Source organism: Ammodytes marinus (genome assembly GCF_949987685.1).
Source record: "Ammodytes marinus genome assembly, chromosome: 11".
In the NCBI taxonomy this organism is placed as follows: domain Eukaryota; kingdom Metazoa; phylum Chordata; class Actinopteri; order Uranoscopiformes; family Ammodytidae; genus Ammodytes; species Ammodytes marinus.
The window spans coordinates 22,730,695-22,873,479 of record NC_137215.1 but is presented as its reverse complement, the minus strand read 5'-3'; the positions used below and the strand labels follow the sequence as shown (position 1 = coordinate 22,873,479).

The following is a 142,785-nucleotide window of genomic DNA, read 5'->3' as shown; positions in this document are numbered from 1 at the left end:
ATGAAAATGCAAGGGAAGTTTAATGATTGCATTTTAGTGTGATTCCTGGTTGTCCATTTCATCCCATTTGGGGTGTTTGCTTAGTTCCTCTTGCCAAATGCAGATAGCTCTCTAGCTGTTAATTCCCTGCATAATATACTGGATAAAGGCCTAAATGTTCCACTGTTCCAAATCTCCCCTGAATAATTACGCTGAACATTTATGCCTCTCAGAGACTGATCCTTTTCCAGGAAAAGGAACCAATATCTTACATCTCAGATTTCATCTCGCCACGTGGGCAGTCCGGAGGTGACCATGATACCAAAAACCGCATTGTTTCATATTACTGGGTTCACGCCAAACAGGCATAGTTGGATAAAAATTGAATGCCTTGAATGTTACAGACATGTTCAATCATATATTTTAGATTGAGCAAAATCAGACATGGAAAAACATCACACACCGCGAAATGACCTCCGAGTTAGCCTGCGTGGCTTTATGTGGGTGTGAATATGAATTATATGAATACATGGTGTCTGTAAAACTGTAAGCAGGTGTGAATGAAAACTGAACAGAAGGATCGCACTGTGACCGCAGCAGCCCCACACAAGCCTTTTACACTCATTGACATCGACCTTAAAAACCCAGCATGTTAAACATTCTGCAACGGCGGAAAAATTACAGGTGCATTACTTGAGATTTCGGTCGCATGTGGGAACGCTTAATGCAGCACCGCTAATGTGGCCGAGCTGGCTGCTCTCATTAGCAGGATTGCTGGGGTGCAGGGTGACGGAGAACATCCAGGCCTATTTGTTCAGGACTTGAGCGCAACTTAACGCTACATGAGGATTTTGGGAATTCGCTTCCTGCTCCGAGAGAGAGCCACTCCTACTCAAAAAGAAGAGAAAAAAAGGCAGTGCAGCTGGGGATCACGCACATGCTCAATCAGTCCTCTGTTACCTCATTTTAACCCTAAACAGAGCGGGGTCACACAGTGTCAGCAAGTAGTTCATTTGTTTGAGCCATCTTGGAGCAGCAGATGGGTGGGGTTTACTCAGCGGGGAAGAATCCAGACATCGTCACAATGAGTTTAATCCACTGTTCTTCCCTGCCTTAATAGTTGAAACATTTTGGCATTATGTCGTTAATGTTTGGTGTCTCTGACCTCAAGCCGAAGCGAATGTCACCATAAAGGTCGAAGATGAAACATTGACACTAGAATGGACAATTACGTGTTTGCAACAGTACATTTTTTATTTGAGAGGCTCCATTACTTCCTGAACCACAACTAAGAAAGGTCTGGTTAATGTGCATGTTGTTTTAGCCTCTTTGCCAATTGTATTGTTCTCTGCGGTAGACCGCAGATTTTTGGAAACCAATCCACTCTCGATGAAAGGACGTTTTTCACTCCTTGAATACTGCATGTAAAATTACACAGCGTTTGCCAATGAGGAAAATAAATGAAGGAAATCATTTCTTTGCTTTTTATTTAAAAAAAAAAAATCTTAACAAATTTGCAGCTTAGTCATATAGTCGGTATGTACAAAGTACATTTTAAAATGAAATAATAGATTGTAGGGGCTATTTGCGGGCAAGGAACAATGAAAGTAAACCCAACATCACCGGGTAAATAATTGGCTAACAAGTTGCATGTGTGTACATTTAACACATACAAAGCAACATTAGCATTTATCTGGAGTTCGTTTTCTGGTTTATGATGATAGTTAATCCAATATTGACCCTCCTCATATTTATCATTGTTCGTCTCCACTGACTCAGCAGCTAAATCCAAAATGTTCAGTGTTGAGCGGGTAGTTTATTGTTGCTTTTTTGCTTCAAACCGCTGCCTGCTGCCTCTGGAAACAGATGGTTCCCGTAAAGAAAAAAATGAAACAAGAAGCATAAGACACTATAACGCTCCATAAAGCTGAGACAAACTGCAGAGACAGGTAGTAATTCTCGGTGTGCTGGCTATGACGCATGCAGTCATTTGATCCATTGTTAATGTGAAAATATTTCTAAGGGCAGCTTTTAGCAAATGTTACTTCATGAAGATCTGCTTCTGAACATTTCCTTTCCTGTGTTTTAAAATTATTTCCATTATTATTCTTGTGTAAGTGTTCATTTCAGTTGTTTTCAGGTAAAACATGTCAAATAACCTTGAGCCAAGTCAAACTGTCCAACAATATGGGAGCTCTGCATGATGCCAAAAAGCATTTACTGTAATATAGTAGTGAATATACTATACTTGACGCCAAATACAAAGTGTGGCTATGTTTGACTCTGTCATGTGCATTACATCAGCCTCAAACTAAGTCTGTTCCAGCCAAACAATCATTTGGATTAATTGTCAAAGAAAATCTTCTCTACAGAGACATGACATTGAACTGTCCTGCCCTGAAGGCGTGTGTGTGTGTGTGTGTGTGTGTGTGTGTGTGTGTGTGTGTGTGTGTGTGTGTGTGTAATGCACGGTTATTTTTCTCTCTGTCACAAATATGAGGACTTGTGTGGAGTGTGAGTTGTGTTTGAAAGGTGGTAAACCTGCTGAGGCTCTTTAATTTCCCCCCTCTTCAGCGGCATGAGCGATGGTTCAAAGGGTGACTCTCTGACAGGCCATGTGATCGCTCCTCCGTCCTTTATCTGCCTCCCCACATTAGCACGTAAATGAGGCCGCACTTTGGGTTTTGGGAGCTGAAGCGTGCTGAGTGTAAACAGGAGTTGTACTGTTATCGTTATTGGACAGATTTCTGACATCCTAACACCTCCGTTTCATTAACATTCAAAGGGCTGGGGATTTTGACACTGCCTCTGTTTATACAGATTTCTGAATACTTTGCGGTGGGGGATTGTATACAAAATACTGTATACACAGTATCTCCACTGTTGAGTGGAGTTGTACGCTTCCATATTGCAAACCTAATAAGCATTGTGGTGGAGATGGATGGCTGTCCCACTTATGCTGAATGTTTAAAATACTTATTTGCTTCGTGACCTGTCTGTACTGTGTGTGCGCTGATAAAAAAAATTGGATGTTAATACACAACCTAGGCTCTGTAAATGTTGGAATGTAATCAAAGGATATGTAAACAAAGGGGCCCACCGGAGCTAGCAACATGCCCGTTAACAGAACCTAGGCTGTGTATTAACGATGGATTTATTTTCAGTGCACACAGTATGGACAAGTAGCGGATTGTAAGGCATTATCACTGATTTTGACAAAAAGCAATTTAGACAACACGCATTCTCCAGAATAGCTGACTCCTCATTTAAAAGGCTGCAGTCTGACTGCAAAGATTATTTTAAGCAAAACTGAGCTTTTGGTGTAAATTAGATGCAACATTCTGTGTCTTATGAGCCACTGTGCTTTATTTCAATGTGCCTTGCCAATCTGTGTTGATGTGTATGCTGGAGTGTGTTCTCAGGCCTGCAGTGGGGTGACTGCAGGGTCCCGAAACTCCATTGTGATTCGAGCAGAGCTTATCGCATGGGAGAGAACTGGCAGCCTCTTAAAAGGTATTATATGTGCTCTTGCTCTCCTTCCCTCTGTCTGACAGGAGCCCTTGGGATGAAAGGGAAAAGCAGTGGAAAAAGAGACATCGGTTCCCGACATGGGGAAGTCTTTGTTTCTATTCTCTCCATCCCAAGTCTCTCCAGGAATCCTAATTTCCACCATTCACCTACCTATCGGCAGATAAAAGCTGCTTGAAGGGGGGGATTTCCTCAATTGAGACAGCTTGTAACCAGTCTGCATGATGGGGGGGGGTACACAAAGCTCTGGAGTAAGAGGAGGTTGTAGCACAGATTTTCGTATTCGCTTTGAATTCAGAACACACTGGCGAGCGAGTTGTTCTAAAGGACATTTTCACAGAGGCGGGTCTGAAACCTGGCTGGCTGAGAATATCTTAGCTGAGAGTTTTGGGATAAGAACGGTGACACACGACAGGAAAATCTCGGCGAATCCCGAACACACCCAAGAATGGCAAATCAGCTAGTGAGCGACTCAGCAATCTAAAGCCTTGTGTCTCTTTATGTCGGTTTTCTTGAAACCACTCTTATTAAGGCTGTTTTCTCTCTTTTTTGAGGGGGGATGGTGTTTAGATAGTGATGTCCAAGTTCAGGCAATGCCAGGCTTGGCAGCTGACGTCCTTAATACGGCTACTTGGCATTCGAGTGAGGGAGGGGGAAAGTCCATGCCAGTCTCTGGGGAGTGGGAGGTGTTAACTTCTAATGGCTTTCTCTGCCACGGCCCTGACATCTGCAGGGCTCCCAGCAAAGAAGAGAGTGAGGCCTTTTTAAAAAATTAATGGAGCTGAATGCATCTCACAGCAAGAAGAGGACTGGATTAATCAGCACATTAAGGGCTAGCTCTGGATTGGAAATAATTATTGGAGCTGACAAGGTGCAGAGGTGCCTGTGCCGGCTCCTTTCAGGAATGCATTTTAAAAAGCAGTTTAAAAAGCCTTCAGATGTTGGCATTATCTTGCGTGACCAAATTAGGAGCAAATGAGAAAAGTTTATCTGGCATTTTGGAGTATTGAAAGAGCTTAGGCTTTATGAATTATACAGTGTGTGTGTGTGTGTGTGTGTGTGTGTGTGTGTGTGTGTGTGTGTGTGTGTGTGTGTGAACCTGCGTATGCATAAACAAGGGTGCAGATGTGTTTATGCAAGTTTGGGGGAGGGTTGTAGGCAATAAGAATTGTTGGTAAATCCTTTTCCTTAAAAAAGAAAAGAAAACCATAGGTTTTAGATTCAGAGTGGGTGGGTTTTCTTTTCTACAGGGACTGCACAAAACTTTAAGGGGGATTAATTTAAATTGGTGCTTGAAACTATCATACTGTTTGTGCAAATGAAAAGTGGATGTCTTAACACCCTGAAAGAGCCAGACGGTAAACTGATTACTGTTGACCACCCATGAAAAGCATGAATAAGGAGGAGGGTGGAAGGGGGGCGAGAAATGATTTAATAAGCGGCATGTTTTTCTTCCTTTCAGAAATAATCCTCTATAATTTTCCCGGGGAAGTGATTGGGCATGCGTTACAGTCATCATTAATATTCTCTACATTTCAGACATCATCTGCCATAATATAGCTGCTTACACAATCGAGGTGATGCAAGCCAAGTCACAGATAAGAGCTATTTCAGTCAAAAAATAAATGGGAACCAACCAGTATGTATATTTATTATTTTTTTATTTTTTTATATGATGATCTGCCATTTGTACAATCAAACATAAAAAATAGTCTTCATTGTCATATTTGCGCCAGCTTTTCTCTGACTGATAAGTGAGCTGATAAAATCCTTTTTTTGTGTGTCTGGAACTGCTTCACATAAAAGCTCCGATGAAGCGAATGCAAAAAGGTGTGGCCTTAAGATTCCTACACATTTTTAGACATTTTCACTTTTTAAACAATGTTACGAATGATCAGTGATCGGAGCCTTCCTTTGTGCTCTGCTGCATAAAATGAATAAGGCCTCATCCTTGCAAGCAAACAGAATTATGGCCACATGGATTAACAGTAATAATGTTTACAGACAACACCTTTGAAGAGAGGCGGTCCACAACATCAAAAGAATCTCAGTGAGGAATGCCAAATGTTTGTCCGACTGTTTGATCTTTAAAGCCCCTCGATCAGATACACAACATTGGATAGAGATCTCCATTATGGCTGTTATTCTCTCTAAACTACAACGGCTCTCCAGGTAATAGCAACACTCAATGACAAATTGAAGTGGCTGAGTGGCAGCACTCATCTTTACAATCTCGGTTCCACTGCAGGGAAAAAGGCCCAAAACTCAGGCAGCAGTAGAAATTTTAACACTGCGAACGAGCGATACACTTTCCGCCAGTATCGATGCAATTCTGTTGTGTCAGAAGTCGTCACCGCCGTCCTCGGCCATGTAATTACATGGAGCATGACTAAAGTCAAACCCCAGAAAATAGGTGGATTTGCAGATGCAATCAGGTTTGTTAATACCCAATTCAAGGGATACAAATTTGATTTAACTATTTCCAGGGGTGATGTATGGAAAGAGATGTTACTGGAAAGGCACGTAAATTGAAAAAATAAATAGGAAAGAGATCATCTTAATTACCTTGAAATTAGACTCATATTTCACGCAGTAGATATCAGAAATTGACATAGGTTAGAGATTTCTGTTGTTTATCCACCAGCTGAGCTGGTGATTGCCATAGATTGTATATTATGCAGGATGCATTTTCTTATGCCGTATCAGTGAAATTAGGTTTGTTTCAAGATGTAGTAGATTATCCAACCAAAGGTGTGTAAAAATTATACAACTGAATTGCTTATTATTGAAAACCAAATCATTCCCAACATGAAACTGTGTGTGTGTGTGTGTGTGTGTGTGTGTGTGTGTGTGTGTGTGTGTGTGTGTGTGTGTGTGTGTGTGTGTGTGTGTGTGCGTGCGCTCATCTGCCCTATAGCCTTTGGCTGTAATGCTTAAGCTTTTACATTCGTGAAATCCAACTGGATATTTACCACCTGTAAATGCTTACATTTACGTGAATACCCAATTTTCCAAATCCCTGTGTGTATGATTGTATTTCTGAGACCTCACCTCGGCTGCGTCGCCTCAGGGGCCGAGACTGGAGCAGGGCTGCTGAAACCACTGAAACAAGACTGCCTCCAACCTGCTATTTGTCTATTTACTTCGGCACTGTGATAATCGTGGAAATGTTGCACTGCTTTGCAAAAAGTTTGAATCCAATTCGACTCGGTGTTAAATGCAGGTCTGATGTTACCAAAAATGAATTATGCCTTAAGGAAATGACAAACTTCACAAAAGTGGGCGTTTTTTCGTAAAGACATGTAGAGCTTGTCATTACGGCCTGACCCACCTACCATTTCCCCCCTCTTGTCTGCAAAGCAACCGATCTCTGCCCCGCGGCCACTGCCTCAGGCACGGCATTCTGGGTAGTGTTTGAACACACCTCTGCCTCCTCTGTTCAAAAGCCGTTGAGATCCCAGGAATATTTATGGCTCCCTTTTGATATCTTAGCATATTACACACAGGCAAGAGGAACTCTTTGTTTTTTCCACAAGACGACGGATACATTTTTTGTAATGGATTAAAGAGCAATGTGAGCGCTGTGTCTGGAAGAGAAGAGGCCGTTCTCGGAAAACATAGTTTTTTTTTGTTCGCTGTGATGATTATTGTCTTGTTGTTGCGTGAACAGAACAAATCAATCCCAGTCTCTATGTTCACACATCACCTGCTGAGTGGTTGGTCACCGGCCACCACTACGTCAAATCCCAGACTAAATGAATTATGTGTAACAGAAAAAAAGAGATATAACAAAAATTGCAGATATAATGGAGTATCTATTGAGTCTCGAAAATAGTTAATCCATTTGACTGATATTGAACTGCTTTTGCACCATCTACATCCCAGGTTGTTCATTCGGTGCATATTTTTATATGAACAAATTGCCAAAGGGTGTATATAAGAAGCGTAAGAAAAAAAATCAGTGTGATCCTCACAATAGCCTGCAATTTAACTTTCTTATAGCTACCAAAAAAAATGTCATGAGGGCTTAGGGTCCTAGACTGGCACCATGGGTGATTTGAGGGTGCTGATGGTACAGTGTTGTGGCGGAGAGCGAGAGCTGTGATACAGGGCAGCTGCTGACCATTTAATGAAGTACCCCCCCCCCCTCCCCCTTCCCCCCCGCAATTCATCGCCACTTAATGGCACCCCTAATCCCTGCAGAGACGGTGCTGTACACACAATTGGTCTGCCCGCCATGTGGCGAAATATCCCAGAAACACTTTCTCACATCCAGCATCACCAGTTATCCGGTCTCAATCGTTCCGAAATAGTGCCCTCTTTATAAAAAACATTGACAGAAGGTAGGCTGAGCTAGCTCTTACAGGTGATTCAGTCTGGAACATGTTCTTCTGAATGCTGTTTCTTGCTGAGGGTGAGACCGCCACCTCATCCAGTTTATTGCTGAAGACAGGGCTAGCAGGTGGAAAGGACTAGAAGGTGTAAAGATGGGCCCATTATTTTTCACTGCAAGACTCTCTTGTGTGTGACTCCTGTTGGCCACATGCTGCTAAACTGCGGGATAATAAGCGCCCATACTTCCACGGCTGCAGTGTTAAGGGTAAGGACAGATCCATCGCCAACCTTTGGTCGTTTACTGATGCTCCAGACATTCTTTAATTGGCCCTGAGTGTGAAATGTGATATAAGAGCTTGTTTTTTTAACAACACTGCACCATTATAGAGTGGATAGTCTCTGACCTGTTAGCTTGGCAGGGGAATTCTCGCCCTCAAGCCTCTGCTAACACCGGCGATGTGCATGTACAGGCCTCCTTCAGACCACTCATCAGACACGGTGATTTCACTTTGTTTATACATGGCACGAGCAATTCTCCTGTCTATATTTGAACAGAGTCTCATTAGCCGAGATAAATAACTTGAATTTCTGGTATTACTCACCGCACATATACACACATATATCACCCTCAAACTCGTAGTCCATCGCCGTTACGAAGCGCAGACGGACATATGGAAATTGATTTGCAAGTGAAAATGAAAAGCATGAAAATTCAAACCGCACTCCAGCTAAATATTTCACATATGAGTTTGTCCGTCTCAAGGAGAGAGGGAACACTTGGAGCGTCACAGATCCTGAGAGCAAATGCGTATAGCAGGAACGTCAAAGCAAGCATGTTTGCCTTGTAAAACATCTCAATATGTTTAACACGAGTGCGCGATTAACATGACTCTTTTAAAACATACTTGCATGTAGAACACAATCAATTTCACTTCCCCGACTGGGAGCCGGTCTTGTGCTCTGGAAGGAGTAAGACACTTATTCCCCTTGTCTGGGTAATAATTTACAGATTTGCCGTCTCGCAGAATACACTCACTCTTTGACTCGAGTTGATACTTAGGTCTCGGTGGGACTCTGGGGCGGCGGAAACCAAATCTTTATGATTCTTTTACTCCTCCATATGTTTTTGTTTATGAGCTGCTGCTACCTCTGCCTGGGAATTCACCCCGTCATGTTGGGACACACAGGGGCATTTTCTTCATAGTTCATAGAGGATATGCCCATACATGTAGTGCTGCCCACCTGCCCAACACACACACACACAAGCTCACTGTTTATATACATAACACACATAATCACACACACTATCCCCTCCCACCCCTCTTAGCCTAGGATCCAGATGTGCTGTGCTCGCGGCGCAGTCTGAGCTGCCAGCTGAGGGGAGAGCTTTACCCTGGCGAAGAGCAAAAAAGGCCAGATGAAACAGACAGAGGAGAGGGATTAATGCTCCTCCCAAATTTATTGGGAACCTGCACTTGCAACCACTCGGAACATACAGACCCATAGTGCATATACAAAGTGGCTCGTTACTGATTTTAAAGCCCCTGTTAACCCAAATCCACAAAATCCTTCTAACTATGTTATTTGGGGAGTTGCATGATAGTAAGCACCTGTAAAGAGTTAGGCATATTTATCATTCAAAATTAAAGATGTGTTTTCAGTCAAGTTTGATAAACCTTACAGAAATTTGGTTAAGATGAGGTGGGCTATGCTCTGGTTCTTATGATACAATAAATGTTTTGAACCAATCACGGCAGTTTTCTGCCCGAACGTTCTATAAAAACAATGAATGTTGCCATGGAGACCGTGTGATACAGCCACACCCACACAGTCTTGTCTAACGTGTAGACAGTAGAAAGACAGTTTTTCAGGTTTTATAATAGAATATTTATGAACATTTGTTTTCACGAACTAACTGTTTTTTGTAAAGGCTTATTGAGACTTCATATAACATATATTCATTTTTTTACTTTTTTACACCAGGTTTACAGAGGCTTTAATAAATAAAAAGTGTAGAAGCCATTTTAATACAACACACTTATGAAATTCTGCCTTACTGCTTATGATCCTTCTGGCTTTATAAGTTGAAGGAAAGCTCTTAATGGCACAGATGAATCTTCCAGTGCATTAAAGGAAGACACAGGGCCAAAGAGGGCAAACCTCACGGGGTGGCACTGCGTATATCTCTCCAAGAGGATTAAGGAGGATTTCGTATAGACACCTCTCCAAAAACCCCCAAAACAAAGAGGCCCCGCTGAATCAAATGTGGAGAAAAAAATTCATTTGCTTAGCATTTCGTCTGGCGATGTTACATTTATTTTATAGAGATAGTGTGATGTCCTTCCCAAAGACAACGACAAAATGTATAAAGAAGTCAGGGCTACAGTGTAAAGAACTGGATGTGATTTAACTCACAGCTGCTTCACAGACAGACATATGTATATCCCGATGATGCTTTTTCACCCCAAAAATATGCAGTTTATTTGCATGTGGGAACGATTTACCGGTGAAAAGACAAATCAATGTAATCTTTATCCCGTGGCGGCGAGTGCACAGGATGAGCCACCAGTGAAAACAGAAAATGGATGCTATTGCCCCCATCATCCTTGACAAATGGTTGCTGCGGTAGAAAAGGCCTCTTTGAGTGAGTTGTAACTTTCGGCAGCCCCTCGCAGGTGTGGGTGATCTTTCATCCTCCCAGCCCTCCTCCTCCTCCTCCTCCTCCTCCTCCTCCTCCTCCTCCTCCTCCTCCTCCTCCTGCTCCTCGGTGTCCTATCTCTGGCCTCCATCAAAAGTGAACGTGCTGCCCCAGGTTCAGATTAACTCCACTCTGACAGACCAAAGGGCCTCCCCCCCTCCCCCTGCCCCTTTCCACCTCAACTCACACATCTCCTACAACAGGGGAAATTAGGGCTAGTTTAGCAGATCTTACAGCACCACTAAACACCGCCCCAGATCGCTCGCTGATTGCCTGGCTCAATCCATTGTGCCCCCCCCCAACACACACACACACACACACCCTCCAGCCACCACCTCCACTCCCCTTCGATTATCTTTGCCTTTGGCCAAAAGCAGCTTCCCTACTCTGAACCCACCTACCTTTACTTACACGCGTGCGTGCGCGCACGCACACACACACACACACACACACACACACACACACACACACACACACACACACACACACACACACAATCATCCCTCCAGCTTGTTCAGGGAAAACACATAACTAACTTACTGTGAATAGTCACTGGACAGGGTCAATAGATAATATCAGTTCAGACCGTGGAACTGCCACAATGTTTTCTTTGTGGTTCCACGTTAAAACAAACTCAAAGTTAATGTTTCTTTTAATTGTGTATTAAAAGAGATGGTTTGCTGTGTTTAGGACAAACTGTAAGAGGTTACTTTATAGGTTATTACTGTATTACCCCAGAGAGTTTTAGCTGGACTGGATGGAACAAGGCGGTTAGCTAACTCAACTTGTTAATAGTTGATGCAGGCTCAAAACGACGTGTATCATTTAAAAAGCTTAGTTCCTACTCTTGCAGCAATTATGGATGATCAACCTTTGTAGCTTTGTTGGGTGACAATGATCATTTGTCTCTCTTGTCAGTTTCCTGTTTTCCTGAGCAACTCCCCCTGACCCTGGCTGGTAGGCCCTCCTGCCCCCCACAGCACTTTCCCTTTCCTCGCACTGCATTGGGCCAGCAGGGAAGAAGGGATGGTGGGAGGAGGAGGGGTCTAACTTAATCTGACCCATTGCTCAGGTCAGTGAGCTGCTTACCGGGTCTATCCAAACATAGGGGCTTGTTTTGCTAAAGCTGTGGAAAGGAGAAGTACCCTCTTAAATCAATGCTTTACTCAGAGCTGTGTGCACATGCAAGGTTGTTATGCGTGAAACCACAGGAGGCACAGCTGGCACACAACCAGCGGCGTGCTCCTCTCCTTCGCACTCCCCACACACTGTCAAGACCAAGAAAAAATAAAAAAGATTCTCTGTACGCAGCCAAACCTTGCACGCTGTATTGCTGTGGTTAAAAAAAAAGCAAAAGCCTAAGTCTGTGAAACAATTTGCCTCTGACTGCTACGCTGCACTCAAAATGCAGCAACGTTTTCGTTTAGGCCCTGTGCTCTTCCTATGACAAAAAGGGGAATTGCGCCTTAAAATGCGTCCAGCTGTGTGTATTTATCTTTTTTCTCTTGGCGTATTTTTTTTCACCAAAAAGTCCAGCCCTGATCTAATCGTGACGCTGCCATAGAGATGCATGTAAAGTTTGCTGCGCACAGACTGGAGCAGTTTGAGTTTGTACTCCGCCGCTCAGGTATCATATGATCTAAAGAGGAATGTAAAAATCAGCCAGATTTATTGTTCCCGTTGGACTGAGCGTTCGCAAAAGCAAAGAGAGATGTTTTCCTCTGGCTTGAAGAGGCATTTAAGGCATCTTTGAAGTGGCACTAAACTGCATTGTTACACAAAAAGGGCAGATGTGTTGCACACGCTGCCGAGCTTTTACGGCGAGCTTGGACGTCTTGGAAGTTGCCCCTACCTGACACTGGAGAGAAAGGAATTCACATTACCTTATATCTCCTCTGCTGTTTCTAACTCAAACACCTGTGCGAGGTATGTTCCCAAACTGAAGGATCACGAGTCACTAAAAGAAGCGCATTAAACTGGAACCCAATTTCTATGGGACTTCTGACAAACATGGCCACTGGTTTAAAAAAAAGAAAGGAAAAAAAGGCTCCTGTAGTGGCTGTAAACAAAGGCTCTAATTCACCATAATGGCTCTGCGGGTCCAATGCTCTGGTAGATGCAATGGCCAGTCTCAGTAGCTTAATTATCTTTCTAATTTGTATTAGCACTGGCTATCCTCTCAGGGACCATTATGTATCTAGTGTGTGAGCGAGCTTAATGAGGTTAACTTAAGTCTTTACATGGAAAAAGGGTTCAGTCACCTTATAGAAGGGGGAGGAGAAGGCCCCACCACTGCTGATTGCTGTGTTTTTCTCCTATATAGATGATGACCGCAAAGTCTTGTGAATCCCGGTGGAGTGCAGAGGTGCAGTGAACTCATTCTCTGCGGTAAACACCAAAGCGGAGGAGACTGGATGTTAGTTTGTGGTTCTGGTTGAGGGATGGTCCCTTTAATCGGTCGAGAGTAACGCTCTACAATGACTAAACCGTGGCCATACTGACCTGTTGTAGATAAACGTCAAAGAATGTTCCTATCAGATCAATGTAACCTTGCTATCATTCACCACATTGCCTCCGCTCCCTTCCCCACCCTCCTGTGACATTTTCGAGAAATCTCAGCACTTCTACCGGCCGAAAGTCGCTGTGCACTGAAGTGAATAATGTTTAGCAGGTATTGCTAAAGCTGATACGAGCTCAGCTTGCTCCCTTGATATCATCTGAATTCCCAAAGTGCTGTGATCATTTCCCTCTCGGTTTGTACTTGATATAGTACACACCACCCTGCATAATAGACAACGTATTTTCTCTTTTGACGGGGTGTAATCAGTGAATATCTTCCCATGATCCGCTACCTGTACATACTGTGTGTGCGCTGGGGGGGAAAATCCAGTGTTAATACACAGCCTAGGCTCTGTAAACGGTCATGTTGCTAAAGCTACAGTGGCCCCTTTGTTTACATACCGGTTACAGAGCATAGGCAGTGTATAAACATCAGATTTTTTTTTATCAGCGCACACAGTACGTACAGGTAGGGGATCATGAGTGAATTGCTGACTCCACCTTTAAGAGCCCTTTACTTGCTCAATACTTTTAGTTTTTTTTACTGCAGGTTAGGAGGGGAAACCATCTTATCTGTGACTGTGGGGATTTATTAGTGGGGAAAAAGATAATTGCTATTCATAGGCCACTTGGGGCTGATTTACAACCACTAATATTTAGGATTCCTTGAGCCGTTTTTCAGCTTTTTTTATTATCTCCAGCCCTGCCTGCAGCAGCACGAGGGAAGGGAGGTCAGGTTGGACGATGAGGGATGGGCTGGGCAAAGCCTCCACTCAGAGCAATTTGGCTGAAGACTAATGTGTGAGGAAGTAGCCGACATGAAGAGGGCCTCGTCCACGTAGGTCTGCCTGGAGCTGACAAACACCTGTTCTGTATGGCCTGTAATGAGTCTGCAGCTCGGCTCTGTCGTGAACATTTTTTTGTTTTGTTTGTGGGAGCAATCCTAAGAAAGCAGGAAATGGCAATGAAAGGGAAACATTGGGGTTGAACGATATTACTTTGAAATCCCCTCCACTCATGTTTAAATATTTAGAAAAATACTTGGAAAGATCACATCAAAAGCTATGAATTGGACATTACTAACCTCTGATTCCCTATTTCCCCTTCCTACAAAACTTGTTTGTGAATTTGCACTGAAAAATGTACCTTACAAAGATCGTACATCGGTTTAGTTGATTTTATTACCTGAAACAAAGGTAAAACATGTTTTCATATATATATAATTATTTATTTATTTTATAGATATAGTTTGGGAAGGGTTGGTCGCAGGCTAAACAGGAAATGAAGAGGTTTGGGCCTGTCTGTCCACGCTGATCCTCCAGCTGACCGGGAGGCAGCAGGGGCTTCAGCGAGAGCCCTCAGATGTGAGGTCATAGGTTCATAGCCCAGGTGTTGTGCCTCGCAGCGGGACACTTCCCAGTCTAAACAGTGTAAATGATTTTAGAGAATGTAGAGGTTAACCTCGAGATCAAAGAGATCCACCCCTGGCAGAGACTCTATCTGTACTGTATCTGTCAATGACATCAGTTTGTAAACAAACTGATCTGCTCCTGTGTGTGTGTGTGTGTGTGTGTGTGTGTGTGTGTGTGTGTGTGTGTGTGTGTGTGTGTGTGTGTGTGTGTGTGTGTGTGTGTTTGTCTTTATGTACTTGCAGGGACGAACTTGTGGTGGACAATCCACGCTGTGAGGACATTTATCTTATTGAGGACATATTGGCCGATCCTCACAAACAAAATGCAACGCACACGCGTAGAGTCAAAAACACACTAGCCGTACATATTCATATGTACCATATCTTTGCAATTCCAAATTGCACATATGAGAAAATCTCGACACACTTCTTCCACTATGATTTGGTGAGAAACTTAATTCAAGATAAGAGTTAAACAATTATCAAATGTAATTTTCAATTTGTTGTCCAAATGGGAAGAAAACGCATATCAGTGGATGTAAACTGTAAAATTACAGCAGAAGGTTGGGGGGGAAAAAGGTGGTGTGCTGCCGAAGACTCCCAAAAAAAACAGCTACTTCCTTTTGATTCTCATTTCATTGATTTAATTTCTCATCCTTAAGAGATGTCACTTTGTCTGAGAAATGTATTCATCCTGCATATGCGACTCTTAATAACGCTAATCTTTTTTGCCAGAGCAGAAATCTCAGGGAGGGATAATCTGAGATAAATATAGTTAATTGAGGCCAGGTGAACTTTCTTTATCAACGGCACAGTCAACCAATCTGAAGTAAATGTGATAATTAGAACGGAGATGTCTTCACAGAGAACAGAGCACGGTCCTGTCCCGCGGCCATTTCCCTCAAATTATATCTGATTTCACAACCCATCAGAAATCTATAGCAAATTAGCGGGGCTAACAAATGCAGCAGTGTTTCCCCATAGACACGTGATCTTCTGGAAACTGATGTAATGAAAGACATCTTCTACAGATGTCCCTCTGCTCTCATTTGTTCCAGATCCTACAGTATATGACTTTTCAAATCCTCAACATAAATGTTATAATATATATAGCAAGTCCACAGAACAAGATGTGCCTTCTCTCTGAGAGAAAACAGATTTCTTTCTCTTTTCTTGGTGAGCTATGAAAGGGTGCTCTCTTTGGCCGTGCATTCAGCCATGTGCTCCGCCTGACCACCATTAACACCCCGGAGAAACCACGTCCTAATTACTCATTCAGCCTGACAGAATCTCCTTAATTACAAACTTCATTAGCCTGCAGGACTTTGTTTTTCCGCTGTAAAGGAGGGAGCACGGGGGACGGCTCGGGCCAAGGTGCAGCGGAGGCGAGGGGGTAAGGGGCTTTAGCACCTTATTCCACCGTGCATTTCTTTTTTCTTTTTCATTTTTTCCGAAGGAGATGTTAAGACCTCAGTCCGAGATCTAATTAGATTCATGGTGAGAATCAGACACCTTTTAACTAGCCTCTGGAGTCCCCCCCACCACAGCCCCTCCCCCTAACAGGACAGCAAGAGCGAGGCACAGAGAATTAAATGGACCTACTACTGCCTTTCATGTGTGAAGTGGCTCTGATTTGCCATGTCCTCACCTCCAAATACAAAATAACCTGCAGCACTTACACACACCCACTGCTACCATTACACCTCGCTTACACGCACATAGAACTGTTCGTAGGTGGGGAGGAGGGGAGAGGACAAAACCTGCGACACGACCACATGCGCATGGCTTTTGCCTCTTGAAATAATTGGACCTTGTTTATATACTGTAGTTACACCTGTGTATTTACATTGCTGTTATATAGTATGGTGTCGAAAGTCACCTGCCAGTCATATCTGTGGGTCGCATGCATTTGGAGTTCACGTGTTCACACCCCATGCAATTATATGGTCGTCAGGCAGTGCTTTTGCCGGCCAGCATTACCATCACCAGTTAGAGTCAGGTGAAGTGCAGAGCACATCTCAGTTGCTGCCAATGCATTATGGAGTGTGCTGCACAACTGTCCATGTTGGAGAGGTCCCAACCATCGCCCGGTCCAACTTCAAAGTCTCTCAGTGTATACGAGGAGTGCGGTTGCTGCTGCTGGAGGAGTAATTGTTTCACCTTAAGCTTACAAGAAGTTATGCTTGTTATTAATTAGAAGGCGGCTCTTGGAAAAAACTCCACTTGAGATGGTTGGACAATGTTAGCATCCCTCTCTGTCAATGGCTAAGCTCTGCGGCGCGGAGGAAGAACATTATGAGTGAATGAGAGTGAATGATTAGCACGTATAATTTGGGTTAGTTTTCTCTTGCGGAGGTGTTAAGGTGTTCACTGGCCCATAATAGATGTCACAACCTGAATTACTAGCACCAATCATTTACAGCGCCTGTCAAGCAATGCTCCAACTCCACGAGCGGTCCCCATGTTTCTGCTTGTGACAAATCACTAAAATGCCTCTTCTTCTGGTTCTACATTCCTAAAACATGTCGCTGTTTGAATGTCAGACACATCAGCTCACTTGTATTCTTCCCCTGCAACACATTTGGAACACATGGCTGCACTTTTATTTATGATAATTCAAGAACATCTGCTGCCGCCAAAAGAAAAGAAGTAACAAACATGAACCTTTCTATTCTGTGTATTGCTTCCACGTTTTGTATGCTGAATCTCTGCTAGAGTGGCAGCCTTGGAGTGGAGTCACGGGTCTGGAGAATGTTTGTTGTGAAAATATTTTTTAAGTAAATTTCACTAAACATTTCCTCACGATACCTGTCCGTATTGTTTTTGTGCTGAAAAACAATCTGGTGTTAGCTTAGGCTCTGTAAACTGGTATGTAAACAAAGTGGGCCCATCTTAGTTAGCAACTTGCCCATTAACAGAACCTAGGCTGGGAATTAAAACCAGATTTCTTTACAGCGAACACGCAGTATAGACAGGTAGCGGATCATGAGGAGATATTCACTGAAATTGACAAAAAAATATTTTGACAACAAACATTCCCCAGAATCGCTGACTCCACCTTAAAGTCTTCGGCTCATGAGACAAAATCACTTATTTGTTTAGGTGTTTGTGCTGAATATCTTATCAAAATGAGACTAGCCACAACCCAGGACTATCCGATTTTCTTGAAACAAACACAGACTATTTTGTCGAGCAGCACTTTCTTTTACACTAGGAAGAGCAGAGAATGCAGAGGCCCGCTGCCTACCCCTAATTGATGATGTATACATACGAGAGAGGCACACGCCACCCCCACAGGAAAATATTGTATGTGAATATTAGTCATGTCAAAACCAACTTGAGGGGGGTAACATGACAGCTCTGACCAGAGAATCGGCTCGGCTTCCCAATCGATGCCACAAAGAACTGGAGTGTGATATGAAAAGCTAATGAGAGTTAGCATACAGTTGGGTATGCATTCATGAAGACATAGCATGATGCTGAGTGTGGAGAGGTTGAAACTTCATAAATCACCACAAGTGGCAAGAAGTCCCTGACTGTGTGTTGTCTGTTGTAAATTAGGCCTCAGAGAGATAAAGTGTTCTGATTAGTGTTACTTGTCATTCTCAAGTTACTATGTTCAAAATTCAAGAATACAAGTTATTTACTGTAAAGCACTGGTCTATTTTACATGTGTGCAAATATTTTCTTTTTTATAAAATCAATTGATCAACACAAATTGATTCGTAACAGAATTCAATTGTTTTGTTTAAGGCAACTTAAAATGGTAATATAGCACCTCTTAAAGGTGTATCTTGTCAGGCAAGTGTTTTGTATTGTTCATGGATCTCAAGCAGTATGTACAACAATTGTAAGATTTTATTGCTGCTTTAAATTAGTTCAGTTTTAATAAAGGGCATAAACTGTGCACGCTGATGTCATAGTCATTTTGTAATAAATCAACAACAAAAAAATTCTGTATTAAATTATATTGAAAAGAAAACCTCATTTAAGATTTGAAGATCAGTTTGCACAGCATCATTTAAACCAGTATGATATGAAATCATGTGTTTAACTTCACTCGGAGAAAAAACATAATAAGAACATGTAATAAATAGTCATTTCTGGTATGTTGTTTGTTTTAGTGTTCTGTTTCACTTAGTCAACACCAATCTATTTCAAAGCCCTTATTAATAAAGTCCAAAGGTATATGATACATTTAAAATATGTGTCACAGGCTCACTTGACACCCGTGTAGAAAAAGAAAAATCTAAAGCCATGCAGCATCCACTATTTGCACAGTAGCCCCCGTCCAAAAAGTCCAACCACTAGTATTTAATGCTGCCTCACTTTCCAGACACTAAGCACTCTAGTGCCGTCACACTCAGCCAACAGAAACTTGATATTTCATGTTATTTGGAGTGGGAAGGGGGGGGGAGATTTTTCTCCCTCCCAGCCACCAAGAGGGGGAGACACATCGTAGCTCGGACGGGGTGTAAAGCAGGGACACAAGAACAGGTGCCCACAATTTCACCTGTCTGTTCAATTCCCCCCCATCCCCCCTCACCGGCAGCTATATTACATTTCAGCTCTAATTGTAGCCACATTCACAGCACTTCCACAAAGTTGAAGCAGTAGAGGAGAAGGTGAGTCTGGGAATCCAGTTGTGGATGGGAGCTAACTTCATTGGATGTGATCATATCCTGACATGGACAGAAGTATTAGTAGCCTTTGTGTGGGTTTAACAGAGCCAAGAGCAATGTGGGCTGGACAAGCCCTGCTCCTTTACTCCAACCTATTCAGCCTGCAGCAGGGGAAATAAAAAAACAAGAGCTTCTGAAATCTGGGGGTATTATTTTTCAAAAGTACCTGCTGGTTGTGCCATGGCAGCAGCCGGCTATAGCAGACGGACCCGTATCAGTGCTGATGATGTGGGAGGGGACTCGCAGGTCAAGAGACACAAAATAGTTCAGCAGGCACATGTGATATATTTAGTGAGGCCATTGTTTGTTTTATTTAGGGAGCGAATTGAGGATTTTCCAAACTGCAGGGCCCCTGAGGTATTTTATCAGGTGTACAGTCCGCCATATGTTACACATTAGTGCACTGAGGGGAATGCCGGTTGCAGATACAACCTATAAAATGTTTGGAACTTTGGAGGACGGGGAGGATGGGGGGGGGGGGGTCGACAATTGCTCTCTTCAGAGCTGGTGGATATGTGGGAAACACTTATATGCAAATGAGCCTGCATCGCATTACAGCCCCAAATTCCCCCTATCATTAAAGAAAATAAACCTGAGGAATCTACGGGCTGGCAGCAGGTCATCAGAGGAGTAATGTGTTGAAAATAGACGTTTACTGTTGCAGCCGATGGAAATAATAAGAGGAAAAAACAGCTAATATAAAGGCCTTAAACTTTTCCCAAACTGAGCAGTGCCTGTTCAGTGTTGTGACTGAGGAGGCCCAGTTCAGGCAGATGCTGGAGAGGTGTCTGCGGGCCGCGCAATGCATTCTGGGTCGGAGGCCGAGATGAGGCCTGACTGACAGGGTGTGCAGGTGGAAAAAGTTTTCTGTTTCTGAATCGCAGCTCTCGATGAATATTTCATCGTGAAATGGCCGTTTGTCTCTTCTAGGTTCACAACATACCTTGGTCGCACGCTGTCTGTGTGGTGTCCTCAGTGCACAAAGGGCACCATAACCCACAGAGTGAAACTGTGCATGCATGGGTCTGTCGGAGAGGCTTGTAATGTGGCTCTTGGCTTCGTTCATCTATTAACAATCTGTGCCAGGCTCTTAGTGTGTGTCTACAAACTGTAGCCCTGCTTGGGAATTCATTAATTGTGGTGGAGAATTATTATTTTCTTAAGGACATTTAGCAGGGCAAGGACAGCAAAATAAAGTGTTTTTTCAAATGTTACTTTAATTATCACTGCTGCCATGTGTCACTTTTTCATTAAAAAAAATATTTTAAGTTTATACAAGACATTATAGCCTATTAAATATATTCTTACCCACTTGAGTAAAGAGTTTGCGCTTTGATGCGAAATATACGTCTTTGAACGCAGCAGGCCGATAAATGATGCATTTAGGGCCGCTGTTTGAGTGTCTCTGTGTTGATAATCTCTTTGCCAAATCTAAATTATAGGAATACACGCGACACTAAAACGGCACGTGTAATTAAATAGACTTTCGCGTCTGCGCAGTCGTGTGGGTGCCAGTAGGAATTCAGTGGACCAGTTTAGTCAGTCCGAGTCAATAAGTGCTGACTGTTACCCGATGGCAAATTGGAAATTGCATGCGTTCGGAAAACATAATCATCAGAGAACATCATTGCTGCAAACGCCCCTCCCTCGTTATTAATAATAAAGTCAGAAACTGAATCCCAAACTCGGATGTTTAATTTATTATGATGTAAGCTATTTGAAGGGTGATTGTATAGTAATTGCTCATTACGCTTGTATATTTATCGCTGCACCTTATGTCGAGGCCGAGGGAATTGTGTAGGGGTTCATTCTCTCGTTTCAAGGATCCATTTCAGAGGCAATTTGTGAAACAGGACAGATCAAGTTAGTCCATGGCATGACGTGTTTTTTTGGTGGGTGGCGGGGCCCGGCCTGCAGGTGCTGCTGCCATATTTGACATAGATGCGCTCTGAGACAACGATAGAGTCCAGAACCCCCTTCCCTACACACAGACAACATGTTGACAAACTATTTTCATAAGCCATCTTTTCAGACGCCACTTCTCCCAACTTAAGAGACGTCAGCTCGATCAATTATTGACTCGCATCAGCGCTAATACAGAGCCATGTGTTCCGCCTGCGCCCTCCCTCTGCCACTGTTCACATTAGCGGTGTCAGCGGACGTAATTATACCTACTAATTGCAGATTAGAGGTTTGGGGTCAGTGGGGTCACTTGATAGGAGCGACCACTCTTTTCAATGGCGGATAATCATTTCACGTTGCAGACTTAAATGTTTCATGCAAGGGGAGCTTATATAAAGGACCAATAGGCCTATGTCCTAACCGGCTCGGACCCGTCAATATTTGAGGGAATAATCAACCTTGGTTGGGAGCTGTGATGATGATGATGATTTACGGAGAGAGCGTGGCCCCCGGACGGAGCGAATAAGCTTAAAGTTTAGATAAGCGGGTCAGCTTGGCCCTCAACACACAGCATGAGCGCGTGGAAGGAGGGATGTGATATGCGAGGGCCTACTTCACCATGAGGACACACACACACACACACACACTGTTTGAATCATGTCCAAATTAATTATATTCCTGTGACCTTAGTCTCAAATTGCGCCTTAGTACACGCCAATATCTGGAAGGAATGTCGCGTTGGCTTTTTAAGAAGCAAATAAAAAAGAAACAAAATATAAGCCAAGCAAGTGGCATGCACAATGCAATGTATTCCTCCACCTATAATTCGGGATATTATTTACGGAAGCTGTAAAGGGCTTCAGAAACGAGCACATTTATTTCTAAGATACCTACAGCTTTTATTATTATTTGTTCTCTAATTTAAATATATTGCTGGGTGCCTACAGAATAAAGAACTATTTGCAATTTAATTGAATCAGTTGACATATGAAGACAATCGGGTTTCTAGGTTAACCTGCTAAATTTAAATGTAATCCCCCCCCCCCCCCCTATAAATTTAAGATAAAAAATATATTTAAAAAATAGATGTTTCCAGGTTCAAATGAAACGCGTTCAAATGAGTCAAACAGTGCCAGGCTCTAATGAGAAGCATGTCCCGTCTCCTGTGTGTCCATATGGGGGGGGGGGGACTGTGCCAAATTTGTTTGCGGCGGATCAAGGCTCACCGCCTCCACTGCACTTTCTTTATCTTAATTCCAACTTGAAAAGATATAATTATCTAGTTTGAACAGGACTGCTATCAAATCCTTCTTTAGAGGCAGGGGTAGGGAAAAGCTCGAGTGGATTGTGAGGCTCTGAGCCGCTCGGTGTTGCCCGAGATAGGAGTAATGAAGTTGTGGAGTCCGGAGATACAAAGGGCATTAACCTCATTAGCATGAAACCTTTTCTTCTAACTATTGTGGGACCCTTTCAGTCCTCTAATCCCCCCTATTTTCAAAGCTGGGTTTGTAATAAAGCTTTTAGGTTTTTCTTTTTTTTTCTCAAAGCTAATGGTATTCTCTAAAGATTTTTATTGCTGTTATAATCTATGGGCCGATTAACAATTCCCTATCTGCCATGCCCCCCCCAACCCCAACCTCAATCCCCCTCCAACCCAAACCACAAATACAGCCCCTTTTTTAACTTTATCAAACAATTAAACCAACACATGCACCTCGCACCAGAAAACACTCAAATTGGGTTGGCTGTGTATTCACGTGGGGTTGAAAATAATCATAATCCAGTTAAAATATGTCTGTTTTTTTTTACAGCAGTCTTCATTGTTTTGCTGTCTGGTTGCTTGGTTTGTGTGTAAATATGAAATAGTAGAAGCATCGTTTTGCTCTCCTATAGAAGAAACCCCTGTATGATGTTGCAGCTTGCATGCAGGGATGGAGCCTATACACAAGACAAGATTTGAAACAAAGATCCAATTTTTTTAGGCACATTGCAACCTTCCCCTTATCGCGTCGTGAGGGGTAGTCCAGATTGTACTAAATTATGTCCAACCAAGCCCCCTTGGATCCGTGGATTAAGAGATTAAAAGTGGACCACTGGGCAATGCATCCCCTTTTTCCTCCCCTCCCTCACATATTACTCGCATGATAATTGCCTAAACTGATTTGCACTTTCACAAAAGCTCGCGGGGACTCTTTGTAGCTGGAGCAGAGCAGACGCTGCAGCAGAAATCAAACTAATGCCGTTTTTTATCAGAGGGAGAAACAAATGCAAGGGGCCGAGGAGGACAACACATCACAGGCGGCGGCGTTTCTCCATTACATCGCCTTATATTTAGGAAAATAAACCCTAACGCCATACCAACAAAAACCTCAAGTCCACACGATCCAGACAATAAATAATAAGAATAAAGATTATCGCCCTATAAGAGCTGTTGGTCAAAAGGCCCCCCTCCATTCATTCTGCTCGTCATAATCAAAAGCCTGTACTTTTACTGCGCGCAACATATTGATAAAACTTTATTGACAAAATATTGACAATTACATACTTCTTGGAAGTATACTTTGTGTTAAAATTGTAGCAAACTTAACACAAACACAAAATTATTTACATTCTGTAAAAGAGGGTTTAACAGAAACATTAACTTTTAGCATTTCTGTACATGGAATACGCTCAGTGCTTGGAGTTTTTTTCTCTTCTCTCTTTCAATTCTTGCATTTAGTCCTTCGTGGCAACTTTCACTGGAGGGTCAAGTCCTGACAGACAGACAGACAGAGAGGGCCGCGTGGGGCCACAGCGACACATTGGTAAAGCTTTAGGTTAAAGGAATGTCCTGATACCTTCCCTTTAAGTACTTGATCTGTGGTTGGATTTACTTTTTTAGAAAGGCTTTTTTTAGTTTTAATTTATTTTTATAATCGAACATTTTTTTTGCTATCTTTTCTTTATAAAAAAAACACTATAACGCAGCACCGCTACTTCATATGTTTTCACAATCACTTTTACACGATAATCATTAATTAAAGACGGCACACTTTGTTAAAAAGGAAGAAGCACGACATCTCTCAGTTTTGAAAATAGAGTTAAAAACAAAATCGATATTTTTTTTCGTCTCCTTCTTGGTTCGAGAAAACTTTGTAAAATTAAAACAACTAGCAGGGGGAGGTAAAATAACTATACCATGCAATTCAAGTTTTACAAAAGCAGTTTGGTGTTTTGGTATCTTAAGTGGAAAAAAACACGAATTTTTTCTTCTTTTTTTTAAATAAAAAAACCTTCTGAAGTGCAAACGTCCAATATGAATTGGAGAGGGAGGGAAACAAAATTGAGGTGGTGGTATGGGAGATTGTATAGTGGTGGTGGTCGGTGTGTGGAAGGGTTCAGGTATAAGTGGACTGAGACAGTCACATGCTCCCTGCAGGTCTTGTTGTGGATTGACAGACCCACATACTGTATAGTGACAGCAGCAGCAGCAGCAGCAGTGCCACCAGCCTGGTTCCTCTCAGCTGTCGGAGATGTGAAACGTGACATTGGCTTTGTACCCTCTCTCTCACTGTCTCTACACGGCGGCGTCCATTATCCATGTTCTCCTTCACTCAGACGCTTATGTAGTCTCTTTATTCTGTGTGTTTGTTTTTGTTTTTTAATCGTCCGAAGTGACGTCGATTTCCTCGGAGCCCGACTGTTTGGTCGCCAGTCTCCACCGGTTTATGTGATGCGATCCTTTCTTCTTGTTCTGGGAATCGGAGCCCTCCTCCTCCAACTTCTGTCGCTTGAACTTTGTCCTTCGGTTCTGAAACCACACTTTTACCTGAAGAGACCAGAAAAAGAGAGAAAGAAAAGAGAGGGGGAGAGAGAGAGAGAAAATTGGATCAGTGTCACGAGATAAACCGCGATTTGGCCAGTGCGTAAAACCACGCGTAAAAAGGGGCACATTGTTTGGATAGCAGACAGGCAGTGGTGCAGAAGTCGAATACAAAATTAAACATCATTTAAAAAGAAAGGTAAACTGTGACCTGCAGTCGGTTATCATAGGGCAAACAACCGCCACAATAAACCTACATTAATTGTATTCACGGCAGAGAATGAACGTGGTATAAATGGCACATTTATTATATATTATAATTGTCACTCTAATTTGTCATATTTATTTTACGCACAAAGACAGCCTGTAAAGGTCAGTCAACTAATATAAAGTTGCCATAAATTACACTCCAATAATATATATGGCGCTAAAAATAAAAAAGGGTCATTTAATTGAAGAAAAAGTACATTTGTTATTTATAGACTCTCAAACATCTGATGTCTGGACAAAACTTTTTTATTTTTTGCTTTGTGTAAAGTAGGTCAGTAAGAGCCATCTTTTTTCTTACTAAACATTTGAAGCAAACGTGTGGACGTAAAAATAAAATAAAAGGAAATCACATCAATGTCACGCATTTTCACACACACTTTCACACACTCCTCTGCACCGGCACTGTTAAACGGTGCCGCGGGCGGAATTAACAACATCTAAATCGATAAATTGTCTGCTCCTCGCTTTGTCAATCCGCGGCCCCCCTTTTTAGCTCTTAAATGGCAACCGAGGTTCGTTTAATAAGCCTTCAGTAGGCTAATTGAAGTAGGTGATGGTTCATTTCTCCCTTCAGTCGCTCCAAAGGCCCCGCCGTCCGCAGCAGGCGCATCGGGACAAAAGACAGCGGCTGATGGGCTCAAACGGCATCTTTAAATATGGCAAGGGGGGCAATTTACTGAACCCGCCTCGCCCTTTGTATCGCCTATCTCATAAAATGGTTAACTGGTTAATTTGCCCCTCCATTTTGAAAGGCAACATTCTCTCTCCCCCCTCATACCCCAAAACAAAGTAATTCAACCCCTCCTAAAATGAGGTTAGGCCTATACAATGACAGTGGATTGGCTCCAACAGAAAAGCCTCTGTCCTGCGATTGACAACGTGCATTTATGGACCCCGGTGTGTAGAAACAATGTCAGGAGCTGATAATTTAAGATTATTGTGTTGCTGACTATACGTCCCTTCTTTATTGTACACGCGTTATTATTTAACAGCGGTCTGGTTTTAAAAAGGATCCATTACGCACGGTGCCACGTTATGGAAAAAAATAAACAAAAACAAAAATATAGTCCCATATAGTCCACTACATCAGCAATGGTGTGAGAAATATATTGTTTATAACGACACTTAAAAAATTACTACAAACTGCACGTAGGCCTTTTGTAATAGCCAGACCATAACAAAACACACCGAGAGGCAGACACATAAAAAAAATAAAAAAGAGCATCGTCCATGTGAAATAATAAAGACAGATTGGTGAAAATCGAGCGTTTCTTACCTGAGTTTCTGTGAGGCTAAGGCTGTGTGCGAGCTGTTTTCTTTCTGCTCCCACCACATAATGGTTTTTCTCAAACGCGTGTTCGAGCCGCAGGAGTTGCGAAGGTGAAAAAGCTGTCCGGATTCTTTTGGGCTTTCTGGCCAGCGCGTTGTGCAAAAGGAAGCTCTCTGGACTCGTTTCATTACCTGCAACCCGAGCAGAAAACCAGCGTTCGTTATGATCTGTTTTTATTATTGCTATTATTTATTTAATAAGATAATACATTCCTAGGGCAAACAGCAGGCCTGCGCACAGAAAAAACAATATACAGAGGGCAGAGTGGAATATGGCATGACAGCAATGTCTGGGGAGAAGCTGGACCTCAGTCAATAAAAAGATCACTTATCGAAAACGATACTGATAAAAAGTAGACAGTGTATTTTAAGGTTTTTCTTCATCTAACCAGTGTGGGATCACAGCATGAAAGGAAAACAACACAATGCAGAGGTATAATCCATGGGCCTAATTAAATTAGCTCCGAAACTGCCATTGTAAACAAAATCACAGGTAAAATGGAAGCAGCGTGAAGACGTTTAAATACATAGAAGACAAAAAAACACCTTTGAAATTAAATTCGAATACATTTCTATAAAAAGATAATAAGCTTATAGATAATTTAACTTAATATGTGAGAAAAATAACAAATACAAATTACAAGTATAAATACCCTGCAATGAGCAACCAAAAGCAAAAAATAATAAACAAAATGTCTTGTCTAACGCAGGCGAGGTCAACTTTTTTAAGAAAATATCAATTATTCCAAATTTGACTGCGCCTTACAAAGAGTTAACAATAGGTCAGTTAAATAGCCATGCAAATTGTTTCACTTATTCACTTTAAAAACAAAAATGTATCTTGGTGTTAAAACGTGAAAGGTGTCTCAGCATTACAGAGCAGCGAGATACATTAGTTTCGTTTGTTTTTTACGCATACATCAGATGTTACACATAACCTGCTCAACAGTTTGCAAAACATGCTAATTTATCTGTTGGTCTTTTTTTAAATTACCGGATAGACCAAGGTGGAGACAGCTACAGAAACAGATGCAACATTTATTTTTATGATTATCTAATTTTTTTACCCAAGATTTTATTTTAATTTTTTTACCCCAAATAATTTAATTAATTTCATGGTAATTTTTTTAACGGCTGTACACCAGCTCCACATATTTTTAATTCCACCCAGCCTACAGCCTGCTCTCTGTGCTAAAGATGGAGAGGGGAACATTGAGTAACCAGCTCTCCAACCGCTCGGTACGTTTCGTGCGTAAACAGTGAACCAAACGAAGCACTTCGGTAGCTTACCTTGAAATCTGTGCCCCAAGTACCTATATCTGTGTAATAACCAGGGGTAGAAAGTCGATGGGTCCCTTTGCTGGCTGGCAAAAATAGGGTGCGGACTGTGTGAGGAGGAGAGCGGGTGACCCAGACCGTGCGGCGGGGCCACTTGGTGCACTGGGACGGAGTTCTGATGAGAGACCGCCTCGGCAAACACCAAGTCCGGGTTAGAGTAGACGCCCCTACCGCCGGAGTGAAAGCCGTTGAGGAAGGGATTCATCTGGCCGGAGTTTGCATAGCTGAGAGCCGCTGGCCTGATGGGCTCCTCGGAGCGGGACGCCGGTATTGGATTATCCTTCGCCACTAAAGACTCTATAGTAAAACACCTCTTGGGTGTGGGTTGAAACATTGTCTGATAGTCCAGATTCCCCAGTTTAAGTCAAAGTTGTCGTATGGCGCTCTCGCTTTAAAACATACTCCACACCCAAAGAAAAAGGGGGAAAGTTTTCTGCGCAGTAAAATAAGTTGGACAAACGGGCGACAGCGTCGAGAAAGCCAAAAAATAAAAAGTGCTCGGCTATACTCCCAGACTAATCCATGGATGTGATCGTTTTCCTCGCCAGGTTCGTGCAGGCAGATTTGTTAGTTCATGAGCCTAATTAGCGCTGCAGTCCCATAAACAGCTTCCTCTGAAGGCTGTAATGGCATGGTGATTGGTCGCTGCTGCTGCTGCTCGCCTTTAGGTGGAGAGGAGGGAAGACGCTTAAAAAGTGCGTCAATGGGGAAGCAGGGGCGCGGAGAGGCGGACTCGAACGCGCAACACGGAACGGATTCGTCCACAGAGGAGCCCCCCTCGCACGCGCGCGCAAACACACACACAAGCATAAACTCACTCGCGCGCACATATCTGCAGAACATTGAACACACTCATCTGAACCAGTAAAGCTGAAGGTATAGCCTGCTTATTTGCATTAAAGGCCTGTTACAGGTTCAAACTGATTTTTTTTAGGGATGTGATGTGTGTGTGGAGCCTAGTGTTAGTAGCGAACTAGCAAGTGATTCGTTGTAATGATTCACAACAATGTTGTGCAAACATCATATCGTCTCTATTAAAGTCTATTTTCGTCTCTATGCGCGCGGATACGAGCCTAATTGGCTATCAGCCGGCCTTCATTTATTGCTAAATTTTGTTTCTGTTTTTGGTTTCCTTACTGGATTTTATGTAGAGAAACTGTTCTTGTTCGTTTTCATTTTTATTTAGATTCTATTAGGATGAGTTTCCAATTGAATGCACTCTTCATTTTGTCTGTGCGGGAGACAAATAAACAAGCTTTAGCCATAGACTTGCTTGAGGACTGACTGCATCTTCAAGATTCACGACACACCTTCACCACCGATGAGTGGCGAAGTGTTAATGAAGGCAGCATGCACAGGTGTTTATTGGAGAGTCTACCTGTGAGTTCAGGCTGTTACTCCTGGGTGTGGATCAGTGACCGAGAGCAGCGACACAAAGCTGCAGCCCGGGCCGCCCCGGCACCGTGGGCCTCCATGGAGACACACTGACAGACAGCACGCCGAGTTATGAGGCTGATAGGAAATGAGAAGACGAAGCATGCTGCACAGTGTTTTAAAATAATTCGTATTGCTTTTTTTCGTGTTTCTGGGTGGTAATGGAAATGTTTACAAAGGCTACGGTTATTATGGCTGTAGAATGGATAGGCTATATCATTTAAAACATAGAGGAAAGCTTCGATTGTAAACATATATTTGTATTTATTGTATTATTATTGTTATTATTAATAATTATTATTAGTGTATTATTAATACTAATGTTCTTACTGTAATCGGTAACTTCCAGTCTAGACTATATAGCCTTGTAGGCTACTTGCTTATGAACATGTCTAATAAAATGAATGGTCTAGTTGAAGTTTGATTTGTGCGTCTCGGTTAGTTAAGGCTCTCCGTGTTGTCAAAGCTGTCAGTGGACCAACACATATAATCCGCCTGATTTGACACTTTAAAAAGGTCTGAATCCAGATAAGGTGTTTTTGTCAGAACTGTGAGACGACATTGGGAGTCGGGCGTTTGATTTGAAGTCGTTTAGTAATTTAGTTAAGGACAGCATTTTATTTTATAATAGCAAACCACCTATAATATCAGTCTTCTTACATTATTATAATTAGTATCATTATTTTTATTATTATTACAATTATTATCATTAATATTATTATTGTTGTAAATCTTAGCTATAAATCAGACCATTATCAGCCAAATCCTAGGCAAATGTAGCCTATTGTTATGAAACATTTTTTTTTTTACAATTTTAACAGCACGTTATTGGTTAGTTAATTGACTGCATACGGTCCACTGCCTGTATGTTTATATTTTCCTGAGTTTTACACTGAGTGGACCGACACCTCGCCCGCTCTCACGGTGAAGCGTGTCGGTATACTATCTATGTTCGGTAGGCCACTCTCCACGGTGCATTACCGACCTCTACTGGTTAAATGATGGTACTGTCATCAAATGACACTACTTACTAGAGAGCAAAGATCCTGCAAATCCCTGACAAAATGAACAATGGTCAAGTTTAACCAGCGTTGCACTGTGTAGAAGTGAGGCCTGTTAAGGTGAAACTACAACTGTTGAAATCTGCACTCTAAATCATGTTCAGTAGAAACAGTCTACCAACGCAGCTCCACATCAAGGCATATTCTCACAACTAAGTTTTTCAGAGGTAGGCTACTTAATAGGTTTTTCTTTAGATTGTTTTAAAGCCAATGCATAATTTATTACACTGTGAACAATTTAACGTAAACAAGTCTTTTCATATGTCTTGACAGGTTTATTCCGAGACCTCCATATCAGCATGGGAGGACTGCACTGATAAATGTGTTGCAATCTCCAATGGTTATACAGCATTTGAGTAACAACAAGTAGGTGGTGAGCAAACATCTTTATTAATAAAGGCTTTATCTGTACACTTGCAACCTGGTTTGATAACGTCGACTGCAGCAAGATAGAACCACACACTGTATTTTGAGCAAAACCAATTGAATACTCTAACATGCACATCAAAATGTTAATTCCACCAGTTATTTATCAGGTTAAGAAGCATCTGAAACATTAGATGAAGAGCAGAGACCAATGAAGCAATGACAAATTCATATTCATTGTCATCACAAGAGGTGTGGATCTGTGCTTTTATAGAACATCTATGCAAAGGTTAATTATTAAAAGAGGCAGTTGGTGAAACACTGAGTTTGTATTGAAAGTTGGAGCAGGTACATTGTGTTCCGGTTTTAGTCACTTTTACTCCATCATGTAAGGTAATAACATGCCTAACCACTGGGGACAGTCATGTTTACAATGATGGTTTTCATGAGGCCTAAATGCACACAAGTTCATTGGTTGATGGTGATATGGGTTGGTAAGGAGCCTCTGGGTCAAAACTGCTGATGGTGAAAATAAAGATGAAAGAAATCCCCAGGGAAACTACAGTCTACAAATATTTAATTCAAAAAGGAATAACGCACGAGTATCAGAAGCTTGGAGCCGTTAATTCACCATTGTGGCTTATGGGATATTGAATAAAACTTTTTTCAGAATCATCATGAACCAAGCCTATTAATTGGATGTAGAGGTTGTTGCTCAGCGGCGGACAGTGGTCCAGCCATCATCATCGTCTGTCTCTGTCTTGCGAGGGGGTTGGGGTTGGGGTTTGTCTTTGTCAGAACGCCAACCCTTTTCTCCTCCGTCAGCCTCGCGCTCCCTGACCAGCTCTTTGGGCCGCTCCGCTGGCTTATCATCACCTCCACGACGCCAAGTTCCTCCTGAGGAAACACAGTTGTTCATTAAGGCATCTTCAAGCAGGAACATGAGGATTTTAAAGTGAAACCCCAAACAATAATATCTCCTTGTCTAACCTAGTGTGTGTCTTTTAAAAACAAACCTGCTGGAGCAGTAATAAGACGGTGCATAGCGACCTCTGCTGGCTGAATGCAACACATCTACGTAGCATACTCAATTTATTTAGTAATTTAGTTCTACTTTGTAACTTCACATCGATCATGACAATTCTAAAGCCTGAATGTTGTTGCTGAAGGTTCTGTTAAGCCACAAGCTACATTCCAATAAGAACTGATATTTTCACTCAAGCTCTTTCTACAGTTTTTAACACTATCACATCTTTAAAGGGGAAACTGAAGCACTTAAAGGCCAGGACACACCAGTCCGACTAACCGAAAATGGAGACTGCCGATTCAGGGAGCTCCAGTCGCGGCCGAAAAAGTGCAAAGAACACACCAAACCGACTGCTGACTTTCCGTACGCTCTGCGCTTACGCGGGACGTAATGTCTCCATAACAGCAGGCGGCGCTAATCTGTATTGTGGCCAGAAAAAATACGGAAGCCGGAAATGATGGGACGGCTCTCTAGACCAGGGGTTCTCAAACTTTTGATAGCTGAGGGCCAATTTAGGAACCCAACATTGGACCGAGGGCCGCCGAAGGAAAAAAAATTATAAAACTGAAATAATTTCAATGGCCAGCGTCTTTGCGTCTTTACAGTTTACATGTATTGGTCAGCATCCAATACTGTGTAATTAACACATTTAAAGTAATAAATGAAGGGCTAGGTCTCATTTCAACATTGGGGAACACACATTAAAAGCGGGGGTCTGGGGGTTGTCCCCCAGAAAAATTTGAGGTTTGAACACTTCATTTTGTGCATTTTGGTTAATTTTTATGCAGTAATTTGTGTCTTCTGTATTTATTTATGGTGGACATGTTAAGGAAAAGACAACTCGCTCCCATTGACACACATCTAATGGAATATAAATCAAGGCACTGAGGCATTCTGTATTGCATTCAAATATTTCTTCTTCTTTATTGTTCAAAACTTTCTGCACATTGAAAACGTATCACCTTTTGGAGTGTTTTTTGTAGGACTCACTACTCATGATGCAGCAGCAGTGTTAACTATTATGACACTATACATTGGAAATAAACAGGGTGGGCTATCAGCAGTCAACTAGGCAGATAGTTCCATGGCTATCAGCAGCTAGCTAACGTTAGTTTGTTAGCTAAACTTTAGGCAAAAGAGTTAGAAACCAGATAATGTTAGCATCCATCCTTAGACACTTGACCTAATCTAATTCACCTTGAATGTGAAAAAGTGCATCGTATTAGGCTTGACAAGCTCACTATCTAACAACTTACATTGGGACCACTACACTGCCTGCTGCACTGCGGGAGGCTGACCAGCCGTCTGCAACGAGAGGCAGAGGCCAGCCGAACTTCGCAAGTTTAATAAGTGGGGAATGAATACAAACAATTAGGAGGGATATTTAAGTGTTTCGACCCCTGTACTGTTTTTACTGTTACGGGGGACGCATCCCCTCCGTGCGTTTCAATAAAAAATAAATAAAAAAAAATTGTGATTTTTTTTTTTTTTTTTTTTTTTTTTTTAAATAATTCATAATCCAATGCGGGCCGCGGGCCGCCAGATATGCTTCCGCGGGCCGCCATTGGCCCGCGGGCCGCACTTTGAGAACCACTGCTCTAGACCATAAACATAGATAGAAATACGTATTTATATTTATGGACCATAAAGAGCACCATTTTTAGCAGAGAGTGTCGAGCATGGTGTCGAGCAGTCAACAAGGGTTGATGCATGTGAGTACTCGCTGAACGAAACAAACAAACACATTAAAACGATGGCTAACTGTTGTTAGCTGTTTGTGCTACCCGCTTCACTGATTCGCTAGCCCTCCACAAATCAAATTGCTCCAACTGAAAGACTGCCCGCCGCCGGCTCAAAAGAAGCCCGACGACCGATTTCACGGCACACACCAAACAGATTCGTGTCCGTGTCCCCGCCCCCTCCCGACTCTACGACGGCGATTATCGGGCCGGTGTGTCCTGGCCTTTAGATGCTTCCCTGTTAAGTAGGTAATGGTTATGTCATTCTCAGATCATGCTCTGCTTACCCTCCTCTTCTCGTCTTGGTGGGGCGACTCTTGGTTCATCCCGGTCTCTGTCACGGCGTTCACCACGGCCAACGTCACGTGGACGCTCCTCGCGCTCAGGGTCTTCTTTGCGAGGTTCTTTGTCTCTCCAGCCACTGCTGCCTTCTTCTGCACCTCCTCTCTTCCAGGCACTCTCCTCTCTGTGAAACCATGGTAACACCGATTAACATTAACAAGTCACTGAAGAGGTAGCTGTTATCTATACATTACAAAACACAAAAAGATAAACACATTTAGTTTAGGTCTATCAGGCTCACCTGGCTGGACGACGTTCGCTGGATCTTTGCTCTCCTTCACCATCATTTTCTTCATTATCGGCTTCATCACGGGGAGGGCCCCAGCTCTCCTCTCTGGCCTTTTCACGCTCACGCCAACCACCTATAACACAAGCATTTGCTTATCATATTGCAAAGAATAAATAAATTCCAAGGTGCTGACTAGTCTGCTCACTAAACCAATTAGCAAGATTATAAGGCTTCATTCACACCAAATCAGGCAGTGTGGCAAAAATGCATGTTTTTCTTATACATTTGAATAAGTTTTAGCTGCGGCGGTCCACTCTGCAGCAGCTGCCTATGAAGCTATGACTTCTGTTTTTTTCTCTTTGCTTTCATCGGCATTTATTTATTTATTATTATTATTTTGCTGTGCTATTCGTAAATACTGCAAAATAAGAGTTTAGACATGCAGTTCAGTCTGGCCAGAATCAGTCTTTGAAGCGAGCTTGAGAAATTTGATGCCATCTCAGGGCTGTACAGTGCGACAGTTTATCGCATTTGCTACTGAAATTGATTGCGTGCCATGATGAATTCAAGTCCACTCGCACTAGTGCGACAGGTTGCTAACGAGCAGATGCTGCTTTGAGAGACAGAGGAGCGCTGCACAACACTGCTTAGAGGGCTCTACATTAACACTCTCCAAATGCGGGTTAATGTAGTCTTAGGCAAGTAAGTTGTGGGGGCAACTGTGGCGACTGTGGCTCAGTTGGTAGAGCGGGTCGGCCGATGATCAGGGTTGGAGGTTCGATCCCCGCCCTGCCACCTGTGTCATAGTTGTTGTGTCCTTGGGCAAGACACTTCACCCACCTTGCCTCGTGTGAATGTTGATAGTTAGCCTATCGGTGTATGAATGTGTGTGTTAATGGTAACGTGGGAAAGGAAAACAGGTCTCCCTTGCAAAAGAGTCTTCGGTCTCAATGGGATTTACCTGTATAAATAAAGGTTAGAGAGAAGTTATTGAGTCTACCCTCCACTTTGGCTGGTGAAAGATGTGCGGCGATTCTAGCGTCTAATAAACTTCACCAACGGTAATAACCGGAAGGAGACAGCTCTTAACATTAACGCAGTTAAGTGCGCGCGTGCAAACAGAACAATTCCTGATAAAAAAATAGTGCTGGATCCATTGTATGGGAGTGGTGAAGAATGTGGAATAATCAATAAAATGTGCAAACTCTTTGCCATGTGCAAGTTTCAAATTGTTCCAATAGAAAGCACTAAATAATATAAACAAGATGTTTCATGTCATGCATCGTTAGTGCAGGCACATTTTGCAGGGACTATTTAAATCATATTACTGGTGTGATGTTATGAAAAAAAAACAAGTTAAATTGAGCATTTATGATGTGCTCTTGAGGAGATTTGAAATATATCGAGATATATATCGTGTATCGAGATATAGTAAAAAGAAAAAAATCAAGATATTGATTTTAGCCCATATCTCCCAGCCCTAGACTCTTTGTTACTGAAGGCCCTGACTGAAACTCCATGTTACGCTTCTGTAAGTACTAGGGCCCGACCGATATGGATTTTTAGGTGCCGATTATCTTCTGAGAAATTACGATAACGATTAAATCGTCCGATTTTTTATTTTTTTTAAAACCCATAAATATATATTGAAAAAATTTACTTTTTTGAACCCTTAAATATATATAAATACTTGTTACTGTCAATAGGTGTACAGGAACTTTTTATTTATTGAAATATGCATTATCTAAAAAAAAATAAAGTGTTACAAATATGTCTGAAGTGACATGACGCATTTTTAAACTCAGAACATTAAGCATTTTATGTAACTGCACCCAACCCTCTGGAACTCCCTCCCTCCAAACATCAGCATCTCAGACTAAATAAACTCATTCAAAAGTCAACTCAAAACTCACCTCTTTAAGAAAGCATAATTACTGCGGACTCCACTCCAAACCTTATCTTTAAATTTGTCTGTATTTTCTTTTTCTAAAAGTATGTTTTTCTATACGTTTGATGTAAAATGTCTTTGAATGACCTCCAATAAACCACTATATAAATTCTATATAATAACTATAGTAATATCAACTACTATTAACAGTCAAGAGATGACCAATGACTCTGCTATTGGTGTCAGGGGGAACTGTCAAGTGTGAATTAATATAATGTATTACAACACACCTGCTGCTGCTGCTGCTGCGGGGGGGGGGGGGGGGGACACAGGTTCTGCTACATTTTGTCGTTCCTAAATGCGGCGGTCTAGGAGTAGTGGTTACAAAATGTGTCGGAAGAAGATCAAGTATGCAGGATAGTTATATATGCTCCCCTTCTGGCAGGCATAATTAAAGACCGACTTCACCAGTTGGAATATGAAGGTGTATTGAACTCGGAGATCCTATTTAGTATAAATGTGCAAAATAAATAAATCGGATCATCCTAGCCTGAGAAAAGGCAGAAAGAGTGTTTTATGGTCTCACTGTCTAACCCTACAGTTTCCTTCTTGTGACATCACAGTAAGGGTTAGGATTAACAGGACAGCTGGGCCAAGGGAAGACTTAGGGAAGAAAAACCTGATTCATTATATTATAATAGTGATTTTATAATGATAGAACGCCAGTTCCGTATGGGTGAAGTATTCCTTTAAGTGAAACTTAATGCACAACACAGGCATTTCGCCGCAACGACTGATTTGGTGTGAATGCAGCCTAAGGCAACTCTATCAAATATTAGCCGCCGAATGGTTATATAGGCTTACCAGATTTGACCAGTGGCTTCCAGGGTTTTTCTTCTTCGTCATCAGCACCACGACGTGGCCCGTCATCGTTGACTCTCCTTCCGCCTCTCTCATCATCTCCTCCTCTTCTGGAACCCCAGTCGTCATCACCACGCCTGGAGCCACGGTCTTCACCAAAAGCACGCCTAGGACCACGGTCATCATCAAAGCCACCACGCCTGGGACCACGGTCATCATCAAAGCCGCGCCTGGGACCGCCGCGGTCATCCCCGAAACCCCGGCGGGGACGCTCATCATCAAAGGCCCGCCTGGGAGCGCGCTCATCATCAAAGCCTCTGCGTGCAGGACGCTCATCGTCCAGCCCTCTGCGTGCAGGACGCTCATCATCAAAGGCTCTACGTGCAGGACGCTCATCATCAAAGATTCGGCGCGGGCCTCGGTCGTCTCCACCCCTGCTGAGACCTTCACGTCTGAATGGCACCTCTTTCTCCTCTTTGTCATCCTTACTAGACTCCCTAGAGAGAGCCGAGGCTTTGTTAGAGTGGTACCCCATTGTTTAATGGGGTTAACAATATAAAGTAGCATTAAAAAGGTGCCCTATGCAGTTTCAGAGGAGGTGGATTTGTTTACATTTGAAGGACCTGCAATTAGTTAACAAAACATATTTGCTCTACATGTTATTCTAAGTATTGAAAAATTAAATTAATCATAAATCAAATAAAAATTATTTTGAGGCACTTGGAACCAAACTTAAGACTAGAACAGGGGTTTTCAAAGTGCGAGAGAGTGTGCCACTCCTCGGAGAACAAATTTCATCTTATTATAATAAAGAAGAAATTTACCATCAAAGACACTAACACATTGTGTGTGACAACCAACCCCATCAAGGGGTCGGTTGCCACACACTATGGGGTTGTTTGTCACAATGTTATCTTTATGGGAAAAATCTTAAAAGGAAGGCAAGAAAGCAGAACTACATTTGAAAGTTTAATTTCATTGTCAAGTTGGAAAAATAGGCCTACATAACTTTATGCATCTTAACACAAAATGAGAAAGGAATTAACAAAAAGGAAATCCATATTAAGACCAACATACTGTATGTAACAACATAAAGAACAAAACAAATAGGTCTAACAATAATAGCCTACTCAACTAGGATACACACATACACTATCTGAGTTACAGTGATGGCAAATGTAGGGTCTGCTCACTCTAACTAAGCAGAGATTGTGTGCCCACTGGTTGCACATACAACACTTCTCCCTTACCTCCCCTGAACGGGTGCTGGAGAACGTTTCCATACAAACCAAACACAAACTATCCTCTTCATCTGATGAAGATTCCTCCTCCTTTGAGTGGCCTTGTGTCTGAATTGTGCTATATAAATAAACTTGCCTTGCCTTGCCTCCTGTCTCTTTCTCTTCTGTTTCTTATTCCCCAGCAGGGGTGGAGTGCACTGGGGTGCAGTAGCCTTGGCAACTGGTCTAGTTTGAGATGCACTGGGTCGTTTTGATTTTGTCGCCCTTTTTCTCTTTTGCATGCTAGCTGCCTTTCCTGCTCTATTCTCTCCTTCTCTGGGGTGTCAGTGAGGATACAGCTTGACATTTTCTTTTGTTATTGGGTTCCTTTCCTGGCTGCACCCTTTGGATAACATGTGACAACCAACCCCCCAAAAAATGTGACGACCCACCCCAACTGGAATTTATTGCTAGCATCAAGGCCAACAACCATCTGACAACTAATTAGCTTGCTAAAAACAATCTAAAAACAAAAAACGAACTATAGCTTACCCTTCACACTTTTTTAGGGTAACAAGTGTTTTGTTATAAACCCATTGTGTAAAATCCTAGAAGAAAAATACTGAGGAGCTAAATATTTTCAATTTGACATGAAAAACACCAACAGTCCTCTCACCACAAATGCAGCAGTTTAACTCCAAGGAAGACTATGTAGGTGACCTCTGATCCCAGTTGTGGATATTTACATAACAAAATGTAACAGACAGCGCCTTCTGGTTCCGAGATATAACGATCGTGACAACCTACCCGTGTGACAAATTACCCCGTTCTCCCCTACTTCCCTGATACACCCAAAGTTACATAGTGCAAGTTAAAAATGGGGTACAACCACAAACCTGTCTGGCTCAGAACGACGCCACTCTGACTCTCCGCCGCCACCTCCCTCTGTGCGTGCTCCGCCACCTCCCTCTGTGCGTGCTCCGCCACCTCCCTCCGTGCGTGCTCCGCCACCTCCCTCTGTGCGCCCACCGCCCTCCGTGCGCCCGCCGCCACCTCCCTCCGTGCGCCTCCTCCAGCCTCCTCCATCCTCTTTTTCAGTTTCCTTAAAACACAATCAAAAAACATTGTACCATTACAGAGGGATCATTTAAATCTGTCCCAACATGACGAGGCACAGTAACGTATCCATTACTCTGTACATAGTTATGTGTAAATATATTTGGGCTACACTCACCTTCATATTAGGGATGAAACAGATCTAATGTGTCACAATAGTTTACGACAGATAATGAAAAAGACCAACTTGCTTTATTTATACACAGGTGTTTCTTAAACATTTGAACTCAAGTAATCAAGTAAACAGTACCGTATTTTCCGCACTATAAGCCGCAGGTGTTTTCATGTTTCATTACCATATGTAAGAGTTTGTGCACAGAGGGGATTGTCGGGAATGAGATGGCTGCTTGAGGAAGCTCCCATTTATTAAAATTTCAACAAATTGAATTGCATATTTGCATAACGTATTCAAGTGTAACCATTTAGTGCAATAGTAGCTACGAGGGATGGGCACGAGTAGTGTTTTCGCTACGCGAGTGATCGCTTGCATTCCTCGAGGATCAATCGATTCCTCGTTAAACTTTTTTCTATTTTTAGAACGCAACGCATCTGTCTGCAGAATAACGGTTCACCGCAATAAAGCGGTCAATGCTTATTGTCAAACAGTCACAGTTGCCATATGATATTAAGGATTTTTTTTTTCACAGGTTCAAAACACCTTTTCCTCACTGAAAGTAATTAAATAGACGGGCCACAATTTAAACCGATCAAGTAAGTCTGGGCTGTAGTTGTAACAAAAAAAAATAGCCTTATGCTGGGCTTACACTAGAGGACTTTGAAAAGACTGAAGACTGAAACCCTCTTACGTCTAAAGACAATCAACTCACACCTGAAGACAACTAGTCATTAGTTTTCAGTCACAGAGTGAGATTTTGAAAAGACAGGGGATCTCATATTGCAAGACTACAACTAGATTCCTTTTGAGATTTAATATTATTTCCGCAAACGCGATAGTGATTATTTAATTAAAAAAAGGTTAATTCAATATTCCGAGTGGGGGACTTCCTTTAGTTATTTGACCATCTTTATTTGCTGATTTCGTCCCCCAATAACTTTAACTCCTAACCCTGTATTTGACGATAAAGTGCGCGGCTGTCAGCCTGGTTCTCCCGCCGAGGCTTCAAGGAAAAAGTGTCCGAAATAAGTGCCTGCACAGGCGGACACAGGTCGCGACTAATGCCGCTCCTCCTGCGTCGTGCTTGGTGCATGCGAGAGTGTGACAGTGTTTACGTCATTTTGCTTGAGCCAACCCCTTAAGACTAACGATAATATCAAACATGTTTGATAATGGGGGCGCCTTTAGCTCAGTTGGTAAGGCGTCCCCCCCTTACGTGCGCGCGCCACAACTCCAGCACGACTTCTGTGATTTCAGTCCGACATTGGAAGATTGTCTGCGACTGTCAAATCGCGTGAAAAGTCGTGTAGTTTAAGCCCAGCATAAGTCACTAGGGGTGTAACGGTACACTAAAGTCACGGTTCGGTACGTACCTCGGTTTTGAAGTCACGGTACGGTACAGTACGGTACGGTTCATAGTTAACGGAGAATGAACAGCTTTAGCTGTCAGTAACTAGCTGACAGTAACATATTTATTTTGAATTGTTTTAGTTTTACAGTCTGTAGTGTTTTCTCTCTGATGATGGCGTTTCCTCAGCGCAGTTTCCTTCCTGTTTTTAATGAATTTCTTATTTTGGGGTATGGATGGGTGGGAGGGGGAATGTGTTTGCATGTATGTATATCTCTGGGTGGGGGGTGTGGGGGGGGGGGGAGTTGTATTAAGCACTTTGTGTTACATTTGATTCTATGAAAAGTGCTATATAAATAAAGTTTGATTGATTGATATAAATAAAATGCATAACAAATATAAAAATACTGCTGCAATTCTCCAATAAATAAAATACTTATTAAATACTAGTGAATGTGCAGCATAAACTAAAATTGCAATGAAAAAATAGTGTTAATGCTCAGCAGGCTCTGTAAGCTGGTGTAAACAAAGGGTATGTCTTCTTTAAGGGTCTTTTTGAAAAAACGGAACACTAGAGCGGAGAGGTGTGTATCTCCTGCTCTGACCGCAGCTGGGAGGGACTGCTGCGTGAGGACTCGGCCGCCTGTCAGTGCTGTGGGACCGGGGAGAGTGGCCGTTGAGCACCCGCTGGCCGCTGCTCGTTTAGAAGTGTTAAGAGCGATACATGCTTTAGCGACAGCACAGGGTCTCCAAAAGTCACCAATAACACCAGAAAAAGTAGCTAGATTGGTCGCTGGTGGCTTTTAAAAAGAAAGAGTCGCCAGAGCGGTCTGAAAAGTCGCTGAATATAGCGGCTAAGTTGCTAACACTGCCTGACCCTCATGCTCACCATGGAGATAATAGACTCAATCGCTGCTGGCTGCTACTGCGCACGTGCGAGCCGAGCCGCAGGCTAAATGGTCCGGGGGGAACTCCGACCACAAGTTTTAAGTTCCACACCGCAAAACAAGCCTGTACATTCGCCATATTAACGCTATGTACTCCACATACGGACCGCGGTCCACCTCTGTAACACCAAATACGTGCCTGTACCGTCACGGTACGGTACAAATACGTGTACCGTTACACCCCTATAAGTCACCATTTAAAATAAGGGCAGCAAATAATATAAAATTATTTTCCTACAATTTAAATACATATAAATAACTCACCAAAGCAGTAGACTTAGTAGTTGTATATCCAATCGCGTAATGCTCACTCCGTGTCCGTGAATAATTACCGCGACTAATTCCTCATTAACGGAACCTAACGTTACACCGGTCGGTTTTTGAATCACATCCCCATATTCCCTATTGAAGGCTTCTTAACTGTTGTTGGCTCGGAGCGAATGTGCCTGAAGTAAGCCTTGCTTCTTCTTTACTTTTCTTTCCAAGCGGAGAGCACCTTGCATGCTCACCTGGAGTCTACTCATTACTAACTGAGAGTAACAGGTGTCATCTCCCCTTTTTATAAACGTAACTGTATCATCTGCTTTGAAATAATTGGACAGTTATATTCCTGAAAATGTTCTGGAGAAAGGAAAGACCGTGTTCAGCTCCGCGGTGCTGTGGAGAACACGGGCTGCGCTGCGGTGGCACGGAGGTGGCAGTTATTTGCAGTTGCTGTTTGACACAACGCTCAGTTTATTGCACTTGCATCAAAATATTTAATTTTGTTAAACTTTATTTTATTAGTTGTGCCGTTTTGTACACGTATATAACATTTTAAAATAGGGGCGGCCCGCCGGCCTAAAGGCTACAGACACTCCGTTATATAAGCCGCAGGGTCGAAAAATGGGGAAAAGGCGCGGCTTATAGTCCGAAAATTACGGTATATGGTTTGTCAAGAATTCCTTAGTTAGCTTCTTTTTTTTCTAGGCAAAATGTTATAAATTTTTCCGGGCAAGATTTAATAACACCTATGAGACATTCGAATGAAACTTACACCAGGGTTCCCACACATTTTTACCAATAGATTTTCAAAACTTTTCCATGAAACTTTACCTAATTTCAATAATACTATTTAGGCCTGTTTTAACAATCATATGGCTCAATGATGAAACTGTTACTGCATTTCTTGCGTTATATGACATGCGTTATATTAGTCATTTAAAAGCCATACATTATTTTACACGCACCTCTGTGGGATTCTTGTGGATTTCAAATTTACGTTGTACATGTTTTGGAATTTTTATGAACATGTTTTAAACACTTCAAAACATTTCCAGGTCTGGAAAGGGTTTCTCCAAATTTCCTAACTTTTCCAGGAATTTCATGACCTTGGAAACCCTGTGAAACTGACTGTAGACTCTTACCGGGGCTTTCTCCTCTGCCGGACCCTTTCTCTCCTCTTCACGACGGCGTTCTCTCTCCTCGATCTCCTGCTGACGAGCACGCTGTTTCCGTTCCTGCTCCTCCAGTTTGCGCAGACGCTCTTGGTACACTCTGTCCTCCTCTTCTCGCTGCTCTTGTTCCAGGCGTTCACGCTCATCACGTTCTGCAGCAAAAGCAAGAAAATAACATGAGATGTGTTTAAACAACATAAACTCTGACTGAAGGGCTGCCTCACTTTGCTCTGATTTTCTTTTTAAAAGTCACCCAGTCAAATGAAAATGTAGAGATGGGCAACATCCTGGAGTGCCAAAGTCCTAGCCTGTCTTGAACGATAGAGGGTCTGGCCAAGATCAATAGTAATTTCCAACTCAAGGGGCGGCTCCTACTCGTGCATTTCGAATGCCACTGCACGCAGTTGGATAGCACTACAACCAATCAGAGCGATGCACAAGGTGACGTATTAAGCCCTGTTCGTTTAGCGAACAGCTGTTAAACTGTTAAATTAAACTTCTGCCGTGGTCGGTCGGCAAAACAGAACATTCCACTTACTTGCTAATGAAAGATTTGAGTGCCGTCTTCCAAATCGTAAAGGGTCGAGGTCAAAGCCGTCTCAAACTCAAACACCATATCCGCAGCCATCTTTGATGTTTACTATCACGGCTTCGACGTCGCATGCACGTCACTGTCGTCATCCGGTTACGTCCGCCCCAGAGCACCATACAAAAAGGGCTCTGGCGTGCCCATATTAGACAGAACCAATTGAAACGTGAGCCCGGATTTCTGGTCTTTTTGAAAAAGCTTCAATGGAGAGTGTCCAGACCAACAGGCGCAGCAAATTTAATTTGCCAGCGCCTAGTGGCAGGTCTGGGAATACCAGGCTACCAAAGTCCCACAAAACACCCATTTTCAACCATTACTTTCAGCATTTGTGTACAATGAATGAGAGCATGTATGGAATTCAGCCCCTCCTTAATCACAAACTGAAATGATTTACCTTTCTTGAGCGCCTCCTCGTGGATACGCTGGGCCTCTTCCTCTTTATTGCGGTAGAAAGTGTTTCGCCTGTCCTCTTTGCGCTGCACTTTCCTGTCTTCCAGGCGCTGCTTCCTCTCCTCAACCATACGTTCCTCGAACGTTTTGAGTTTTTCCTTCAAAGACAGAACAGTGAATTTGATACCAATGCTTTAGTCAAACAGTAGTCTTTTCTGCTACTCTGGCCCAGGAACAGTAGCGGATCCAAGTTCATCAGTACCGCCACCATCTAGGTGACATCTGTGAGTGAGAACATCGACAACGGATGCAATGGGTTGACACTATACTGCCCTCTAGTGTACCCCTCCTCATTTACAATTTGCGGTCCAGTTCTCAAGACAGCAGTGGTGAGAAAAAAGAAGAAAAAAAAAAAAAAGAGGACATCATCAGACCTCAGCTCTAGTTGGTGGAAGAACTAAAAGGTCTTACCTCATAAATGAAGCTACGGGCGTCGGTTATTTTGGCCAAGAAGCTTTCTTTGTCCTCCATCATCCTGGACATGCGCTTCTTGTGCTCAAGAGCCTTCTCCCGTTCAACTTTCATGTTACTGATCTAAAAGAAAAAGAAAAAAAAGCTTTCATTCTAGGTACTTACCTGGGTGTATTCATATTCTTTGATCTATGCATGCAAGTTCCTTTACGTACCCTCTCCTCCTCCTGGAGCTCCCATAGTTCCATGTCCTTGATACGCTGCTCCTCATAAGCCTTCTTGATTAGAGGAATCTCCTCAAGACGCTTAGCCCTCTCGAAGTAGTCAATCTGAAGAGAACGAAAAATTAGTGTCCAATTTACATCTAGTGGATGGATTTTTTTTTTAACCGTTGTATCACTCGGTTACCTTCTTCTCCTGGTTTTTGAGACGATCCTGAAGTTCCCTCTTCTCCTTCTCCAGCTGCTCCACCTGTTTGGCCATGATGAAGTCTGGATCCAGCTCCTCAAGGTCCTTTATAAGAAAGATTTGTTAGTCTAACCTTTGAACTTCATAACACAATGACCTTTTTCTCAAATATGGTGTTAGGCCTTATGAATCAAGTTGGTTATGTTTAAAAAAAAATGTTTTACCTCAATATCAATGTCCTTGAAAGCCTTGGCTCCAAGTTCTGTCTTCTTGATCTGCTCCAGCCGTTCACGGACTGTCTTCTTCTTGATCTGCTCGTGCTCCTGCATGATGCGCTCCTTCTCCCTCTCTTTAGCCTCCAGACGCAGACGCTCCTCCTCAGCCTTGCGAACCTTCTGCAGCTCGGCTTCGCGCTGCTCCAGCTCCTCCTTCTCACGCGCGATGTTCAGGCTCTCCAGGCGCTCCTTGCGCTCTTCAATGGTCTGTCTACGAGCCAGGATGCGTACATGGTCTTTGCGGGCATTTTTCAGATAAGCAGCGATAGCTACTTGGTTCTGCTCCTCGCGCTCTTGCTGAGATGAGACAAAAACATCAAAAAAGCAGTTTAGATTTTAAGAATTAAACAGGGTATACTGTGCCAAATGAGGCTTATCCTAAATTACAATCTAATACTGCATAACAATACAAGTATGAACATGCTTATATTGGTCACTGGTCGGATGGCTATGGTACCTGTGTGTTTATATATGAAAGCACAGTCAGAAAGTGAACTCACCAGCATAGAGGCAGGCTTGATGACCTGTATAGCCTTGGCCAAAGATGAAGACATGGCAGTCAACTGGTTCCTTATCTGCGCTGAGGGCATGTTCTGCAGGAATGGACCAAGAGGGGCGTCCTCTTTGGTGGAATAGTTCAGGTCGGAGCCAAAGCTTAGTGTTCGAGAGGTGTGGTCTATACGGACCTAAAGGGAAGAAGGAAATGTGATAAACACTCTCAGGTCTTAAAACGCATCTCATAACTAACGTAAAACACATTTGTTGGAGTATGCGTTTTAAATGCATTTACGCTATTGATAATCTCTCCGGATTTTACCTGCAGATCACAGTGGCGAGCGGCATCCACAATGGAGCGCTCTAGCTGGAAGGCGTCCACAAATGGAACCAGGGAGGCCAGGCGGGTGAACTCAATGCTTTGATAGATCTGTGCGACCTGATATAATGGATGCAAAATAATGAGAGTTCTATTATTACAGAGCAGATGTCATTTGGGACATTCTTCAAAACAGAATGAAGAGAATTACCTGTTGCAGGAGCCTCAGGATGGTATTACTCTGCAGGTGAGGGACATAATGCTGCAGATCGGACTCCTTCTCAGACTGGTCTCTCACCCAGTTCAACACCTAGGGAGAGAGAAAGTTTGTTACCATAAGATGGAATAAGAAATTGAAAGAATTTAATTATTTAAATTAATATAGTTAAAGCTCTAACTTAAATAAAAATACAAAGATGAATAATATAAATTCCTCATCTTCAGGCTGGTCGCCGCCAGATTATTTACCTCGGTCACTCTCCCGCTCAGCTTCAGAGGATGAAAATCTACTTCAAGCCAGTTGTAAAGGTCTTTCACTTCGGGAACAACATACTGCAGCAAGTTGAATCTAACCTAGAATACAAACATTAAAACAGGCACTTAAAACATCATCTCTTTTTCCCCCCAAACCATATAACAAAGGCCCTTCCTTGTGCAGGTAATGTACCATGTCATTGATGAGACTCTGGCGGGTCGGTGGAGACTGCAGGCCCAGGAGAGTGGCCAGCCGGCGGTGTTTTTCCACAATGATGCCATCCATGTCCAGCAGACGAGCAATGTCAGTGCGCTCAGGGGTGATTGGAATAGACAGTGTGGCCAGCAAGACTCTGGTAGACATCCTGAAGATCAAAAGCAAGTGTTAATCATTTGGTCACTGCCAGAGTAAAACTTTTGTAATAAGCAGCAGAAAATGAATAAAATACCTCTGCATCTCCTCTTGGGTCAAATTCTTACGCATCTCCCTTGAGAGGTGATAGAGCCGGTGCAGCGTGCAGGCGTGGAAGAGAGCATTTCCAGATTTCCAGAAGACGGTAGAGACCTTGTTGTAGTAGTTGGCCATCAGCTGAGGTTTGGGAGGCTTCTTGGAAAGAGCAAAGAGGCCATGGATATCCTCAACAGCCTTAAAAGCTTCCTGGAAAACAAACAAACAAAATTACATCAGTTACAATATCATCTTCCCTTTGACCATTTGTCACAGATGTAAACTATACTGGAGGTCACTGGGACCATATAAGACAGATACCAGAACCGGTTGACTTCTTGTAACACAGTTTTGACAAATTTTACTTAAAATTAATTTATTTGCTTTTTTCAAAGAGAAGACTACACCATGCTTGTGTTCTGATACGGTCCTTTGAGAAAGAGAGTTATAGTTAAGTGGACAGACCTGCCAGAGCTCCATGCTTATCGCGCTGTCCAGCTGCACCAGACGTGTCTCCAGGTGCATAGACTGGCTTTCAGGGTTGTTCAGGTTGATGGCAGTGCTCTGGTTGTGGTGGCGCTGGATCTGACCCAAATGCATACGCAGGTTGTCACACAGCTTGCGAAATTCTGCTTTACGGGTGTACTGAAGGCAGAACTTGAATGCTGCAGAAAAGATGACCAGATATGGTTTACAACATTTAGTATGTCCCGTCTTTACCATAATGATGCAATAAAACAATATGATCTTTTGGTGAGTTACATTTTTTAATTAGTTCAAATAATGTTTAAGTTAAGTTTAATGCAACATTTACAGTGAAATTTTAAACGTGTATTTTATGGCGGACCTATATAAACGCCAGTTCCTAGGCACCCCAGTAGCTCAACTGGTAGAGTGTGTACCATTGAGAGAAAGTCCTTGTCTCAGCGGCTGGGTTGGATTCAAGCCCTCAGCCCTTTGCTGCATGTCTTCCCCCTTTCTTCCCTTTTTACAAGCTATCTCTTTTTCCTATCTAATAGAGCTAATAAATGCCAAAAAGATAACAAAAAGTAATAAAACACCCGTTCCCTTATAACTGGCAGTAAATAAGGGTTTTTACTTTTTGAAACAGTGCCTCTGTCGAGTTATCATTCAGTAGCATCTAACTACATGAAATAAGACTAAATATAAAAGACTTTGACCTATTCATAACCAGTTCAGACTAATAGAACAAATGAACAAAATGTACCCAATATAAAGATATTCAGTGTGTACCTTGCTGAGCAATGTCATGGTACAGGCGCTCCACTTTGGAGTTGTTTCTCAGCAGGTCCAGACACTGGCGGTAGGACTCCCACAGGAACTTCACCCAGGGAGTGAGCAGCAGGCGATCAGTACGATCTTGAGTGTCCTCTCCACTCACAGCGCTCAGGAGCACACTAAAGTCACAGCACGCTCAATGTCAATAATCCATTTTAAATGTATCAGGCACCTGCTCAGGTTGGGGTTGGGATGACATACAGACAGACAGCTTAGCTTGTTTGTGACAATAAGCTACGGGCCACTGAGCTAGCATGCTGAGCTTGTGAGTAAGGCATTTATTCATTTCTACTCTATGGACAGAGTCTTACAGTTTTCGTTTATTGATTTTTCCTAAATGTTTATGGTTTACTGACCGGTCACACCTGTACATCCCCACACTTTATAACACAACCAAGAGTTTCCCCTATTTACATTTTACAGCGGCGCTGCTCCACTGCTGAATGCTGAGCCCTGCTGTAAGGCTGATTGAGTGATTTATGTGAAGAGAGAAAAGTAGATGTAGTTGTTCTCCTTAATCTGGAGATAGCTCGTTATGTAAACTAGACAGGACATTAGGTTATTAGGCCTTAAGAGCCATTGACAGATAGACACACATTTGAAAGGTTTCAGCAGGGCGAAATTGCGAATTTTCAACAAAAAAATTGCGCCACCAAATGTCCCACTACTATGTCTCAATCCTAGAGAAAACACTGCAATTTTCTCTGCAATTATATAACTTCAATAAATGATCAGCTTGGATTATGGATGAAGTTAAGGGCACTTAAACAACATATATGGCGAGACAATTTATTTTGTTTCAATAAAATAATGCTGCAAAGACACATTCTTCTTTAGATGCTAACCTTTCAGGAGTCTGGATGTTGTCCAGATCCTCAATGTCCAGGACCATCTGCTGGGACTCCCCCTTGGCTGTCTCGGTCTTCTCCTCTGCCAGCTTCAGGTAAGCCCTGACCACATCTTCCAGAGATTTGATGTTAACCTGAAAACCAAGACACATATTTCACTATGACACTGCATACAACTGACCTGAACTATGCAAACATCCAAGATTTTTCTTAACACACAAACACACACACCTGCTGGCAGATGTTCTTGTACTGGTAGAGGCCCTCTTTGGCCAGGTGGCTTTTGCGCAGATCCACGCACAGCTCCAGGTACTTGAACATGATGGGCTCGTGGATCTTCTGCCATGTTCGATGCTTCTTGCTCTTGATGACATCGTACAAAACATCCAATGCTGGCTGCTTTTTGCCAACCTCAAGAAACTCTGTATATAAAAAAAGGCAAACAATCTAAAGTCAGCTTCATCACAGGGCAACGGTAACCGCATACGTGTACCACACAACCTTAGCATCTCGCACCAAACCCTCAACCCAATAAACCCCGATGTTAGCTAAACTGTTAGGCCCGTATTGCTAGGCATTTACTTCACGCTGCGTGAATAAAAAGCCCTAACAATTTGACAGGAGGCATTGTTATCAACGCAACAAAGCTGTCAAGAGTGTAAACGGTTATCTAACGGCCGTCTATACCAAACTTCAGAGATGTCACAATTCAAGTACGATAAGCAATGTCACAAAAATGGCCTAGCCGGTTAGCTAAGTACAAACGTAGCAGTAAGATAGCGATATGGCTTCCCCCGCCATTGCAGCAAGCGTGAGCTAGCTGGTAGCCCGTCTAAACAGCATTCAATGAAAGAGGCACGCGCAGGCTAAAGTCAGCTAACGTTAGCTAGTTAGCATGGCTGTCTGACATCTGTGACACATTAAGATGCGTTTTTACTCACCGTTCGCTCGTTTAAGAGCATTCTCGGGCCTTTGAAAATAAGCCGGCATGTTGGCGGTGTTCTAGCGAAACTCCAACTTGGCTGACTTTAGTGAATTTAGAGACTTTTCACCAGTCCATCAACGCCACGCACTCACCCGCTAGAACGGTGCAGGCTGAGAAAGGAAGGACCTCGTGAGCGGCCTAGCTAGGGTTGCCAGAAGGTGCGGCACCCGCAGTATCCTCCTATTTCAGTGTCTACTGGGTTGTAGACAGAGGGAAAGACTGAGTGCAATAAACATGAAAGGCTAATGTATTTGTATGAGTTGCACACGTTTGTGTGTACGACTCTGTTGTTTTGATTACCTTTGAACATTTAAAATATTTAATATTATTAATTCAATTCAATTCAAATATCTGTTAAAAACAGACTGTACTGTATCAACTTAAGAAATTGTGTGGGAGGAATTGAGAACTGCTCTGAATGGACTTATCCTTCAAGGATTATTTTATATGTTTTCTTCCTACCACTGCAAGTCAGCAGCAGCATTCTTATTTAGATAACGTTGTCAAAAAAAACATAAATAGTATATAAAAAAAACTAACCCTACAAACGGGGGTTTCTACCAAACCTGGCAGCTTTGAGTGTAAAAAGTTCCCGTATGAGCTCCACGGATGGTGTGTTCATGTAACCCTCGTATAAATTAATGTCAATACTTCTAACTATGTAGCCTTCACGTCACATTTAAGTGGATTGTCAAAACAAAGCCCTGCACTTCCTCAAACAAGAACCAACTAAACAGACACTTCAATAATGTCAATACCTGAATTCCTTGTTTTAAGTTGTATATCAAAGTGAAATACATGACTAGCCTAAAAGAGTAAGCAATAGTCCGCCTACTCATGTATGTGGTATTGTGTGGGTCAGTCGTAACTCTGAAATTTTGTAATAGGCTGATAATAAACTTAATGATAATAATAAACGTTATTCGTATAGAAACTTTCATACGAGAAATGCAGCTCAAAGTCAATTTAAAATAGCTTTTTCTTAAATTCAGTGAGGGCTTCATGTAACTAAATACGGTGGATATCTTTTTTAACTCACTAAAACATAATTGAAATATAACAAGATAAAACATAATCAGATACTATTTTATTTTAGGAACAGGTGAAAAAAAACTACTTTTGTCCAAGCCTTGTGGCATTCCAATGAGAATTGATTCAACAAATATACAGTTAGTTAATAGCTATGCCTATATGTCCAAAATATTGTGTTGGATTACTATTTAACGTTATCACAGAACGTGTAGGAGCTCATTTAAAATAATCTCCAATCAGAAGTGTTCAGTAGGCAAACTCATTTACTGGCAAGTTTTGAAATATTGTTTGCTTTGCATAGTTGTACACTCTCAGCAACCGCGAACGCACCATCACCATGGTCTCCGTCCATGCTCCACCCCCGCGCGAGTCCTCCTGGCCGGAAGAAGGAAGGGATTGCGCTCAGAGCAGAGAGCAGAGTCTGTTGACAGCTCACACCTAGGTTACTGACAACTTTGATCACATCTACTGTCTCAGTGAATCTGTCCTGCAGCGCACTCTGGTATTTGGACCTAGCAGGATCCATTAAGGTAGCTCACAGTGACAGCAGTGTACACAGAGGGAAGGGAGGTGTGTTTGGTGCTTTCATACTCCTCTTAACTTATGCTTGTGAACTCTCTCAGGTATGGAAGATGGCAGCAACTGAAACGCAGCTTATGTTAAGCGTTGGCTTAATCGGTAAGTTTCACTAAACATGTCGTTTTTTATATATATATATTGGCCTATTGTATTATTATATTATGTTGTTGTTTCCTGGTTGTTTGGCGACGTACAGCACGATCACATGACACCAGTGTGACCCATAAAGGTGCGAACACACTAGGCATTTTACACGCGTACAGACGCGTATGAAACCCGCCCCTTTTCCATAGGGAACCATTGGTTTACGCGCGTACATGGCGCGTAAATGCGTCACTCGCGCTAAAGCAACATTTTCACTCGCGCTAAAGCAACATTTTTACGCGCGTAGCTTTACGTGCGTATATATTACGCGCGTATAGCTACGCGAGGAGTTCAAAAAATTGAACTTTTGTTGCTCCTACGCGAGACGATTAGCCGCGTTGGCCAATCAGCGTTGAGCTTGACCCTACGTCACATACATTGGCAGGGTCGGAGAACAGTGTACTGTACACAGAGGCTGATGCGAGACACCGAGGAGTAAATGTATTGCGGCGGCCGGTGCTGTATGAAGCCGCTCGGGGTTATACGTGGGGAAAGTAAACCAGGAGAATGGACTTCCTGGTTAATTCAGTGAATATGTGTAGCTGTGCTTTAGCCGATAAACAAAGTTAGCGCCGTATAGCATTAGTTAACTCACCCTGTTGTGTGCGGGCGGCTAGCGCCTCATATTATGAACCCAAACATGACGACTGTCCGCGGGACTTTCACGACAAGTACACGAAGCACCGGTGTTGATCTACGCCAGCCACGGTCCCCTGTCACAGCCAGGTAGGGTAATTTTGGCTACTTGCCTTTATGTTGTGCCGCCGTGCACCGATGCTGCTGTAACTGTGTTTGTTATGTAGCTGCCGTGAATATGCAATGCTGTTTTAATGCTAGGCTATTTGTGCTGTTCAGTTTGTCTTTTGGCACAGTTGTTGGCCGTATTGTTGTTGTTTTTGTGTGGACATGCACGCTGTTGTGTCGGGTCGGTTCTGATTGCAGCCATAGTTGATAAGGGAAATACAATATCGGGAGGGAGACTCGTCACATTACGCGCGTATAACCTTTTTTGACACAAAATGATCAAGCAACATTTTAGCCGCGTTACGCACGTAAATCTTACGCGTGTAAAATGCCTAGTGTGTTCGCACCTTAAGTGTCTTCAGCAGTTCCCTCATTGATCGCCTGCTCCTGCATGTTAAATCTATCAATGAGCTGGTCATGAGTGGGGTCCTAAGTGCATCAAATTACATGCATTTGGTCTAGGAAGTTTGGAGATTTTATTCCCACATGTATTGTTATTGATTTACCTGGGCCTAATAATGAACATTTTAGCATCAACATCAACAACCCAACCCTCCAATTCACCCAACTAGAGGACTAAGCTTACATTATAGGAAAACGTAGAATTACAACAATAACACAAACAATAAATGTAAAAAGAAAAGCAGTGTAATAATAGCAGTAATAACACAAGGGATGGTAATAATATTTTGTAAAAATATATATTAGAAAAAAAAAATACTTATATAGGTTACATAAGAACAACTGTTTACATAGTGCAAGTCTAGAAAGAATGTTTCAATCTTTCTTCTGATATGTTAGGATTCATATATGCTGATGTTCAGTTGTGGTTTAACTCTTTTGCTGGACCCAGAGAAGGACGTGAATGGAGACACGCTGTGGGTGTGGTGCTACCCCTCTGTGGGCTCAGAGCTGAGGCAGCTCCTGCTCAGCAAGTGCTGTCTGACGCAGGACATCCGGGACTTCCACACCTTTGTGTTCGGCCAGTTCTGTCGCACCTGGTACTACATGACCACGGTGGAGGTCCAGGAACCCACCGCACTGAAAAAGGTGAAGTATCTATCCAGAGAGCCTGCTGTCCCTCAAACCCTAGAACAAGGGGCAGAAAGAGTTCAGCATTTCTTTAATCTTTTTTATCTACTAGTTGCATTGAGTTAACATTTTTGTCCCCGTTTTTTCTCACCTTTAAGGTCACTCACTTTTCCATAGTCGTTACAGCGAAAGACTTCAACCCCGAAAAGTATGCTGCGCTCAGTAGAATACTCTGCAGGTAACACTCACTGTGCATTTTGTATGACACTGTTTTTTTTTTTGGTACAATTTTCTACTAAAGAGCCTTTCATATTTTGTGGCTCCGTTTTTGTCTGACTATGCAGGATGTACATCAAACACGGCAGTCCAGTGAAAATGATGGAGGCTTACGTCGCCATCCTCACCAAAGGAATTTGCCAGAGCGATGAAAATGGCTCCTTTCTGATCAAGGACTACGATGTTCGGAAAGCATACTTGGCCGGTTCGGTCAAAGGTAAGAGACGTGTGGCGGTTTGATTATTTCCTTTTATTTCTGCACACAGTTTTTATAGTCGGTCTATTCGTAAGTTGTTCATCTGGTGACATGCATGTTTCATTTAAACCAAGACCATTTTATAATGAAAGGACCCTTGAACTTTGAAATACTCAGGTCCAACAAGGACGTTTTAAACCCTATGTAAACTAGAACTGCTGCCTGGCGGTTATATGCCTTATACGTTATGTATATGGTTAAAAAAGGTCCCAGGAATCTTTGACCTCCAAGATCTATTCAGTTCTTCTTTGAGTCGGAGTCGACATTTCTGCAAACCTTTTCCCTCAAAACACAATCTGGAGTCCTTCACAGACTGTGAAAGTGGCTTGATCCGGTTTACGTCCTTGTTTCAGATGTGGTGTCTCAGTTTGGCATGGAGACCATCATCCTGTACACCGCTCTCATGCTGAAGAAGAGGATCGTTGTCCATCACCCTCGTATTGAAGCCCTGTTGGAGTTCACGAGGTGCATTTCAAGACTTCCGAATATTTGGCTGGAAACTTGATTTGTAACTTTGCAGTGGAGAATATCAGCATTTGTGGGTGACTCTCTTATCTGTTTCCCCCTTAGAGTGCTGCCCACTCTGACGTGGCACAGGAAGGACTGGTCCATCCTGCACCCCTATGTGCACCTGACTGATAATGAACTAGAGGATCTCAAGAAATGCCCTGGTGAGGCTGTGTTCTGCTTTATTCATGGACAGTAAACATTTGTCTCCTTCCTGGCGGGTCTGTTATGAGCCACCATCTGCACTGTGATCTCATGGTGGGGTTGTGAATGATTAATGCAACAATATGTCCCGATCTCTTCTCACAGGATATGTAGCGGGATTTGTGGATCCGGAAGTGAGCAACAGATCGGACTTGTTTGATGTGTACGTGAACCTCCCAGACAGTGCCATCACGGTATCACAGAGTGCCAAAGGTACAGTATGATAAGCCTGGCGAGACCTGCCTGATCTCGTAAGTTTCACATTCATTTTTCTCCCGCAGATCAGTCTGCATATTCCGCAATCTCCGTGAGGAAGAGCGCCAAAAAATGCCCAGGCCAATCAGAGCCCGCGTTCTGACCTAATGTTATTACCGTATGGTGAAAGGCAGCTCCTGATGGTTCACGTAGTCGTCAATCTAGCCGTCCTGAGACCAGCCATACCTCATGAGCTAATTTGTCGGTCCTTGTGACATCAGTGACTTCAAGAACCAATCAGTTGCTGCCCATCTCTAACGGACGGAAAGTGGGAAGGCTGACAGGAGGCTAGAGTAACAACTTCATGAATCAAATCAGGGCTGCTCTCCACTGACGGGATTGGAGTAAGTCCGGGCTGATCTGTGGGTGAGAAATGAATGTGGAGCTTGCAAGATCAGGCTGGTCTCAGCAGGCTACACTATGTTCAGAGAAAAATTGTATGTTTCTAAGAGCGCTTTGACTTTTGATTGACTGGGACTGATAACATTTCTCTGACTTATGCTCACTGTCCCACCGTATAGAGGCCATGGCCATGGGGAAGTTACACAAGGACATCGGTCACCTTATTGTCCAGTCTGGAGAGGACCTGGAGAGGTCGGACAGTCAGGTCATCAAGGTGAGAGTTCCTCCCAAAGTATCGGGCTTCAATCCAAAGTTGTAAGAAATGTAGCACTGACTCTAACATTGATTTCACAGGATATTTCTGTCAAGACAAAAGAGATCCTCACCAACTTGGTGGCCCTGGCCAACGAGGGTGAAGACTCTAAAATAACACTGGAAGGTTTAAAGCAGCATCATTTCCCTCCGGCCACAGAGAACTTCCTCTTTCATTTGGCGGCTGCTGAGCAACTTTTACGGATATGAAAACCTTTTTTTAGACACTGTAACGTAGGATGATGCGGCTGTCAGCATCATGGACAGTGGCGGGGCTGTTTTTATATATTTTTGGGTCATTGACGAAAACCTGATAATGGTAATCGGGTCTTTCTGAACCATTCGTTTAAATCAGACATCAAATGTTTATACATTTTGAAAGTCAGCCTGGTTGAACCATTGTACAGATTTTTTTTTCTCAAGTAGGCCTACAAATGTGAATTTTATTGGCAAATTCATTCAAAATCTCATCTTTTTGTAAAGAGGACATTCTGTACAACCTAAACCTAAATACAATCGTCTTCTCAATCATCTGACTCCACCAAATCGAGCTTTTGTGGCAGGTGATTCCAAATGTTTGAACGGTAATGTAAATACACAAATGCCTTTTTTTTTCTCCTATGGTCAACAAATCCCTTGAAAACACCAAAACCAACAATGAATCTTATGTACAATGCCATATATAATTCCTTTGTCACATCAATGAGGCGCAATGTTGCACTGGCTGACATGCTGTTTCATTAATATGAACAGACATTCACATCTTCACCAGGAACCAATGGGCTTGGAGCTGAGTGCCACACAGGCAGAGTCGAAATGTATTTAAAGACTGACTGAACAAGTAGTAATTATGGTATTTGAATGAGGTTTGGTGACAATAAGGAAAATATAAGGTAATGCTAGCCCCATCTTTTAACATTAACAGTTATGGCCAACAACTGCAAATATAAACATTACACAACATGCAGGTTTAATATACTTTTTTTTTTAACAATGTTGCATTTTGTATTTTACTAATGACTTTTGCTGCACACAACTGAAATACAAGCATATTGTTATGAGGCTTTTTCAAAGTGTTTTATAAAAGAAAGTTATGTGTACAGAAAACTAACCACATAATGATTGGTGCTGCCATGTCCACGTTAGTTCATAAAGCATTATGTGTCTTACTATTTCATTTTCTATTGTTATGAATGTATATTTAGTGATGTTAATTTACACAGTCAAGAACCTTTTCAACCACATTGCCGAAAGGGTGGTTTTGTGCCTCAGTATTTGAGTTAAAACATGGAGTGCAATACATAGAAATGAGCATGTGACTTTGAAAACTAAATGAATTTTTATGAATTGATGCAATATTTCCCATAGACAAATACATCTAATATTCCTACTTAATAAATTAACTATCAAAAAAGTAGCTTTTTGCTTGTTTGAATGTTTTAAAGAAAATGTTTTCTGTGTAAACTGGGAGAAAAAGTTGCATTTCGTAATTTTCATCCCTGACGTTCAAAAGCTCCTCAGAGTCCCCTGTGGTAGTATAACTGTCCTTCATTGACAGCAGCCCGTAGATGCTCCTCCACCTTTTCCTTCCTTATCTGTAAAACAAGTTGAATGTCAGCTGAGTCCGTCACAATGAAAGCATTAAGAGCACAGAAGAGAAGCAGGAATCTCACCGTTCCCAGCTGAGGGAAGAGACTGAAGGACACCGGGATCATCAGACCCAGAACAATCGCAACGCTGATGTGTCTGAGAGGAGCGGCCAGCAGGGAGTTCCTCTGGAAAAGCCTTGTTCTGGAAAGGGGGGAATCAATTTGGTGTAGTGTTAAAAGTGGATTTAGCGAATCTGAAGAATGCTTGTTGTAAAAATAACTCATTGTCAAAATCAGTGAATATCTCCTCATTCTAGGCTGTGTATTAACACTGGATTTTTTTTTCAGCACAAACAGTATGGACAGGTGGCGGATCATGAGGAGATATTCACTGATTTTGACAACGAGCGTTCTCCAGAAACGATGATTTAAAAAAAAAAATCTAGATAAACAACTAAATTGACCAGTTACAGACCTCTGTGTGAACAAAACCAGAAGATTGGGAAGTGCAGCAGTTGTACCAAACAGTGCCGCTCTTGACAATGCAGTTTCCCTTACAGCCTGAGAAGAAAAGAAAAAGAAAAAAAGATTTAACATCTTGAGGATGAGAAGACTTATTTTTGTCCATTGGCTCCTTTTATTTATTTTTTTGAACCTTTTCTCCGGCTGCTTTAGAGAGGCCGACAGGATTTCCATTAGAGTCATACACTTGGATCCCACTTTCTGACTCGTCACTCCTGACAGTAAACACGTTGAAGAAGGCCAGAGCAGCTGCAGAGAGTAACACAACATGTGGGTTTAAAACATCCTATCTACTATTACTGCGTTCAGCTGGTGGACAATCTATTATATAAAAAAAATAAGAATCAAAATAATCAAATAATGTGCCATATTATTTTCTATCTTGGGGTGAAGTTAAATATTACACAATATCTATTTGGTTTCAGAAAGGAAGGAACTTACCCGAGAGTGGGATTGGTAAAATGGACCTAAAGAAAGTCCGGACTGATGAGTTTCTAACACCAAGACGGTTAATTAAAATTTGAGGAAGGGCCTGAAACGGAAAGATGCAGGAAATGTAAAAAAGAAAAAAAGCAGCAATTATTTTAAAACCTTAAAGTTCAATTGAAACATTGTAGTCAACATCACATTGAACACACCCCAGCACATGTTGCATAGGAGACTGTTCCAGCGATCAACAGAAGCTGCCTCAAAGACGTCTTCTTACCCTGGAGTTGGAGCAGAAACAAAGGGAGGAGGATTTAGTGACTAAAGATAAAGGATTCAAGCAAATAAGACTCAATTAGTATCTGATAAAACCACATTTATACTGTATATATATTACCTCCTCCGCTGATGAATTCCTGTTTGAATAGTTGAAACCAGCGCTGTAACTCTGCAGCAAAAACTGAAGGAAAGCATTTTTAATCATTAATGTTCAATGTAATATCACCACATAGAATAATATTTTTTTATCAATAAGTAGTCTGATTCATTACCTGCCAAAACAGAGCAGGCTTCACACTGCTGTGCGGCAAAAAGCTGGCAACCACCTGAAAAGATATACACAGTCAAAATATTGAGATTGCATTGAAGACAAATGTTTTAAAAAAGTTAGAGAACAAAGTTATATATTTATGGGACAAGTCACGTACCAAAGGGGCTGATATTGGCAAGAACGCTAGAAATAAAAAGAACACAAGTGAAAAGATTTGCATCTCTTATTTGACAAGAATTGCTTCAGTGATGCAATTATATAGTTTTATTATCCATAATAAATGAAGTGCACATTTTTAAAGACTGTTTCAATGCTATGGAGGTGAACCCAAACCCAACCAACCCAGCTGATGGGAGCTGTTTAAATGTTCCTGAGACTTTTTACAGACTCACAAGTCCTATGATCTGATATGGATGGAAGGGATTTGACTGTACCTGGAGGGCGGAAAACCAGTGGAAGAGCAGCACCAGAGTCAGCGTGCACAGACGACTGTGAACCAAAAGCAACACATTAAACATAAAAAAAACTCTTAGTAATGACTACATCTGGACACCACTGCTTCCAGACAATAAAACATCTGGACACGTTCAAAGACAGAAAAAAAAAAACGGATTCTTCATTAGGGAAATGTTCCGTTTGTGCAAATGTTTAACGCCGAAATGTGTTTTTTCCCAAAATCCCAAACGTGACATGCAACAGTCATGACAACTACAGCTGAACTGAGTCGGCTGAACAAAGCAAACGAGAGTGGATGTTTGTAAGTGAATTCAGTGATGTGTGTTACTTACCAGTGAGAGGGTCGGTGCAGGTCCGTCCTAGAGGAGGAAACATAGAAGAGACATATTGAAAAGACTTCCACGGCAGGTTCATGTTAATGCTGACCACTGTGCAGGTAGTCTGACATCATCTGACCTTTTCCTTTACCTTCTCTACAGTTCCAAGGAGAGCGTGGGCCTTCTCTATTTCAGCCTGTGAGGAGAGCAGTGGCACTAGTCACACATTAGTTAAATATTTTATACAATAATAATAAAACATATAGACATATCAAGTTCTACATACACAACAAGAAAAATACACATAAAAATTAATGATTGACCAAAAAACAACAACATTTAAATCGGAATGTCTTACATGCCTGTAGATGTTATGCTGAGGAATATTACAGTACATTAACATCATACATGACTTTCTCAAGAACTAAGCAATCATCTAGGCAGGTGACTTTAATATGTAATACATTGTCCCCATATTTTGAAGATACTGTACTTTCCTCTTGGAGGCATAGGTCAGTTTTTTCCATAGCTGAGCAGTTGGAGAAACCTTTAAACCATTGTCCAGAATGGTTGGAATCCTAATGCTTTTCCAGGTAATTGCAATACAGAGTTTGGCCAGGAGTGAGTATAAAATAATTATCGTTTTGTTCACGCCTGACATGCTTAAATCAGGTGGTTGATGGGATAAATATCTGCATGCAGACAGGCAACCAAATAGAAATCCTATCAGCTATAGTTTGTAATGTATGACCCCTTTCTACTCTTCTCAGTGTAAGATCACTGTAGTGGCTGCTACTTACATCAGAGGAGAGCAGGGAAGTTGGATCAAGGAGATTTACCCAGATCCGTAGTCGACCGAAGAAAGACTGACGAAAGAGGAAAGATACAGTTCAACACTGATCAGAAATGTCACAGAGACTAGAATGTAAACAGTAGTTTCATTTTAATATTTCCTCCTCACTGATGCTCTGTGCACATACCTGCCCCTGGCTCTTCCAATACAACAGATTAGGATCCATTAGAACAACAAATACGCGAACCTGCCAATTAAATCATTTTACAATAGAACTATACTGCAGCACACATTTTACAAGCATGGATTTCTCTTGAGGTCAAGTATTTAGAAACTATACTTCCGCCTCCAACTCACGTGTTCAGCGGTGGACGAGTTTATGCTACGTTCTGGGACATCGGAGGATATCGGAAATTACAATTCTCAGCCTATTAAAGAGAGGACGTTCAGTTGGGCATGGAGCAATAAAATACTAGGGTAGTGAGTAAACGCTGAACTTTGTTCACGCTCTATAGTTCCCCATTTAAAAAAACATCTCATTACGAATTCAAAGATTTAGAAAGAATCATTCTCAGCATTTTGTTTTTCCACTGCGCAAAGAGCAGTAAACTAGTAGCCAAACCATATTCATTATTGCAGTTCATTTACCTGGTGCACATTTTTATTTATTAAACAATAGCTTAAGTTACTATGGTGTGATAAGCAACACACCTTCAATACACTCTCGAGGTCGAAGTGCTCAGGGGGAGCACCTGAACGCAGCATGTTTTTTGGATTTGTACCACTCTCCCGTTGCCTTTTTGTTAATTGGCTTATCTCTAAACGCTCAGGTTTGCGTCTAGCACGTGCTCAAATGACGCAATAACCGTGGTCCTCTGACCTAATCCAAAATGGCAGCCACCATAGGAAGACTGCTCAGGACCTCTGTAAGTGCAACTTCTTACAACGCAACATCAACATTTGCCACAGACACACATTGCCATAGTTTGATAGGCCTATTTGTCGACGAGTAACAAGTTACGATAGTTGATATCAATTAATGTTATGCACCGAGGCGCTGTCATGTCCTGTCTGTCGCACATTTTGAACCAGAGGACTGACTGACACTGGTGACCAGCTGGTCTGCCGCAGATGTTTTTTTAAACCAACATGGTTCACAGGAAATAGGCTACTCAGATCATGAAAGTAATTCAAGCTATTTTGTCGGCATGGTCAGGGTCTAATTCTAAGAAAACAACAAATGTAGCTTTGTTTATCAGGTTATTCAACAATAGTGATGAGACGCATGCTTACCACTTTGAGCGGATATAAAACTATAGTTTTATATCCGCTCAAAGTGGTAAGCTGCATTGTTATCATTCCATTCAATAGAGCTGTTAACGTGGGACAGGTGTCCCAATGACATGATCACGGTAATGTTTAAAATGTTACAGTGAGCCATGACACAATTTATGATTCTTGTGCTTTTTATGATTGTTTGTATCCTAAAGAAGTTACATTTCAAATGTCATTTAATAATCACAGTTACTGTAAAATGTGTGAACTTGAACATTATGCAGGAAGTGAAGCAATGAAGGGGAATGCAGCCATCCTTAATAGTATTAACCATACTCTGTTTTTTGTGCTATAATGAGTCCAAATGTTTGCTGTGAAAAGGTTATTTGTTCATGGTGTGGGTTTGGTATTGTCATAAGGGAAATAGAAGTTATTTGGTTTGAAGGAGCCTAAACACGGAACCAAATAATATAATTAAGTTTTCAGCATCAGCTAATGGCCACCTGTGGGTGTTGGCACGGGATGTGATCTAGTTCAGCCATGAGAACCTGTCTGTGTCAAACCGGATGATATCCTGTGTATTGTCATATCCACTGCTTTATCTGCAGCGCATCAAAAAACCTCACATTCATTATTTACAAGTCCTTTCCAACTACTAGACGTCAACAATATGGAAAATAACTCAAAAGACATGTTTTCCCTTCATAAAAGAAAAATATTTAACTTTTACTTAAAACATTTAGGCTATGTCTCAAAGCTTTCAAACTGAATGGAGAATGTTTTCTGTTTCTCAACCTCATTATGTTGACACAAAACACGACTTCCTTGAACTTTAAAGAAACGCTAGCTTAAGCAGATTCTCAGTGTAATTGTTGATCATTCACGTTCACGTCTCGGCGTCTTTTATTATTTTTTAGGCAAAGGTTTCAGCAGGAGGGCTGAAAGTCTCAGCAGCCTGTCAACATGGAACAGCTGCAAGACTCCTCTGCAGCCCTGCACTTCAGAGAGCCTGTTTCTCTACCAGTACGTACCAAGCACAACGTCAAAGAATATGCAGTACATCTGTTCTCTGTACTCAAGTTTTTGCTTTGTTTCTTAAATTATATAACAATATGGCAACAATTTGAGTATGATGACTATTGTAATAGAGTTTTAATTTTGATGTCTCTGTACATGAAACTGTAAGACGTTTTACCTTGGTTTCGCTAAGTAAACTGTTTGAGTGAATAAATAGTTTGACGTTTCTGTATCAGACACTTCCAGATGGTCCGCTGCTGTCACTCAGCCCGCTCCTGATTTTAAGGCCACAGCTGTCCACAACGGGGAGTTCAAAGAGATGACCCTCGAAGATTTCAAGGGCAAATACCTGGTCCTCTTTTTCTACCCACTGGATTTGTGAGTGTCTGTCACACAACATATAATGGCTTTCTCTACCTTTTTGTATAGACTTTATAAGTGTAATCTGGGTCATTTTAAACCTGTAAGTACCTGGTCCTGCATTGATAACCAGTAATAAAAGCAGCAACGATGGAATTTACCCGTCCCATCACTTTGTAGTTTCTATCAAATGAAAATAATTGAAATTCATCTTCTTTTTTAAAAGGGTGACTTTCCCTGTAAGGGCCCATAATGTAACAACGGCTCATAATTTAATAACTTAAATTCCTGATTTTGACATAATAGCATACAACATAACCTGACTTCTAACGGAATAAAAAAAAATATTTTATTTATTAAGTTATGTGTTTTATTACACTTATTTTAAGTTGTATCGTTGATACATTATGGGCTCTTACATGTCCTCTCCTTCTCTGTCTTGTCATATTGCAGCACCTTCGTGTGTCCAACAGAGATCATCTCATTCAGTGACAAGGCCAGTGAGTTCCACGATATAAACTGTGAGGTGGTGGGTGTGTCTGTGGACTCTCACTTCACCCACCTGGCATGGATCAATACTCCACGCAAGGTAACGCCCGAACCCATCACTCTTTTTAATTACTCAGCAAGCAGACGCAGGGTGCAAGTTTCAACCTGCAAGTGTATTCACTCATCCTTTGATGTTGTAGGCCATACAGCAGCCTTTTGTAAACGACTGACCTGTGCAAGTACTGCGTGTTTACTGTGTTCACAACACATGTAATGCCAACATAATGATCATTAACTGAAATGGTGTCTGTGATAGTCTAAATGGTATTTCATGGTGTTTTGTCAGACTGGAGGTTTGGGCAACATCCACATCCCGCTGCTGTCCGACCTCAACAAACAGATCTCCAGGGACTATGGGGTGCTGCTGGAGGGTCCAGGCATCGCTCTCAGGTCGCTCTCTTCATTGTGTTGTCTTTTGGGAGTTTCTTTTCACAGCTACCATATAACTGTTACTGTTTTACTATTTTATTTCCATCACAATTTACAGGTATATCATGAGTATATATACTTGAATATGTTGGTTTATTATAACTGTGATTCAACACAGTGAAGAAAACCAAAAAAAGACAAACCAGTAGGAATGAGGGCAAATATAGCTGTTTTTAATTTTAAGACATGATATTTTATATGATATTGTAAAGTGGGACTTTTTGGGTATTTTTAAAGGGCTAATCCCCTGGCCTGTATTGATTTTTATTTGTCCAGCTCAGTCTGTGAGTCCACTTATGATAAAGAGAAAGATGGTGATTATGTTACAGACAGCACTGCCATCTGTGTTCCTAAGGTACCGATTTTGTGTTGCTTTCTCTATATCCTGACAAAAGACATTTGAAACCATAATTTAGGTTAACGTAACAGTTCTTAACTGTGGTTGAAAAATAATTTGATATTGTTGTCCTTCAGGGGCCTGTTCCTCATTGATCCAAACGGTGTGGTGAAGCACATGAGTGTGAACGACCTGCCAGTGGGCCGTTGTGTAGAAGAGACCCTTCGTTTGGTGAAGGCATTCCAGTTTGTGGAGACCCATGGGGAGGTGTGTCCGGCCAGCTGGACCCCGGAGTCCCCTACTGTAAGTCCCTGCAACCTCTGCTACCGTCTGTACATGCTCTATAAAAAGTTGTTTTTTCATTGTTGAATGTTTTTAGTTTGTTCTATTAAATTGTAATGAGCTTTGTGGGACTGTTTGTGCTTTAAAATGTACATCAGTCTTCTCTAGGAGGACAGCCCCAGCAGGAACTAGTTTTTAAAAAGTTTATTTTTTGTGTAACTGTTCTTTCAGATCGTACCAACCCCGGAAGGATCCAAGGAGTACTTTGATAAAGTCAACTGAAGAAGAAAAAGATCACAACTTTTACAGCTTATGCACTGAATGGTTCAAATCTTTAAATAAACAGCATTAGTTTACAATGTAATTATCCATTCAATGCTCAATACACTAATAAATATAAATATTCTTTATAAAACGACAGCGCCTATTTGTGGTGTAGTGTATTTTAGATGGAAGTTGAGGCTTACTGACCTCAGGCTGCACTGATTCATTCACAGCTGTTTTCTGATTGTAACTCCCCTTGACACTCTGCATAAAACAGACAGGTCCTGTGACAGTTATACACATTCACTGTATATTATGTACCTTATCCAAAAATTCTAAATATTAACCCTGAAAGTCAAAACAACACCTAATAAACCCTGTACATAAACATGTTTATTCTCTTTTTACAGCAAGTTAATATGCAGGTTCAAAATGTCTAATCAGACATCGGTACACAACATGGAGGTGCCAAATCAACTTCAGTGAGGGAGAACTTGAAATTAGAAAACAAAAGGCATTGCCACTTCTCATACAAGTAGGGTACATACTGTATTTACACAAAATGAAAAAAAGCATTTGAAACACTCCGCAGCACTGTGTGTGGTTATGAAAACATCTAGTTTTAAGTGTACATAAACTTCACTTTGTACAGTGTTTGCGGAAAGAAAGCAATTGCCTCGTTCCTTCTGACATTCACAAATTATGTTTGAGGTTAGGCAACAGAACATGAGGGAGATGGCTTACCAGGAGATGTAGAGCCTTTTTAAAGCTTTAAATCTAATGAAATTGAAAATAAGGAGAGTGTCCATAAACCAGCCAATGGGCCATCAGAATGGTACACTTACATTTTGAGTCAGAGGTGGAGTAAAGAAAAACAAACGGACAGCGCTGACAATTTGATGAGCCGATGGTTTGGTGAAAACTTCATGCAATTTCAGGCAAGATGTAACGGCGCCACCAGCCCCATCCCAAGCACCAAACAAACCCAAAACCTTTTTTTTGTTTTTAACTGAATGATTAAAAAAAAAAAAAAAAAAAAAAAAACACCCTGTAGTAAATCTGTACAACGAAAATACATTTGGGATCTACATCTAAAGGTACATTATTGAGGTTATATACACTCCCCCCCATCCATATATTATCTTTACAAGTAGACTTCATTCAAACCCAAACATTAAGAAAACCCCAACTAAACGGGGAAATGGGATCACATCAAACATCCATTTAAAAATCAGATCTTACTGTACCTCAACCATTTTGATCAGTCCCTCTGCTCTCGTCTGTACAGTAAACCACAGCAGGACTAAAATCTCTCATCGACTGGATGGATTGCTACTGTAACAAGGAATTTAAGAATCGCCGAAATAGGGGAATGACTCGAGTAACAGCTCTTTATGTCATCTTTTTTTGCCGTGGATGAAAATCAGAACAAACTACTGCACTGTGTAGTAAGGATGTTTTTCGTGTGACTTCAAGAATACAAAATAGAAATCGAGTCAGAACACGGGCACAGACCCAACTCTCCAATATTCTGACACAATAGAACAAAGGCTTTCAATACACTTAGGCCTCTTCACTGAAGAGAGCTACACTATTCCATCGATAAACATTAATGTTCTCTGGTCTCATGTGTGACTGGGTGGGAAAAGAGAAGCCATGTCAGCCTTAAACATTTGCCCCAACGTTTTTGTTTGAAAGCAACTGATTAAAAACAGAACCTTGTGTTTGGAGTTCTCTTCCGTGGACTTTGGCTCTTGTTCACTCAAGAGGTGCGGAAGAAATGGAAAAAAACTACATTGTACAAAGTGAGATTCTCACAATCTCTTTGCAAGAAAGAAAAGTAATAAAGAATGACTTGTGCCCGCCGTCTTTCAGGATACACGTAGGCAAATCCATTAATATCCCTGTGTTGCTGCTTCGCCCTTTAGTCAATTTTGACGTTTGTGTAGATCTTCCTCACAAAGGCACTTGTTCCCACATATCCAACGGCACCTGAAAGACAGAATGTGTTCCGTGAGTTTCATTTAGGCGTCGGCACACGTCGCACTCTTCTCTCACTTTTCAGGTAAATCCTTCACAGGACTAAAACAATTACTTGTGAAGGTGTCTAATAAAAGGTTTGAAAAAAGACCAGCGCTACAGAATAACTAGTTAAACATCCATCAAACCCAGAAGGAGCCATGTAAGAGATTAGAGAAAGCTCCACGAAAGGTGCTTCTGGGTACATGGGGGTGGCAGCCTCGGCGTATTACTCTTCAAACTGAAGGATGAGTTTGGCTTGCAGCTGGTGAGGAAAAGTTTATCTAAGTGCACTTTAAGCTAAGGAACCGATGTGGAGGCTGCACTTAGACGACATTAAGTCTCCCTTCAGAACTACTTGTACATACAGATTGTGATTCTCTGCAGGAGTGAATAAAGTAAGAGGTTTAGAATAGGAATAGTCAAACATCCTTGCATTAGGCCCCATCTTTTGGAGCCCACACTAAAATATTCAAGAACTCTTTTATTATAGAACTCTAAGTCACACTGACTGATTGCCTTTCACATTCACTCCGTCACTATAAATCTAATTGATTGATTAAGTTGTGGCCGTATACTCCAGGTCTCTTGTACAGTTTGAGTCAATTTGGAGTTTATAAAAACTGAACTCCGCAAATATTATTTGTCCTTCAGTATTAAAATAAATAAATAGAGTTGTGGGGCTCACCACACATGATTCCAAGGGAAGTGCTGAACACAGCCATGTAGCCAAAGTAGAAGGACGTCTGGAACAGCCCGTACATCCTGAAATACCACAGGATAAAGAAAATGTCAGAAATGCATTTTATGTCTCACATTTCTTTCAATTCCATGAATCTTAAAATATTTTGTCCAGAATGGGACTGTATATAATGTGAATAAATAAACTCTATGCCTTACTTTGTTTTGAAGAAGTAGTAGTAAAAGGAGTACATGTAAACGTAAACAGCAGTGGATGCAGCGGAGAGGAAGCTTGTCCATTGCCTAGAGAAGAGAAAGACGAGCAGAAGAAAAAAGTCAGCAACAGAGACTTGCTCTTACATTTCATTAGATTTGACATAATGTTTCACAACACTAAACTCTAGCCTGTTTGACACTGCCCGTGAAAGCCAGGAATTTTCACCCTGCAGTGTAAATGCAATGCAATAAATGTGTTCCGGCAATTCTATGACCTCAGAGGTAGTAAGACTCCAGGAGCGCTCTCTGTTCATATGTGTTAGCCTGCAATGGCGCAACAGCGGCGTTGGCAAATGTGACGTTTTCAAGATGTGCTAAAAGAGCGACTTCAACGGCTTTGCTTGATCCAGTGTAAATGCATAAAGCCGGCATATTGGCGGATGGTTGCTCTGTGTCTGACACTGCATGAACTGTGGTGAGGAAAGTCAAGCATCAGACTGTGTTAACCCATGACTGAACTCACCATCTGTAGTCCTCGGCGTTGAGCAGGAAGTACGTGCACACGATGGTGACGCACACTGTCACGATGCACAGGATGACCAGGACCAGCATCATGAAGCCGTACACGTAGTAGATCTTGTAAGCCCAGAAAGATGTGAAGATGAAGTACCTGAAAAGAGGAGAGGACAGAGAACAGGTCACCTGCTGCTGAGATCATCGTCTCACAGTGAACCCCCCTGCTCCCCTCAGCATTACAGCCAGGACTCACATTTCAATGAAAATGGACCCGAAGGGAAGGATTCCTCCCAGGCACACAATGACAGCCGGCTCCATGAACCTGAGAAATACACAAGGTTCAACATTAGACTGTCAGGAGCTCATATCAGAGCTTCAGGATACATGACCTACTGTGTTGTGAATAGGAAACAGTAGACAAAGATTGTGAATTCAAGCTAAGTGTGGCAGTGGCCTGAAGTCACACCTAGCATTTCCTGTTGGCAGTGGGCCACTGTGCTTGGCAGAGGGTTGTAAATGGTAATGCGCTCATAGCTTTGCTATTTTTCATTACCCAAAGACTTTTGTGCAGACAGCAAAATCGTTTTCTACTTCAGACCTGATGTCTAGCACTTGAACAAAGGCCCCACAAACACTTTAGATTCATTTCATGCATTCAGTACCAGCTTCCTCACTGCCCACGGGTCGGTCATTTCCCTCCCCATCCATCGACAGCCATAAAAACGTGGGCCGTAATGTTTGACTGCACACCAGATGCTGCACAGTAACACTGAGATGACTGCTTAATCAACACACTTATACATATTTGTATGCATCTAATTTATGTTATTCATAAAATGTTTTATTGATCCGTTTCATATCATAGTAAATGAAAACTGTTCCGGTTCTTGGGCTGTTGAACAGAATGAGTTATTTTAAGATGTTATATTTGGTTGTGGTTATTTGTGAAAGGCATACGTCTTTTTAAATTCCTAATTAATGAACCTTTTGCCAGTTAGTAGAATACACCAGATCAGTGCTACTACACAGGAATGGACATGGAATATGTTTTGTCTTTGATCAATAGAATGTTTTGTAAATTACATTTCTTTACAGTCTGCATGTACCATCAGTTGTCTCCAATTCTACGCCAGCGTCACCTTGGCAGATTCCATAAAACGTACAGAATCAACAGACCCGGCCACACCTACCATTTCTTCTCTGGGATTGGTCTAGGCACAGCGTTGACTCGGCAGGGAAAGTTTGGCTGACCGGAGAGATTCCTCCCCAAAATGGTTCCCACCAGGTTCAGTGGCAGGATGACAAAGAAGCAGATACAGCAGACAGCCACCTGAAGCAAAAAGACAGATTGCTAATTGGCTGTGTATGTTTGGAGCCATCATCAAGGGTGTTCCTAGATCACCCATCATCTATCTCAGTTGACATTTGACCATTTCTCAGAAATGCTTTGATCAACTCAATAACATTTAATTAAGTAGACTTAAGAGGTGCTGGATCTGTTGAGTACCAAATAGTTTCATCTGGGAGGTACAAATGCCCAAAAGTCTCATTCTCGTTCAATAAGGAGGGGGAACAAATACATAAAGGCTCATGTTTGTTTATAATCCGATGACCTCCAGAAAAAATTCTAACTGGCCCAGAGTTTTATCCCGGATTGTTGAAATACTGAGTTTGGCTGATGGCTTTCTCACGGTTTGATTTCAAGATGCTTACTTGACACTCATGATTGATCTGGTTGTTGTGCTGATAGGCAAATAACCACTCTTGAGTGTCGTGCAGAGCCAGCAAACAGCTGCTTGTAATCAAACAGAGTGAAGCGTTTCTGTGGAAATTACTGCTGAAGTTCGGAGACTTTGGCACTACATGCAGAAATAAGGAAAACGAGGGGCATCGGAATAGAGGGGCCAGCTTTAAATTACGTGGAATGTGTTTTGAATGATGGGATCTGTTTTTAATGTTCTTCAGATGAGGCATGCGAGAATTGTCTTGCTCGGACTATAGAAATGTATTTTTCAAAGTATATGCACATTAGGAGATGCAGTTTGGATACTATCGACTCAATCCTTGTGATGTCACTTGGAGCGAAATGCAGCACAGCCACACATAAACTGAAGGCGTTGACTCAGAAGGATGTTCTTCATAACTGTGTGGTTTGGAGGGAGGTGTTCCTGTGTCAAACTCACCATGGTGCCAAATGGGATGGCTCTGGAGGCGTGGTAGTAGATAGCGATGAAGTTGATAAAGAAGGCTGTCCCGCACACCATGGCTGGGATCAGGAAGGCCCCAATGAACATTTGCTTAATCCATCTTCGGCCTGGATTAGTCATATAAGCATAAAACAAATCGGACAGGTGAGAAATTTACGACATCTAGGAAATAATAAACCATAATTCCATATCCACAAAAGGACCAAATGAATTACCTCCTTGTTTTGCATACAGGCTTCCCCCAAAGTAGCCATTGACCGGGGAGGTTGCGGCGTACACAAAAATGGCTGTGCTCAGCATGGATCCTCTCCTGCAGAGAAAAATGATATGAGTGGAGCCCTGTGAAGTGTCTGGCCTTTATTCCCCTTGGAAATGCTGTTTCATATTTATAGGGTTTTGCCTACCCCCCATCTGATAGTATTATTTTAATGATACATTTCAACAGAGCGATAGATTTTTTAGCGGACATTACTCGAACAAAAACAAATGCAGATGACTTTTTATACATAGTGAAGAACTAACACTTGTTTCCTTCATTAAATCAGTGCCTTTCTTTCTCTACTATAAAGTGCCTAATAATTATGTGGTTTTCCACGGTAACGTGCTAGAGCCTAACGTTTAGTTGTTTGGACGAGAAAGGTTGTAGGCGTCCATACTTTCGCGAGCAGATGCACTGGAACACAGACAGGTCGGAACTCGGAACTACCAAGTCGGAAATCTCCAAGTTCCGAGTACAAAGGAATGCAGCATTCAACTGAAACTGGAGCGAGACTTCGACGTCATCGTTCTCAGCCACTTCCTCTGTTTGCTGATTGGACACTCAGAAATTTGTTTGAGCAAAATCCCACTGATACGCCCCATCCCCAGACTGACTACTGAAGGGAAAATGAAATATGGGCGGAAGTAGGTGGGCAGGCGGAGCCAGTAGGTTTTTCTTTCAGCAAAAAAAAGTCAGATCTCCAAGGTTTCTATCTAAATTCTTGTAAATTGCTCACAAGTGATGTATTAATATAGAGGAAATACACTATTAAGATAAAGTGCATCAACATATTGAAACCGGTATCACACCCCAACCCTACAACAACTAGAGGTTACAGGCAGGCAGCTAGCAGCCAGTGACTCACTCTGTGTACAGATCCTCCACCATAGCCACGATGATGACGATGAGGGAGACGGAGAAGATCTGGCAGCCTGAGCCGATGAGCGAGGAGAAGATTAGTGGATGGCTGGACGGCCGGAACACATCACCATGAACCTGCTTCCACCCGTACTCATCTCCCAGGTCTCGGTCCTGGAGGTGCAAAACAAACGCAGAAATTGGAAGGCCTTTCAAAATACAGGCTCAAACATCATTAAGTCTTGGTAAAATGTAGTAACATCACAAACTCTTAAGAAAACAAGGCATCCCACACACACCATATTTCATATACATTTGTAATAATTGTAATGCACATTTTTTTATAAAATTCAAGTTGTACATCCAGCAAATAACAATGTGCTCAAAAGCAAACTTCGAAGTCCATAACTACTTACCATGTCGTCCATTTCCTCCTCTTTGCTATATCTGGCGTAATCCTTTCTTAGTGTTCTCATCAGAATCATGGACACCAGGCCCACCAAGAAAATGACCATCATAAAGGAGTTGAAGATGGAGAACCAATGAATCTAAAAACACAAGTAGTAAAGTCAACTGTTATTTGAAGAAGTAATGAAAAGCTTATTACAATATCAACATAAATTGACGTATTAAATGAAAACTTAACCACCAAAAACCTTTACAGTAAAACCTGCTTAATGTCCCAATAAGAATAATCATTAGTATAATCCCTGCTCTCGGTGATATCATACTCACTGTACAAGTCAGGACAGGAAACGTATTTATCCACTGGCTGTAAAAGCTGGAGCATTTCAAAATGCACTCTGTTAGATCAGGCCAACTTCCCTTAAGAAGGGCTGGATTCCTGCCACAACGGCAGCCAAGATGTACCTGACTGGTCAACTGCAGTGTACCTGCTACAGTACTAAGCTTAACTTGAACCTTCTCAACGGTATCGCGCACATTTGCTATTAGAACAAGCTACTGGGATTATATGCTCAGCACAGATCTCCGAAAAAATTTAAATTTTCAACTTACCCTGTGCTGAAAGAATGACGGATCGAGGTACTTGTCGAATCTGTCTTCAAACTTCACATCTGACTTCTTCCACTTCACCTGCGGGAGGAAAGTGTTATCCAAGATGTATCAATATATTATAACAATGAACATGTTCAAATGAGCCAAGCCACATGCAACACATGTTACGGGCATACAATTGCCGCTTCTCCACCGCACATGTAGCTCTACTCGACTCAGGTCAACTCGGTTTTGGTAGCAGCACGGGTCGTTTTCCACTGCAAATAGTACCTCCTGAACGTGGGCGGGGTCGTCATACAAAGGGGCAGAAAGCTGAATCCAGAGCCAAGTAGCAAAGCAGAAATTAGGAGCAGTTGTTGTACTATTAACTGAACCAACCCGCCAAAAATACTGATGGAAAATGTTTAAGAAATACCACCCTTGTATCTGTTTGCTAAAAGAAGTAGGAGAATATTGCGACGGGCCATTAAAAGGGAGGATTGGTGTCCTGATGTGTTACTCTGCCACTTAGTCAGCTGTAGGGATGCATCACGTACATCCCTATGAACGTAAACACAGGCATGATAAAGTTGACTGTTTAGTGCTTGTTTCAGGATACGTGTTTTCAAATGCAAGCCGTGTCTCAGCCTGAATAATTTATTGATGTAATTGGTCGCTATCATTTCTGTCCCAGCTGGCTACTATGGATGGGAGTATAGCCTACAACAGAATGAAGCCGGTAGTCTCTGGCCAATAAGTGGCCGGCAGTCTGCCGACATCACCTTTTAGCATCGGCTCAGCTAGTTTGGAACCTCGAGCGAGGCGATACCAAGAAAACAGCCCCTATCAGGTACCATGTTTTTGCGTTGGAAACGCCAAAAATGCGAGTCGAGTCGAGCTGATACCATGCAGTGGAAAAGTGCCAAATGAGTACCAGCCTATAATAAGGACGACTGAGTGTCTCGTTCAGTACTCACAGAATAAGACATTGCGATCCTTGTGTTTGGCACAAGTCTGACTTTGCCTTCACTGGTCAGATTCACATCAACAATCCTGTTGCCGTTGAAGCCGATCTCCAGTTTCTTGTACGTCCAAAGGTAATGATCTTCCCCGTTTTCATCTGCCTCACCAACAATACCTTCGAGAAAAAATAAAAAATTGACATTCATTATTATTTGAGATGTGATGCTTACAGAAGTGGGCAAATGACCCAGTGTAAACATAGGGCCTTAGGTTGTAGAACATTAATAATCTGGATGTGTAAAGGCCAACTAAAGGTCACTCGCTGCACTGCTCATTAACTTTGTAACAATATCATCATCTCTGTATTCATCGGTTGTTACATTCTGTTTTTAGGCTTCGGCTGTAATCAAAGTTTGTCCCTTCTGGCCACCGTAAACAATCTCTGACTTTGTGCAAATCAGTTTCATCGTAACAATAGCTCTGAATCAACTTTCAGTTGATGGCCTGTTTTTTTTTGTTTTTTTAAACTGCATAAGGATATACAAATGAGGCATTTGCCTCTAACGATCATCACCACAATGTTTCTGATAATAGCTATGTTAACAGGTATGGTTATAGACTTTCATGAAAAATGCACATTACTTTAAAAAACATTTCATTTTGACAGGAAGAGTTCATTTTTCACTAGTTCACCGATCTTGTGCAGGTGAGCAGCATATCATAACAAGCAGTGTGATAAATGGTGCCGCAAGTACAGATCTGTTTTTACTGAGCTCTAGGCTTTTTGTAAATAACCCAAACCACACGTCATAGTCTCAGTCATGATAAGTATGCACTGGCAAAACCGGATAGGAGGTCAAAGTCTATGTCTACAAATTGTGATTAAGGCATAAAGGCATGTAATATAAAACAGAGAAATGACCGAGTAGATGCCAGTGCTCCACCCACTACTAACAAGTTCAGCCAACAGTGATATTTGAACAACTGTAGGCGTGGTAACGTTATACAAACTAACACGTATGCAAGTGACAACACTGATTGTTATAGCGAATCATCAATATGCTCCTTATTTCTACTGTAAGTTGTAGGGGGCAGTTCATCAGAAAATGTAAAGTTTAATTTGTTTTGTCGAGCTGGTGTCATATGTCAAAACAACTTACGAATTTGAAAGTAACTCTAAAGGTGCGAACACACTAGGCATTTTACACGCGTACAGACGCGTATGAAACCCGCCCCTTTTCCATAGGGAACCATTGGTTTACGCGCGTACATGGCGCGTAAATGCGTCACTCGCGCTAAAGCAACATTTTCACTCGCGCTAAAGCAACATTTTTACGCGCGTAGCTTTACGTGCGTATATATTACGCGCGTATAGCTACGCGAGGAGTTCAAAAAATTGAACTTTTGTTGCTCCTACGCGAGACGATTAGCCGCGTTGGCCAATCAGCGTTGAGCTTGACCCTACGTCACATACATTGGCAGGGTCGGAGAACAGTGTACTGTACACAGAGGCTGATGCGAGACACCGAGGAGTAAATGTATTGCGGCGGCCGGTGCTGTATGAAGCCGCTCGGGGTTATACGTGGGGAAAGTAAACCAGGAGAATGGACTTCCTGGTTAATTCAGTGAATATGTGTAGCTGTGCTTTAGCCGATAAACAAAGTTAGCGCCGTATAGCATTAGTTAACTCACCCTGTTGTGTGCGGGCGGCTAGCGCCTCATATTATGAACCCAAACATGACGACTGTCCGCGGGACTTTCACGACAAGTACACGAAGCACCGGTGTTGATCTACGCCAGCCACGGTCCCCTGTCACAGCCAGGTAGGGTAATTTTGGCTACTTGCCTTTATGTTGTGCCGCCGTGCACCGATGCTGCTGTAACTGTGTTTGTTATGTAGCTGCCGTGAATATGCAATGCTGTTTTAATGCTAGGCTATTTGTGCTGTTCAGTTTGTCTTTTGGCACAGTTGTTGGCCGTATTGTTGTTGTTTTTGTGTGGACATGCACGCTGTTGTGTCGGGTCGGTTCTGATTGCAGCCATAGTTGATAAGGGAAATACAATATCGGGAGGGAGACTCGTCACATTACGCGCGTATAACCTTTTTTGACACAAAATGATCAAGCAACATTTTAGCCGCGTTACGCACGTAAATCTTACGCGTGTAAAATGCCTAGTGTGTTCGCACCTTAACGGTCGGTATATAAAAATACTCTTGGTTAAACCATTAGTTTTTCATCTGATCCATTTAAAGTGCTTTCCCAGCAGTGTATATCACAATATACGGTAGAAGCAGCTCCTTCCATATAACAACAACAGGAACCAGGGGAATGATAGAAACACTGAAGATAGTGGCTACTCAACCACAGCACTTCACTGCATTGTTCCACAGAGTTTGAGCAAAAAAACACAGTGAACTGTTTGATTCAGCACACGTAGCAATTGAGTGGCTTTTGGTAAGCCATCAGATACCTGACAAAGTGCATTGTTACACCTCTTGCAGGTTTGCCAAGGGTGAATGAGCAGTCCCACCCATGAGTATGAACTGGTTTAAACACACTGATACACAAGATGTCAATGTCACTGCAAATCGTTGTAATGCATTCAGATATGGCAATTTCTTACAAGGTCTGTCTAAACTAGCCCCCCCAAACCCTTTTTTAACTTTAATTTTAAGGAAATTAAGATTCACTTACCCCAGATGGGCAGGTCGTCTATGTACATTTGATACCAGTAGTGATTCTTTATAGCATAGACAAAGGCATCCCGTTTGGCTTTGTCCAGGTCAATTTCACAGTATGTTGTCTGCATGACTTCATCTAAAAGGGATCATAAATACCACATTATTTCTGTTAGATGTATGAATATATGACATGCAATAAAAGAAGAAGAGACCATTCAGACACCATGGGATAAATGGTCATTTCAATGCTCTCATCAGTTTATACACATCAAAGTTGGCGCGACGGTGGAATACCTTTGAACTTTATGTCAAGGCCGCTAAATTCAAGCTCCACTCCCTGCAGAGCCTCTCCGAGTGTTTCATGGTAATGACTGATGGTCTTCTTTGAGCCCACGCAGAAGGGCAATGAGAAGTACTTGTACGTCTCCTGTCGGTTGTGGTAAGGTCCCACTGTGTTCATCCATAAGACCACCTCCTCCTTCTCAACATACTGCAAGGGAAAAACAAGTGAAAATTATTATTGTGAAATCCAGGAATGTAGGAATATGTCCCTGTAGGAATGCTAGACCATTCTGCTTGTCCTACTCGGCAGCAAATATTGTCAACTTGTCTGGTGACTTAATCATGATCACTATCATACAGATAGTTCTTATAGTTTACACCGGAGTTTATCATAAGAGGACTTGACTTTGTCACATTTCAACTGAAAGTGATTCAGGCCAGGGAGATATTACAGTCAAATGCATGCAAACAGAAAGATGGAACACACCGATCACTGCGTCAGTGTAACACTACAGAAAAGTGGTGTGTGTCAGCTTTGTTTGCGTACCATCACGGAAGTTCACTGCAATGCTGTATCCGTTTCAACTAACCTAACAGCTATTTACGAACAAGACAGTTGGGTTGTGTATGGACAAGAACGCAAAGCACTTAAATATATTGTGAGCCAGTTGTAACGAGGGCGTCTTGGGTTGACGAAAGCGAAGAACACAGAAGAAATACCGAGAGGCCCCGATGTTAAAACGCTGTTTAGGCATAGTGTAGTAGCCTATCGCTGTCACCACATCGGGGTTACAGTGTTTGTCAGAATTACCCCGAGGCTAAAAATGTTTACACGCTCATTATGCAAGTACTTGTGATTTTGCTAAACACCTAATTACGCTAGGTAGCCTGACTTGAGTGCAGTGTCCGCCGGTCTTCCATAGTAGCAGTGTGGAAGACGTGCTAACAAGCTAGCAGGGAAACGTTAGCAACAAGCACTTAGGCCGATAAGTGCTGACAAGTTAGCTTTCTAGTTGAATGCCTATCTCTGTCATAGCTCACCAAGTATCAACACATAACACGACAGGCCAAACCACGCACTCTGTCATGCCTGTAATTGTGATTTCTTGTAAGCAGCTAGCCTTCGAGGCTACAGTTAGCAGGATACACAGAGCACAAACGTCCATTATTTTCGAAGGCTCCCCCTTTTTTCAGTCGGCCTTACCGTGTGTTCGTGTTCATCTGCCTCCACCAGGAATAACGAGCTCACTATAGCGAGAAACGTCGCCGCTGCCACTTTCCACCTAGAAGACCCCATTATTTCTCGGAGAAAGTGTGCAGAAAGATTAGGGATGTTAGCTTTGTAGGGCTATCCCACCTTCTTCCTGGTTGTATGACAGAGGCAGTTTTAGGGATGCTCTCGTACGCATATGGCGTAAGTTCTTCGCGAAAGCTCATTGCACGCACGTTGGATTGGCTGGACTGAGGCACGTGGTCGTCAGGCTCCAATCGAAGTGGAAAGCGATGCATCAAACGATGAATAAAAAAACTGCGGCGGCGCATCGCCCGCAACCTTCAGCCACGTCATCTGACTGCCAAGACCGGAGCTTCAGCTCACCTTTAACAGAGCTGGTGGATGAAACAGGATTACCGAGTTCATCAAACAGGTATATTCACTGTCTGACGAGTCCTCAAAGTGCAACTAAAGTTATCTGAACACAATCACACTTTTCATGCATAGACGTACACGTGCAGTTAAAACATTCACAACAAACTCAACATTTAAAGTGTATCTGTTTGAATTGAATTTTGATCCTCCTCTTTGGGTAATGCGAATACATTCCACAGGTGTATTTTTGCAACAAATAAATCAGTTATTGACTATAAAATATAAATGTCTTCCGTGAACAAATGTAGGCTATTCCTATTGAATTTTCAGTTCTGTGAGCTAACAATTAATCAAAGTTGGTTATGCCTGGTAAGAATAGCTTATACAATGTAGGCTTTATTCAAAGAGCCATGCTTTTTATTTTAAGTCCATGCTCCGTTTGCAGCAGCACATCTTCTTCAAGATCTCTCTACAAATGTGGTGCGACATTAGTCAGAGACAGACCAAGCTTCTTATTTACAGACACTATCAAAATGCGACGTCCACAAAACTGATTCCATACAACTGAATTGGAAATAGAACTGAGATTTTAATTTATGAAAGAGGAAGAGCAAAAACAATTGGACATCACTTTACAGTATAGAAATGTGCATGTGTAGCCTACTTGTATAAAGTAAACCTGGAAGGTTTTGTTGAAGGGTATACACCCGGTTATTCATTGACTTGCATTTGTAGTAAAACAGTCATATAACAGGCTACATTATACAATTATATTACAAGTTACAGAGGGCCTTCAACATACAGTAGCAGAAGAATCAATTGCTTAACAGATTCTTCAAGGCAACTTTAAATTTGAATTAAGACAATTGTGAATGTATATGTAATGTATAGTGCAAAAATTAATTCAGCGAGTTTGATATCTCCTCCAGTATACAAATATTTGAAAAAATATATAAAGAATAAAAATTGTGTTGTCGTTGTATTATTCGGAAATGTTTCTGACACAGAGGTTGCGTTCTGAATCGCATACTTTCTACTATATAGTAGCCTATGTAGAAAAAAGATTTAGGATGTCCCGATTCTTGTGGCCAGATTTAGGATGGTTAGAAGTACCCAGATGTCCTACTTCATGCGGCCAAGATTGTTAGTGTTGAAAACTGCATCCTATTTGGGCGATTCTGACCCACAATCCAGTGCGCACGTGAAGTGACGTCACATCGACGAAGCCTCCATATGAAAACAAACGGGGATGCAACGGATATAAAAGCAAGAGGCAAGATCAAGGCGCAATGTTATGACGAAATAAGAGAGTAAAGTATGTCCCAATAGTATGCCTACTGCATCCTAACTAGATTCTTTTTATCGTCGGATGTAGTATGTAGAATAGAAAAAAGAAAGAGTATGCGATTCGGAACGCAACCCTAGACTTTTTTTTTAGCCTTCCATTCATTACTAGACTCATTATTTAGTCTTATTGATAAGCAGCCTCACCACACAACAATGGCTCATAGAATAGTTATTTGTAGTTGTGATCATTCAGAATAAATTACCCACAGATATAGAAAAATATGTAAATCTCTATTTGACAATCTAACATAGTCTTAAATTCAATTTGTGTTATTCATTCTTAAAATAGTTGCTTTGCAACACGAATATTTTGGATTCATAAAAAAACATATTTAAGATAAATCACATATTTACGCAACATAAACATAATGTAGAAGTAAAGAAATATCTTGGAATGTGGTGTGTGATCAGATGAACTCTGCCGTCTTCCCAACATTACAACGACAGCACAAACGTCCTGCAGAGGAGACACAAACCAGATTTACATGTTGCAAAAATAAAACACATAATTGAACAGACACAGATTTGCAGAGGCTAGAACATTATCACTTTTTGCATCATCGTTGAAATGTATACTACACACTTTAAGATGTCAGGCGTGCGGGGGTCTCTGAATAAGCCGTTGTGCAGGTAACCCAGGGAGCCCTCAAAGGTCACCAGCTTGACTCGCTCTGTATTCTGGGCCTTCGCTGCTACTTTGTAGATCTGCCAGAGAGGGACGCTAAAGTTCAGTCTACCTTTAACAGAGTTATACTACAGAAGACATGTCATCATTTCTCATGTATAGTTTTAAAGAAAGAAAACAAAAAACACTTCAGTTTGCATTGTAGTTGACCTTCTGAGCAATATGAATGGGAATGACGGGATCGTCCTCTGAATGAAGGAAAAGGATTGGGTTCCTCATTTTCTTTAAACTGAAAAAAATCATCTATTTAGTCAGAGTATTTTTCTGGTAATAACAATATGAAGAGCTGATCAATGTTTGATCGTATGCATGTATTGCATTTGATGATGACAGTTGTTAGCGTGTTAAGAAAACTTACTTTTCTTCGGAAGGAAAGACCACCTTGTTTCCTGCCCATGGCACTGGGAAAAAGTAATTAAAGCCCGGAAATGTCCAGTAATACTTTAAACAGAAGAACACAAGAGAAAATTGAATATTGGAAAGTTATGGGTGATGCAGCGACAGCCAAATGAAACGAGGAAACCAAACATTAAAAGTGGTCTGTTTACCCAAGCAAAAGGGTGCACCGTCTCTCCCCTCTGTTTCTCCCCTCCAGCACTGTCAAATGCTGCCTCCAGGATCACACCATCAACATTCACCCCTAAAAATGTGGAAATAAGTCATCATATTGAGATGTGGGAATTATTTGCTGCTATTTCTATTAGCCAAAATGTACTGGTGTGAAAAACCCACCTCGCTCAGCCAGTTTTACCGCAGTGTTAGTGGCCACTCTGCGAGCACGCACACACACACACACACACACACACACACACACACACACACACACACACACACACACACACACACACACACACACAGACACACACACACATTCAGTTTCTCCTATTTGTGTTCTATTCCTGACAATGGCATTTTTTGTTTATTGTAAATTTACATTCATCATGGTATTTCTCCAACTAGCATTCTGTTCAAAATATTTTTTCCTTTTTTGCATTGAATTTTAGTGTCTTATTGCCCAACAGTAATGTATTGAATATGGTGAGATCAGTCTTCAGTTTGTACCAATTGTGTAACTAAAAAATATTTGAGTAATCTCCCTTTCGTTTTGAACTACACTAATGTTCCTGATGATGCATTTTTTGTGTTTCTGTGTATGGAGCTATTTTAATCTTAATTTGTTGCCATCACTGCTAATTCTAACTGGAACAAGTTGCTGCTGTATTTTATCAGCTAGAAATAAATAGCAAATTAATGTGTAAAAAATGTCAAAGTCTATTACTCTGAAAATTCAAAATTCAGTATTTCAAAGAAGAGGAATATGTGACGCACATTCAGCAACAGATACTACAACAGTGACCTGAGTCATTTGTACTTGAGTAAAATGCTACAGATTAAGAGTTTTTTTCATTCTGACCCCGTGCCAAGAGATTGTCCCCAGATGACGACAGGGCTGTTTCCACAGCGTGCTTTGACCCAGTTGTACAAGTAGAGGGCATCAGTGGTCAGTCCGGCTTCAGTGGGCTCCCCGCTGGAGTCTCCAAACCCTGCCAGAGTGTCTCACATCAACTCCTGCTCACTGACAAGATTACAGAGCTGCTCTTTACTGCCACCAGGTGGCGACATTTAGAGTAAAAATACCCTGCACTGGAAGCTGACCTACAGTTGAACTGCTTTGTTTAGACTGTCTTGCAGCAAACAGCTCACCAAGCACAACAGCCTTACTATAATACAGTGATCATATGGCTGCAGATGATATAAAATTATCACCGTGAAAAAATTGTGTTTTACAATCAACAAGAGGGCAAAAATAATAGAGATAGAAAATATGTTAAAAAGAAGAGTGATACATCTTTTTCCGCACTAACCTCTGTAGTCAGGCACCAGAGCGTGGTAACCAAGTGCACTCAAAAGCTGTAGACACACAAGACGTATGTGTCAGTGGAAAGCCTTTTGAGGCTTCCATACCTTATTCAAAGGTCTTCAAGAGATTATTAACTTTGTTTTTGCAATCACTCACTTTTGCCACTCCCACCCGATGAGTAGCTGCCCTGTTGGAAAAGTTCACAAACAAAACTTTCCAATAAACACAAATATGTCTAGCTGTGTGGCGCTTTGACTGTCTGCTTCTGCAGGAGCCAACTATAACACAAAGGCTTTATCTACCGTATCATACCTTGTGCCCATGTTCCCATGAAGATATATGAACACTGGACTTCCATCGCTTAACCTGTTCTGGTACCACGCCAAGTCCTTCCCTTGTGCCTCCTTCCACTGACTTTGAGGGACCGTTTGCCTTGAACAATTTGAAATTTCGTTTTTTTATTTTCATTTAACCTTTATTTATACTCGACAGATCAATTGAGGGGTGAAAAATAAACACACTTAGAGACACAACTAATAAGTGGATCCTTGAAAATAAAAATACTAGACATGGCCTTTTTTTTATATCCATGCTAGAAAAAGGAAAAAGGGTTGAACTTGACTTCTACTCACCATACACCCAGGGAGATGCCTTCCTCTGGTGATAGGTACATGTTGATGGTGTGATTAAGGGAGAGATCGGCAGGTCGGCTGAGGTCGACAAAGAAAGGCACCCTGACTACAATAAGGAGGAAAAGAGAGGTGGGCGGCCCTTATTTGTTTTGCAACATGAGGAATTGCAGTGCTTCCAAAAGGCAGACATTCACTTACTTCTGTGGGCGTGAGCAAGGTGCTGGATTAATTCTGGAAGCACTCTGAGCGAGAGAGGCACCAAAATGAAGACAACAAATAGGGCCAATAAACCTCTTTTCAGCCATGATTTGGACCTGAGGAGAGAGAGAGAGAGAGAGATTAAATCCAATGTGATGACTGAAAATCCAACCGTTGTCTTCAGGGTCGTATATCAGTAAAGGCAGGTGACCATAGGGGCCCTTGATAAGTTTCCAGGTGGTCTCCTAACTCAAATAGCTGTTCTTTCTGTGTAACTAAACCACAAAACAGACTACAATTGACTGATAAGGAGTGTTAAGCGCGCTAAGCATTACCATCTGTTCATTTAACAAAACGTATCATTGATTATTGGGGATTTTAAATCCTCTTCAGAGCCAAACTCGGAGCCAAACTCTGTAAACAAAAGGGGGCCCATCATAGCAAGCAACATGCCCGTTTACAGAGCTTCCTAGGCTGTGTATTAACACCAGATAGTTTAGTACAGACAGGTAGCAGATTGTGAGAAGATATTCACTGATTTTGACAAAAAGTAATTTTGACAGTGCACAAAGAGTTATCCAGAATCGCTGACTCCTCTTTTAACAAGGAAGAAACACACTGTGAATCCCCAGTGAGGGCTGGGAGTTCCACTACTAAAAACTACCAATTCCATCAGTGTCAGTAATGATTCAATACAGTCAGTTAAGGTTTTTTTTAAATTTATTGTTAAAGATTTGTTCATAGATGGACACTGGACACTACTGTGAGGTGCATGAAGGGATGGGGAGAGGAGGATGAGGGGGTGGTGGATGGATGAAAAGAACAACCTGCAGCTCCATGTAGGTAAAAAAAAACAAAGGCCCGGTCCACATTGGCACATATGGAACTGCTCTGCAAACGTTATACCAGTCTGTGGCCACAGCATTAATATGGAAACATTAATACGGGAGAGAAGAAGAAGCACTGAATAATCTTATCAAGCAGACAGCCTGTCACTGGAGTCAGTCTTGACTGCCTGAAGGCAACACCAGAGCAGATCCCAGCCCTTTCATTAACACTCTAATCAGCCAGAAGAGCCCTTCCACTTCTATAGAATGATTTCTCCGCTCTGCTCACTGGAAACATATTGGTAATTCAGACTGTGGCATCATCCGACCAGAGTTAACAGGTGTCTGCTCATTTCTGTAGCATTTAACCAAACAGAGATAACATAACACAGTCACTGTTTTATTTATAGGCTGACAACCAGATAATAATTAACGAATTTTCACCAAAGTTTTGAGATATTTTACATTTCCAGTCCTCCATGAGAGACTTACAGGAATTGCATCACAGTGGCAACTTGTTGGTTTAAGCATCCTTTCCATTGTGTTTTTTATTTTAATTTTTAATACGAACACATTTCCTTCATGTACTTTAAACTCTTTGGAAAACCTAATTTCAGATGTCGACTTTAAATTCCTGGGCGGGCGTTGCAGGATCTGAGTTGTTGAATAATAAGCTGTGTTGTAGGCTATACAGGCCTATTTTGATCACGTTTGAGTCTTACTATTGCTAACATAGTTAATGAATGCTCGTGCTCAATCATTGTGTTATTTTCTGCTACAACAGAATACGTATTTCTCAATCATGAGAAAATACAAGTCTTGTTAACCCACACACTTTTCATCGATACACTATAACACATTACCTAGTTTAGATCATCATGTTCGCGGTGACAATAACGACACCATATGTTTCGACAGCCTTCATCATTAAAAGGTTCATTAATGTGACAACTCTATCAGCTTTGGAGTCTGCAGGAATGACCTTACACGACCTCATTGTTGAAGTAAGCTAGCTAACTCACGGTGTCCCCTCTGCTCTCTGGACCCTGGAAGTCTTCTGAACTTTGGAGGGTGAACCATCCTTTTTATTTTTAACGACCCTTTTTTTCATCACGAAGCGTTAGTTATTCAAATAAAATACACTAAACAATATACATTCAAACGTGTGGCCCAGTCGAGAAGTTTTTCCTAATACTTTGCTAGCAGCTATATACAAGTTTGACCAAAGTTCAACTTCAGTAATAGCAAGGAAGGGGAGTAACCCAGATTTTTTAAGGTAGCACTGCTTTGATAATTGAATAGAATATAACACACAATGCATGTTACACATGACGCCACCTTAAACACAGCATTCTGACCATAGAGCAGTTACATCTTTTGTGTTAGTCTGGCACTAGTCTCGCAAAGCCAGACCAAACTACAGCAAGTAGTCTGGCACTAAAAGTCAGGCTAGTTTGGTCTGGCTTTGCGAGACTAGGCTACATGTGACACAGAAAGCAGAATCTTGAAGAAAGATTACATTATTATTTTAAATAAACAAATAACATAATACAATAGCAAATGGAAATGTTCTGTAAGTGCCTCCTATGCCAATTAATAGAGCTTATTTCATTTAACAAAATCATATTCTTTGGTGCAATATATTTTTTATTTTTTATTAATAGTCTGTATAGTAGGCTATTGTGGTTTGTAGGCCTATTGTATATATGCCTAGCAATACAGAGTACAACTTCACTGATTAGAAACAATTATGAATTTATCAGGGCTGCAACAGTGCAGCAGATGTAGGCTGATATGGATGACACATTGAGCGAACAACAAATAAACAATTCCAAGGAGTGCTGAAGGTTTTCTAGAGGCTCAAGGTCGTCCAACAGTTTCCCAAGACACTTTTTATCTCATTTGTCAGCCATTTATATATTAGGGTAAGCTTTTTGTCTGGATAACCATTCTCTCTACTCCGTCTGATATGTAAATACGTGCGTAACATTTTGTTTCTATACACTACGTGACACTTTGGAACCTCTTTTATATAGTCTATGGTTGGAACACTCTTGCTGCCAAACATGCTTGCACAATGGGTGAGCAATATACAGAAAAATGACTGCCAGACCTTGACCCATCAGTTGAGCACATGTGCTTTATGTGTCAAATGACTTTTTCATGGCATAAAAACCAATTCTTTCCAAGCCCGCAGCACATGAGGAGAATAATCTGAGCACTTTGAGTCAGGTAGGCGGTTCCATTACGGGCAGCAATACATTTTAGATTTGTGGCAACAGGAACTGCGGCGGTGTGTTTGGAATAAATAGCGATATAATCCTCCACGGGAATACAGAGAGAGAGAACTGTCTGGGAGGTTAACATGAGCAGCAATTATAAAATCAAACCCGACATGTTTTGGCTCAAATAACAGTAACACATTTGATTAAATTTGGTCTTTCACATTTACTTTATGCCCACATATTTTAAGGACCTTGGCACTGAGGAAAAAAATCGAAAAATATCATTAACTTCCAATCAAAACAGACTTGGATAGCAGAAACATTTCAATGCATGCTGGTATGAAAAGAACACTTGAGAGGACAAAAGCTTCCAGGGCTACACACACACACGCACCCACACACACACACACACACACACACACACACACACACACACACACACACACCAGGACCTATAGAATCTTCCTACAGTGAAAGGTGATGTTCTGGACCTGAAGTGCAGAAACGACCACTTAGGACAAAAAAGATATCACCAAGATAAATAAATAAAGAAGATGTTACAGGTACATTAAAGGTGAAGTAAGCAATTTATTTTTAAGTTAAGTGTTAAATCACTCTTTATTCATACAGTGATCACTTACATAATTTACGCGTCTCATAAAGCCAATCTCTCAGTCAGCTGCTCTGCATGTAATCGGCAAATACACTTTTTGTCGGATCCCGAAATTAATATCCAATCACAAGCGAGAACGCTACAAACCGACACCCGTCTCACTCATGGTCTCACTGCCAGTGTACGCCAGAGGACAGATGGGTGAATGTTTATGCGCCTACAATGGCGGAGCAGGTAAAAATCCTTCCCAATGTCTGTTTTGATGGTTTTTATCATGTTTTATCACAATTACTCATCTGAGATGGTGCTAGATAACTTGCTGTTTGAAGACCGCAGTGCATTAATGTGGTGACGTAGGGACGAGCGAGGGGACTGCTAACTGCAGTAACTGACAGGAAGTTAGCTAAATGAACCATTCCGCTTACAGCACCTTTAAACAGTGTTAAGCTCTGGCTGTATGAGGGAACCAGTAGAAAGGACATGTGATGTAGTAGAGCCCTCTGGTAGCTGATGGGCCAGGTACACACCAAAAGTCACCTGAAAATGTAAAAAAAGAAAGAAAAGAAAAGTGATTTATATTTCCTTGCAAATGTATCACCCTTCAACTACTCACGCACAAACACACACACACACACACACACACACACACACACACACACACACACACACACAAACATCATCTACATGGCTGAGCACTAATTGTTTTTGACTGACCCTCCCAGTGCGGTGGGCCGACAGAGACATGAGCAGATCTTTTGTTTTGGTCCCAGTGTCCTGGTCTATTCCAACCATCTGGCATCTTTCGCACTGACCTGCGACCTTTGCGGGTAAATCACAAAGGGGGCACATTTGTTTTGGAGAATTTTTTTTTCAGAGCACACTGGAAGATTTCATATATTTATCTCAAAGAGTCAGCTCACCACGAATCCAGTGTTGCCAATAATCAAGTGTGACCAATTATCCTCCTCAAATGGTTCTACCCCAGCGATGACTAAATTGGCTCGCAAGCGGCTAATGACGTTCTGCGTGTCAAGGAGCCGATGGCCCTCGGAATAGTCCTGCCTGAGAAAAGGGAACGTGGGAAATTGCATGTTATTTTGCGGCGCTGCACAAATGAACCGCTGTTATGTAAAGCGTCGCCCATTTAGAAAAACACATGTGTTCAAACCTGCTGCTCATTACTTTCTGAATGAGCTCCACACTGGCACGGTTGATCATGAGATACTGAGCCTCATTCACCAGGGAGAGGGACGGGGAGGTGGCGGCTAAAAGGGAAAATACTTTATATTACTTCAGTCATTTATTCAAGTTGAGTAAAAAAAAAAAAACTTTGATCTCTGGTTTGAGCAGCCTGCATCCTTAAAGATGAGGTAATGGTTTGTGAGCTCCCAACCAAATGTACATGAATTAGTAGTAGCAAAGAATCTCCCTGGTAATGTGAATTTATAATGTTATATAAATCTCAACTGTTAAGCCAATAAGTAGTCCTTAAAATTATTATACAGTGAGTGTAAGACTAAAATAGTTGCAATTATACCATAAATCTGCTTGGTGATTGATGCAACATTTCCTGCAAAAGCCTAATACAGATATAGATATTAAAGTGCCATTCTGCTGGGCCTGTGTGTCAGCAGGAGGACAACTGAGACTGTAAATACAGCTGTATAATTGCTTCCATGGCTCCGGAGGGGGCTGAGTGAAACCTTGAGGCTGTCAAACACTGCAAACATTTCATGTTGAGTCCAAATTTCGAACGACAAAAGATATGGGTATTGAGCAGTCAGGTAGGTTCAAATGAAAAGATGTACTGGTTAGTGGGAGGAAGGAGCCAGCATTTTAGTTTTTTTGTGCCTGGCTCATATGTCTGTAAAGGACAGGATATTTTTGGAGACTCATGAGAGACAGATTTTTACTCACATGTTCCAAATGTGTTAATTACAATATGATAAACTGGATATTATTTAATGATTACAATTAAAGAGTTGCTATTGTTATACAATTTAATTGTCAGCATTAAGCCCCTATGTGGCAGAGTCGGCTTCTGTACTATTGTATACTAATAGGCAGAAACTATCTATTTTAATAATTTAGTATCCATACATTACATTGAGGTACTGTATTTCAAGAATTTATCCATTACTTTTAGTATTGTAATCATGTATCCATTATTAATAGCTATTTATTCACAACATTTAGCCATTAGGTTAAGATAACTGATCAAATGTCGGAATATTTTAAAACCTAATGTAATTATAATTTTATATATATATAATTTTTTTGTTTGTTTTTCATAATCCTGCGAGGCCAGACAGACACCCTGTTTGGGAATCACTGGAATATCTCCTTATGTCGCTTGTTGGATTTCACATTTTCTTTTATACGTAACAAACTGATGTTTTTATACAGAGTAACTTCTGAGCTGAAAAAGAAAGCAGAAAAAGAAAGATTCCAAGAGACCAACAGACGGGAGAGGTTACAATCTATCTACAACAGAACAGGTAGTGTTAGCAGGAAACGCGACCTTGCATTGCTCTTTCACAGTATGACAGACGGATCCAGGGTGAATACATAAGAGCCTGGCAGAACAGCTGAAAAGCTCATGTAGTAGTTACCTCCACTAGGTCTCTTCTTCACATCTCGGGTAAAATCGGGACTTTGTCTTATGAGGCGGCATGGCTGTCCGAGGAAGTCTGAAAGCCAGGATGAAGCCTCATCCCCACAGTCGACAGCATGCACCCTGGGGGAAAGAGGAGGGATTAAGTTTGATAGCCACCCCCCCCCCACCCCATTCCCGAGGGAAATCTATAGTTTGATGCTTCCTACTATTTGGTGTGACATGTAATCCAGGAATCGCTAGACAAAGAGCTTCCTCTCTTTTTTTCTAAACCTGTGACTCTTCATACAGGTATCAGATGAGATTAGTATCATCTCTAGCTCTTTGTTTGTTTTTCCATAAAAAAAAAGGCATATAACAAGAATTTCACATGGAATTGAGAGCAGGGGGGGGATAATAATGCCGACGGCTGTGGAAAGGTAGCGTCGTAAACAACGGAGTGAGAGTATATGCATCGGTATCGGAGTGATAAATATGGAACAAAAGATATGTATCCCTATATTTCCTGCAAGCTGCAGCTGTCTTGATGTTTTAACATCGCCATCGCCATCTCACCTGTCACCGCAAACTTTACTCTGACACACTTGATGGCTCGTGTGCATTTGAGAGTTGTTTTCCAGGGGAACCCAAATGGAATCCATCCCTGCGTGGCAATGGGAAGAGAAAAAAACAAGGATAAATCCCTTTTAACAGAGGGAATTTATAGCACAAAGTCCTTGGGAATGAGATGTCCCTTGGTTAAGTGTGGTGTTTATTTTTCTCTGAGCCTGCTGACCCCCTGACCTGATGCTTGCAGGAGCAATTTGTTTGAGAGCAGGTGGATCTCTGGACGAATGAGGCATAAAAGCGTCTCTCTCTTCTGACTGAGGCACACACCGTTTCCATTCACCACCATCCAGCCTCTGTCATACAGTAGACCCAGCGGACCCACCGGCCACTCGTGGACCTGCATGTAGATTACAGCACAGAATCAAAACGGTAGACTAAGAGGGAAAAACAGTGAAATAAAGTCATGTTTTGGGGTTATTCTCCAACCTCAAATGCTCCACATGATTTGATGGGATATATGTAGATGTTGGTCAGAGTATAAGGCTCCACGTTGCTGTCTGAGCCTCTGTGTCCACATTCCCTCAGTGGTGACCCCTTTGTGGGCTTCTCCTTCTGGTCCACTTTACATATTCCTCCATTGGCAACTTTGATCGGAGGATCTTGATTGAAGCCCTGCTGGGAGGCCGCTTTCAGCTGCTCCAGTCTGGAGAGGTCCACCGTGACCTCTTTCTCCGCGAAGCACTCGACAACAAAGCTCAGGAATTTTTGACAGTCTTCAAACGTTGACATGTAGCCAAAGGACACGCGCACAGATCCGGTCGGCTGGCCGTCCACCAGGTCAATGCTGTCTCCGCAGACGTGGCCGGCCTAGAAGAGATAAAGTCCATGTTTTATTCAACCTACATCTGTCCCCTAACATTTTACCTATTCCTTATCTCTTTACCTGCAGGTTTTTCCTCATCTGCTGGTCGGTGATCCCGAGGAAGGACTGACAGGCTCCGGTGTTGCAGAAGCATCCTGTGCGCACATGAATATTGTACAGAGAGGCCATTCTGTCCACCTGAGGGAAACATGGGAAGTCATTTTAAAGTTCACACATCTATAAACACGCAGTAATTAAGCTGTTGTGAAATAGGAAAAACAATAATCCTATTTCTTGAATGCACCTGAGAATAGCCGATTATCTGGCCACAGGAATCCATCAGGTTGAAGTTTAGAATTGCTCCCTGTGTGCTTGGACTCTCAAACTGGCCTTCAGTGTACATCTGAGCCATCGGTCTCCCGTTGCCATGGCAAAGACTTGACAGCAGCATGTAAGTGTAGCGCGCTAAGCCGAAAGTGTGCTCCTGGATGCTGTGCATACCCCCTGAAGGCACAAAGGAGGATAAAGACAGGGCTGCTGTTGACACTGGAAGCAGGTGATAATTATGATTAACTTACACATTATGAGTCTGCTAATAACTTCTTGTTTTAGTGGGTTTTTTTCTATCAATCGGCATTCTCTATTACACTACCTGTGATCCTGTATAGCGCTTCAAAACCGTGATTTAAAGCAATGATGTCCAAGAAAGAGACCGTCCCATCTTCAAATCTTTATCAGGGGGAGGGAGGGGAGAAAACATTGCATTTTAGAATAATGCTGCAGCAGGTGCTATAGAACAACAGTGAGCTCTTAGTGAATACATCGAGTTAGGCAGGGCTTTTAATTTACAGTACCTTACCTGTCAGAAATGTTTGCAGCGGGCACGTAACAATCTTCTCCAGCAAGGTAAGCGGCGGCTGTGCCTCCTCCAAAATAGGTCTTTTTCAGGACGCTGGCTGCGTGGTTGCGGACCAGAAGAGCCCCTAGACCCGTGGGGAAGCCAAAGATCTTGTAGAAGGAGATGGAGATGAAGTCGGCAGGGCAGTCCCTTAGGTCCAGAGGGGAACAGCTTACGTGAGAGGCCGCGTCCAGCAGCACAAACCAGCGGCCTGGGTGGACACACGCCGGGTAAAGGCGTCTGTCCTGGATGCCTTTCACATGGCTGAGGGGATACTTCCTCCCTGAGAAGTTGCTCTGTGCCGGGTAGCAGAAGAGATGAGGGGTCTGGCTGATGACATCATCACCTGGAGCCTGGCCCTTGTTTGCTCTGTTTTGGACCTCCTGCGGGGAGACAGGCAGTGTGACTACCCCCCGGGTAGAGGTCAGTCCTCTCATGCCAACCACGGAGGTGTGGCTGTCCGTCAGGTAGCAGAAGTGACTCCCCGCTTGGCTGTCGGTCTGCGGCCTCCACGGGAAGCTCTCAGCCACTAATTTGAGGGCGGCTGTACAACCAGAAGTGAAGATCACAGAGTACTCCTCAGGGCTGGTGCAGAAATGCTGCAATACCCTGTAAGATAAAGTTCATGTTCAACATTTTTTCTTTTCTTTTTTTACTCGTTTGATCCAGCATGGTACCATTCAAACGAGACACTTTTATAGGCCCATTATAAAGGTTTTCTGATGGCGTCATTAGACTTGACCTGTATCTGACCCTCTCCACCGTTTCATGTGTCAATCTGCTGCTGGGGTTATGGCTGTGAGGGTTTCCTGCAGGGACACATAACAACAAAATGCTTTCAATTTTATCCCGCAATAAAAAATAAAAGCACATTTTTATGAGCCCCTTCTCTCACCGTACACATTCCTTGAAATGTCCTGGCAGTAGTCCCTGACCAGAGACTCGGGGTAAAGAGTGGTCCCTGCATGATCCAGATATGTTATTCCTGTTTACAATACAAGAGAGAGTAGCCATGTAGGCGGTCAGTTAACAGCTGACGACTCGCCTGTCACCATCCACTCAAGGCTGAACACAATCATTACCTTTAATCCGCGTGAAGTCGCTCTCAATCACGTCTTGTAAACTTTGGCCATGGCCGTAGTGACTGCAGAGCTGCTTAAAAGTTTCAAATGTGCACAGCTTTTGGAAATCCATCGACCGCTTTGCCGCTGGAGAGAGCTGCAAGTGCCAGATACACTACTCTGACACTCATTGACATTCATTTCGCTATAAGGTTCCAAGCATGGGGTTCCAAGTCCAGTGAACAGCCGTTGAGCTTTATGGTTACTATAGTAGGCCTAGTCCTCGTGCACATTTCCTCGCGACTGTTGACATGGTATGAAGGCCAAACAATGTTGACATACAAGTTAGTAACTCCTTCAAAGAGCAGCATATTGCCATTTTTTTCGGGTCAACAGTCGAAACATGCGATTCTGCTCTGCACTCGAATCATAGCAAGCGTATAGTGTTTCTCTCTGTCCTCCTCCTCCCTAACCCTAAGCAACTTTCAGCTAAACTCTGCTCATATTTGCATAATTTTGCTTTCAGGGACATTAGCTGACGTGAAGCTAGCTGCAACAGCTAACATGGGATCAGAAGACGTATGAAGAAAGGCAAGGAATTTATTTTCAAAATGTTAGTAGCCTATTGTGACTTAATAACTTAATTAGCCTACTAGCATAATTAATTTCAAGTATTAAAAAAATCCTCTAGGCTATAGGCGATCCACAGTAGGCTATGTTTAGTTTTGTTGGCACGTGTGTGTGTGTAGGCTAAAATATGATTAGAGATATGAAGAATTATATGCATTCTTTTTAGTTTGCTTTGCAAAATGTTTGGAATCTAGAAAGTCTCTAATGTGTTAGCTCTATTATACAATGTGTTTGCTTTTACACAGATGTAAGGGTGCCAAAGGATTTAAATTGAAAAGCAAGGTATGAAAATGTTCCCTATACGTCTTTCTTCATAAAATGCAAAATGTGAGGGCAATATCATGAATCCAGATTTCATATTTTCCATCTTGTATATGTGGGGATATTTCCTCTCCTTGCTGTGTAAAAACTAAAGACACTGGACTAGCATTTCTTTGAAAAAAAGAATGAAATATATAAAGTATAGCCTACTGTAGGCCTATATCCATTCTTTGGATATTGACGAGAGACATAGCCTACATTTATAAATATATAATTTACATATATGCTGATACATGATTTTTAATGGGTAATTGCAGGCTGTATAATACCTTAACATTTTTATTGTAGCTCAGCACAAATGATAATGAAAGCACATTGAAGTGTTATATTTGTTCTTTAGTCATGGAGCCAACCTATCCCTACCTCATAACTCTTTCCAGGGTCTTTCTTCAGACATGTTAACTCTACACTCCTTTCAATAACTGTAACTTATTACCAATATGTGCTTTTTGACTTTTTTTAATCTGGATTGTTTAATTCATATTTATAACCTAAACCCACGTCCTTAACTTGAAAAGCATGAATTTGCTTTCTATATTGGTTTAAGGTTAAAGTTAGGCACATATTTCAATAAATGATCACATGAATAATATATAACCATTTGAAGGGTTGCTTCTAATAATGGCCCTTCTCCTCGCTCTTTCCTTGTATTCCTTCCAAGAAATTGCAATATACTCTTCTTTTAGTAACTGTAACAGAACACCAGCCAGTCTCAGCTATCACTTCCCGGGTTCCCTGACTCAGTGACGCACACATACAATACATAAAAGAGTAAGTTAAAAGTGGTCGGCACAAAAATATTGATTAGTTAATACATATAAATAATTATAATGAAAATAACTCTAAATAATAATATGGGAAGTAAGGATAGATAATGAGGATTCAGTCCAGGTAAAATTAGTTCAGCCATGACCTGCTTTCTCTTCCGTTCCTTCATCACGCTGTTACAAATTTGATATCAACCCTGCTTTCAGTAACTGTAACAAGTCTCAGCCATCGTGTCACAGTGATCCCATTACATATAATCCCAGACTCTTTAATCTCATTGACACACGCAGTACACGAAGGAGAGGAAATTAGTCACAAGTGATGGGCACAAAATGCCTGATCAGCTCATGGTCTCTGAAAGGATAGAAATAACTGTCACATACTTTGTCCTCTGAAGCGTTGATAGCTTTGATTGATTGTCTTTGCTGTTTGGAAACAAAAAGCCACACAGTGGTAAAAGTTTTATAAAACTATCCTGAACTTTTATTGACCTTACTTCCCTGTTAACCTCTAAAAACGCCCTTTAAACGTGAAGGAGGGCAAAATATTGGGACATTGGATCATTTTCATCATAGAATTGCTACTTGGAAGTTGTATTTAAATCCTAGTGGAGAAGTGAATTGTGGCCTGGTTAGATGTCTTTATATTCAGCCATGAGGCTCACAGCAGCCGTCATTGTCCCCGTGCAACATAGTGAATAGTAATGAAATATGCCACTTATGCTTCACTGACTCATTTCCTTCACAATTTTGAAGCTCAGCTGAATGCATTTTTCCCCCCATGCAGAAGGGCTGTATTGTATTGCATCCAGTATGGCCTCATTACAAGGGCAGAAGGGTTTGGTGTGGGGGAGGGCAGAGGCAGCGAGGGGTGAGAAGCCCCCCGCCAAGACATTGTGCTTAACATCACTAAATACCTCAAACGCCACATTGTCCTTCAGAACGCTCAATTAGTCGGGTTCCCTGTATAAAGCAACATTTTCATACAGGGATTTATTTTTAGATAAAATCTGTCTCTGTGCAGACCCGAGGCCCTGTGGAAATCTAATGAAGAGAACAGCAGTCGTGCGGAGTTGACTGCTTAGTCTTAGAGCAACGTCGGTTAACAAAGCTTCTCTTCCGCGCCTCTGAGTGTGTTTTTGATGACTGCAAAAGCTTAGACCTAACGTTTTTCTGTTGTAGCCGCTGTATATAGCTCTATCTGTGCTGGACAGTGTCCAGCCGAAGAGAGGCTCTTTGCCCAGCCCTCGGGCCTCTTCAGCTTGTGGATCTCCGTGCGGAGGAACGCCTCTTTGGTGGCTCTGACAGGGAGAATTAGGCAAGAGATGCGGGTTCACTTGCCCTGCGTAGGGGCTTATCTTGGGCTAAGCTGAGGGACTAATAGCAAAGCCAGCCTCCGTTCCAGCCAGACTAAAGGCACAGGGAACCATCTGTCCATTCTGTGGATAACTGACAACAAAGGGGGCAAACATTGAACACAGACCAAACTAAAAGGCCGTTCATTTAGGAGATACCAGAAGTAAAGAAGAGGAGCGAGTATTTTCTATATAAGGTCAGTACGTTAAATTTATCATTCATGTTGCATTTACAGGCCTCTCCCTGAGCCAAGACTGCAGGGGTCCCACTTCCAATCACAGCTCAGTTTCTACTGGTAATGATGTTGCAGTATAGTGTCTTGGTTCAGCCAGACAGAAAAGTTCAAGTTTGAATTTTGCCTTCCTGCCTTGGTTATGTACATTTAAAGGGAGCTACAGAACGTTTTAATCCACCACTCCTGACTCATTTGGTTGAGTTATTTTGAGCTGGTTGTTTATCTCTAATCTGCTGTGTTGTAAATGTGTTTTGTAGCATTCTTTCATAGTTTTGGCTACAGTGAATTTTCACATTAGACAGGAATGGCGTATGCTGTATGGCCCCATTCTTATAGCCTAATGTGTGTTGGTAATAAATAAAATGTTAGTGATAATGGATGCATGAGTAGTTTAAAACATTCTGATCCAAAACGTATGGAGCTTTGTATCTAAACTGCAGCACAATTGTGTATAATCGTCTTGTACAATACAAAAATATTTTCATTAAATATTACAGAATGTTAAAAATTTACTTGTTTTGGAATATATTTTTCTAATGAAACCCTTCTAGTAATCCACTTAGACATTGTTGTCCATTTCCCTCAGGGATTAATGCCCTGTTTTTTCTTCATTGTCTGAAGCACATCGCTGCCTGTCAGAGCTCTGGGCGCTGGGTTTTCAGTAGATTATCTGCTTTTATCGTGTATACTCTGTGGGTGCTGTTGTGCACTAGTGTTTTGTTCGGAAATCTTGAGTGGGCGCTGATGTGCTAGAGGTGACAGAAGTGGGTCAAAAGGGTCTTAGCATTGACTAAACAAATCCCGACCTATAGGATTAGACCGAGATGATGCTGTTTATTTGATGTATTCACTCTAACTTTATTATGAAACACAATGGGAAAGAATAGTTTTAGCATTGTTAGCAGTTAGACACCCTCCGCTTATTCACGATATTGCTTGGATTAAATCCACTAGCTAAATCTACTATTATCAACACAGGAATGTGCCAGAACAATATCGTAATGTCACCAGATAACTGCAGACACATGTTATATCATCAGTGTTAGCATTCCTGACTCACACCCACACCCATTTATGTGCTTTTTTTGTTATAGCTGTGGAAAGGCAGCAGCGAGTTCTGTAATATGCTTTGTAAGGATATGCCTAAGCGGCAGCCTGCTCGTTAGCTTAGCGGGGTCATCCTAATGTTGCCAGGGCTCAATGTTGAATGTTCCAAGGGCTCATTGTTCCAAGATTTATATGGCACCAAATGGGCTGTTTCATTTATGACATATTTGTTTTTTTTGTTAAATAAAAACACAGGTGTAAAGTGAAAAACACTTGACTTGATATTCATGATACATTCATGATGTATTAACTTAACCAGATTGATTAATCTCTATACCACTCGGTTGAGTTATGTTATGTTATGCAGAAGAATAAGTAAGCCCATTTATTTCCACTGACATATTTTCTCATTGAGCCCCGGGAACATTGACTTCCTGGTTGCTTGGCAGCTGATCAGGGTCCAGTAATAGTCCATCACATAACCAATGCACCCATTCTAATCTTTGTTTTTTTATGCATAAAACATATTTGCAAAAAATAATGTGTTAATAAGAGGAGCCTGTAGGCAGATTTTGTTTGCTTTGGACAGGGTCAGGCGAGCTTACTCCTTCGGTCCAAAATCTAAGAAGTTCCTTTGTAAATTCCCTTTTATCCATTGATATTATTGTGTTAATTAGTTACACATTCTTCATCTGAGAGAATTTTCTAAGTATAAAATGTCCAACACTGAGTGCAGTGTTAAAAATAAACTTCTCAGAGGCATGACAATCTTATAAACAAGGTGACCTTTGTAGACTTACAGTCTTCTCTCTGTCTGTAATGCTGCAGCTAGCTGCCCTTCCTACACTGCATCGTGACATTCTTTATTTGTTCCATAAATACAAAGTAGTGGATATGCGGCCACAACAGAGCCGACATTGTTTGGTGTCACTGTGATATTTAAAGAGAAGTCACACGCGCATCACTTGATCATCCAGAACACAAGTGGCTCCCTTTGTATCTGATCTCATCCAAAGGAGTCACACAACTTCTATTAAGCCATAACTAAAGACATATGTATCAGTGGAGGGGTGGAAGAAGAACACACAGAGATTTGAAGTCTGAAAGGAGTTATCTTCTCTATTTAAACATATTGTTATAGGTTGTTTAAAGGTAATCCCCATGATAATAATATGGATGAGCGCTCATGCAGTCAACATTTTGGTTACTGAACTTCAAATATAACCAATACATTAATCTGATATGTATTTTATATGTAATAATAAATTAGCTGAGTGGCTATTATCAATCTGAATGGCCTATGTTAGCAGGTAAGCATGCTTTTCCCCGCATGTGCTTCCTTAACTTAGACATCTAGGCCTAGCCGCACCACTTAGCAACATAACCGATGAGTGTTGTGGATGCAGGAACCACAATGCTCAGCCAGTGTGCAACCTATAGTCTACAGGGCACTGTGGAGATTGCACCTAGTGGCAGGTAGAAGACATCCAGCAATACATGTATCATACAGCCCACAACTCCTCTGAGCATCAGTCTCCTGATACATTATATAAAAGGGCAATTTGCTCTTTTTTGCAGCATAGAAATGACAGTTCCCACTGTATAGGTTTCCCATAGTTAAGATAATTATCCATACATTTTTTTAAACAGAGATATATTTTTATCTCTGCTGCAAAGTGATTTAACGATGATGATGCAGCTTACACCCAGTTCCTGAAAGCTTTTGCTCTTTGCCATTAACTTTTTTGTTGAGCAAAGGAAATTATGAATTTTACATTTCCTGGCACTGCTGGCAGTTCAAAATACATAGAAGAAGAAGACAGGAGTTGGCATTAGCTGTGATGAACAGATACGACTACCTAACAGAAAATGAAAAGGCTGGAAGTTGAGCCTAACCCAGTTTGTAATCAAATGTGTTTAAACAAAGTATAGGGTCTTGCAGATGGCCTTATCTTAACAGATAATCTACTGAACCACCTGAGATATTAAAGCTCCTGTTATACACAGTAAAACCATTTTCTCATTTTTGCAGAAAGTGTTAACTTGGAAAGCACAGAATGTCTGACAAGGAAGAACTGGCTACGGATGGGAGTCTGAATGTTACACTGACGCTGAGGCTACTGATGCATGGAAAGGTAATGGACAGATAGGAAAATAGCTCAAATCGTTCAGCATCTCTTTGTAGCGTCAGTAAAATGGCCTAGTAAATACAGTTTTCTAAATGATTACACCCCGAGTTCTCAAGAGTTGTTATCTTTGTCTTCTTACAGGAAGTCGGCAGCATAATTGGGAAGGTAGTTTTTTTTTCTTTTTCTTTAATTTCAGATCTTCTTGTTTTCTCCTCTTTATAAAAATAACCAATGCTGCTGTTTCATATTTTCCTACATGATTCCAGAAAGGAGAAACGGTAAAGAAGATGAGGGAAGAGGTGAGTACTCCCTTTTACACCTTTAATGTGTAAACATGTGTCATTTATGTGTCCACAAATCAAGGCTGGAAATAATAGATTGTTTGTGTCCAGAGTGGCGCTCGTATCAACATATCAGAGGGATCATCTCCAGAGAGAATAGTCACCATCACAGGACCCACAGAGGGCCTCTTCAGAGCTTTCTCCATGATCGCCCAGAAGTTTGAGGAGGTATAGGAAAACAAATATGAAACAAACTCAACTGCAACTTTTCACACACCAATACATAAATAAATTGTACTTTTTCTACATAGTCATTTAAGATTTTTTTTTCTTCTGAAGGACACCAATGAAACATTCTCCTGAGTCTTGCAAAAATACTTAAAATAAAGCTGATGTTCACACAGTCTGGGCTAAAAAAACATATTTTTCAATTATCCCACAGGATATTACAGCAGCAATGACAAACAGCAACGTGACAAGCAAGCCTCCTGTGACACTCCGTCTGGTCTTCCCGGGGAGCCAGTGTGGCTCACTTATTGGCAAAGGAGGCTCAAAGATCAAAGAGATCCGAGAGGTAAGAGTCCTCTTTTTTTTAAGCTTCTATTGGCTTCTATTACGAAGTTGTTTTTCTGCACAGGGACAGGAGACATCCTCCCTGGTGCTCTGACCTCCCTGGTGCTCTGACACCCCTGGCATCAAACACTCCAGTCACACTTTTCTTGTTTTCCCCCCTCACAAAATCTATCTACTTTATTTGGTTGCTGCTCATGAAAATCTCACTGATTATGCCTGTAAAGATCGGCGGAGGCTGAATACTTGTTCTGAATGGACAATATTTGTCTACGCCCTTCGCCAAATATTAGAGCTCACATTGCTACTTGGCTTGCAGCTGCTCCCTGCATGTTAAAATGTCTTTGAGGCACTTGTCAGGTGCTTGAAACAGCGTTTCAATTTGGATGATGGCGTGCTCTTTTCAGTAATAAAATTGCCTTGGTTTTTCTTCTGTTGCTCTGGCAATGTTCAGACCACAGGCGCTCAGGTTCAGGTGGCAGGAGACATGCTGCCGGACTCTACGGAGAGGGCTGTCACAATCTCCGGCACTCCACAGGCCATCACTCAGTGTGTAAGACACATCTGCTCTGTCATGCTCGAGGTAAGCACATGTCACGCAGCAGATGATCTTGGCATTCAACAGTTCTATTTAGGCATCAAGTATGTCACATTTGTTTAGGATGTAAAAGATATTCAGTTGCATATTCAGGATATTTTCACAGTCGCAGATACATTGTACTCCCACAAGTCTAAAGCTTTTTGTTCAGGTTGTAGTGGTTAGTCATCCTCTTGGGATGTCCAGCATTAATAGTACCATCGTTCCCCTACCTTTGTTACATCGCACCCAACCACAATCCCTGGCAGGGGAATTCAAGCAGCCCTTATTGACACCACCCATCATTATTAAAATATGTTCTTTTGAATGGATTAAAAACTGGAGGCTGTATAACAGTATATTTAACAGTATTTCTTATACAAGTGAATACTGTTACAATAGTTCCATTAAACAATATGTGGACATATTGTTTTAATATGATCACAGTTCCTATTTTTTATTTAAGGTAGTTGAGTTTTTTTGTTGAGCTGGATGGGTATCTCAATATTTGATTCTCGATAATTAAATTCTCAAAATAGTTTAAATGAATTCCTGTTGGAAGAATGAGTTAAGATTTCTCTTTAGAGTCCACTTGACTCCTCTGTATGGTCAGAAACTTGAGCCAGTACCCTATTTTAGGTCTATTCACATGTGTAATTGGTTTCTTTGGGCAAAGGTTTAATTGATCTTTATCAACTGATGAATAGGGTATAGAAAGATTCAGCAAGTGATATGAAAGAGGGATATTAAATGCATGGGTGCCAGACTGAGTTTTTTTCTTCGGTTGAGCAGTGTGTAAGATTTTCCCTTTTTGGTGTGAATGATTGTGTCTGTAGTCTCCACCAAAAGGAGCGACTATTCCCTACCGTCCCAAAGCCATGCCTGTTGGAGCCCATGCAGTATTAGCACCACAGCACACTGCACAAGTAAGTAGCCACATTGGAGTTATTACGTTTGGATTGTAACCTTTTTGCATAGAACATAACAATTGAATAGGCTCTTTTATTTTTGCGGGATCTCAGTTCCACTACGCACATTTTCACCACTAGAGGGACACATCTACGTAATTACACAGCAATAGGCCATTCACATTAGGATGCTGTAAGCCCTGAAATGAGGTAATGATCAATTTAGAATGTATTCAGCCAAGCTGCTATGTGTCATCGATATGAATGGGCAGCATTTACATTAATAATTCTCCCCGCAGTGTGAAACCTGAAAGATGTCGTGACTAATGCTCACGTTTTCCATGAGCTGGATAGTGTCTGGCCTGAATTTGGCACAGTCTGTTCTGACCTATCAGACATCTGTTTATGTTATTGGATTTCTGGCCATGGTCAAAGAGGGGGAAAAATAGCAGATGACATTTGGATGAAATTCCATCAAATCTATACGCATTAGAGCTATGGGATAGGGGACGGGAATTGATTTTCAGAAAAGTGCTCGTGCCCTGTGATGAATTCAAGTTTCAGGCGACATGTTAGAACACGTCACATAACCACATCTCTTCTCTCTCCATCCTTTTCAGGCCTTTGCAATTCCAGGGCAGTATGCGTTTGCGCACCAAGATGTAAGTATGCTTATTTGAGTGACTGACATCCGCCCTAATGACCTACTCCCGCCCACTCCCTCCAAGCCACCACTACGTCCTCTGTGTACCCCTATTCTGAAAAGATGAAACTTCAATAAACCTGATCTGTTGACGTTACTAACACTTAACACACAGTAGCAGCATGCATTGATTGAAATGAAAGTGAAGACTTCAAGAGTTAATGATCAGTTGTAGCTTTGTAGCCAGAGATGTGACTGTATTTTCAGATGGCTGCCCTGAGAAGCCAGCATGCTTTCTGAAGGAAATGAATCGTTTCACACACTGACACCATCTGTGATGTTTTGTGGACTCGAGATTGGCTCTGTATTTGTAGCTGTCAGCGCCTCTGAAATAATCCAGTTTGATTGGTTAGCTCTAACTTCCTTCCTACCCCTGCAGTTGACCAAGCTTCACCAGTTGGCTATGCAGCATATCCCCCTCCCTTCCCTTGGGCAGAGCAACCCTACCTTCCCTGGTACGTACCCACGGCTCCCCGGGGAAGTCCGTCTACCCCTCTTGTCTTCACTCCTCTTCAAAATCACATCGTCATAACACCCCTGTCACTCCAGAGAGGATCCAGGATGTCTCGTGTTTACAGACTCTCTCACAGGTTTTTTTTCCATATAGAAGGTGGCTTTACAGAGATGTACATATATCAAAAAATACCTGTTAGGGTTAGCAGTGGTATCTATTTGTAAGGTGGAAACAATAGGACAGTGAATAGAACAGTGAGGTTTTGACGGTAAGCCACCAAACCAGTCAGTCACTGAAATATTATTATTGTCGGAAAAACCAGTATGAGTCAGATTGAAGCAGACAGGATGAAACACAATAGAAAAACACTCTGAGTACTCTGAGAGGGAAATGTGAAACATTTCAGTAATATTTACAATTGAGTAAATATTGGCAATTTTTCGCTATTTCTCATATCTTCCCAAAATTTCAGCTCCATTTGCCCAATTTCCCTCTCCGAACATCAAATCCTAATCTCTCGAAACCCCATCCCCCCACCTCTTCAACATTTCTCCTCCAAATCTAACATTGTCTTGGCCAGACCATCCCTGACCTCAACAACCCAACGCACTCATAAACTCTGCCACAACTAACTGAGGACAGAACATTGCAACATTTCGATTATATAAGCAGGACTGGCGGGATATAACTTTTTAAGTGTCAAATGTAGATTGTCTTATAGAAACAATATACAATATATGCATTTAATGTTTGCTGAATATCTATCTACCGTGTCTCTGTAAAAAAATATTTTCTTGCTGCATGCCATTTAGCAGTCTACCAGTCATAAACTAGACAAAGTAGGGCAACTTGTCATACCATGAAAGTGGAAGCCATTACTGCCATGCTGTTGTTAGCATTCCTTGTCCTACTTTGCAGGATTGGATGCATCTGCCCCCACAAGTTCACAAGAGCTGGCAATACCTAATGATGTAAGTGCCACATTGTTTGTATTCTTCCAGCACTGAAACTCGCACAGATAATCCTCTTGCCGCTAACTTCATTAACACTTTCTAGGAGGACAGCTATAATGAGGATTCTTTTTTTGGACACAAGTGTTTTCACCCTCTTAGCTGCAGAAAAGTAATTTATCCTTTGTCTTTTTGTTTGGCTGAAATATATTATTGCAGAAATACACAGCAATTACCATTGTAGCAGTGTTACTTTTGTATCAGTGGAACAACAGTAGATTAGTCTTTTGTCTTTAAGCTATGATTATTTTAATGTTATGGTAATAGGTTAGGAAAACAAATTTCTCTGAAATGTGTCTTATATTTTTATAGTATCACAGATAGTACAGCCTTGCCTCTGCCACTGATTCAGGGGTTGAATAATTCAATTTCTTTTTTTAAATAACTGTATTTGCCTTGAAAAGATCGATACCACGCTCACATCTGTTTGTTCAATATGAATCTACTCTTGGCAAGAAAGCAAATGTGTGTCTCTCCCAAAATGTCAAACTATTCCTTTAAAATCATAGAGTAACAAAGCCTGTGCTCTCCTGATGACGTTCACAGTATTGTCAACTAGCACTTCATGTGACCTTACAATGACAGTATGGTGTCTTAATATGGGCACATTGCATCATGGGGACAACAACACAGCTGTGAACGCTGCCATGACTGTGGCAGTTGCTTCAACACGATGCTCTAAATACAAATTCCTGAAAAGCTAAAAAACATGACTTGATTTGCTGTGTACACGTTTCCACGCTCTCCCTTTCTAGTTTATTGGCTGCATAATTGGAAGACAAGGCACCAAGATCAATGAGATTCGCCAGGTCTCTGGGGCTCACATCAAAATAGCCAGTGCCACTGATGGCTCAGCCATGCGCCAAGTCACGATCACAGGCTCGCCGGCCAGCATCAGCCTGGCCCAGTACCTCATCAATGCCAGGTAAGACATTATACTGCATGGCCACATCCAGCAGGGCTACCCAACACAGCCGGCTGATAAGACAGCCAAACACCATGCCACTGACTGAACCAGGGCAGTTATTGTGCTCAGGGTGAGGCTGGATTTGTTCCAGCTCACTGCTTCGTGTTCTCTTGACCGCAGTAAAATCCTATTTGTGTCTGCTTTTTTTTTAACACATTCATTCTTTGATTATTATGTTTTCTCCATTTCTCTCTCACCTCCCATCTCCTATGTCTCACCCATCCTCCCCCTTTTTATTTTTCACTGTCTCCTCTTAACCCCTTCACCATCTCAACTCCCTCCCTCCAAAACCTGCAGCTTTGAGATGGCTAAATACACCATGCAGGCCGCTGCCTCTGCCAGCCCACTTGACCTCAACATGAATTTCGCTCAGGCCGGCTCCGCTGCCTCCAACGCTGTTACCACTATGGCCATGTTGGCGGCCACCACCCAAACCCCCACCATTAACGTCCACTCTCCCTCCACCTTATCAACCCTCCAAAACCCGCACTACGCCGTCCCCATGTCCAGCCTGCTTGGCATGAAAAGCCTCCCTGTCCTGACCATGCACCCAGCAGCCGCGTCCAGCCTAGCACAGGGTATATGCCCTTACACTGGAAAAATCAAAAAGTCTGAGCGTCAGAAGTTTGCTCCCTATTGATGTCTGCCTTTAAAGTTTAGTCAGTGAAGCTGACTGGTAAGACATAATTAAGTGATGAGAAATTATTTAAGACTGGGCTTATAGGCCTAAAAATAGCTTACACACCCACTGTGTGTAAGTTTTTCCAGTGTAGCACTTGTTTCCATAAATCAGGAGAATAGCTAGAATCAGACTCAAAGGATGGCGGTATCCAAACATGTCCTCATTATTTAAAACAGGCAGCAGCAGAGGTACATATTTACTCAGTATTATCTTAAGGACATGCATAACAATTAATGTGGGTAACTCAGGGGCTTGTATTAGTATCCTAGAAAAGTATATTTTTTCGAATGGATTCATGTTACAGAGCTTTATATGAAGGAGAGGTATTTTCCATGATGCAAATATTATTAGTTTTCTATCTATGTGTGACTAGTTTACGGACCGTTTTTATTAGGTATTACAAACTAGTATCATAAGATGTGGTGCTTTGTTGGCAGCAGGCTGTTAAAATGTTTGTCTCGTACAATAGAACCTAGTGTGTAATGTATTTTTTTTAACAAGGATTGCTTCACTCTCCCGTCAACTTAACCTTTCCATCACTATAGGCTCTCATCAGTGCTAACAGGCTTGGGTGTTCTGTGGTAGCGTTGCACTGTAGCGGTTCTGATGGGATTATCCTAAAACCACATTGGATTCTAGTGGATTTCACTCTGCACAGTAATCCTGTAGAGCGGGAATGGCCTAACTGACTCATTTATTTTTTGTGTACACTAGCATGTTCCTTGTTTATTCTCCAACCTTAATGAGTGGAATGCTTCAATTTCTGGCGTCGGCAATGGACGCTGAACAATTATTGTAATAAATGTTTTATTCATGTGTTTCTCTTGTGTGGGTCAACCACCAAACAATGCAGATTTGTAATATTTGTTGATGATGAAATGACTTTGAAATAAATGGGACTTTTTATGAATACAGATTGGTTGTTTTGTTATAATTCTTTTGGAGTAGAAACAATTTTACATATTTGCTGATTACTCTGATCCCTAAATATAAATATATTTTCCGAGGACTTATTCTCTCAAGTGGCTTTTAGCTTTAACCAGTTCAGAACCCAATTATGATCCAAACACAAAGAAGATAGTGGATTTTTACAATTAGGCTACTGTACCAATGAATCATTTGCAATCAAAAAATTTAAATAAAATACTTTATTATGTGTTTTTTTTCCGACCACTGGAATGGACAAACTGCTCAAATAGGCCTTGGGGCATGCATTTTTATGAAAGCATCGGTTTATGTTCCCATCATGTCCCTACAATCTTTCTGTCAACACCAACCATGCTAAGCATGCTCTTTAGTGTTTCCTCTGCCTCATTGTCACTACTAGGATTATCGTCAATTTCTGAGTTATCAACACAAAACAGGAAATTAAAGGTGTCCTGAATTGATACTAAATTAAAATAAAGCATTATAACCTGATTTTAATCATAAAATCAAATCAGAAATGTCAATTAATCACTTTTCTAATTTCCATTCGTGTGACATTCAGAACCACCATAATTCCAACGGATACATTTTGTTTTGTTAAAGCTATTAAAATATAATAGAAAATAGAATATAATACTTTAAACAGAGTTTTGACACAAATATGTAAAATATGCTCGTTCTATGGGTCTGGATTTCCAGGCTATGTCTGGCTAAACTCCTGTTCACTTTACATCAGGGGTATTCAACTAAAATTCAAATAGGTCCAGTTAGAGAAAATGTCCTCAAGAAAAGGTCCGGAACATCATAATGTCTAACTTCCGTTATGATTCAGTGTGATATATAGTGAAGTAGCCTAGTAGTTGTATCAACGTCTGCATGTAATTAACAACTGACTGTCAGATCAATATAGAAAGAACAATTCAAAAACATTTCAACAATATTTATTCTCACTTTTAAATAATTATAGATATATAATACTGAAGATATATGTATTATTTAAGTGACTCAACTGAAACTAATCTCTTCATAGAGAAGGGCTGCATTTAAAAATAAAATGGTGAAAATAAATATAATAATAATCTTAAAATAAAGATAAAATATATAATTCATTTTTGAAAAATTAAATAATTTTGAGAAATATTTTTAATGTATCATTTCTAAACTTCACTATACCTACTATGTTTGTTTAACATAGTAATCTCCCACTTTGTCTAATACTGGATTTTTATTTTGCAATTTTGAAAAGCTCTGAAAAAGTGACATGTCAGAAACTAAACCCCTGTAGGGGATCTGGGGGTTTCCCCCCCAGTAATTTTTTTTTGTGTTTTTAGAATGTAATCGGAGCATTCTGGTGCATTCTGGGGAAAATAATAAAAGAAAAGGTCAACATTTAATATAGTTAAGATGAATAGAAAAATTAACAAAACAACATAACTTGCTAGCAGCCAGATAACTGGACTGAGGGACGGATGACCACTAGCTTTCGCTAATGTTAGTGGGGGCTACTGTCAAATGTCTTGCTAAAAAATTAACCTGTATTTATAAATTCTGCCATTACTAAGAATATGTAAAACTTAAAATGTAGATAATTGAAACTACATACACATTTTTTTTTTAAATAATGTTTTTCCTGTTGCTGTTGTGGGCAGTAGATGCAGTGCTGCTGGCGATTGGTGATTATGTCAATCTTATGTCTGTGTCATTCACACATAGGTCTACATCAGGGTAATAGAGTCCACATGATTGCACCTTGACCGGTTTTCACCAGTCTTACAAAAGGGGGAAAAACCATCGATAGTAAATAGGCTCGTTCGACCTAACTTTCAGCTCGTCTGGAAAGTAGACGAGAGTAGCCGAGTGCAGTCGGGGGAGTGACGAAAAAGCCTGACTGAAGCCGGACAGCTCCGAGTCGGAAGTAGCGTCCTTGTTGCGGATGCAGTTTGTTTTCTAGTTTTATTTTGAAGGCCTATTAGAAACATATTCGCAGGAGAGTCACACATGCTACAACCGATTAGAAGCAGAACACAACACAAAGACGAGTAAACACTTTAAAAGCGAGGGGCATTTTCAAAACAAGAAACGAGATATAATATCCCTATTCCCCACACATCTTTATCTTTCTTGTTACTTTACTAGAAAACCTAATTTTAAGTGATAAAGAATAATTTACAAATCCAAATAAAGGAGGTTTAGTATTTCTCCCTTCACATAACGAAGATGATCGGCCTAAATAAAGTTAAAGAAGGTCTAAGAAAAGATCCCTTATTATTATTGTAGAGATGGATATGATGAACTGTATTATGATGTGTAACAAACAACTACTTGTTGTAGTTTTGGTCTGGCTTTGCGACACTACATGTAAAATACAATTCCCAGACCATTTAGATCACTTGAAATAAGCCTATGATTTAATCTTAATGGTATAAAAATCACTTCACCAAGATCTTATGTGACTCAAGTTTGTGTTCACTTTTAAATCTATACAGGAGAGTTACACATCCAAATTATTTCTATGTCAAGGGTTCAGATCAGTGGAGGTTTAACTCTGATTAAGTAGGCTACATTTCTGCTTAAATGCATATTGTGGCGGCCTAATGATTAAACATAAATTAAAATCAAAAAGAATGGATCGTAATTTAATTTTGAGCGGTGATGTCAGACTTTTGCCTAACCAATTGGGGAAACGCATCGAAGGCACGGGGTTTAAACTCCCAATTAGCGCTCAGCTCCGCCTGTCAGCAAGACGTTTCCCATCAGACATTTCGCTCCCGCAGCCCGTGGGGAGCAACTGCAGCGACTTGCTCCAGTGTCTGTGTCCGTCTTGATACCGCGGGACTTCAAAGTCTCAAGCAGCCGAGCCGCAGCCAGCCACGGGTGCAAGTGGGACAAAAAGTCTAACCATAATGCAGTGCGCTCAGCAAGACGAGCGTCATAATTGCGCAGGTCTTAGCAAGACGGCGACAGGTCGAACGAGCCTAATAATAGGAAAAAACTCAGCTGTTGATCGCTCGTTAACTCGCTCGCGACACACGGAGCCGGTGAGCGAGCGGGCGAGCGAGAGAGAGAGAAAGCTGTCTCTCACTCTCCTCCCGCTGTCTTTCTCACTCTAATCTGACTTATTTCTCTGAAATTCTCGTAATTCTTGCACTTCTCTCTGACATCTCTCGCATGATAGCTCACTGTCTCTGTCTGTGAGCCAGCCTGAGCCGGGAATGCACAGATTCGATTGGCTGCCTGAGTAGCAGGAGGCGGGATGGCTTAACTCGAAAGCATTTCCTGATTCGCTAAACCAGTACCGTAAAGTCTAGAAAAGCTGCGCCGGTCAAAATAGAAGCGCCCCGTCAAAATTTTAAATACTTAAATAATTGATTGACTACAGGTCCGGGTCCGTATAGGACGGCGTCTGGGTCCGGACCCGGACCGCGGTCCGCCTGTTAGTGACCCCCGCTTTACATGATGTGAATCATTCTAATTAGCTAATACCCTTCTAATCAAATACGTTTATGCATGTGGATGCAGTCAAATTACAATAATCATTCGTCCAAGCATCCTCGAAAGTGTTAGAAATAAAAATATACGTGTTCTTTAGCCTTATTTATGAAGGAAAAAATGACCATGGAGAAAGGTGTAAAATTCGGGATCTCGGCCTCAGTATTTATTTAAGTAAATTGACAAGGCAGGTTGACAGGACAGAAAGCAAGAAGAAGTGACAAAAAGCAAAGCCCCTTCTCTACATCAGAGCATTATATTATCTCTGACATCATGACATTGTCTACTGATTGGTCTAATGTTGTTGTCAGGCAGATTTCAGAGTCCGTCCCACTGCTTTCTCCTGACCGAAACCAGAGATCATGGAAGTCTTCCTCCCCCGGCCTGGAGTAGTTTCTAAGACGTGCTTGGCCAAAAGGCCCTTTGTTCTAACAGATACAGGAATGTACCTTATCTCATGGGAAATCAGCTTCAGTTTTATTGCCCAGCCTCTACCTCCTAGCCTGGCTCCGCCCGCCTACCTACTTCCGCCCAAATTTCATTTTCCCTGCAGTAGTCAGTCTGGTGGTGGGGCGTATTAGTGAGATTTTTCCGAACAGATTTCTGAGTATCCAATCAGCGAACAGAGGAAGTGGCTGAGAAAGATGAGGGTCGAAGTCGCGCTCCAGTTTCAGTTGAATGCTGCGTTCCCTTACGCTCGGAACTCGGAAACTTCCGACTTGTTAGTTCCGAGTTCCGACCTGTCTGTGTTCCAGTGCATCTGCTCGGGAAAGTATGGACGCCTACAACCTTTCTCATCCAAATAACTAAACGTTAAGGCCAGGACACACCAGCCCGATAATCGCCGTCGTCAAAAAAAATGGATTCGGCCGTTTCAGGAAGCTCCAGCTTCCCGTCGCTGCTAAAGAACACACCGAGACGACTGTTTATTTTCCGTACGCTCGCGGGACGTAATGTCTCCACAACAGCAGGCGGCGCTAATCTGTATTGTGGCCCGAAAAAATACGAAAGCCGGAAATGATTGGACATCTCTCTAGAGCATAAACATAGATAGAAATACGTATTTATATTTATGGACCATAAGAGCACAATTTTTAGCAGAGAGTGTCGAGCATGGTGTCGAGCAGTCAACAAGGGTTGATGCATGTGAGTACTCTCAAAACGAAACGAACAAACACATTAAAACGATGGCTAGCTGTTGTTAGCTGTTTGTGCTACCCGCCTCACTTCCGGGCTTCACTGATTCGCTAGCCCTCCACCAATCAAATTGCTCCAAATGAAAGACGGTCGGCCGCCGATTGAACATGTTCAATCGGCGGCCGACAGGCTCAAAACAAGCCCGACGACCTCTACGTCGGCCGACGTCACGGCACACACCAAACAGATTCGTCTTTTTTTTTGACGACGGCGATTATCGGGCTGGTGTGTCCTGGCCTTAAAGGCTCTAGCAAGTTACCGTTGCCAGGTACCGGTAGATCCATAGACTACAATATGTAGTGAAGTCGGAAATTTCCGAGTTCCCTGAACGCACCGTCAACAGCCGGCTCACGACCAAACGTTATGCGATTGGTTGGATAAGCCAGAGTGGCACTGCGCAGATCCAATAGTTTTAAACTTCAACAGACACCCGCCTCCAAGTGAGTGAACGTAAATGAAGTACGATGGTCTGGTAGCGCCAGGCTATCTACCTCCCAGTGTCCGAGCACAAAGATCAGAAGGAGAGAACATCTACCAAAGTCAAATGTGAAGAATATATCAGTGGTTCAATTGATTATACAAGAGTAAATGCATATTAATGGGGGGGAGGGGGGGGGGGCATAATATCATTACAAATTAGAGTTATTTTTCTAACAAAAGGTTATGCCCATTGGAATGGATGGGAGATCTGAATAGGCTAAATCTAAATTAATCAGTTCAACAAATGCCTACTCTGCTGGAATACATACAGTTAATAACTCAGAGAACATTGAAGCTTGTTCAAACATATTCAAAGGATTGAGTTTGTTAGACTTTGTGTGGGGTGGATAAGGAGCACCTGTCGGGATATGCTTTTATTGGTGTGATTTTCACATTGTATTCATGTCTTTCCTTGACATATAAATGAACCTATGAACAAAACAACCTTTTTACGGTTGGATTTCGTTTGTGTTTATTGAGCCTCCCTTTTATATCTTTCTCCAAAGAGGAAGTGTCCCTCCACAGCCTGCATGTGTAAAACATTCAAACATCAGTGACACTTAAACATAGAGAACAATAGGGAGCCATATGGCTGCCATCAGCAGTTTGCCACACAGGGAGATTTTGTCAGGTACACAAAGGCAAACTCTGCACAAACTAGTCCATGGCATCAGGGGTTGATGACAGAGGGCAACAAGCTTTTTCCACCTGTACTCTCCTGAAAAAATAAGCAAAGGACTTGGACTAACCACACAGTAGCCTAAATATTCAACACATGTTGCAAAATTCTCACGGGTCCCCAAAAAAGAACAATTTAACCTCCAGTTGACTCCTAGTGGGTGAGTAACATACAGTGTATTTTGCCTATCCCTATGTGAATTTTACCTTATCATTATTCAGTGTTAAAACCATGGGAAAGTAATTTTGGTTCTGCTTCATTCTTTGAGTAAGGCTAGCGAGGCCATTTTCCACAGCAGGGCTAGAAATGCTGAAGTGGAAATAATCAATAGTTAATGGGGGCAGAAATATAATGGCAGTGAAAAACGACATTTGAACCTCGGGGAAGGTGTAGCAGCGGAGTACAATGCTACATGTGTGCCCAGGGCATATGTGGGTCCACAGCCAGCTTCTAATGCTATATTAATGATTGCCTTTCTCAACTTGACACAGGCAGGCCCATTTTTGGAGCTTGCTGCCATCATGCACTTTTTAAAAAGCAATTTCGGCATAAATAAGTAAATAATGATATACTGTATACGTTTTTTTTATAAGGCGCTTGAACGTTTCTGGAAAATTGGTAGGCAGGGCTGTCACTCAAACCCAGATGAAAAATCACTGCAATACGTTAAAAACTATTTCTCTAGGAGCAAGTCTGTTGTGCCAAATTTATGTTTCCCTCCATCTATGGCATTTATTCATTTAGTTTTGAACTGTATTTCCAGTGTTATTAGCAAAAGGCATACTTTATAATACCTTCTATAGTATTAAAAGAATAGAACAGAACACAACAATGTTTTAATCTGCGGTGATGCTTCCATAATATTAATCCGATTAGTTTCTGTTGTTGTCAGTAGTATATATAATTCTTTATTTCAAACCCAGGGGGATCCATATCAACACAAACAACATAAACAAATACACAAACAGAGTAAAAAATACACAGCCTTTCACAATATTCAGTGCCATGCATACAGACATGATCGCCAATGGTTCCACAGTCTGGAAGAAAATCTGACCGAACTGCATAGAGGGTTAGCCAAAACTGCAATTAAGTTATTTTCGGACTCAGATGCCCTACACATAAATCCATACATCAGGCCACGCAACACAGCAGAGCAGGTAGGGACCCCAACACTTACAAACATTTGGCTTGCACTGGAGCTTCTTGGAGCTCTCAGCAGTAGCCTCATGCTATCATTGTAGGCCACCTTTCTAATGCTGCCTTGTTTATAACGACACCACAGGTGGGCAGTATACAGCGGCGTACAATACGCTCTAAAGAGTGAGATTTTGACAGGTACGGAGCACATACTAAACTTACGGCAGAGCATGTTCGCTTGTGCATACAGCTTCCGACGCTGCCTATAGATATCCTTGTCATCAGACAGGTCATTAGACATAATATGGCCCAAGTATGTAATTTCACTGCACACACTGAGTGCAGTGCCAGACAGATAGAAGTCAGGGAAGGTTGACTGTCTGTCTCCTCTGCTTCTGACAATCATGATCTTACTCTTTTTTGCGTTGTATTTTATGTCAAAATCATTACCATACTGTGTGCATACTCTCAGAAGCTGTTGTAGACCAGCACTATATGGGCTAAAGATGACCAGATCATCTGCGTACATAAGGTGGTTAATGAGTGAGTCCCCAATCCTACAGCCTGTACCAGATGCATTTAAAATCAAAGACAAGTCATTCATATACATATTAAAAAGAAAAGGAGACAAAATTCCGCCTTGGCGAACACCATTGGTAACATGGAAGGGATCAGATGTAGTGATTGTTTTTGGGTGTGGTTTATGGTTATGCAAATCTCCAACAGTATTACTATGATCTTCTTAAAGGGATAGTCAATAGTTTTTGAAGACAGACCATTGTTTTGTTTTGTTCATCAATTGCATTTCGACTATTCGTTCAAAGAAGCCCGATTTGACTGTAAATGTCACAGGTTCAACATTTGATTGTGCTTTACTGGTTATATGGGGGTGCTGAATGTCTGATTTTACATGTAATTGAATTATTTCCCCCGATAAATAATGATACATAACCTATTGTGGTATGCATATCAGTATAGTAGCCTATTATAGTGTTATTAGAAATGTGAAAATAACTAACAGGTTTACTCAAGTAAGCGAAAATTGACCTGATGTAAAGGTAACTACTGGCAGTCCAGAGTTGTAATTTGTTTCTGGATAATTCTCACTGATGCATTAACTTTATTGTAGGCCTATTACTACCGTAATTTATCATTAATTTCTCAATTCATCTCTGTATCTCAATAAATATTAGATAGCCGTGAATCTTCATACAGATATTTGTTGTCCCCAGAGGATGAATCATATATGCTTTGGTGATCCCCTGAGTTCCTCTAACACCATCATCAGGTATAGGCTATTGCATTCCATTACATTTTCACTTTGAAAGCTGATTCAAGGGTTGTGTTGGTTAGGTTTATTAAGATTAAACTAGCCTAGATGAACTAGAACTAGATAAAATTACACTTTTTATTTCGGGCAGTGTAGAGAAGACGATAAGGCAAACTGGCATTTAGACGCTAAGGGTAAAAGGCTACAAGAGTAGGCTATAGGCTATTATCGATGTGAACAATCCAAATGATAATAAAGATAGTTCAGATAGGGTCGCGTGACCTGTGTGTCTTATAAGGTCACACTCACAGCCATTCAGGCTACATCACTCCGGTAGCCTATAACAGTCGTCTCTCATTTATTTTATTTTTTAAAATCTGTCTCGGGAACGATTTCTTGAATCCCTGTAGGCTAATTGAGTAACGCCTTTAATAGCAGCAGCGTTCACTAATTGACTCTGCTCCCTGTGGTGTCCCCACTCATTTACTGCTGCTCCATCTAGTGGCCGCTCTGCTGCCCCCCACCCACACACACACAAACCCCCCCACACACACACTTATTTAATTCTTTCTTTCCTTGTCACCGTGAGAACCAAAGTGGCAGTGTGTGTGGAGCGGCGGTGGGGGACGGACGGCAGTATAGAGCTGCGCCGTTAGTGCGCCGCGGCGGATCGCGTGAGGAGACGGGGGAGAGAGGAGCGCTTTATTTCACTCTGCAGCGTGCAGCAGGCGATTAAAGTTGAGGAGCGACGCAGCCGATGACCTGCGAGCATCCTCCCGGGGAAAACTGTGCATTTGACTGGCTTAACGAGCGTCACTTTGCATCTCTTCACCGCTCATCATTTGTTGCTGTCCAGTCTAGCAGTCCGAAAGGCTGTCTCTTCTGAACAACCAACCCAACGCACTTACGGATACGGACTGACTCCTAGGATCACAGGTGAATTGCGCTACATCAATGTTGCTGTAGCTTATGTGTGTAATTTATATTTTTTTTGGGGGGGGGGGGGTGCAGCGTTTTATTAATGCATCATGTCAGTTCTTTCAGGTATTCTCATTAATTTAGTTCACAGGGAATAATGCACTGCCCAGTGGTTTATTTTGATTGGGTGCATGAGTGCAATTTCATGATAATGTTGCTCTCAGGGTTAGGCTCTTAAAGGTCCCTTGGGTGCCCCTAAATTAAAAAAAGGAAACTGCATCACCCACACAAAGCTTTTAAATGCAAATGAGCTTGATGGGGGAAACGGTATGCTGCAGCAGGTTGTTTATGCTGGTGCACCTGTAGAGGCTACAGTACATGGCTGGTCAGTGTAAGTGGACTGTGTTAGCATTTGCATGGGAAATAGGCTAAGGACCGAGGCTGCTCTAAAAGGCATCTGAGAGAGATTTTAGGGGCTGAACAGAGGCTCTGCTTGCTTACACACTCCAGGATGCAAACATCCAGCCAACATAGCTTTCTCATAGCAAAGCATGCGTCTATAAAGTCATTGTCCAGCAAAATATGGCCTATATGGATGGTTGAAATAAATCTATACTTTTTTTTCTGTTTTTGTTTTCGCCGTTGTGCTTTTGCTCTTCTGACTCAATCGCATTTTAAATGAAATGTCACCACATCTGACACAGAAGTAAGTGTTAAAGGCTGCCAGCCTCATTTTTCCTGTGTCTTGTTTTCTCTGAGCAATATTAGCAAAAAAATAAAAAAATAAGCTGCTTCTCTCTCTACACCTTAAAGGTGGAGTCAGCCATTCTGGAGAATGCTTGTTGACAATTTCACTTTTTGTCAAAAACAGGGTATTAACACTGGATTTTTTTTCAGCGTGCGCATGCACAGTGTGGACAGGTAAAGTAACATAAGGAGACATTTACTGATTTTGACAAATAGTAATTTTGATAACAGGTATTCTCCAGAATGCCTGATTCCACCTTTAAAGGCCTACTTCACCGGTGGGAATATGAAGGTGTATTGAATTCTGAGATCCTATGTAGTATAAATGTGCAAAAAAAATAAAAATCGGTTCATCCTAGCCTGAGAAAAGGCAGAAAGAGTGTTTTTTTTAACCCTATATTAATCTTACTGTGACATCACAGTAAGATAAATGTAGGGTTAAAAAAAAAATTACTTTGTAAATATTACTGTGATGTCACAGTAGGAGAAATCACAGTAATATTTACAAAGTAAGGTTTTTTTTTAACCCTATATTTATCTTACTGTGATGTCACAGTAAGATTAATATAGGGTTAAAAAAACACTCTTTCTGCCTTTTCTCAGGCTAGGATGAACCAATTTCAATTTTTTTTGCACATTTATACTACATAGGATCTCAGAATTCAATACACCTTCATATTCAAACCGGTGAAGTAGGCCTTTAATTAATTTCCTGCCTCAGACTTCTCCTAGCAGCCTTTGTGTGTATACAACTCAAGTAAATTCTCACCTTTGTTCCACCACACATATTGTAATCTTAAAATCATGTGACAGTTGTGCAAGGGCTGTTGGTTCTCGTTGCTTATTGCGCAAACTTTTCCCTGATTTGGGTCACTCGTATAAGATTTTCAGTCAGGGGATAAAATTCAATTAGGCAGCCCTGCAGCAATCTTTACTCACTGGCAGATGGCTTAATACTCTTGGATCCTTCCTTAGTCTGTTCCTTGTTGCTCTAATTGGATTCCATCATTTCACACTGTTTATCTGTATAAGCGTGAGTTTGCAGAAGGCGGCAGTCATTAATTCAATGCTTTCTCAGCCTCGTCAGATCCCAGCCCACTAGCCAGGGCTGTCTTAAAAATTCACATCTCGTCCCGTGTTCTGCTTTGTCATAAATTCAAGTAGACCGCAAAGAAAATTGTTGCGTTCCCCCACGTGTCGTCGATTGGCATGTTGGGTTGGGGACGCCGGAACAGTGTAAGTGGGAGAATCTGCAATGTGCAATATAAAAGCAGTGCACACAGAGGCCAGGGCATATCGTCTGTCTGAGTTAATTCTAGCCCTGAGGAGATGGTTTTCCTCGCAGTGACATCCACTTTGATTTTTACACAAGGACATGGCAGGAGTTCTATTGCTTCACGGCGAGGTGGACGTGATGTTCCTCTTGCTGTGAAGACTCTTACACAGTGCACAATGCATTCCCTAAACAGAAATCAAACCCCTCCACCAAAAAGGGAATGCTGCATCACTTTCACTATTTCTATTACTTGTCTGTCCCCATGACTTTTTCTTTTTTTTTCACATTTGCAAATTTTGCAGCAACTAGCCTATTGGTCTAAATGCTGCTCACAGGAGTAAGCCAACAAGACAAAAGCTGTCTTAGATCACTGGTATACGTTTGGCCCTATTTTTAGTAGTATTGTTTGAGGGAGACATCAGCTATCAACCTCCCTGAAAGAAATCTTCCCTGAGTGACACAGAGGCAGAAAGCCAGAGGCAAGGCAGCCCTATCACAACTTAACCGCCACGCTGTGTTTGTTATTGAAGCCTTGCCAATTCAATCTATATGAATAATAGTATCTTATTAGTCAAGGCTAACAATTTCACTCCGGACTCAGGTTGTTGTGTCAAGACTTATGGGCCATATTCTGCTGTGGCGGGTAATGAAAACGACAATAATTTGTGAGTCATGAATCAATGCGATGGTGGGCATCATCGGAGCGTGAACTAACAGCTCGGTTAACTTCCTGCTTGATGAATCATTGTTGCTTTTAAATTGTAAATTTGAAATCTCCTGAACTGTAAAAAGGACTTTATATCTACAGTGGCCATGATGACTGAAACCTGCTCTTGCTGGCCAAACTCTCAGGCCATTAAATACCCAGTTCATTCTCTCTCTCCGGGGCAGCAAGCCACTGCAACGTTTCCATGTCAGTAGAGATCGTAAACATGGTCAGTCATCAAAAGCAGCAGCAAAGGCCATCGCAGCATTGAAATTTGCATGGTAAACAATACAGCAGTAGCCTATAACAAAATGCAACCTTAAAATTGTGAATAAATTAGCCATAATTGTGATTCCAAGGTAACATACTGTATATGTGATGGTGGCTGTTTAGTGTTTACTGTGGGCAGAAAATCAAATCAAGCTGCAGTGCACTACTTTCTGAAGCCAGCAGAACTGCAGTATTTGAAGAAGAGGGGAAAAATATTTTGAAAGCTAGTTCCTATTCTTAGGAGGGTCTGGCCCCTATGGGTGTGTGACAGCTGATGTGATTACCTCTATGCACTTGAATTGGATATAGTTCCCGCATTCAGCATCTTTAAACTTGACCTAATTTAAACCCCCCGCACCCCTAATTCCATGATTTCCCCAGAAATATGAACCTCAATTGAAGCCCCGAGTGAGAAGTTCTTTGGATGTTTCTGCTTTTGAAGGCAGTAAAAATACACTGTTGTGTAAAAAAAAAGAATAAAAAAGGAAAGAAACTGGTGGAAAAAGCATGCAATCTGAGGTTTTACACGCTGTTTATGGAGCTACAGACAGCAATGGTGCCGTAAATTATTTTTGAAACGATAGCACAAATATCTGATGACAAGTGTTTAGTTGACGACGGTTTTATTGCCTGGTTTTATGGGTTGTGAAGGCTTGTGGTGTTGGATTTCCCTTCATTTAAATGTTTTGTCTTCTGAAATTATTATAATCCAATAGAAAAGTGCTAAAGCAGTCGCTTCCTTTTGCCGCATGAAAGTGACAATGTAGGGAAATAACCTCAAAGCCTTTTCATTAGGCCAAAGAAGCAAATATTTCATGCTTTGTGTTCAATGGGCTATGCACAAACACATTTGTGTTTCCTTTGTTTGCCATAGAATCACTCAATAACGTCAATACGAACTCGTATTTGTGATTTAGGAAGGCGATGAAGCATTATAAGTGCTGTCAACTCCAGTCCCAGATAAAGAGCCGACGAAGATACATTTGTATTTCAATGTGATTTACACTTTACAGCAGGAGTCTCTGAGATCATAAACAGAAATTATGAGTCATCTTCTCTAGAGGGCTTCTGGAATATGTTATCAGTTCCAGATCATGTTTACAAGCAATCCTTGTTGTAATAGGAAAAGTCCCCAAGGATTAAAGTGATAAAACAATCTCAAGTGTGTGTTTTTTTATGGGCTATGAAAGAACAGGGGGTGGGGAGGGTTGTTTAAAGGTGCACGCTGTAGCAAGCCCATCTGTGATTTTATCAGTCATTTGTTACTCACTGAAGGATTTCTTTCCTTTGCAATGCTGAGTTCCAACCATGTAATATTGTATTTGATGGAATGGGCTTCCTCTGTACTTTGGGCATCCAGCGGAGCTTTTCCTGCTGTTGAACTTGTCAGGCCTGAGGTCTGAACTGACCATTTCCACACCCTGGGTCTGTCTGACTGTAGCCGGCTGGAGCTGTCTGTGATTGGCGATAAGACACTTGGTTCATTTAAACACTTGTACAACTCATTCATTAAACTTTGATCATATGCGCATTGATGTTTTAGTAATAAGTATATTTTAGAGCTATATTGTATTCCAAGGGTATGCAGTTCGTTTGCACACACACACACACACACACACACACACACACACACACACACACACACACACACACACACACACACACACACACACACACACACACACACACACACACACACACACACACACACACACACTCACACACATTACATCACTTACCGACAAGCTTCTTCTTGCATAATTATTTATTAATCAAAACTCGATTAAAGAAACCACATTAGATAATCACATTAGAACAGCTAAGTGGAAGTCTTGCTTTCATTGAAGTTATTATCATGCATTAAAAGTGCATTATAAAGCGCATGTTGTTGCATTTTAAAATATGCAGGAATTTGATTTCTACAGTATATTGCTCCTTTGCTCGAGCCATTTTGGCTGGACTTCAATGCCATTCTTGCTCTTTATGTCACTTTGTAATAGCTTTGACCCCTTCAGCCTAGGGAACCACACAGAGTCCTGTCAGTTGTCAAACAGATGTGGAACGAGAGAAAAACCACATGAACACTTGGTTCTATGAGGTTTAAAGAAAGGGACTGGTCTACAAAACTCGTTTCCCAGCGTTAATAAGTGTTTATTTTCCAGAGATGATTATTTGGAGCTGACAAGTGGAAATTGTAGAGTTGTTTTTCGTTTTTCTACTTACAGAGCTGATTGCTTTAGTATGAAGTGGGTGTTCAGAGGTGTCAGAAGTGTGAATGAACCCAGTGATGTCAGCTTATATAAACCCCGGTGTGCTGCTGATTGACGGCTGCAACCAGTAGTTACTTTAAAGGTCACATATTATGCTAAATGCACTTTTTAAATGTGTTCTAACATATCCATGGGTCCACGGTGTGCCTAGAGACTGCCAAAATATAAAAAAAATAACAATCTCTCCTTTTCTCACTCTCCCCCTTTCTGAAACCCCCACCCCTCCCCCCCCAATATACTCCAGTCAGAATTCTCCTCGTTTCTGACCTCAAAAACTGGAAAGCCAGAAGCTTCCACTGTGCAGCCCACACCCCTATTTCTTATTGGTCCACGGCCCTGACAGACAGAGGGCGAGGCGTATCTGGCTTCGCTTCCGGACAGGGGGCGGGGGGAGCTCAAAGATTGTATATTTACGAGGGGAGCTGCAGCTCTTTTTAAAAAATAGGCCATTGTGAGATTAGCTGAACATCAGCATAGTACAATAAATTATCTGAAAGTTTTTTTCAGCAAACAATTAAAGAAAAACGTATTAGGGACCACTAAGACCATATAATATGGTGTATAATAGAACCGAAAAGTGTATAATATGGGAGCTTTAAGCCTTCCCTGCATGGCATGGGCTTTTCAGGTTACGTGCAAAGTTTATGAGTGACTGAGACAGTGTTGGTAACAACCGAGAATTCCCTACATCAGGTAGCCTACTGGTACTAGAATTGAGTTCCCAGATCCATGCAGTTTATCAGACATTATGTGCTCACTATACTCAAATGAATATTTAGAATTTGTCTGTGTAATTCACAATGATGTAAGCGTATTACCCATGCTGCAGAGATATATGCAGATGCTACTGTATTTTCAAGTTAGTTCATAGTCGTGTTTCTTCTCTTCCAGTCAGAATGTCTTCAAATCAAAATAAAATCAGTTTTATTTGTATAGCCCAAAATCACAAACACATTTGTCTCAGTGGGCTTTACATTTCATACAGTATGATATATGATACAATATGATACAATATGACACCCTGCCCTTACACCCTTAGCTCGGCTGAGAAAAAACTCCCAGTAAAAACCCTTTACCGGGAATAAAAAAAAAAATTAAGAAATCTCAGGGAGAGTCGACAGAGTAAGGGATCCCTCTCCCAGGACAGACATGCTGCAATAGATGTCATAAGTAGAGAAAATCACGAAGGAATTTGATCATTGACCAGGTGATTACATGGTAATACTAAGTAAAGTGCGAATAGTGTGGATGCAGGAAGACTTCAGATGCTGCCAGAGGATCCACACCGTCTCGTCTCCACCAGGGAAAACTAAGGTTTCCATCGCCGGGATTACATCCCACGTCTCCAGGTGGCATCCTTAACCACTGCAACATCTTTCGCGTTGATGGTCCATTCTCAGATGTTACCGGAGGACCAGATCCACACCGTCTCGTCACGACCAGGGAAAACTGGAAGAGGACAGACAGGCAACCAGTGAGCAATGCAAAAATTAATTTAAAGATTGAACAAGCAAGCGAGTAGAAAGAGTACTATCCTGATGGACGGTGAATCTTTGCAAGTAGACTATCCACATAGAACAGTGGAGCAAAAAAAGGACACATATTCTATGCAGGGCTGTAGGGCAAAGATAAATCCATGACCTTTCACCATATGGCTTATATGCAACATTATGAATGTTAGACGGTTTGCCATCACTTGAAGCTGAGGACTGTTGAGAAAAAGTATCCACAAAGGCATCTTAAAAATGTTTAAAAGTAGGCGCTATAGTAGAAAGGACATATTTGTGTTTCAATCTAGCCTTTACATTTTATGATATTAGGCATACATTATGCTGTGAAGTAGCCTGGTGTTAATTCCTGCTTGAGACATAAACAGCAATAGGCCCACTACAAACAGACATACATTGTGTGTTGATGAGGGACTATTTTCAGCCAAGGGTAACATACACATTTAGAGCAAAAATAAGTATTTACAGCAGCAGAACTGGCCTATTAGCAACGTCTTGCTAAACGGCAATGTTGGTTTGATTCAAGCCTCCACGCTAGTTGTTGGTGCAACTACAGTAGGCTCACCAAGCTCGACTCAGCGAGACCTGGCATGCGACAAAAAATATGTCCAAATAACAGTAATACATCCTTAGTAGTAGCATTTAAATATGTCACAGTCAAAAGGCAAAAGTCTGATACATGGTTGTGTGCTTCGCTTAGAGTTTAACAAGTCATTATATGGCAAGGTCACACAGCCACCTGTGGCTTAGAGGGGAGGATGGGGTAAAGTGAGACAGTTTTTACATTTGCTCCCCTCTAAGCGAGCTAAAATGATTTATCAGTAAAATGTTCACATTTCCCATTAATTCAGGATGTTTTAGCAATGGAAATTATCAGAATTTATTCAGGACGAAGGGCAATGAAAATATGATTGTTTAAAAAAAAGTTGTCGTGTCTCACTTTTCCCCAGCTTAGGGGTAAACTGAGACAGACCAGAGAAATCAGGGGGTAAACTGATCCACTTACTTTTTCCCCACTCTGAAACTACCATAACAACACATGTTGTAACCATCCTGACAGCTAGCTTGAAAACCACATATTCCAGAACTAATGTCGGACTAACAGAATCATGGGGTTTGGTCTATTAAAGATTAAAGATAATACTACTTTTCTGGTCTTAATTTCTCATTAATGACTCCTATAGAGCAACCTGACATGAATCATAGCACAAAAAACTATGTAGATTTCCGTGAAGCTCTTCCTCTCATCTGGGCGCTCTCAGCATTCTCTGTCAACACTCGGCTTGGTCCTTCTCCGCCCCCTCCTGCCAACCCCACTCCGTTGTCATTGGTTACCTTCCGGAAGACTTTCAGTGGCACATGGGCAGATTCGAGCAGGCAGGTGGGGGCATGGCAGGAGCGTGCCTGAGCACGTTGCAGCATTACCATACATGGAAAATCCGGATTGATTTACGTAGATAAATCCCGGAAATTTGAACAAGTGAATCGCGACCGGTGTTCCTAGTGTTTAGCGATCTGCACAGCCACCCCGGTCAGCAGGGAATACGTCTTAATGCATGTAAGTCATTATTTTACACTTTAGTATGGTTAAACATGACTATAAATCATTATAACAACGTTTATAGGTCATAAAAGTTGAAAAAGCATAATAGGTGCTCTTTAAGGATTTTTTTTCTCTAAACACTTTAACTCTGATTAAATACAACATATAATACATAATGTTTTAATCAACATTCAAATTAAAGATAGAACCAGTTTTCAGATTAACCCTCTAAGGTCTAGGAGTATTTTCTCCGATTTTACATACTTCTATAAATATCTATTTCAAATGTGCCATAAGATAAATTATACCAAAGTGTTTTATATGGAAATTTTCAGAACACATTAGGCCTTTGTTTTCTGAGGTCTACTTATGTCCTAGACCATTGTGTATATAAATGATTGGCTTAAATGCTGAAAAATGTATTGCGATTTTAGAAAAACCTGGACATTTGTGTGAAAGAAGAACCTTTAGTCATCCTGTTGAGTTGTTTTGCTTCTCCTAAACCTTAGCTTAAAAAATGCAGTGGAAATCTTCCAAAACACAGTAGGGGAGTGCACAAAACGTGACTAATATAAAATTTGGTCCAGACGCTTTTTGGTAGAAATGTTGTCTCTACTTTCAAAAAACATTAGGAAATTAGACTGCATGAAGACTTTGAACCACATATAATGATTCATGTACACTAATAAAAAAGGAAGTATCACAAAACATTTTTCAAACAAACCATTAAGTAAATATAAAAACAATAATAACAAACTATTTGCACACTATGTATATACTCTATGCACTTTACAAGCTAAGTGGTAGCTGGGGAGCTTCTGGGTCTTGCTTCTCATGGTGTTTTCTAAGCCTGTAAGGGTCTGACAGTATCACAAGAACATTCCCCGGAAACAGGAGGACCTCTAGTTTGAGATGATGTTTTAATAAAAATGTTCAGCCATATCTTCAGGGAGATATTAATAAAGATATGCGCGCATGCAACCTCAGAGGGTTAAAACACAGTCTGGGCGTCAGAACACAGGACCCTTAGCCAGCTAGAGCAGCCTGGGACTCAGAACACAGGACTAGACCCACCTGTCATTTTACATCTTTGGAGTCTTTGATTAATATTTTTCTGCATTTGTTTTATTGGGATCATTATTTGAATTAAGACATATTACCTAGAGTCCATTGATGTTAAAGGTCACTCTCCTGTCCCCCACGTACATACCTGCCAAACTATGCCCTTGCTGACACCCCTTCAACCCCACCCCCGGTCGCATTGTCTTTTGTCTTATTCAAACTAGTCTCCTTGCTACCTTAAATATAATGGATTCATTAAAAGAGAACACAGACAATGTCTCACACAGAATTTATCTCACTTTACCCCACAGCCACAATTTGAGAAAAAAACTTCCTCTAGCAATTCAAGCTAATCTTCAGTTTGCATCATCACATGTTTTCATATGTTGGTAGTTCATCAACATGTATGATATAAGGTTTTCTACCTGAATCAATTTGCTTTGGCACAGCAGTTGATTAAGTTGACAGCAAGAAAAATAATCAATCCGGTAAAGACACTTCATGAGATACATGTATCATGAATATCAAGTCATTGTTGGGGACATTGACCTCCCCCACTAGACTGCACAGCTATACCCTGAAACAAAAAGATATGGAAATGGTTCAAAATAAACTCATGGATGTGTTTCCTAGCTGAATTGGGCCTTTGATACACTGTATACTAATTGTTAATTGTATCAGTTTACTGCTTGTTTTGGTCTTTTAATTCTACAGTTTTTTCCAATCAAATAGCCTACAGATCTATCGCCAGCCCCATATCCTTTGTATATACTGTGGTGCTGTGGGTAGTTAGACGACCAGCTTGAGGGGCCACCCGGTCTACAGCAGCATGAGCGGCAGTAACAATGTGAGAGCTAGTAACAGCTGTTAAGGTGGAGAGGTGAGGTTGAGAAAAGCCAAATGAGGTCCTTTTTACTAATGAGGCTTTGGCTCACGTCTCCCTCTCTTCCTCTCTCTCTGTTTCTCTCTCTCAGCTGCAGCAGCGTTATCGGTATGCACAGTCTCCTTCCACTCCGTTCCACAGCAGCTCCAAGGATTCTGCCTTAAACATAGTAATTTAGGCAAAACATTGCAAATACCAGCAGTCAATTTCAACCACTTTTCTTGAGAATGGATCAGGATTCATGAATATCAAAATGCAGGACTTAAAACATTAGTGGCCTCAGACAGAATAAATGTCTCTGCCCTTTCTGTTTGCCACCATACACACCTGCAAGTATTTACTTATACATCTTATTAAATGCTCCGTTTATCTTCAAATCCCGTTTGAGGCTCCTTATCGCTCTGGTGGAAATTAGCTGTTTTCATTGAGGCGGACACACAGATCAATATGGTGAACTATTCTGAAACAAGCGTGGACAGGGCATTGCAGTTAATTGTTGAGTGAGTCAATAGGGGTTAATCTCCCATAGCTTTCAAAATAAGCTATAAATGTCAACATGACTTCAGCCTGTTAAACGGAGTTCAGCGGCCACAACAGTGAACATTTGGCGGGGAAATTAATGGAAGTAGGCCACCAGAATGCAGCAAAGCATCATAGCAGGCATTTGAATTTGGAGACGTCGCAGTAAATCAAGTTAAGCAACAGACAAAAAAAACAAAAAAAAAACAAAAAAAAACAGCAACTAGGCTTTTCAAAAATGAGCATTCTTTGCAACATGCAACGTCTGCTGTTGATCCTGGGCTTTGTGGAAAACTGTGAAGAAAGTGATGTGCTTTTGAAATGATGAGATATATAATGGGCTTCCTTTTTTTTTACAGAAAGTTTTGATGCATGAGCGGCTCTTTGCAGATCTGTCTTTATTTTGAAATTGATACTGCTATTTCTCTCAGCTATGGCCCAGAAAATAATCTTTCTGGGCCGGAATTATGTTTTATTTTCAAATCAATTCCCCCCCTCTTTTTGTAGGCTACAGTTGGGTGTGAGTCATATAAAAAAAGGCACACATTGATCCCCATTCTTCGTTCCGTAAGAGGAGCGGGAGATGAAGAGTGTTAGATTTAGGCCCCTATTTGACCATTTTCCTCTTTTACTCTGTAACTGCTGGGCCCCGATTGATGTAGGGAGGTGTTACAGTTAAAGCAGTATCGATTCCCTAACACGGCCCTATGAATACTCCCTCTCTCTGATGATCCAATTCACTGATTCTACAGGTTTGCGTCACACTCAGCAGGAGGGATCTGTGTGCTCTGAAGTCCCAAACCCCATCGCCGGGGGATGGGCATGTGCATCTAAAATACTGATCTCATAACCCCAGTTTCATTTTCTCTTTCCAGATGGACTGGCTCACACCTGAGATGTGAAGTGTGTTATGTGAGCCAAGGTGTCGTTCCCACCCCGCTGGTGGTGGGGAGAGATGCTGCACTCCGTTGCCATGACAGCAGAAGTTCTCTTTGTTCTCGGGTTCCTGATGAGCGGCGCTCAGTGTAATCCTATAGCGACCCTGCCGGCGAGCCGAGAACGTCTGGAAAGGGTCTTGACCCAAGCTAGGGAGGACAAAAACCAGGCTTTAGATGAGCCCATGGGGTATGGCTCTCAGATCAATGCCTCTGGCCCCAACAGGACTACAGTGAGCCGTGCCAAGCCAAACCCCAGCTCCCAGACACAAGGAGCTAAGAGCGGGAAGCCCCAGGAGCTGTGGACTGAGTCGCCCAGCCTCAACCAAATAGATGAGGGCCCCACCAGTGACGTCACCCTCTCCCTGGACGCCATCGACGAGTACGCCTACCCGGACTACAGGGGCAAAGGCTGCATGGACGAGAGCGGCTTTGTCTTTGCTATCGGCGAGGAGTTCACCCCGGGCCCTTCCACGTGCCCTTGCCTCTGCACAGACGATGGCCCTTTGTGCGCCATGCCAGAATGTCCCAAGCTCCACCCGCGCTGCATTAAAGTGGACACTAGCCAATGCTGCCCGCAGTGCAAGGAGAAAAAGAACTACTGCGAGTTCCGGGGCAAGATCTACCGCTCTCTACAAGAGTTTAAGGTGAGCCCATTAAGTGCATTCACTCACTTTTGACACACTCCAACAAAAGAAGTGCTGACGAAACACTCCTTGCTGTTCAATGGAGTTTATCACAAGCACTTCGCAGGACCTCGTTGCCTTGCCTCGCGGCGTGCAGGCAGGCAGATTTATAATGGCAAAGGTCAGCACTTGTCTTTTTTTCCAAACACAACGTCTGAATATTACCGGAGGCTGAATTTTGCCATTGCAGCTTTGGCAGGAGTGTTTCCATATTCACTTTGTTGATTCACATGATAGACTAAGAGTTATAGTTATTCACTACAGAGAATGCTGCTGTAGGCTACACAATGACACACCAGTAAGTCTTTTAAAGCTGTACTATGTAACTCTTTAACAGCAACATATGAACATATTTTATGATTTAATGTGTCATTAGATGTTATGTTGGACTAATTGCATTGTCACAGAGACCACAAGCTGAAAATAAAACATATCTCATATATTATTTCAGCCATGATAACATCAGTGAATTTAGCAGATAGGGCTAACGTTACTGCTACATTGATAGGTTAAGGGTCAAGGTTTAAGAACCAAATGTATTTATTTGTTTATGAACGCGACTAAAGTTATTGTGGTCGCGTATGCTGTATGGTAATAATTTCATCACGCAGACAAAACAATAATTAGCCAAATAGTTATCCAAGGTGCCATTTTATTCTTTCCCCTAGTAATACATTACTAGGGGGAAAATTATTATTAATACAATTTCACGTTACTTCGTGAGTGAATGAAGGGGACAGACAGCAGCAACTCAAAATAAAAAAGTCAGAAAACTCATTTGATTGGAATGGTTACTGTGGACAAAAAGTCAGTTAAGAATCATATGAAAAGAAATCCTACATAGAACATCTTTAATGTTTTACATTTTACATTTCCTATTAAAGTTTCACACACCATCTTTGTGTAACGTCTATTGAAAGACAAGACATTGAACAGCAAATTGTGCGTCTCTGTATGTTAGCCAGTGTCTCAGCAGGCGGTAACATGTAATATAGGATTTTCTTCCGCCATCCCGTATTATGTCCCTGCTGAGTGAAATCCACATGAAACTCTATCTTCCCAAGCGGTATACGGCAGCCTTTGAGTGCGGAGGGGGGTGGGCTGCTTTGAACCCGAGCAACAGGCATATTTTTATGCTTGATTGCTAAGTTCTGGAGCATTGTACTAAGTGCTGCCTCTCTCCATTTTTCACAGTGCCATGCGGAGGCACAAGCCTCTGCAATCTACAGCAATACTGGTAGAATTAACCTTTGCTCTCTTGTTAAGATTGAAGGTGTATGGCTTTATGCAAGCAGCTGCTAGATGAAACGTTTTACAGGGGGATTTAGGACTTGGATGTAATTCAAACTGTATACCTTCAGTCGCAGTCTTTTGTCCCACATTTGTTCTATTTCGAGACATCCAGGAGTGCTCGACCAAGCCATTTCTAATGTTTCTGTTCACGCACCAAGAAAATTGGAATGGCTTCCTTTGTTTCCTGTTCCTATCGATTTCCCCATATCCCCGCTGATTGGATAGTGAAGTTCAATTCACGACTCGGCTCTCCGTAAAATGACGCATTCATTGCCAATGAAGTTTTGGAGGACAAGACTTCCTTTTGTAGCTTTGTGGCACTGAATGCACACTGTCGTAAACAAACTAGAGAGACAGGGATATTTTTGTAAGTGTGTGCTTAAGAGACGTATAGCTGGATATAAGAGACATTCACAGAGACATACAAAGCACCAGAGACAAAGATAGCAAGAAATTAATTAGAGGAGAAGACGAATGTGCGAATGTGTGTGCATCTGATGTGCGTGTTAATTAATATTTTCTTCTCTGCTATCCAGGTGTCTTCATGCGAGAAGTGCCGATGCGAGCCAAGTGGGGAGGTGTTGTGCTCCGTGGCAGCCTGCCCCCAGACAGAGTGTGTGGATCCAGAGTATGAGCCGGATCAGTGCTGTCCCATCTGTAAGACCGGTGAGTGCAGGGTTTACGCAAGCAACACTGTAGTGAACGCTTCATTCCAGCACTGACAGTATCTTGGTGGTGTCAGCCTCCAATAGAGCAACAGACTAGTGTCAAACGCATTTGCTCAAGGGCACCTCAACAGGGGTTGTGAGGGCAAGGTATATAGCGCAATGATTATTTTTGCTGACACAAAGCACGCCGCAAGCTGCACTGCAGTGTTTGCAGTCTCCAGCCATATCACATCTCATATTTGAAGTAATGAGATCTATTTCAATGCAGTCACGCCAACAAATGCGGTTAATCAGTAAAGAGTCGTGGCCTCATCTTAACTTCATTACTCAGTCTATCTGATGGAGGCTGTGGCGTATGTTTTGTCTGCTACAGAGATTTGAGGTCCGCTTGCATATTCCCGCTGCCAGGGGTTTGTAAGTTGATGATGATCCCGTTGGTTTGGTTTGAGAGCTCCGGCCCCGACGGAGAAGAAGGGAATTCCGCGGCTCAGAGTCGATTATCTGAAGTCGTTTCGGATGATTCCAGACAGCATGTCCCAGATTATGTCCCCTTGTTTTCTTGGTGTGAGTCTAATGCAACATGGCAATGTCAGCAACATTGCTTCCTTCAGCAAAAAGAATGATGACTTGCGATACGTATCTCTGAGTCGGAATCTTAATGTGGCTGCCTGCTATAAACAAGAGCGAGCAATCTGCATGAAGAAAAGATGCCTGCGATAGAGACAAGGCACACCATACGCTGCACATAAAAATGCTTTGTCTGTTTGAGCCGATTATCACAAAACAGTATTGCCAACATTGCTTTTTAAGTAAAAGATCAAGCAAGATATTTTTTTTTGTGTCGTTTGTTGAATCTGAGCATTTAGGCATTTAATGATGAACGCACAAGAGTTGGAAATAACGGTTTGTGCAATTGAAATTGAAAGAAAAAAATCTTCCATGGATGTTTATCTTCAAATTGATTGATTTAACTGGATCAAATAAACAAAGTCCACAAAATTCCCTTTCAAGCATATGACTACCATCTATCTACTTAGTTCATTGTAATTCCATCCAGAATATCACATTAGGATAATAATACATGTATCATTGTGACTCACGAAACATCATAGACTTGAGGATTTGCCCGTAATGAATGTCCATGACTGGTTCATAAATCAGAGGTTGTCCCACTCAAATTAAAAGCCTGTCTCACAACCTGTAGAGATAACAAGTTGAAAACATTGGTAGTCATGGAGCGTTACTCACTTTATTAATATTTGCCTTATGTAATCTTGGGGAATGTTGGTCCTTTGTTCCCATTTTAGATTTTTCTTTTTTTTTTCTTTTGCTGTTCTCCCACTTTTTATATATGCACATATTGATCATGTGGAGAGTGCTATGTGCAGAGTTTGGGCAGTGCTCCATATTTCCCCACCCTGTGAAATGCCCAGTGGATTTGCTGGCTTGCGTTTGCAGGCACATAAGTCAAGGAGACAGATGACGACACAGTACCCTATGTGGCAGAGAGGGAGCAGGCATCTGTATTCAAAAGTCAAATCCACGGGCCCCCTCAGCCGGTAAGGATTTTCCAGATTTAGGACAGCATCACTCCCTATTACCATAAGATTACCACACATTACCATTCAATAAACAGAGCTTACTATGTCTAAGACGGCAGGTTACCAAACCACAACGAACACTGTCGCGGTCCGAATTAGAAATAGCTTTTAGTGTAGTCCTTTGGGATTCTGCGGTTAAAGGGGCACTGCACTCTTTTTACACATTAAAACAAATTTTACAGTCATCATGATGAGGAGCAGAACTACTCCACCTGTGAAAAGAGTTGTGTAATGTTTAATGTGGCTCTGGAGGAGCTCTCTGAACTTGCACTATAAGCTGGGGGGGGGGGGGTGTAGTTTAAAACATGTGGGCTTAACCAGGCACAGAGTGTTGAATACTGTTGCAAAGTGGGAGTATAGCTGATGGTTGTTGAAGTATTTTAACCCCGCTATCAATTCCAATTTCAGTGTGTGGAATAACGCAAAAATGCTGCAGTTTTATGTTCTGACCATCAGTTTGGAGAAATTCTGTTTATTTAGACATTTTAACACGGATGACAGCTCTAAATGCTGCCCATATCCATAAGCCTTCCAATGCTGTGGAGAAGAAAGCCAATCAGCTGTAGCAAATTCAAAACGCTTCATCATTTAATTTGCAAACAAAACAAGGTGCCATATAGTGGCCGAATCAATTTGAGAGTGAATTCGCTTAAGCTCCAGATTTAATGGGTTTTCACTCTTCTCGTCACAGTCATTTTTAGCTTTCTTGCCGAAATGCACCTTGGGAGTTGAAGTTGAATTCTGTTTGTTCACCGGTTGTCATAAAAGATCATTCGAACTGAGACGTTCCTCTTTGGTCCTGATGATTTAACATTGCTTCAACATGACTGAGTGGCAATATGGAAATTGTAAGGCTGCAGTGTTTGTAGTGCTTAACATATACAATATAGGGACAAACAACATCCCTTGGATTCTGTCTATTGTGAGTCCCCTGAATTTGAAAAGTTAAATACACTACACTGTGCCCCTTTTGACCTAGTTGTATTATTTTCTTGCTAAAATTAGGATTATGTTCCTACATCGTCACACAACTTCTGTTAGCTCGGTCCCACACTCATTTAAAGTAATCTACATGAGCACAGTGGTATTGATGAAGAGGCAGAAAAATAGCCTGAGGCAGCATTTATGCCTCATTTGCAGCAGTCAGACCAAAGTCTTGTTAAGGCTCCAGCAGGTAAGAAGTTTGTGCTTAAATGTGATGTATTTTTTAAATGTGTGCCAATCACTTGCCAATGACTTCCGTTGGTGTTTAAACATGCAGCTCTGTTTTGAAGTGCTCACAATCAAGCAGAAGTGGGTATGTTTGTAGCAGTGTGTGTTCAACAAGCTTTCTATTGGACAGGGAATATTTCTCGCTGGGATTTGACAAACAGGGCTGCTGTGGTTGTCGCCAGCATGTAAACAGGAGGTGTGAACACTTCGCAATCACCGACCATCTTTGTGAGTGTCAGAATCTGAACACTGCTAGTCAACCTCAACCTACTGGAGGAAATGTCAGGGGATAAAAACTTCATCAAAAACCTGTCCCGTTGACGACTCAATTGTCACAAGCCCTTATTTGCATTTTTCATTTCATTTCACACTAGACGTGACACTGTAAAGCCTGCATATTGAACAACATGTAACAGAATCAAGTCCCATCAATCAAGTCGCTATCGATCAAGCAGCGCTCAATACGAGACAGACAGTGTCGCAGTGGTGTAGCTTCGGGATGAAAATTGCGAAAGATGTGTTAAAAAGAAAGAGAAAAAAAAAAGGTTACTGGAGGTCGCCAAGAGAGTTCCCGCTCAGGTGGTGTTGTTGTCTCATCTACAGATGTCGTTTGAAGTGTACACAGATGTTAAGACCTCCCAGGAACCCCGGGACATCTAAAGTGTCAGATCAAAGCTCGGCTCATTAATGGAAAAGAATTAGTTTCTCATCCATGTGGGTAATGCCGCCAAATAGGATTCTGTCAAAGAGTTTTAAGAGTGTGCCTGTAAAAGTGTAAGGATCGAGAGACAGTGGAAAGAGTGAGGCTAATTTTTTTTAAATAAAAGTTCAGTAAAGAAGAAGTTCAGTTTCTCATTCAACAAGTCATCTCTGCCATCTCCTTTCCCATCCATTCCCCTTTTATTTATTTATTTGATTAGATTTTTACTATTATCCTCACTATTGATAGAAATCACAATGAAATATTTAAACGTTTGGTAAGTTTATTAAATATTCACAGGGCATTATCTTGGCCTTTTCAGGCATTCAGAATGAGCGTGTACGTGTATGGCACAGCACCCTGTCTCAAATGTGTTATTCAGCGTGGATCTGAGGAGACACTTGGGGAAGAGCCAGGGGAGGGAGATGAAAGTGAGAGGTATCGCTAACATCCACCCCAGACAGTTGTTCATGAATATCAAAGACCAGCTGTGAATGGAGGCAGGGTCTCATCATTTTCTTTTTACGCATTATCTCAAAGCGCTTGAAAACATTGCAATTCAATGGTTTCCATACCCTGTAAAGTTTGTGACCATCATTCACTCGCCAGTTTAATAAAAAAATATTGATTTGTGCAAAGAACAACTTGTTAATACAAGTCAAGGAAGGAAAACATATACTCTGTACTTTGTTCTCTTCTTCCCCCCAACATGTACGTGGGAAAGCTGCGTTTAGGCTTGAGTGTAGGCAAGCGTTGAAGTGTTTTGAAGAATGCTTAGGAAAAAAGGAATCAATGCAGGAGGAGGCTCTCTCACTCCTTGGCACCTCGGCCGTGGCTCCTATACCCTCTTGTCCCTTGATCGTGTGCGGTATCGCCTTGGCAACGCATGAGGAAACAAGTGGTGCTCCTCAGGACTCAGACATTACGGTCAACACTAATCTGGGGGGGATGTGATAAACAGTCTGAATCCCAGCCAAAATCACTTCAAATAGAGCAACACGAGCCACGGTCGCCTGGTTGCCAAGAGGGACAGAGACTCATTTGAATCAAGAGAGGCATGATTCACGGGCGGCCTTTTTTAAGATGTGGTATTCTTTTTTTCGTTTCTTTAAAGGAAAAAAAAACCCCGCACACACACACACACACACACGCGAGCGAAAAGGGACTTGGTTATACGGATGTGAAATTGTGAGGTTTGTCCCTTTAAAGCAGCCTCCATCTCTTCATTAGAACAAAGGCAAGGAACAGTGTATCAAACACAGCGGCCTCTGCCATTTAAATGACTCTTTGCTAAGCCCTGCATCCCGTAGCTACTGTTGCTATGCCTGTCCCTGCCCCAAGGGGTTTCTGAAGGGATCGATCTTCAATTTCACATATTCGTTAACAGGCTACTTATTTATTTCCATCTCTCTGTAGCAAATTTCATCACATGCGGTTAGCCGGCATAAGCTTTTAGTTACCCCAAAAAAGTGTCACACATTTGACAGCTAGTTCATTTTAAAATAACACATGCACATGATGACTACATCCATTAAAACATTTAGTCTAACCCTTTCATGCATGAATTATGATATCCTTAGTCTGGATTTTTTTCTCAAGTGATTTTATACTTCTTTAGGCATGAAAAGAAAAAATATAACTTAATTTTTTTAAAACACACATTTTTCAGAGAGTTTTACACATGTCCACTCGGGTGGACTCCATGCGTTTTGACTTCTCAACTTTGCACTTATTTATTTAACAAAACAGTGAAAAAAAGTATATATTATCTGAAAACTATAAAATAATATATATTTTCAATGCCTGTTCACATATATTAACATATTCCAATCCCTCAATCTAATTCAAAAGCGTGGAATAATTTTTTCAATCAAAAATTTCTATAAAAATAACAGATAACTTTTTCCTTGGTTTTCCAATTTCTCTTTTTCAGATGTAATTTTGCAGTATAGCCTACTGACTTGCACATCACTTCATCAAAGCTATTTTAATATGAAAATTGGCATCATAGTGACACCAACTGTTTTACACATAATGGAATGGTCTGGAAAAAAAAATTTTTTTTACACAAATACTTCAAGTTGCATTCTAATAACATAAATCAATTGATTTAAAACCAAAAAGTTACAGCAAAGTAAGCTTTTTCAAGCACAACACATCTGAAGTCATAGTATTTATTGAAGTCCGTGATGCATGATGTCCAATTTAGTGGACATGTGATTAAACATAATTTCCTCCCAATGTAAAATCAATAATTGGAAATTTGAACAACTATATGACTCCTAAGATGTTACTTGATGTTGCCATATTTTTTTTACCTGCCAGGCTCTCCTATTTTTGAAGTATTTACAGGATATTCCTGAGCTACACAACTTTTCTGCTCCCTGTCGGCCATCTTGGTTTTGACTAATTGTGGCTGCTCTTACAATGGTTGGCCACTGGTTGGCAATGCATTGGATGACACACAAGAGTCCACTGTAGTGGCTGATATGCAACTAGGCGATCTACACCCATGCATATTCAAGAAAACAGCTTTTGAATAGCTGTCCACTGTAGTGACCACTATGCGTGAAAGGGCTAAAGCTGCATGTCACAGATAGAATGTGTGTATTATCTCCAGCTGATGGCGTGTATTGTAATAGCTTGTTAGCCCTAGTGTATTATATTTAAAATACATAATGTAATGAAAAATGTTATTTGATTATGCTTCAACATTTGCATGCTCAAAGAAATGTGTTTATTTACTCGTGCAATGGAAAGTAATTGAAAATGAGTTGTCTTGAGAATGGAACGCTGTCCAACCCAAATCAAATAAAGAGCAGCTAACGAAGCTTGAGAGGCCTGTTGTAGATAATTGTGTTTACTAAGTTATGACTGCAGCTAACTAACAGTACAATTATTGCTTAGTTTTTAAATATACACCAACATGCAAAGGTCTTTCAGTTGACAGAGGACCATCCATAATTTTTGAATAGTCTTTCAGGCTTTTTAGGTTGTAGTTAGTCCTCTTTACAAACAGACAGAATAAAACAAAAAACTGTAGCCTACAATGGTTCAACCACACTGACTGAAAGGGCAGAAAGAGACATATTATGAATAGGAATATAAGAAACCACCAGTCCTTTGGCCAAATGCTTACCATCAAATCTGTGCAGCCTTAATCAGGAACAGATTCCGGTGCACAATGAGCCGCACACAAGCTAGAATTACAAGGTTGTTGCTTCAGGAAAGCCGTTCTTCAAGCATCCAAATAGAAATGCTTGAAGTAAGTTTGTAATATACAGTATGTGAAGGAAGGAATTTTAGTTTTCCAAATAAATCTAGCTTTACATTTAAAATAAACACACACACACACACACACACACACACACACACACACACACACACACACACACACACACACACACACACACCCCCTATGGACTGACAAATCAAAGTCAAACCTTTTCAATCTAACCAGAGAGTAGACTGCAGACGCCCTAAGAAAAACTGGTTCCTAAAATATTTATAGCCCAATTAAAAGCACCGTTGTGGTTCAATAATGACGGAGGGTCGCTGACACTTTTCTAGGCTGGAAAACAAATTCGAAATCCAATGGTGTTTGGGCTAAAGGTGGTTGCAACAGTATTCCCTTATTGCGCAACACTGTTGAGACAAAGACTGAATGGAAGTTTGAATCATTTAATTCTATTTCTTTTGGGACCAAAACTATTTCCAATGTAAGTAATACATTAGGTGAAGTAAAAAACAGTGTTAAAGTAGCCATTAATGTAGGAAATAAGATAAGCATATACGTATATATAACAACTGATTCCATACTTTTGAATACGCAACAAATGTAACGACAACCAGAAAAATCCCTAAAGTGTGCACTAATGATTTTTTTATAATAGACTGGAAAGGGAAAGCAGGACATTTTGCATCATCAAATAAATTCAAAGAGGTTATTTTGTCCGATTTTCCATCATGCGGTTTAATTGTTTTATCACACAGCAGAATTTAATTATCTAAAGGCCATTTTCTACAACTGGACTTCGAAGTCATGATTACGACAGAGAAAGGTTATTCGCCATTATGAAGATAGCGATCAGTCACATTATGTCAATTTAGACTACTGCTGGGTCACCACAGTTGATTGAGCTGCGTGTTGGGAGCTATTTTCTAGTTTATTCTGAAGTCAATGTTTATGTGACTAAAATGTCAAAGTGAAAAAAAATTAAAAAGCAAGATCTTACAGGTTTGACAGCAATGCTTTTAATGTAATTCACTGCTTTTGAGGTAGAAGGAAATCAAGGTCTCTCAGTAAAGTCTGTCGCTGGTATAGCGTTTGGGATGGCTTTGGTTGTGAAGGACATGGGTCGTGACAGCCGTGCCACTTGTTTGCGGCTGGGTTACCACACAGACTATCAGCGGGCACAGTAGCTGGAGTCAACATACTGTATGCAAACAAACATCCACATCAGCTGGCACTCCTACAAAACTCGCTGTCTGCAGCTTCGACGCCAAGTGCTTCCTCTCTAGGGCTATAAAAGCCTGAATCCGTTTCACGCAGCATCTCTGAAAATGAATGATTCATATTGTTGTCAAATCATGAGTCTCTCTTCTTTAAAAGTTCTCCCACTTCCGGTCCTCACAAAGCGTGGTAATTTTTATCCTACATTCATAATGCAAATGTACTCAACAAATGCATTATGATGAGCAATCTCTGCTATTGTTCTCCTTCCATTAGCTTATAATGGAGCTCTGAATATTTCTTTTTCTTTTACATTTCAGGATTAAGATGTGTGATGATGCATCCTCGTGTCTGTGTCCATTATCCGGCGCTGCTGTCGAGCCAAAAGCCACAGGTGCTAATGGCAATGTTTTTCACACGATGGCTATGCCAGTTTCTAACACGCTGTATAGTGACAGTTTGGGCCCAACTGTTCATGCACATGCACAGTCCATTTGTCTGGGCCTCGTCGGGTGTCGTTGAAAAAGCTCTTGTGAAGCCTGATGTGCCTATAAAAAGTCTCTTTTTTTCTGCTTCAAAGAATGAGAGCTAGTGAAAGGTTGAGAGACTAGGATATTTTATATTAATGAAGCAATGCCAGAAAGGTGGGTGTTACATGAATGGCAGAGTAATAGGTTGACAGCAGTGAGAACGCACGGTGGCTTCGAATCATGCATTAACTAACACAAATGAGTGTCACGCTATACTGCGAATGAATGGCTGACGTGTCTTGGTTTAATCCCAGCTCCCGGAGGAAGTACTTTAGATTTTATTTTGTAATGGGCATGATTTGTTTTCTCCCATGATTCTCTCCAAGGCTTCGACATATGCGTCTTTGATTTGAGACGCTGTGTTCTAAATGGCGCTAATGATGATGAATCAGTAGCGGCAGCAGTGTGGGCCACCAGGATGAGTTGTTATTCAGATAGGGTGTGTGTGTGTATGCGCGTGTTCTTCTGAAGACTTATAAATGTGTTAGGCTTGACACATTGACAGGCCTATGCAAACTGTTCATATTGATTGATGTGCCAGTGCGCTACTCCTGGCTGCTGACGGCCAATGATATGCCGTGGCTGCAGCTGAAAGACTCCCCATTTATCAGCATCTTAATTATACAACAGAATGGCCCAAGACCTTGTTAGTCTAAGGGAAGTAGCCATTGTTATGCTACACCTGGGCACTGTGGAAACAATTCCCACACTGTTTATATTTTGCCGTGAGGCATGAGAGATAATGGATGATTTATGAGCACTTTTTTCGTGCCACTGGTTAATAACAGAGGCACTTGCACTAGACTAAAGCCTCGCCCTCACACCTAGTACCAAAGTAATTCTGCAGATGATAAAAGGAGGACAATTATGTTTAGTATGGTGGGCTTGGCACGTCTATTTTTTGCACACACAAGTGTTGGCCAAAGGGAGGACCAAAATACTTCAAGCTTCAGTGTCGTGTTAATAATTTGCACGTCGCAGGGCTCGTATCTTAACAACTGCTACCTTCAACATCATATTCCATTAGTGTGATCCAATCTCCTGAAACATAATAAAAAAAGAACCCCTTGGGGTGCACTTCTGAACTATATTAAAGCACTACGTAACAGTGCTTCATTTGGTTTTAATGCACAATTCTCACTTTGTTCATTCCAGCCTAGAAGTTACGTGTGGAGGAAGCCGGCTTCAGATAGATGTATGCTTTACTTGCAGTGTAGACAATCTCAGGGTAGTGGAACAAAATAGTACAAATGAATACCTCTCGTGCACATCCAAAATTTAATCAAATTTGTGAGTATGAAGGAAAACGTCTGAATCCCTAACAAGACAGCAGAGGAGATAATAGTGTGGTCCTTCAGAATTCAGTGTAATGACTGTAATCCAATGATGCATCTGTTTCCCTATGTGAGCTCGTTCTTCCAGAATGAAGATGCTGCTCTCCATCAACCATGAGTGGTCACTCAGTGGTCTGAAGAGCATGGTAATGATGACCAATGGAAAAGCTATTTTGAGCCGATACAATTGATGGTTCGGGGGAAATTCAGAAACTGTAAATTGCACCCTTAAGATGCCCCACTGAAAACTCATATTCGTTATTGTAGATGTCATCACCATCGGTTTCATTCGGAATAAAATCCTGCAAAGAAACCACGGTCAATGACACCAGCAGAAGCTCGATGTCTGTACTGTGTTCATTCTCTTCTTTGACTGACGGCATTCAGGTTTACTGGGATGTCAGGGAGCCATCTTGAAGAAACAAGATAGGATTTGGCATATGATGTATAAAAGTAGCAGTAAAACAGTAACTGAATTTCTGTCCTACTTTCCAACATGCTTGTGTCCATTGGCCTTTTTCCCGCAATGTCTTTTCTGATGTCTTTTCTTTTTTTTTCTTTATCCGTCTTTGTGGAGGGCTCAGATATCTAAATGAATATAGCCATTATAATTTCAGCACTTAGTCTGAGCATTAAAATTGACTACGTCAGTTTATACTAGCATCAAAACCATGTCATATAGGGTAATAATTACAAATATATATATTAACCCTCATTTTAACATTAGCTTGTGACACCAGTTAGCACACAGCTACCTTTAATTAGCCATAAACTAGTAATGTCATATTCGCAGGAAATCCCCAATGCTGATGTTAGCTAACATTAGCCACCATAAGCTACTGGTTATGTTTGAATACCAAGTAGCTCAACAAAGCTGAGTGTATCATTAGGTTATAGGGTGTTTTATTGTTCATGTACTCAACTTTTCATTTGTAAGAGAATGCATGTGTTCTTTATTCTTTCTGATGTTATATCGTCTCAATTTATCTCAACCACCTGTCCTCAATCTGTGCACTGACCTTTTTTCATATATCTGGCTAGGTCATGAAGTAGCCTGGCACCGCCCGCCTACGTACTTCTGCTCAATTTTCATTTCCCTTCAGTAGTCAGTCTGGGCCTGCAGTATATTCTCAGGTTTTCTTCGGCCAGATTTTTGACGGTCCAATCAGTGAACAGAGGGAGTGGCTCAGAAGCTGGCGCATGACATACGTCACGACCAAACGTTATGCGATTGGTTGGTAGATCCACCCGCCTTCAAGTGAGTTAACGTTTGTCAATTGAGCGATTCCAGACATTCTGTACAAATGAAATGAAGTACGATGGTCTGGTAGGACGTCATGAAGGGCATATAAGGAAAAAGTGTTCCCCTAGCACTTAGTGAGAGTGAAATCATTTGCGATAACACCCTGTTGGTCGTGGTCAGCACATTGATTCATGTGTCAATTACCTGATTTATCAAGAAATAAATAGCGACAATTTCTATTACCAGAACCCTCTTAAATGTATTTCATAATTCACCTGCGTCCAGACTGACAGGGGTGTCTGTGAATTCATTGAATTTCAATTTGTCCTTAAACTACATTTTTAGAAAAAGGGCAGAGTGTGTCCTTGGCTTGTGCAGTACCAGAAAAATAACACGGACGACTGTGGCCCTCAATGACATAGGTATTTTTTCTAAAGAATAACTCCAGCAGCAACATGAGCAGGAATTTTTCTGGTACAGAACAAAAATGTAACAATAAACACAAACTGACCTATCGGCAAATCACAGGGGCGAAGCGAATCGTGCATTTCAGAGTTCAGAGTCTGACCTCGATAATTCGAACATGATGCTGACTACACGAAAGGAACACATTAAAAATAAATAAGGCCAATTTGAAATGACATTTCGAAACATATTATACGGACTATTTTCAATTTGCTCTACTTTTCCTGTTTCTCTCGCACCACCTGCAGGGCCAAATTGCTACGCGGACACGTCGGTGATACCGGCCGGCCGAGAGGTGAAGATTGATGAGTGCACAATCTGCTACTGCACATACGAGGAGGGCACATGGCAGATTGAGCGCCAGGCCACCTGCAGTAAGAACGAGTGCCAGCGCAGCTGAAGACTGGCACTGTGAGAGGGGACATGGGCACAAAACACCGGCGCCAATCAGCACGTTGAAAAACTCTCTGGCCTTATCACCCAGTCTACTGGATATCAGGGTCGGACGACGGCCCTGGAGCTTTTCAGCATTTCTAGTCACTCCTGTATTACTGAGGAAGAAAAACTTTTATGAAAGTTTATAATCCATACACAGAATATCTATTTATCTATGTAGTGAATTATTTATGAATATATAAGAGTCATTAATGCTGAACTAGTGAAAAGGTATTTTTTATAGCCTCTGTATTTTAATAAGCAATGTATTGGACCAGAGGTCATTAAAACACCAGAATGTATAGAACACACACAGTTGTCTTTGGAGGTGAAAGCCTCAATGTCTCGACATGTGGTGAGAAATCCTGACACCCGTCCCTCTACCACCCAAGTGTGGACTAGGCTATATGTGTGATCCATTGCAGGGTAAAGATCTGCTGTGCTGGGTGATCGGGTCAACAACGAGGAAACCGGAAGGTAATTCAAGAGGACTGTTTGACTTGACTGTTTCCCCCTGATTTCTTTTATCTTTTGGATGTTCAATGTGTTTTGATTTGAAAGTGCTTTTTTGTATTTCTCTTGGTACTGTGTGTTCTTGTTTCAAATAAACGCCACTCCGTGCTCTCTTAATGCTCAAAGGGTTACCTTTCAGCTGTAGGTCTTCATGTTTGAGTCATGTTTAGTTGGACGGAAGGTGTTTTATATTTACATACTTCCAACTGAATACAATGCTCCAGTTTTCACTAGAGCTGGGATTACCAATCCAATATTTCTTAACGTGGTAACCTTTGAATAAAACAGACATCAACAAATCCACCTTTTCGATTTAAGATTAGTCTGTTTGTACGTTCAACAGTGAGTGTTTGTGTGAACGCTAAAGGTAAAAACGTAATGAGTTGCCAAGAGGATATAAAGTTATTTAGGAATGGTACGGTTTAATTTTCAGTAGCTATAAACAATCAGAATATAAATGAGAGAGGTTGGAAGGGCGAATAATGAACTTCCATAGTGGCCTCTGGATTTTTAAGTCTCATTAATAAAGGCCAGACCTGATGCTCTGATTTCACTGATCCCAATTTACCACCAAATGTTTAGAAACTGAAAGGTCATAGGACTTGCACCCTATTTTATTGTCTTCATCTTCAATTTGAGGATGAGAAGGGCCATGTAGGCCCATGGACCAGAAGATCAGAATGATTAAACCTTTCAGTCAGGGTTATGAACACTAAAGGGCAGGCTGTGATAAATGGATGCAGT

General features: G+C 41.5%; 10 protein-coding genes across 12 annotated transcripts; 4 read left to right on the top strand and 6 right to left on the bottom strand.

The window, feature by feature from the left end:
* Positions 1-23,771: 23,771 nt before the first annotated feature.
* Positions 23,772-28,439, bottom strand: emx2 (empty spiracles homeobox 2). Its single transcript, XM_080037183.1, has 3 exons — positions 27,786-28,439; positions 26,443-26,627; positions 23,772-24,902 (listed from the first exon to the last, which is right to left on the bottom strand). The coding sequence occupies exons 1-3, from the start codon at positions 28,165-28,167 to the stop codon at positions 24,735-24,737; spliced, it is 735 nt and encodes a 244-aa protein (XP_079893309.1). The 5' UTR covers positions 28,168-28,439; the 3' UTR covers positions 23,772-24,734.
* A 2,260-nt stretch (positions 28,440-30,699) lies between these two features.
* Positions 30,700-50,070, bottom strand: eif3s10 (eukaryotic translation initiation factor 3, subunit 10 (theta)). The gene is made up of 22 exons (XM_080037052.1): positions 49,920-50,070; positions 49,210-49,400; positions 48,976-49,112; positions 48,086-48,249; positions 47,297-47,496; positions 46,833-47,041; positions 46,577-46,748; positions 46,378-46,482; positions 46,121-46,219; positions 45,913-46,029; positions 45,596-45,781; positions 45,045-45,392; positions 44,821-44,925; positions 44,628-44,741; positions 44,413-44,535; positions 43,946-44,099; positions 42,933-43,114; positions 38,897-39,102; positions 36,784-37,277; positions 34,044-34,164; positions 33,748-33,926; positions 30,700-31,591 (listed from the first exon to the last, which is right to left on the bottom strand). The coding sequence occupies exons 1-22, from the start codon at positions 49,966-49,968 to the stop codon at positions 31,410-31,412; spliced, it is 3,837 nt and encodes a 1,278-aa protein (XP_079893178.1). The 5' UTR covers positions 49,969-50,070; the 3' UTR covers positions 30,700-31,409.
* Positions 50,071-51,390: 1,320 nt separating this feature from the next.
* On the top strand, positions 51,391-57,135 carry dennd10 (DENN domain containing 10). The gene is made up of 10 exons (XM_080036411.1): positions 51,391-51,525; positions 51,619-51,673; positions 53,316-53,512; positions 53,653-53,732; positions 53,839-53,987; positions 54,380-54,491; positions 54,597-54,697; positions 54,843-54,950; positions 55,514-55,608; positions 55,689-57,135. Exons 2-10 carry the CDS (start codon positions 51,628-51,630, stop codon positions 55,854-55,856), a joined length of 1,056 nt encoding a protein of 351 aa, XP_079892537.1. The 5' UTR covers positions 51,391-51,525; positions 51,619-51,627; the 3' UTR covers positions 55,857-57,135.
* Positions 57,106-60,626, bottom strand: sfxn4 (sideroflexin 4). Of its 2 annotated transcripts, none has more exons than XM_080036412.1 (14): positions 60,487-60,626; positions 60,307-60,372; positions 59,646-59,702; positions 59,522-59,548; positions 59,168-59,222; positions 58,891-58,916; positions 58,735-58,788; positions 58,581-58,643; positions 58,396-58,464; positions 58,199-58,289; positions 57,891-58,006; positions 57,711-57,796; positions 57,320-57,437; positions 57,106-57,241 (listed from the first exon to the last, which is right to left on the bottom strand). In XM_080036412.1, the coding sequence occupies exons 1-14, from the start codon at positions 60,523-60,525 to the stop codon at positions 57,164-57,166; spliced, it is 945 nt and encodes a 314-aa protein (XP_079892538.1). In that variant the 5' UTR covers positions 60,526-60,626; the 3' UTR covers positions 57,106-57,163. The 2 variants fall into 2 exon arrangements, with proteins under 2 accessions (XP_079892538.1, XP_079892539.1); XM_080036413.1 differs by having other exon boundaries at positions 59,658-59,702.
* A 513-nt stretch (positions 60,627-61,139) lies between these two features.
* prdx3 (peroxiredoxin 3) lies at positions 61,140-64,966 on the top strand. Its single transcript, XM_080036516.1, has 7 exons — positions 61,140-61,225; positions 62,492-62,597; positions 62,828-62,969; positions 63,405-63,540; positions 63,787-63,890; positions 64,404-64,569; positions 64,780-64,966. Exons 1-7 carry the CDS (start codon positions 61,190-61,192, stop codon positions 64,828-64,830), a joined length of 741 nt encoding a protein of 246 aa, XP_079892642.1. The 5' UTR covers positions 61,140-61,189; the 3' UTR covers positions 64,831-64,966.
* A 219-nt stretch (positions 64,967-65,185) lies between these two features.
* Positions 65,186-77,865, bottom strand: tm9sf3 (transmembrane 9 superfamily member 3). The gene is made up of 15 exons (XM_080036515.1): positions 77,697-77,865; positions 76,505-76,700; positions 76,224-76,346; positions 73,542-73,702; positions 72,586-72,663; positions 71,985-72,116; positions 71,576-71,742; positions 70,667-70,761; positions 70,428-70,558; positions 69,435-69,574; positions 68,498-68,566; positions 68,252-68,398; positions 67,732-67,815; positions 67,520-67,596; positions 65,186-66,804 (listed from the first exon to the last, which is right to left on the bottom strand). The coding sequence occupies exons 1-15, from the start codon at positions 77,787-77,789 to the stop codon at positions 66,737-66,739; spliced, it is 1,761 nt and encodes a 586-aa protein (XP_079892641.1). The 5' UTR covers positions 77,790-77,865; the 3' UTR covers positions 65,186-66,736.
* An 803-nt stretch (positions 77,866-78,668) lies between these two features.
* Positions 78,669-84,847, bottom strand: LOC307257298 (lysophosphatidylserine lipase ABHD12-like). 2 transcript variants are annotated; one of them, XM_080036476.1, is made up of 13 exons: positions 84,653-84,847; positions 82,804-82,919; positions 82,606-82,711; positions 82,286-82,405; positions 82,130-82,160; positions 81,978-82,023; positions 81,527-81,656; positions 80,845-80,882; positions 80,661-80,752; positions 80,471-80,553; positions 80,263-80,341; positions 80,011-80,132; positions 78,669-79,884 (listed from the first exon to the last, which is right to left on the bottom strand). In XM_080036476.1, exons 1-13 carry the CDS (start codon positions 84,739-84,741, stop codon positions 79,863-79,865), a joined length of 1,074 nt encoding a protein of 357 aa, XP_079892602.1. In that variant the 5' UTR covers positions 84,742-84,847; the 3' UTR covers positions 78,669-79,862. The 2 variants fall into 2 exon arrangements, with proteins under 2 accessions (XP_079892602.1, XP_079892603.1); XM_080036477.1 differs by lacking the exon at positions 84,653-84,847 and adding an exon at positions 84,123-84,156.
* Positions 84,848-87,379: 2,532 nt separating this feature from the next.
* Positions 87,380-92,585, bottom strand: mocos (molybdenum cofactor sulfurase; the record flags this gene model as incomplete). Its single annotated transcript, XM_080036931.1, has 13 exons — positions 87,380-87,530; positions 87,637-87,733; positions 89,081-89,205; positions 89,638-89,725; positions 89,866-90,028; positions 90,118-90,498; positions 90,575-90,691; positions 90,798-90,997; positions 91,146-91,222; positions 91,353-92,000; positions 92,134-92,200; positions 92,287-92,376; positions 92,474-92,585. The coding sequence occupies 13 exons, from the start codon at positions 92,583-92,585 to the stop codon at positions 87,380-87,382; spliced, it is 2,316 nt and encodes a 771-aa protein (XP_079893057.1).
* Positions 92,586-95,622: 3,037 nt separating this feature from the next.
* LOC307257206 (poly(rC)-binding protein 3) lies at positions 95,623-105,095 on the top strand. Its single transcript, XM_080036364.1, has 13 exons — positions 95,623-95,722; positions 98,841-98,943; positions 99,079-99,102; positions 99,204-99,236; positions 99,330-99,446; positions 99,661-99,792; positions 100,243-100,371; positions 101,202-101,291; positions 101,894-101,935; positions 102,356-102,431; positions 103,349-103,401; positions 104,196-104,365; positions 104,705-105,095. The coding sequence occupies exons 2-13, from the start codon at positions 98,866-98,868 to the stop codon at positions 105,045-105,047; spliced, it is 1,287 nt and encodes a 428-aa protein (XP_079892490.1). The 5' UTR covers positions 95,623-95,722; positions 98,841-98,865; the 3' UTR covers positions 105,048-105,095.
* Positions 105,096-126,928: 21,833 nt separating this feature from the next.
* Positions 126,929-141,493, top strand: vwc2 (von Willebrand factor C domain containing 2; the record flags this gene model as incomplete). Its single annotated transcript, XM_080036625.1, has 3 exons — positions 126,929-127,555; positions 129,424-129,553; positions 141,342-141,493. 3 exons carry the CDS (start codon positions 126,929-126,931, stop codon positions 141,491-141,493), a joined length of 909 nt encoding a protein of 302 aa, XP_079892751.1.
* Positions 141,494-142,785: the final 1,292 nt, after the last annotated feature.

Bases quoted from the DNA above. Each gene is read 5' to 3' on its own strand.
- emx2 (XM_080037183.1), bottom strand. From the start codon at position 28,167: ATGTTTCAACCCACACCCAAGAGGTGTTTTACTATAGAGTCTTTAGTG. The intron at 26,628-27,785 runs GTAAGCTACCGA...CTCGGGTTGCAG, and splicing joins CTTGGGGCACAGATTTCAAG to GTAATGAAACGAGTCCAGAG. The intron at 24,903-26,442 runs GTAAGAAACGCT...TGGTCTCTTCAG, and splicing joins TTAGCCTCACAGAAACTCAG to GTAAAAGTGTGGTTTCAGAA.
- eif3s10 (XM_080037052.1), bottom strand. From the start codon at position 49,968: ATGCCGGCTTATTTTCAAAGGCCCGAGAATGCTCTTAAACGAGCGAAC. The intron at 45,782-45,912 runs GTAAAATCCGGA...TCTTCCCTTTAG, and splicing joins CTCGCCACTGTGATCTGCAG to GTCCGTATAGACCACACCTC. The intron at 43,115-43,945 runs GTAAATCATTTC...CTTTTGCTGCAG, and splicing joins CGAGGAGGCGCTCAAGAAAG to AACGTGATGAGCGTGAACGC.
- dennd10 (XM_080036411.1), top strand. From the start codon at position 51,628: ATGGCAGCAACTGAAACGCAGCTTATGTTAAGCGTTGGCTTAATCG. The intron at 53,733-53,838 runs GTAACACTCACT...CTGACTATGCAG, and splicing joins CTCAGTAGAATACTCTGCAG to GATGTACATCAAACACGGCA. The intron at 54,951-55,513 runs GTACAGTATGAT...CCCACCGTATAG, and splicing joins GGTATCACAGAGTGCCAAAG to AGGCCATGGCCATGGGGAAG.
- sfxn4 (XM_080036412.1), bottom strand. From the start codon at position 60,525: ATGGATCCTAATCTGTTGTATTGGAAGAGCCAGGGGCAG. The intron at 59,549-59,645 runs GTCAGATGATGT...TTCCTCCTCTAG, and splicing joins TAGAGAAGGTAAAGGAAAAG to GACGGACCTGCACCGACCCT. The intron at 58,007-58,198 runs GTAAGTTCCTTC...TACTCTCTGCAG, and splicing joins TTTACCAATCCCACTCTCGG to CTGCTCTGGCCTTCTTCAAC.
- prdx3 (XM_080036516.1), top strand. From the start codon at position 61,190: ATGGCAGCCACCATAGGAAGACTGCTCAGGACCTCT. The intron at 61,226-62,491 runs GTAAGTGCAACT...ATTATTTTTTAG, and splicing joins GAAGACTGCTCAGGACCTCT to GCAAAGGTTTCAGCAGGAGG. The intron at 63,891-64,403 runs GTCGCTCTCTTC...GTTGTCCTTCAG, and splicing joins GGTCCAGGCATCGCTCTCAG to GGGCCTGTTCCTCATTGATC.
- tm9sf3 (XM_080036515.1), bottom strand. From the start codon at position 77,789: ATGGGGTCTTCTAGGTGGAAAGTGGCAGCGGCGACGTTTCTCGCTATA. The intron at 73,703-76,223 runs GTAAGTGAATCT...TTTTTCTCGAAG, and splicing joins AGACGACCTGCCCATCTGGG to GTATTGTTGGTGAGGCAGAT. The intron at 72,117-72,585 runs GTAAGTTGAAAA...TTGTGTTTTTAG, and splicing joins CGTCATTCTTTCAGCACAGG to ATTCATTGGTTCTCCATCTT.
- LOC307257298 (XM_080036476.1), bottom strand. From the start codon at position 84,741: ATGAAAAAAAGGGTCGTTAAAAATAAAAAGGATGGTTCACCCTCCAAA. The intron at 80,753-80,844 runs GTGGGTTTTTCA...CCACATTTTTAG, and splicing joins GGTAAAACTGGCTGAGCGAG to GGGTGAATGTTGATGGTGTG. The intron at 79,885-80,010 runs GTGTGTAGTATA...TCTCCTCTGCAG, and splicing joins CGCACGCCTGACATCTTAAA to GACGTTTGTGCTGTCGTTGT.
- LOC307257206 (XM_080036364.1), top strand. From the start codon at position 98,866: ATGTCTGACAAGGAAGAACTGGCTACGGATGGGAGTCTGAATGTTACA. The intron at 99,447-99,660 runs GTATAGGAAAAC...ATTATCCCACAG, and splicing joins TCGCCCAGAAGTTTGAGGAG to GATATTACAGCAGCAATGAC. The intron at 104,366-104,704 runs GTAAGACATTAT...CAAAACCTGCAG, and splicing joins CAGTACCTCATCAATGCCAG to CTTTGAGATGGCTAAATACA.